Raw genomic sequence first — 124,038 nt, 5'->3', positions numbered from 1 at the left:
ATAAATAAAACATCAACTATAGATTGCATGTATAAACCAAATGTATAATTTGCACATTGACTACAGATTTTCTCCAGAAAAACAACAATTATTTCACATGAGGTTTTGGAATTAATAGGAATCTGTTTAGTTGTGATTTATGTGTACTTCCAATCTGAGATTGTTATGGAGGAAATTGTGGCAGTTAATCAACATGCAAATGACATGTTTATGCATGAGTTAAAATGAGTTTTGACAGATGTATGTATGTATGCCAAATATTAAAAGTTAATGCTTTAGCCTTGTAATGAAAATGACACAAACCACAGAAAGATCTGTTTTACCTATAGATATGCTGAAGGTCAAGAGAGTTTTAATTAATACCAAATAATTTTTCACTATGGGTAACAGGTGAAATATAAAATATAAATACTCAAAATGCCAGAAGAAAACACTCTTATACTTAAATTTTACATGGCACCTGTATCACAATGTGTTTTTATAATATTCATTTCAGTAAATAGAGTTTTCAGACATGTCTTCAGAATTAAAATGAGTATATTTAAGTAACCATTGTGAGATCAAATTCTTTTTTCTCTGTTCATAAATATTTGAAAATACATACAGTTTCTGAATCTTAATCATGAAAGTTCAACTTCTGTTAGGAAGGAGTTGCTATGAAAAAGTATGAGATTAAAAGATAAACACAAAAGTAATTAAAGTAATTTTCAGTAATGTCACTCATCTCCACTTTATTTAGCTCTCATCACTCATTTGGAAGTTCATCAAATTAATATGAATTAACACTTATAGAGTATTCCCCAAATGTTAGCTACTATTATGTACTGCACATTGTGCTAATTACATTACATTCATTATCCCCTTCAAACCTCAGGAATTCAAGGAAATCTAAGCAAACCAAGGCCAAGGGAATTAAATATCTTGACCAAGCTCACACTGCCAGGAAGTAGTGGAATTGTGTTTTCAACCAAGGTCTGATTCCAGACTCCATGTGGTTAACCACTACACTATAGATTTCCAACTAACTCACGGACTAACAACTATGCCATCTCCCACAATCTTTTGCCATTTCCTGGGTACACTACTGGTCAATGAATCCAGGGTGGAACTGGAGTTGAAGATCCAAGATAGCACTTCCAATGCCAAGACTTCAAGAAGGAGAAATACTAGCTTTTGGTATGATACACAATAAGAAGTTAAAAGAGGTTAATTGGAAAGAAGTGGATCTGGGCAGGATCTGGGCTTCGGTGAGATAGTAAGACACAAAGTAGAGAGTGGAATGGGCATAACAAATTGCAGAAAGACAAATATAAAATGTCTATTAGAGAAATCTCATTATAAATGGAGAAGGAATATGAACGATTAATTGGAAAGTGGTGAGAGAAAGAAAGAAGGAAGAAAGGAGAAGGTGAGATGAAGAAAGAGAAACTAAAACGTGTTTAGAATCCTCCATGGGATAGGTATTTTTTTTATATGTTTCACTCCATTTAATCTTCATATTAACCACTCTAAGCACAAAACATAATATTTTTCCTCATTTTTACAGATGAAGGTACTAAACAACATTTTGGAGAATACTCAGCTGATAGAATTTAGAGTCAAGACTTAAACCCATACCCTTTGATCCCAAATGCCATGTGTTTAAACCTAAGGAGGGAGGGAGTTGATAAAGAGAGATGTTTGAGATGGTTTTGAATGGATATTGTTTGCTTGCTCACTGGAAGTACTCTGCATATTACTTCTAATTTAAACAATTACACATACTTATTGGAAAAAAATGGGACCAATTTTCTAAAATTTCCTGTTGCTTTCTTTCTACAAAGAAAATGTTTGTATTTGCTGTGAACTGGAATCTATTTTTATAAGTCTAATAATGACCTTTTTTGTTTCCATTTACTCCATCCTTTAAAGGAAGGCGATACCCAAAATGAGGTCTATCAGACCTTGGTGCAGATCCCTGTCTGAATCTTTTGGGTGCAAAGGAAGAGGAAAGGGAGAAATTTTAGGTTATACATTTACTTGACCAGCTAAGAGATCCAACAGACTGAAGCAAATAAAGAGGTACATACTTCTTCTTTTAAGATACTGTTTTTCTGCTTTGTTTGATTGGAAACCAGCAATCAACTAGCATAAAGCTCTATTTTTGTGTGTACAATAAACCAGGACACATTAACTCTGGAGGATGCAGCATACTCATAGTGACTTTAGCACTGAATAATGTCACAGGCTCCCTAGATGGTGAGCATCAAGGGCTTCTTTGAGATGTTCTCCATTTATTCGCAGGCACACTTCATTATGAAGTGGCAGTCTACATTTGCCTTTCACTCTTCTTGCTCTCTATGGAGAAAAATCTATTTCTGGAGAGTAGCCCACACTATTCTATTTTTAGCTGCACTGGTGAAGGGGTCCTTTTCTTTTTTCACATTTATATATTTGCTTAAATAATCCACTGTTCATTTTAATGGCAATCTGCACAGAGGGAAATAGATACATGGTAATGTTACCATCTTAAATCTAAGACTCTTTTGAGGAGATTGCCTTCATACATTTTTAATAAAATTTAAGTCTTTCAAATCTAGCAAATGTATGTGGGAAATTCTGTGAGGGCTTTTTCTGTTGTTGTCATGTTTGAAAGCCTAGAGGATATCTCAAAGTACTTTTAAGTACATTGTATTAATGCAAGAATCAGACTGTAAGATCAGGCTAGAGATCATGTGTTTTGGAGCTGTGCCTAAACATTCTCACAACTAATCTAACAGTCATGGACATACACTTATGATGGCACTTCCTTTCCTTTCTTGGGATTTCCAGCCCTCTTCTCGCCTTGAACTCCTTTGTTTTTGGATTTTCTCTTCCTCATCTCTATATATTTCTTGGGCCTATTTTTGATTATTTTCTTCAGTCTCTTAGTTTATCAAGCACTTTCATTGTGTGTTTCTCCCAGTCTTCCTTCCCTTTTATATTATCTGCATTTATCCTCTTATTTTCTTTTTGCTCATAATGCTACTTTCCTTTTGTATTTTCAAGCCTTATTGCCCACATTCCCTGTTTTCTCCTTCCTGACCTCAACTGCTCACTTTAGCGCTCTTCTTTTTCCCCAAGAAGTAGTGCTATCATTTTACCTTGCTTCCCATGATAAGTTTAATTTCTACTCTAGTTTCTTTTGCTTTTATAGTTCTATTTTCTTTCCAAGGAATAAAAAGGAATAAACATTGAATTCACAGGGAAGATTTATCATTTGCTTTCATATTAATTATCTTGGCATTTCCCCCTGATTTTCAATAAAAGAACAATACTTTATTTGACCATATAACATGCATTCAATTTATATGTTCCCGAGTGGATCTCCAAGTAAATTGCTGATGGGAAGCAATTTTTTTGTTATAATATAAACTGCACTCTTCCTGGGAGGCACATATTATGTTTCCTTCACACAAGCCAACCTTCTTACACTATTGTTTTAGCTCTTGATCATACCTCCATGCTCATCAGACTAGATTCCTGTCTCATCCTTCATGGCTCTAGCAGCCCCAGTATCACTCTGGGCTGACCTTACTCCTGGGAACTTTTACTGTTTACTCTGAGGAAGTCCTCACATCTTGTCTCTCTAAGAATTTGGCGTCCTCCTGCTTCATGGTGAACTCAGAGGGCTTTCAAGTTCTATACCTTGAATGGACCTTTCAATGCCTACCTGACCTGGCACAAAATTGAGGAATAGAGTCAAAATCTGAAGTGAAAGCAAGAACATGAGGACATAAGTGACAAAGTTAACTTTATTATCAGTGGTTTCTGACAACCTTTCCATAGGCCTGAGTAGAAGGAAATGGGAAGTAAAGCATGCTGCCTAAACAGTGTATGGACTCCAGTATACTAAACACTCGAAGTAAAGAAGAATGAGAACTATATCTTCTCTTTAGAAGACAAAAACAAAGAACTTAATGTCTTCATTGAGGATTTATAACCATTAGCAAGCTTTCACCTGAGCCTCTAGTCCAAGTTATCACTTTTGTTGTCTGAAGAAAGTCTGAATGGGATAATTTTCATTTGAAGCACTTCTGGGTTTAATTTAAAAAATAGAACTTTAAGAAATTGAAAAGGCAAATATTAAAGAAACCCAACAAAAGGATTATATAGCAGATGAATTGTTCAGTGAATCCCAAGCAGAAAATGATAAATTGACATCTCTAAATTTTATAACAACATTGCAAGGACCTCTAAAGGCAAAGTAAAGATAGTAAGGCACAATTTTTGTTTTCCATGATCTCATTGTTTAGAGACATGTAAAAGGTCCTGTCTTCCCCATTTTATAGCATTTATTTTTGGAATGAGAGGCCGTCATGATAATTGTTTCTATAAATATAATTTTGCCCCTCCATCACACTTTTGTTTCTCCTATGTCCCTGTTAACAGAAAGATTAACTCCAGCAGAACTTTGGTTTCATTCTGGCTCCAGTAAAGTCCTAAAAATCCAGAACCTCAAGCATAGCAGTCTATTTAAAGCAAGATAGAGACTAAAAACCTCTCTTCTCAAGGGTGTTCTTTGTGATTCTCTAACTTCCTATATTTTCAATCTTAGTGCTTATCTACATCCATCCTGACTACATTGTACTAATATGCAATTGTCTATACACTCTTGACTACATTTGAATACCTAGCTGATCTCTTCATCATAAATTTATCTTCTTACCTTCACAAAGAATCATCATTTCTATAAGCCAAATTTGGGACACAAAAACTATACAGGCAGAATGACCGTTATCCCCCATCTCAGACCCCCCAACACACACACACACACACACACACACACACACTCACAGAGGCACACATGCTTGAACAGATTTCCAATGATCTACACATGTTAGAATAGGGGAAAACAATAGAGTAGGACTCCAGGAGGCCTGGGATTCAACAAGATCCTATAATGGTGAATCAGCAGAGGCTAAGTGAGGTAGCGATGTCAAAGATGTAACTAGGCAGTAAAAGCAACACTGCACTCATCAGCTTCCATCTGGGAGACTTGGCAAGCTAGAGAAAAAATGTCACTGAAGGACATATTTTTCTGCCTGTTCTGAGTTATATAGACAGGCTTCCTTACTACCATGTCATTCAATCTATACTAACCTCTATGCCTCCTTACTTCTGTCATCTACAGACTTCCATGTAACTCCCTCTCATTCACTGAAGCCTTTAGTGTCTGACTCATGGTTTTCATCTCAGCCTCAATTTTCTTTTTAAAATTGAAAAGAAATGTGGAGATCTCTCCTAGTGCTACACCTACTGCTTCCTTGGCTCTCTGCCTCCCATGACCTTCTCTTCCACTTAACTTCAGTCACAAGCTCCCAATGCCATATCCTGAGATTTATCATCACCTGACATTCCTCCATCTCTGAAATCTGGACTTGAAAGCCCCACACTGAGCCCAGTCTTACTCTCCCAGCTCTCTCAATCTGTTACTTTCCTTAAACATTAAGTTTTACTTCATAGTGACCTCTGTTCTCTTGAAACCACTTCTATGAACTCCTTTTGATATTCATTTCTTTTGTAACACTTTAGCTTCCAATGACTTTTTTTTTTAATAGTACAAGTCCTACAAGTCTATCACTTAAATAGTTTGGGAATCAGCACTCCTCTTTCTATCCCACTTCACCACCCGTGCATTTCAAGTCACCATTACCTTGCACACAGATTAACTAACAGTATCCACATAGGTCTTCCTGGCCCTGGTGCTTCCAAATTTCCCTCCAGCCCGTTCTCGAAACTGTAGCCAGAGTGATCTTTCTACAATATACATCTGATCATGTCAGTCCCCTCTTTAAACCACTGAATGAATTGTAGTTGCTTCAAGAATAAACTGTAGGGGCACCTGGGTGGCTCAGTGGTTGAGCGTCTGCCTTTGACTCAGGTCATGATACCAGGGTGCTGGGAGTTCCGCATTGGGCTCCCTGAGGGGAAGCCTGCTTTCTCCCTCTGCCTATGTCTCTGCCTCTCTCTCTCTCTGTGTCTCTAATGAATATATATTTTTGAAAGAATAAACTACAAATTCCCAAGTATCACTTCTACATTTTTCATGATCTAGAAACTACTTTCTTCACACCTTTCTCTCTCTAATTAACTAACTTTCTCACTCCACCTTACTCCATATTTCAGGTGGACTGAGTTATTTTGGGTTTACTGAATTTGCCATGCCCTCTCCCATCTAGAGGCTTTTGCATGGCTGGCTTCTCTTCCTGGAACATTCCTCTGTACTTTATTCCCTTCCTCTGTTAAGTCTCAAATCCTAACCATTCTTCAAGTTTCACCTTAGATATCACATTTCTCAGGAAGCTTTCCCTGACCTCCCAAGTCTGAATTACACACCCTTTCCTATGTGCTTGTCCTTCCTTATCACAGCACTTAACACAGTATCTCAGGACTCTAGTTTGGCACATCCCATTACACTGAGAGAGGTAAAGATGGGATAGAATCCCCATGGCCTAGCAGAGTATGAAATCCATTAGCTACTGAATAAATATTAAGTGAATGAAAAATAATTCCAACTCAGAGAATCAGAAATGGAGACATAGAGACATAAATTAAGTAAACATGACCCTAAATCAGGATATTAAATTAAGAAACTAAAGGATTCCTATGAGATCATATACCTGGAAATAGAGAGTCTTATCTGCCATCCCTGAAGGTTACTGGAAAGAAATCAGTACTTCCAAAATGATTATTAAAATTAAAGAAGCATTTATAATCCCAGAATTCTACCCTTTTTAAAATCCATGTTGAGAATTGCATATGTAATCTCCCTGTTCAGCATGTGTACATTATTACCATTATAAATCACTCTCATGATTTCAAATCAGTATATTTCCTGAAGAGATTTCTTTTACATTTTTGCCTCAACATGATGGAAGGTGACATCTAGGGCACAAAAAATGGGCTTATATCAAATCTCTCATGACTTGCCTGATGATATACTGCAGGTCCCATTGGACTGTCTAGGATTTCTTTCTTTATTTTTTTTAATAATAAATTTATTTTTTATTGGTGTTCAATTTGCCAACATACAGAATAACACCCAGTGCTCATCCCGTCAAGTGCCCCCCTCAGTGCCCGTCACCCATTCACCCCCACCCCCCTTCCACCACCCCTAGTTAGTTTCCCAGAGTCAGGAGGCTTCCATATTCTGTCTCCCTTTCTGATATTTCCCACACATTTCTTCTCCCTTCCCCTCTATTTCCTTTCACTATTATTTATATTCCCCAAATGAATGAGACCATATAATGTTTGTCCTTCTCCGATTGACTTATTTCCCTCAGCATAATACCCTCCAGTTCCATCCACCTCGAAGCAAATGGTGGGTATTTGTCGTTTCTAATGGCTGAGTAATATTCCATTGTATACATAAACCACATCTTCTTTATCCATTCATCTTTTGATGGACACCAAGGCTCCTTCCACAGTTTGGCTGTTGTGGACATTGCTGCTATAAACATCGGGGTGCAGGTGTCTAGGCATTTCATTGCATCTGTATCTTTGGGGCAAATCCCTAACAGTGCAATTGCTGGGTCATAGGGCAGGTCTATTTTTAACTCTTTGAGGAACCTCCACACAGTTTTCCAGAGTGGCTGCACCAGTTCACATTCCCACCAACAGTGTAAGAGTGTTCCCTTTTCTCCGCATCCTCTCCAACATTTGTTGTTTCCTGCCTTGTTAATTGTCCCCATTCTCACTGGTGTGAGGTGGTATCTCATTGTGGTTTTGATTTGCATTTCCCTGATGGCAAGTGATGCGGAGCATTTTCTCATGTGCATGTTGGCCATGTCTATGTCTTCCTCTGTGAGATTTCTCTTCATGTCTTTTGCCCATTTCATGGTTGGATTGTTTGTTTCTTTGGTGTTGAGTTTAATAAGTTCTTTATAGATGTTGGAAACTAGCCCTTTATCTGATATGTCATTTGCAAATATCTTCTCCCATTCTGTAGGTTGTCTTTGAGTTTTGTTGACTGTATCCTTTGCTGTGCAAAAGCTTCTTATCTTGATGAAGTCCCAATAGTTCATTTTTGCTTTTGTTTCTTTTGCTTTCGTGGATGTATCTTGCAAGAAGTTACTGTGGCCGAGTTCAAAAAGGGTGTTGCCTGTGTTCTCCTCTAGGATTTTGATGGAATCTTGTCTCACATTTAGATCTTTCATCCATTTTGAGTTTATCTTTGTGTATGGTGCAAGAGAGCGGTCTAGTTTCATTCTTCTGCATGTGGATGTCCAATTTTCCCAGCACCATTTATTGAAGAGACTGTCTTTCTTCCAGTGGATCGTCTTTCCTCCTTTATCGTATATTAGTTGACCATAAAGTTCAGGGTCCACTTCTGGGTTCTCTATTCTGTTCCATTGATCTATGTGTCTGTTTTTGTGCCAGTACCACACTGTCTTGATGACCACAGCTTTGTAGTACAACCTGAAATCTGGCATTGTGATGCCCCCAGCTATGGTTTTCTTTTTTAAAATTCCCCTGGCTATTCGGGGTCTTTTCTGATTCCACACAAATCTTAAAATAATTTGTTCTAAGTCTCTGAAGAAAGTCCATGGTATTTTGACAGGGATTGCATTAAACGTGTAAATTGCCCTGGGTAACATTGACATTTTCACAATATTAATTCTGCCAATCCATGAGCATGGAATATTTTTCCATCTCTTTGTGTCTTCCTCAATTTCTTTCAGAAGTGTTCTGTAGTTTTTAGGGTATAGATCCTTTACCTCTTTGGTTAGGTTTATTCCTAGGTATCTTATGCTTTTCGGTGCAATTGTAAATGGGATTGACTCCTTAATTTCTCTTTCTGCAGTCTCATTGTTAGTGTATAGAAATGCCATTGATTTCTGGGCATTGATTTTGTATCCTGCCACACTACCAAATTGCTGTATGAGTTCTAGCAATCTTGGGGTGGAGGCTTTTGGGTTTTCTATGTAGAGTATCATGTCATTGGCGAAGAGGGAGAGTTTGACATCTAGGATTTCTGACAGATTCTCAATCTTTCGCACAGCTTTGGTTTTATATAAGTGTAGTAAGTGCCACAGTCTTGTCTCCGTAAAGCCTCAATGCCAACCTGCTCAGGCCATAAATGTGTGAGCTGACAGAGAACACTGATATTCCCTTGCAAGTCTCCTTTTCCTGCAAAAATGGAAGTGTCAGATTATGATAATTCTCTCTCCATCAAATGACTATAAAAGGAAGACAAATTGAGGGAAGATAAAAGTTAGCAAGCAGTATGTAAGAATAAAAGAGAAAATATCAAGCTGTTAAGCTCTCCAAGGCTGTTGTAACTGCTGTCATTTTGATAACATAGTTCTTGCAGACCATCAGGCCATATCCAGCTTCTTCCAGCTGACAAGTCTGAGGTTCCTGCTGCTCTTAAAATTGAGAGATGTGTCTGCGTGGAGAGAATAGCCCAAAATGGCCTTGTCCTCTTATCATAATCACAAGTAGTTTGGGGAAGTCAATCGACATCAGTAGTTTCAAACACAAGAGATCATATTTGGGGGAAGTGGGTGTTATACAAGTTCCTGAATCCCATCCCCTAATTCTGAATCACTAGATCTATTTTTGTTCATTTTATTTTGTATTTCTCTAATGTTTTATTAAAGTAAAATTTTATATAAAATGAAATGCATAAATTTCTTTCTTGCCCTCCTTTGGGTTAATTATTAATTATCATTCTGTTTTAAATCTTTTTGTCTTTTGGCTTCACCTGTTTTTATTTTTTTAGTAATTTATATATAATTACCATATAAATCCTTATCAGTTGACTTTGAGTTAATATTTTTCCATTTGAATTAAAATGCTAGAGCCTAACAGCATGACTCCATTTATCTCCACTTTCTCTGTTATTGTTGACATATATTTCAAACCCATATACATTATAAGCCCCACAATGTAACCTTATAATATCTGCATCAAAAGGCAGTGGTCTTTTATTTTTTTAAAAGGTTTTATTTATTTATTCATGAGAGACACGGAGAGAGAGGCAGAGACACAGGCAGAGGGAAAAGCAGGCTCCACACAGGGAGCCCGATGTGGAATTCGATCCCAGAACCCTGGGATCACGCCCTGTGCCAAAGGCAGATGCTCAACCACTGAGCCACTCAGGCATCCCGGCTGTGGTCTTTTAATACAAAGAAGTTAAAGGAGGAAGAAAAATATATTCTTTCACATATATGGACATATTTATCTTTTCTGCTGCTCTTCCATCCTTCCTGAAGATCTGAGTTTGGTAGTTACTATTTTTCTTGAAACTGAAGAAAATCCTTTACCATTTCATGTAGTGCAAGTCTACTGGTAGGACGTTATCAGCTTTTACTCATTCGAAGTCTTTGCCTTTATTTTTGAGAAATATTTTTTCTGAAGACAGAATTCTGAGTTGAGAGAATTTCCTTTCAGCACTTTAAAGATTTTTGTTGCATTGTCTTCTAGCCTCCACTATTTTTGGTGGTATTTTAATCATCTTCGGGTCATTGTTTCCTTTTATATAATAATATTCCACCACCACCACCACCACCACCACACACACACACACACACACACACACACACACATACACACACGCTACTGACTTCTTTCAACATTTTCTCTTTATTTTTGTTCTCAGCAGTTTGATTATGATGTGTACACTTACAGTTTTCTATGTTTTAATTATACTAGGAATTCTTTAAAATTTTGAAACCTAAAGTATATGTTTTTCACCAAATTTGGAAAATCTCAGACATTATATTTTTCATACATATTCCTCCCCCTTATCTCTCTTCCTGTCAGCTGTGATTTCATGTATACATACAATAGATGACTTGATATTATACCACATATGTCTGAATGTCTATTTCTTGTCTTTAATCTTTTTTTCTCTTTGTTCTTTAAACTGGATAATTTTTAGTGATCATCCGCCATCTTTAATCTACTGCTTAATCCATCGTGTGTCATTTTTATTTTGGATATTTTAGTTTTCAGCTCTAAAATTTACAGTACATTCTGTCTAGGGTCAGCATTTTTTTGCTGAGATTCTCCACATGTTCACTCAGTATGCCTATATTTTTCTTTCAGCCCTTGAACATATTTATGAGAGGTTTTAAAGGTGCTTTAAAGTTAATTAAAATTACATTTTATTTAAATAAATTAAAATTATTAAAATAATTCCAGCATCTTATCTATCTCTGGGCCTATTAGTCTGTTTCGATTGGCTGCTTTTCCTCTTGATTTAGTGTGATAATTTTATTTTGCATATATGGTTATATTTGGTATATTCTAAACATGGTGGATAACACATTGAGAAACTGGCTTCTATATTATTCTCTGAGTGCTACTTTTTACGCCCCTAGCAGTCCTATTATTGGTTGCTCACCTTGCACTTGTAAATGCTTGCTTTTACATATTGTTAAGGTAGGCCTAATTTTAGATTATGTATCAGGGAAAATCCCAAAGGGAAAATCCTACAAAATACAGTTTTTATTCTGCAAGTATGGTTCTTGAATAAAAAAACCCAAGGTATTTATTAAAACTTTTAATTTGCCACCTGATTCTCACTCCAAATATTTGTCTTCCCTGTGGTAGGCAGCAGCTAACATCTCCACTGAGCCTTTAAAACTTGCAAGCTATTGCTTACCACTCATCTCCTTGGACTTCCCTTATGCTTACACAGTTACCAAGAATTTTAGAAAAGTTTATATTTATAATGTGATGCTCCCTCCTTTCAAACTCTTTCCTTACTGGGGGGACATTCTCAGACACACAGGCAGCCCTACATCCTGTCTCTTGACACACAAATCAAGACTATTGCAGCTCTCTGCTTGAGAGCTGTCTCTTGCTATCCTGTACTATGCAAAGTAGTGGAAAAGAAGGACAAATACAGTCCCCTTATGTCAAGGGTCATATTCTGCTTTGGTCGTTCTTCAGTGGCTTCATCATTTTTCTTTAAGATTTTGTAATTTATAACTCTGTGAGGTGATAGATATTAAGCAAAACTTATGGTGGTAATCATTTCACAATATATACATATATCAAATCATTCTGCTGTACATCTTAAACTTATATAATGTATTTAAATTATATTTCAAAAAACAGGATTTATAATTGTTACACAAAGTGTGGTGGGGTAACTGTGAATCAAATACAACCTACTCTACCATTACCATATTCAATTGGTCAATTTGCTGGTTGGCTTTTAAATAAAGCTTCTCTTTTCTTCATTCATCAAACAAATTTTTATTTGCTGGGCACATCTTACATGCTGGTCACTCTTCCTGATTCTGCCCATGCAGCAGTGAACAAAATAGATAAATTCCCCATTTTGAGAGTTGAAATTCTAGTGAAGAAGGGAGATGCTGTATTTTCATTTTAGCTCAATTGCTCCATGTGTCATACACAAGTAAAACTGTGAGTACAAGAACCACTAAGAGAATAAATATATAGATTTCTTAATTAGAGAATTCTTTTGTACTACCATAGTCCAAAATTATTCTCTATGGCTATTGCTAAAGTGCATGATGAAGCAGTAATGTCTGTTTTGTTTTTGTTTTTTCAAAAATAAGCTATGGAAAATAAGTCACTTTCTATATGGCTTGGTTTGTGTGACAGGATACAATATTAGATCGATGAGACAACTGTTATTGATTTAAGCTCCAAGGGGCTCTGCCATTATTGCTGCATTCCTCCCTTTTGTGTCCCACAGGATGAGAACAATGAGGGTTAGGTACTCACAGGAGAAGCAGCATGGGCTACCCAGTGCAAATCCATCCCTACTTTTGGAAACAACTTGAATTGCATGTCCTTTGTGACTGCTCTGGTCATGTTTGCCCTTGTCCTTAGTTCTGCTTTGTATCCAGGGAGTCTGACCCCTGCAGTCTGCTTTTCCCAGGCTCCAAGACCAACTGCAGAAGGAAGGGAAAAGCCAAGGAGCTCCACATATTGCTTGCCTAAATAAATTATGAGATTTTATATCATCAACATTCCTTCCTTTGTAGAGTCAATCACACAATGCCTGCCACATAGTAGGTGCTAAAAGGTGCATTACTATAAGTGATCCAATACATGAACTGACATGGCCTGTCAGATACGTGTTCTGCGTTCTCCTAAAATTGCTAGTAAAAACATTGCAAACAGTTCAGAATTGCAGTAAAACTATGTAAGAGCTTCCAATAGTTTTCAAGTTAACCCAAATCCAAAATTGAGGTTATAAATAGGAAAAGAAACAATGAATGGACTCATACACCCACTCAAGCTTACTAATGAGAGATAAAGACAAGAAGGCCTCATTCTTTCTTATCCATATTTTTAGCACACATTTGCCCTTGATTAAAGTATTAACTATAAGAAGCACAAGTTTTTATTTTTAAATTTGTAATTATTAAGGTAAAGTGAATATTATAGATAGTCGAACACATTTTTAAAAATCTATTCCTATTTTTGGGTGGATTTTCGGTGATCCTACAGGACTTGAATGTTCAAGTAGTCCTATTAAGACCTGTTTTAGGAACAGATCAGAATTCATTACGTAGAAAGCTCACACAGGCTTATTTTAAGAGCCCCTCTTAGGTCTTCAAAACCAGTGCATGAAAACTTGGCAGACAAGCCATTTTTGCTTCCTATTCAGTCAATGCTCCCCTGAGGTAATGAAATGCAGAACTTGGATTTACTTAAATTGTGGATGATAAGTCAGTGGGGGGGGGCATAAATAAAAAAGAAACATAAATCATAACCTCAAAACATTATCCAGCTTCAAAAATATTTAAGAAAACTAATGATTTGGGAATAATTAAATTTTGTTCTGCCGATTTACTGAGTTGTTTCCATTAGTTATAATAATTTTCCAGTTAATTCTTGGATTTTCTAATATAGAATTTTTTGTATGCATTTAAATTTTATATATTTTTTATGAATTTATTTTATTGGTGTTCAATTTGCCAACATATAGAATAACACCCAGTGCTCATCCCATCAAGTTTCCCCCTCAGTGCCCATCACCCAGTCACCCCCACCCCCCGCCCACCTCCCCTTCCACCACACCTAGTTCGTTTCCCAGAGTTAGGAGATACATTTTATATTTTATTTCTTTATGTTTATACTACTGGATCTGCTTCATAACTTAATATATCAGCCATAATCACCAGAATCCTAAAATGCTATAGAATGATTTCATATATTTTTCCTAAATAAAACAAAGATTTCCTATAATTCTCTATTGGTTATGATGTTTATGATGTTAACTATAGTTATGAAAGAGAGAGTCCTTATTATAAGAGATCAATAGAAAGGAATAGAAACTTTGGTTACAGACAATATACAGGATTTTATTTTTGTTTTAGTTCAGTTTTACATACGCTAGGGGTGGCATTCTAGTAAACTGGGAAAATTGCAGTCTTAACTCAGGTCTTACACCAAAATATAGTCTAGGTAGATCAAAGATATAAAAGGAAAGGATTAGACTATCAAAGTCCTTAAATAAAATTATGGGATAAATACGCTTTTCTTAGAAGTCTAAGAAATTTCTAGATATGATATAATAACAAGTTATTTAATCCTAAATAAGTATTGGAAAAGATTATACAATGTAGTTTCTCATAATGAATTTTAACCTGATTTATTTTTAAGATGTATTATTCTAATTCCAGTATTAACATACACTATTAGTTTCAGGTGTAAATATAATGATTTAACAATTCTACAGAATTCTACACATTACTGAATGCTCATCATGATAACTGTACTCTTAATCCTCTTCACCTATTTCACCCATCCCCCACCAATCTCCCCTCTGGGAAGCACCAGTTTGTTTTCTATAGTTAAGACTTGACTTTTTGTTTGGGTCTGTTGGAATTCCTTCTTTACTCCTCTCCCTTCCATATTTTAAGTATATGGTGTCATCTTTTACATCCTTTTGTTTTGTGAATTCCTTGATTTTTAAAGATTTATTTTTAGAGGTGGGGAAGAGCAGAGGGAGATGGAGATGGAGAGAAAATTTCTGGTGAACTCACCACTGAGTGAGGAGTGCAATGCAGGGTTCTATCCCATCACCCTGAGATCACTACTGGAGCTGAAATTGAAAGTTGGATGCTTAACAGATTGAGCCAACGAGGTGCCCCTTCCTTGATCCATTTTTATAGGTATACTTAATTTTACTGCTTTTGTGTTTCCTACTTTTCTTATTCCTGCTTATGGTCTTTCCAAAGAATCTCCCTTAAACATTCCTTGTGAGGCTGGTTTAGTGGTGATGAATTCCTTCAACTTTTGTTTATTTGAGACACTATATCTCTTCTTCTTTTCTGAATGAAACCTTGCTGGAGAGAGTATTTTTGGTTGTAGATTTCCTTTCAGCGCTTTGAACATTTTGTGCTGCTCCCTTCTGGCCTTCAGTTTGCTGAAAAATCAGCTGACGCCCTTATGGGATTTCCCTTGTATGTAACTGCTGCTTTCTCTTGCTTTTAAATTTTTCTTAATCACTGTTTTTTGCCATTTTAATTTCTACATGTCTTGGCGTGGACCTCCTTGGATTGATTTTGTTGAGGGCTCTCTGCCTCCTGGATCTGGATTTCTGTTTCCGTCCCCATTTTTGGATAGTTTTCAGCTATTGTGTCTTTAAATACATTTTCTGCTCCCTTTTCTCTCTCTTCTGGGATTTCTACAATGGGAATATTAAGCTTAATGGTGTCACTGAGTTCTATTTTCATTTATTATTATTTTTTCTCTCCTGTTCAGCCTGGTTGCTCTCCATTACTCTCTTTTCAAGGTTACTCATTCATTCTTCTGCTTTCTCTAGCCTATTTATTCCATCTAGTGTATTTTTAATTTCACTTGAGTTCTTCATCTTTTTTGTTTTCTTTTTGTTGAGGGTCTCCCTGAGGTCCTCCACTCTTTTGTCAAGTCCAGTGAATTATCTTCATGACCAATACTTTAAATATTATCTGTGTTTTATTTAACTCTCATACTGTGATTCTTTCCTCTTTTTTCATTTGTTACATATTCCTCTGTCTCATTTTATTTAACGGTGTTTCTGTGTTAGGAGAGTCAGCTATGTCTCCTGATTTTTGCAACTTAAGTGGCCTAATAAAGAATAGGCCCTATTGTGCCTTGCAGTGCAATGTCTCCTGATCATTAGAACCTGGTGATTCAGCAGTGTTTCATGTTCCTTGCTATTGAGGCTGATCTGTATTTGCCTTCAGACCTGTCATCCAATGGTTCTGTTTGTTTATTGTGGGCAATAGTTTGGTCCCTGTGTTGTTAACGGGTCAATCTAGGGCCATCTTCAGCTTGAGTCAGATCAGGCACCTGCCAGAAATGCAGTATTACTGGATTTCAGGGAATTTTTCCTGTATTGGCCCTTGAAAAACTTTTGTTGGTGGGTGGGATCTGTAGTCAGACCAGATGTCTGTCCCCAGCCCACTGCTATGGCCACAGTTGGACAACTGTCTGTGATTATCTTTCCCTCTCCACAAGGTAGGAGTCACTTTGGAGTTATGCTGGCCTTGTTAGGGCTGCTTGCTTTCAGCCAGACTTGTGACACTCCTTTGGATGGGCTCCAGCCAACAGTGTATCAGAGTGTATCACTGCTGGAGAACACAGGGGCAGGGCACATGTTGTGAGCAAGTTTTGTGCAGGTCCGTTGTGAGATGGGACCTCAAGCTGCTTTAGAAAACTCCTGCCACAGGGTTGGAGGCGAGAGTCTTCAGGAGAATATGGGGGCAGGGCACAGAGTGCTAGCGAAGTCCTTGCCAGTTTGCTCTGTGAGAAGAAAACTCCCACCAGGTGCTGGATTGGAGAAGGCATATCCACGGGGCACACTGTTAGCAAGCTAGGTGGAGTTGTGGCACTGAGCTGCTTCCCATAGGTGTCCATTGCTAGGTTGGGGGGAAGGGGAGGGATATGTGACCCACCAGCTCCTTTGTTCCTCAAGTTTCCTAAAGTTCCCTGTTCCTCTAGCACATGCTCTGAGATTAGTAAACAAATCTACCTTCCATATAGCCCAGGTATTTTTCAGACTTCTATGCTGTTTTTCTGGGGGGCTATTTGTTGTGCTATTTCTTTAAGAGTGGGAACTCAGTTTCAACCTTCTAGGCTCTCCCAGAGCAGAGCCTGCTCATTTTTAAAGCTCCATGTGTTAAGCCCCATAGATGGTGGGGCTGCTTTTCAAAACCAAATGTTATAGATTTGTCTTCCCTGTACCGGGGTGTCTGGCTTGAGGATCTGTCCTCTCCCCTCTCCACGTCTGCAGCATCCCTCTGTTATTGACAGTCCCATGGGTCCCTTTTGCTCTTGACCACGTCTCCACCTTTCCTACCCACTTTATGTGGCGTCTTCTCTACATTTAGCTGGAGAGTTTGTTCTGCCAGTCTTTCGCTTGTTTTCTGGGTTAATTACACTAATATGGGCGTTATCTAGTTGTATCCATGGGACGAGGTGAGATTAGGATCTTCCTATCCAACTTCTTCCCTGAAAGTTCCAATCTGATTCATTTTAATCAAAGAATCTCTCATTTCTAAGAAAAGGGCTGAAAGAAGAGAATAACATATTGGGGAGAATCAGAGTTTCAAATAAATACCTTGAGACAGGAGAGAGGTCTTATCAATTGTTATGTGTGGTGAGAAATACATAGGGTAATTGATATGATGAAGGTGTTAACTAATGCTATGGAAGTAATCATTTTGTAATCACACATCAACACATTGTACGCCTTAAATTAACACAATGTTATATGGCTGGACTTTAAAAAAGGATGACTAAAGAACAAATAGACTACCATCAAACTAAATTAGACTATCTCTGCCTCTGCTCTTTTGAAATAGTCAGTATTAAACAAATTAACTTTTACACATTTTTTCTTATATGAAGGAACACATCTATAATATATTTTGCTATTTTGTTCTATTACTACAGAAGACCAAAATATGGTATTTAGGACAAAGTTGCAAATCATTTTTGTTATTTTGATTTAATATGTGTGGGAAATTTAAAGACCAAATATATTTGTATGTGGGATCAGAAAATGAAGATTTCTAAAACCTTAAGAAGGGTTTTCTGCTGACCTTAATTAAAATGGTTTGCGCTAATTTTAGAAAGATACCCTGAACAGTTTTACAAAAGCATCTTTAATTCTTACAAAAGTTCACTGCAGAAGACAGGTAGTTAATAGTGCTTGAAAAGATGATAAATATATTTATACCCGAACCTGGAAAAAAATGCAGCCCCATGGAATCAAAAGTTCCTAAACTCATTTAAATTCACGCCTCGTTTTCAAATTTTAGATGAATACTGGCTTTCCAATAGACACAGTTTGTTGTTGTTTTAGACTACTTATCAGGATAAGAATGGGAAAGAACAAGGACAATTTGGTTTGTGTTTAGTGCAAGACTAATCTCATAGAACTTTAGATACTTTTACTCAGATTTACTTGGGATCAAAAGGAGTTGCTCTCTAAAAAGATATGGAGAATGGCTATATAGAAAAACTGGTTAGTAAGTATTCTGACATTCTTCATCATACTCATGACTTGAATGTTATACATGTGATACAAAGTCAGTATGTTAGAGCTTGCAGTCTAAAACATATCTCTGTTACATGTACAGTAAGTTTTTATTTAGCATCACAAGCCCACATTCATCCCCTTTTCCTTGTGGAAAGCAATTTCAAATACATTTCATATGGAGGAATAAAGAAATCCAAAGTACACAACTCATATACATCTGCTCAGTTATCAGTGAAACAGAAAAAAATTAAGTATTGCAGAAAAGATCTATCTAATGGATTATTTTCTGCCTATCAAATTCAAAACTGCTAAAGTGAAGGCAATGACATATCAATTATCATAATTTTATGAGTAAGGCTTAAATGGCCTACTGCAAGCAAAAATTTGAATTTCTTTGGTTATTTCAAGTGTAAGTGTTATTTTCTCTGTAGCATGATTTTGATATCTATTTAAGGGTGTAGCAAAATTTAATCACTGAAATCATGGCCCAATTCACATAAAAAAGGCAGCAAAAATTCTTGTCAAATCTCTTAAGATTAACTTGAACATCTATTCATCCACGAATTCCTAACAAAAATTAACCCTTTCACGACCAAGGACATAAGAAATAATAAATTCTGCTTAATGTTAATCTTATAAAAAATGTGTTTCTTATTTTACACAATTTTAACTTAAAATCAGCAATGGTTTCCTTGAATTATGCAGTACATATAGAAACCCAGTGGAATCAAGAGTTTTTCTAATGATAATTGTGAATTGGTATTTCAACTATTTAATAACATCTTTAAATGGGATTTTCAGTATAATTAAAAATGATAGACCATACATAGTATTCTACTTTATTGAATAGATATTAAATTAGTGATCTTACAAGTTCTGAAGAGCCAAAGCATTAGCAATATACTAGAGTTCTTCCATTTTCTTATCAATTCTCTCTGGAGACATTTGATTCATTTTAACATAATGCCTCTTGGTTGAAAAATGGAAATACCAAAAACCAGAGTGCTCTTTTTATTCATTTCTCTCTTTATCTTAGAGAGTAGCAATATGTGAAGACTACCATAAGTGCTATGATACATTAAGATTGCTTTTCTCAAGCTGCTTCAGAAAACTACTTTTATTCTGCTAGGGTCTCTTCTCAACTATGCATAAAGTCAGTAAAGTTACAATATGTTTATGCTTTAGTCTAAATATGAGTTGACACATGATCCTCCTAGGATTCTGAAAAATATAAACAGGTTCAAAAAAGGAAACAGAGACCAAAATCCCAAACTGTTAGTATTCTGATTGGTTCTGCCTGTAATTTTTGGCATGTCTGTGATTTTCAGGGAAGAGACTGCTTTGTTTACTGCTGCATTCCCAGTTTTCTTCTCATCACAGTGCTCTGAACAAAGTAAATGCTCAGTGAAATTTGCTCACTGAATAAATGCATTTGATTTACATACTGGGATGGGGCCAAACTCTTAATACACTTTTTTCATGTAATGAGAATGTTCTAAAACATGATCTTTGAAGGTTGCATTATATTCTTTTTTTTATGCGATCAGTAATTTATCTAATCAGTATTCTGGGGACATCATAGTTGTTTCTATTTTTTCAACATTATTTTTTGGACATTATAGTCATTCTCAATTTTTCATAGTTCATAAAAGAGGAAGAACTGACAGCAAAGGACAGTTTTTAAAAAGCTCTAAATTAGGACGTCTGGGTGGCTCAGCGGTTGAGCGTCTCCCTTTGGCTTAGGGCGTGATCCCATGGTCCCAGGATCCAGTCCCACATTGGCTTCCCTGCATGGCGCCTGCTTCTCCCTCTGCCTACATCTCTGTGTCTCTCATGAATAAATAAATAAAATCTTAAAAAAATAAAAAGCTTTAAATTTGTGCCACTTAATAACTTTACAGAAAAAGTTCAACTCCTAACAATATATGAAGGTGGTTTTTAAAGATATATCTTCAGAAAAAGAATTTCTAATACATACATGGGAACAAGTGAGCACAGTACTTTTTATCTATTGTCACTGGGTGAAGGGCCTTTTGAAGGTTTCCTCATGACCCCCTAAACTGGAAAGAGGTATATTCTAAATAAATATTGTAACATCATATTTATCTCATCTATTTAATTCATACCACCTACCACATACATAGAATCATATTTTTGAATTCTTTCTACAGAGAAAATCAAATTAATTATTGTTCCAAGGCCAGACAAGGTACCTAAGAGAATCTGGAGCAGGTTAATATCACCATCTGGACACTATAGAAGTGCATTACAAATTGTAAAGGGTAATTCAAAGGTACATTATTTATTTAAGACTGCAATTTTCCAGGGACTCCTGGGTGGCTCAGTGGTTGGGCGTCTGCCTTCAGCTCAGGGTGTGATCCTGGGATCCAGTATTGGGTCCCTGTATCGGGCTCCCTGCAGGGAGCCTGTTTCTCCCTCTGCCTGTGTCTCTCATGAATAAATAAATAAATAAATAAATAAATAAATAAATAAATAAATCTTTAAAAAAAAGAAGACTGCAATTTCCATTTAAAGTATTGCCTGCTTCTTAAATGAAGTGCCAGGAACTTAAACTTAATGATTACATTTTGGTTGGCCAGAATACTAGTGTTTGACCTACTAAGATTGAAATCAATAGAAAAACAAAACAAAAAAACCCTCCATTCAGATGAAGAAGGAGCTAAGTAATTGATGGTCTTCTTTCTTAAAACTGAAATGACTGTGAACAATTTAAAGTTCTCCAAGAAAGATCTTTCGGATGTAAAGAGATATTCTCATTTTGGAAAAATAAATAAATAATTTTACAAATCATGATTGACTGGTTTACAATCTGAATTTCTGAACTATTGGAGGACTTTAGAAAAGCAACAGGTAGAACGTGAGGTTTTTAAATTATGTTCAACATTTCAAAAAGCTTTAAAAATTGGACAATTACCCATGAGAAATCTGAGCTGACTCCTTGCTTTTGCTTAGGATTATATGGATTTAATTAGTACTAGTTATATTAATCAGACCAAGAGGTACAAATCAGGTTACAAATGTTTGCAGAATTGGCTTCCCTTTATAAAAGAAATAACTGGATTGTACCATGTAGTTTAACGTCCTCTGCCATGATCCTGCAGGCATGGTCCTGTTGAAAGATTTGTCTTATCACAGTCTTAGGATAACCAAATGTATCATAAAGCCTGAGGAATACACGGAAGCCAGGTTTCAGTAAATTTGAAGTACCTACCGTGTATCCTTATAAGAACCAAATCTTATTTTCTGAGGCAGATAAATTATGATATATGTGACATGCCCTTTCTGTGACCTTAGAGTAGAAAGTAATTTTGCACATTCAAATATTGGAAATTCAGTGCTTTCAAATAGGTGTCAGTTATGGTCTGTAGAACCATAAAATAAGCATTAAAGTACTCACCAAATATCCTGGCATAAAAAATGCATCTTGATTTGCATTTAGATTTAACTAAAACCATAGGGACTCAACACTAGTAGTGTATTACATCATTATTCTTTGTTTAAATCTCTATTATAAGAAGAGACAGGTACACGGAGTCATATAAGCCTATTCTAAAATTAGATTCTACCAAATGTTAAGAAAAAACTTCCCTGAAAAAACTTTCTGAAAAACAAGTGATGGCTAGTAAGTTACATTAAATATAATTGCATTTGAATAATAAATGCACTGGGAAATCCATAGCTTTATTTGTATTTTAGTTTTAAACGACTCAAATAAAAATGAAGAGATTTTTATAAACTGACGATACTGCCAAAGAATTTCCACGACATAAAATTTACACGTGACATTTTCTTCCTTTTTTACCATTGTTTGAGTTGTTTTTTAATCAGAACAAAAATATTTTCATTCTTTTTTAGTGCTTGCACACTGTGCTATTTTCAGATTCTTCCACTTGTTACTCAGTCAAGCTATCCTCTACTTTAAAGTTAAGTACTGGCACACAATGATGAATGTTTATCTTGAGTTTTTTTTTATTTCTCTTCCTTTCCACAGTAAGAATGAGATATTGAGAAAATGGCATTTGAAAAAAAAAAAAACTATCCAAAATGACCACCTCAAGAGAGGATGCTTTGGTCAATTGGTCCAATGTTATTCACTCCATTCCATTCCCATTTTTGTAGCAGCTTCACTAGATTGGGCCTGAAATGACTCATGTACGTAGCCATTTCCCTTGTCACTGCAGCGGCTAGGTTTGCTTGGACATTAAGAAATCAGCAAAATAGAATAAAATAAATCCCAAATCTTCTTTATAAGAGAGTAGCAGTAAAGATGATTTGTTTTTCTCACCAAAACTTAGTAATCCTATCTAAGCCTTTATGAGTGTCTCCTGTGTGCCAGATTCTAAGTGTTTTACACATATAATTTCATTTCATCTACCTTGGACCCTCTATGGTTTTCTGAGGTAGGCACTATGATTATTCACAGTTTCCCAGAGAGGATAACCAACTTGCCTAAGGTCAAAAAGCTATTAAGAGTGTAGCCAGAGATTGAATCTGCACAGTCTCAAGCAAGAGCTGAGGGTGACATACCAGGATCTACTACTTTGAAAGTTCCTTCTCTAGATGATTAGAATATGAAGCCAAGGTTAAGGAACCACTGGCTGATCCAGATGCTACATCAAGGCACTTCAACTCAAATGCTTTCAGGATCAGGCAGGTTAATATAATGTTTGAAGCATGCAGATACAGAATTCATACTCTTCCAGAATAATGGTACTAAATCTTTTACCTGCCAAAGAACCACCTGAGGAGATTGTTAAAAATGCAAATTATTAAACCTCAGCCCCATAAAATCTTTTTTCAGTCTGCAACAAAATTACCTTGGTTTTATTTTTAAATGCAAATTTCTGGGTCTATGGTAACCACTGCTCTAAAATCACTTTACATGCTAATTACATTCTAGAATTCTCAGATTTTGATTCTGGGCTAATACGAGATGATCATTTTATTCATTCTAGAAATAGGCACTGGGTAATAGCAAAGAATAAATCCAACTCCTTTCCCAAGGAGTTTATATGCTGCTGGGGAAGGGAAAAAGTATGAGCAAATAAATATGTATCACACGGGTAGGTGTAATGGAGAAAAGTAAGTCAGGGGTAGGTTTTCTGATAAGGTCACATTGGTACAAAGGATGTGAGAGAGTGAACCATCAACCCTGCAACAGCTCAACAATGTTCAGATCTAAGGTAACAACAGAAAAGTCTGTGAAGGGAGAGTTTGCCTGGTATATTGCAAAAACAAGGAGACCAGTGTTTGGACAAGAGTAAGAAAGGAGAAAAGTAATAGTATAAGATGACGGAGAAGTAGTAAGGAAGTAGATCACATGGAGTGCTGAAGGCCATATAATTTCAATTCCATGTGACATTGGAAAACACTGAAAAATTATATTATCTGCTTTATGTTTTAACAGATCAGCCTAGCTATAGTATAGAGGATATACTGTGTGAGGAAACTTTGTAGGAGCAGGAAGACCAATTGGGGAGCTATGGCTGTAGTTAAGGCAAGAAAAGATGGTAGTATGGCCAGCATGGTGGTAGAAGAAGTATTAAGAAGTAGTCAAATTCTGGATATATTTTAATGAGTGCACCATGATGATTTTTCAAATGGATTGGATATAGGCCCTGTATAAGAGGGATCAAGGATGACTAGATCTAATGTTTGGGCATTCAGAGATTAATAAATTTGGCATAGGTAAAATACTCTCTCAGCAAATTCCTACCTGGGCACCAGTGTGAAGTTTGTTTTACGACTTAGGCAACATCTTCCATGGAGCACTGAAGGCAAAAGAGTATATTATCCTCTAAATAACCGTGATTCATTAAAACACAAATTCTTCCTGACAAGAAACATTGAAAATAAGACAATTATTTCATTATCAGTAATTAGAATAGGAAAAGGTAAGATTTTCTCAGTGATATTTATATGACTTTTAAATACGTATTTTGCACTGTGTACTTATTCCTAACTTCCATTCAAGCTTTGATCATTGTGTAGAAATATTTGTCAATGATTCCAAAATTTAAGTGCAAATTTATTACTCCTAACCTAATCTAATGGGAATAAACATACAGGATTTCCTATCCAGCCAAATAAAATCACAACCATGCCTATCCACTGCAAGCTATGCTTTCATGTGACTCACAAGTTAATACTTTTCTTTCTTTCTTTCTTTTTTTTTTTTAATGCTTTTCATTTTAAAATATGTTGTCTTTCCTACTTCCTGTTCTGGAAGCTTGAGACAGAAAGTCATTTAAAGACAGCTAACTTGGTACAAAATTTTAAATTCTAGGACTGTGCCCTCAAATGCAGGACAAAAATCTGCAGAGGGATAGAGTCATATGTAAAAACAAACTGGCTTTTATCTGCGAGTTCATATTTCAAAGAAGGGAAAAATCATTCTGAAGATATAGGAGAAAAGAAAAAGAAAGTATATACCAGAGATTCAGGCTTGTATATAAAAACTCTTGTTTAGAAACTGTACAATATTTGATGGAATATATCGATAGATGATAAAGGTTTTTCAATGAACACATGCTCCAAATCTTCAGAATAAAAGAGAACAAATGAAATAAAAGAGAAGCTGAAAAGGTCTCTCTTTGGTAGTTGTGGACTAGGTTGTCAGATAAATTCTAATATAATAACCTGCAAAGTGAACTCAAAGAGAATAAAAGCAAGCACTTGCACTCACATACACATATACACACGAACGCTACGCCAATGTGCCTTTACGACCTAGACTTCAAGGGGAAAAAGATAGACATTCATTAAGATGCTGCTACAGTCTAGAAATAGCAGAAGAGTCCCTGAACTATCCATGTTTCACCAGCTGGCACATCTGAGGGAGAGCTCCCATATACATTAATGCATTATCCTTATCACTGTAATTGATACCTAACACTTCTCAACCCATCAAATGCAGTCCTGAATGGAAGGACATTTATCTCCATCTAAGATGACCATCACTTTGAAACCCTAAGTGATCTCAAATTTCTTAACAGCTTAAATCACAATACTGCAGAGAAAAATAATACATGGTGCTACTGATTCATTTCCCGGCTGCCAAATGAAGATGTGATCTCACATACCTGAGCACACTGGTGATGACTTCCTGTTTAGTGAGTTCTGATAACATTTCCAAGTACCAGAGGGAAGAGAAGAAAGATCACTAAGCCCGGATTTACTTTCACAGACTACTACTAGCTCTTTTTCCTGGAGTGGGTAGGAAGCTGTGATGCCATCCAGTGATCTTGCAGGGCAAGCACAGGAAGAGATATCTTTATTTCCACTCAAATGATGTTTTACAACTTTAGGGTGACTCATCATGGCGGGTTCTATGATGTAATGAAAAGCATTACAGGACTCATTCTCCTTTCTTATATTAACATAAACTCATTTCTCTCACAATGAGTCCTTTGAAGCATGAAAGAACATTTCAAGACGATTGTGTCATGGTAGAGTCATAATCTGTACCAAGAGTTGGATAGGTCTTCAAAATTCTGATCATCTAAGAACCTCCAGTAGATATAATGAAACCAGGTCCCAGGAGCTTCAGATTTACTTATAGGGAAAATAACACCAGACAAAAGACAGACTAAAGTAATAATAATATTATTATGAATAATGATAAGGCAATAAAATAAACAAAACAAGTAATCTGAATGCATTCCTATAAAAACATAAAATTCCAAAATTGTTTCAATAAGAAATAGAACACTTAAATAGGCCAAAAAACATGATAAAAATAGAAATGAAAGAATCAGAGAATTCCTACTTATGCTGAATAATTACAAATAAGTTTGTCCTTCTCTGTGTATTTATATAAAATACAAAGTCTACTTTATAAAGTGGCAAAAGCAAATTGTGGAAATATATTTATAGCATGATGCTATTTTTAAAACCATATATATGTATATTTACCCATTCATAGGGAAAATAGTCTGCAAAATTATATACCAAACGCCCTCTGGGGTACTAGTTAGAGTAAGAATTAATGTTCAACTTCATATGCTTTATATTGTTTCAAATCATACCAATACAATTACTTTTATTTCAAGAAATTCTGGATACAAACAAAACTTAGTGAAATACATGACCAAAATTCAAAACACTGATAATAATCAGAAGAATCTAGCTATTTTCCCAGATACCAAGGAAAGGTTCCAGAAAGTGTAGAAGAGAATCATCTGGCTTGAGAGTCACAAGTCATGACAAACTCATGCCTGACTTTGGAAACACAAAAGCACAGCTGGTTAGATTCTGGCCTATCTCTGGGACCTGCAAGTAGCTACAACATGGGAGCTACACGGACTCAAAAATTGTGCAGCCAGTACCCTATTGTGTGGAGATTGCTTTCTTAGGTAGACAGAAGTGTATTCAGCTTCTATTCCATTAACACCAGTCTTTCTATATTCATTCAGAAACAATTCCCAACATGCAACATGACCAGGGATAAAAAAAAAAAGGGGGTGGGGGGAAGAAGGAATGATGCATCTCATCTTGGCCTGTGTAGTTCCCTTAAATAAAGCAGTGTAATGGAAGGTAGGGACAGAAAGAGCCTCGGTGTCCATTGAAAGATGAATGGATAAAGATGTGGTCTATGTATACAATGGAATATTAGCCATTAGAAACGACAAATACCCACCATTTGCTTCGACGTGGATGGAACTGGAGGGTATTATGCTGAGTGAAATAAGTCAATCGGAGAAGGACAAACATTATATGGTCTCATTCATTTGGGGAATATACAAAATAGTGAAAGGGAATAAACAGGAAAGGAGAAAAAATGAGTGGGAAATATCAGAAAGGGAGACAGAACACGAGAGACTAACTCTGGGAAACGAACTAGGGGTGGTAGAAAGGGAGGTGGGCAGGGGGTGGGGGTGACTGGGTGATGGGCACTGAGGGGGTCACTTGATGGGATGACCACTGGGTGTTATTCTATATGTTGGCAAATTGAACATCAATAAAAAATAAATTGAAAAAAAAAGCATGTGAGCAGTGAATTTTTCATTATTGTGTAATTGACTACCTCAGATTTTCTAAGCTACGCCCTCTCTTCCTCATACAGAACAGTGCAGGGGTGACAAGAGACAATCCAGTAGTAGCTAATGGATGCTTCAGAGACTGGAAATTGAGCAAGAAGTTGTGCACAAACTACATTCTTAAATTTATGTAATTTTAAATCTGACACGAAGACTACTGGTATTCACATGAACAAGAAAGAGGACATGGCTCAAATCAGAGCACAGTGAACTACCATCTACTTGCTCCAGAAATAGAATTCTCCTAGCATTCTGCGTTCCTGCTTCAGGTAAGGTGCATACATCATCACTGTATAAACACTAGGTGTTGACAGACCAGTTCTTGTTCCAAGCTGAAAGGTTAAAAAACAAACAAATGATGACAATGTGGGGGAGTTTATTAAAAAAAAAAGAAAAGAAAAGAAAGGAGACGGCACTGTGACCTGCTGTACCTTCTGACCCCTCCTCTTCTAGACTGGGTGTTTCCTGAAGAGGAAATGGTTCTCTCGCCTTCAGATCCCCGCATACCACTGATACTGAAATCGATCTGTTCTTTTATACAGTTCCTAAAACTTTTCTCTGAAGATGTTTTGAACCAAAGTTTATATCCCCAAACCAGCAGCATCAGCCTCTTTTTCTACCATCTCCAACAAGCTGATAATTCAGTGATGAGAGACGGGTAATTAGGTCTGGGGATAGGCTAATATACTCAGAAACTAGAATTTGGAGTTACTATGAGCAGAGGAAATCAGATGTTTGACCCTTTTTTGGCCAATAAAATGTTAAAAGCCTTTTGATAGTCTAAGAAAACATAACATGGACTCCTCTCATAATTTATTTCCAATGTTACTTCAAATATTTAAGGAAGGTCTCATTTGTAGAAAATCCCATGCTAGCTTTTGCCCCAGAATCCTGGAGTGGTTAATAGTGCAGCCTCTGAACACAGATTACCTGAATTTGAGTACTGACTAGCATTTAATAACCGTGTGAACTTAGTGAAGTCAGCTCATCAATCAAGCCTCAGTTTTATCAGGAAAATGATTGTTGTGAAACTCAAAGACAGTTAAATGCTTTGCACAGTACCTAGTATATAGACAGTCTTAAATATCTTCGATATGGACACTCCTGTGTGATTCTTTGCCTCCAATCATGCTTCAACTCAACACAGAGCAAATAAAGAAAACAGGTGTAATATGTGCATTAATTTATTCTTCACTAATATTGAACTAGGTAGATCTGTATGTCTCAGTATTTACCAAATAATATACGCAAGTCTATACATACATACAAATATTTGTATATTTGTATAAAACTGAATATTCATGATTCTAAATTTCACAACCACTGTCATATAAAAAGTAGACTACCATATAAATATCTCATTCCATGTTCAATCTGAAATATAGATATATATTACACAAGACAATTTTAAAAAGGATAATATAAGTAAGTCATTAACACTGTAAAATCTGACTGCTTTATTACATCAAGGTGGACTGCAATACCTTCTAATACCATGTAGAGATGCAAGCAGTCAGAAGTACATAATTCAGGTCTTAAAAAAACAGATTTATCCTAAATTGGTTTACAGCACTGAAAGAAAGCAATCCTGCCACATACACTAAAGTGAATCAGTCCTGTAAGCATGCTGTCATCAGTCAGAAGAGCACTTCTCAGCAAAGAGTACTTCTTTAAGCAGATCCATTGTACAAAACCAAATCAAACCACTAGCCGCTACATGCCTCGCACTCAGTAAAAGCTGAATGAGTTAATGTTAAGGACATTTTCTAACCCCATATCCATGCTAAAATCATTAACACTGCTGATATAAAAATCAGGGCAGGAAAAGAAGGTCAAGTATAGATAGAGGCTGGCAGATAAATCACTGGCTGACGCATGGAAAAACCAATAAGGAAAGTGATTTTTAGTGTAGGGTATCAGAACAATTTCTCTGAAAGGGCTACTAGGGGTAAACAAAGACAGTCCTACTTATTCCCCTTTCTCCTTTATGCCCCTAGCAACCACCATACTGGAAATTTTGAGCAAAAGAAACATTTTTAACTTACTCACAAGAAGGCAGTAAGATAACACAATGTCTATTTGTGGAAAAAAAATTAAATATGGTTAAAATGGAAAGATAAACTATACAGTTAAACTATGTGTTTGATAACAATCTCACAGAAAATTATGTTTTCTAAAATTATAATATTTTACATATGCTAAGCTAAATGACAATATTAGATTATATCTTCTGCAACTGTGGTGTCAAAAATCTGATAGCAAATTTGCTGCTCCGTTCCATTTGTGACATTATACGACTTGATGAAGCATTCCAACCATGGATATGCATCTACAAATGAGAAAAATAATGTTATTTAACCATTAAAGTTAAACAAGTATCTCTGAAATATGTATCTAAGTATAATGCTTAGCTAGAAAAATTAACATTTAATTTAGCTTGAAAAGTACATAAATACACTTTAAATTTAATATTATCTACTCTTCCAATATATACTGGGTTCTTGTTACTGTTTTGTAACAATCCTAACTAATTTTATTTTTTTTTCCCAACAGAAAACAATAATTAAATGTGGGGTTTTCCAAATGTTTGATAGCAAAGGTAGCAGTCATCTCATTCTGAACTTTTCTTCCTGCGGCTTACTGACCTCCCCAGATTTTTTTTTGCTTTTCCTTTTTTTTTCTTGGTTGACTGCAAAGAAACTGATTGCGAGATTCACATCAGCTGCTGAGGCTCTTATACTTGTCTAGCTGAAACTCCCATCAGGTACCAGGCTCTGAGTTCAGACAATGTTGGCACCTGAGGTGCTATTTCCAACCTTCGGTCATGACCACAATAAATCTATTTAAAACTTCTAGAAAAGTTTCTTAATGCTTCTTCATATTCAAGTTTGAAAGACACTTAATATGTCAATACTAGCAAGAGTCAAGCAAGACAGGCATTCTCCTCTCCTTATACTTCTGGTAGAACTATAAATAGGTAGAATATTCTTGAAAAGCAACCTGGCAACATTTATCAAAAGCCTACCAAGCTCGTGCTCTTTGATATGAAAGTTTTATTTCCAGAAATTTATCTAAAAGAATTAAAACCAAAAATTAAAGCTGACATCAAATAAAAGTATGTAAGTTAAACCTAGCTACAGATTTATATAAAAGCTATCTTTTTGGAATTGTTATAAAATGCACACTGACCAGGGGATAATAAAGTCTGATTAAAAATAACCTAAACAGGGCAGCCCCCCCCCCCGGTGGCCCAGCGGTTTAGCGCCGCCTTAGCCCGGGGTGTGATTCTGGAGACCCGGGATTGAGTCCCACGTTGGGCTCTATGCATGGAGCCTGCTTCTCCCTCTGGCCTGTGTCTCTGTCTCTCTCTTTCTCTCCGTGTCTATCGTGAATACACAAATAAAATCTTTAAAAAAAAATAACCTAATAAGTTAAAGTGACAGCAGCTAAATCTGCAGCTGGTGAAATTTGTTATTAATGAGAAATTGTTAGGGGAGTCAAGCTGTTTTTCTATGATGGAGGTCTGTAAATTTCTTTCTTTTCTTTTTTCTTTTCTTTCTTTCTTTCTTTCTCTTTCTTTTCTTTCTTTCTTTCTTTCTTTTCTTTCTTTCTTTCTTTTCTTTCTTTCTTTCTTTCTTTCTTTCTTTCTTTCTTTCTCTCTTTCTCTCTCTCTCTCTCTCTCCTTCCTTCCCTTCCCTTTCCCTTTCCCTTTCCCTTTCCCTTCCCTTTCCTTTCTTTTCTTTAAGATTTTTTTCATTTATTTGAGAGACAGTGAGAGAGGGAGAAGCAGATTCCCTAACTCAGCAGGAAGCCTGAAACCATGACCTGAGCAGAAGGCAGATGCTTAACTGACTGAGTCACCCAGGTACCCCTAAGGTCTGCAAATTTCAAATAAACAGAAATGATAGCCACAAAAGGAAGTCAGTGGCAGTAAATGTAATCAACATGCTTTGATCTGAAGATCTGTTTAATGCATTAAGATGTTATCCAGAGAACAAGTAAAGCTGACAGAAAACAATTAATAAAATAAAAATGTATAAGATCTAAAACTAGTTACTACTAAGCAGAAATTCATGAGATGAATTAAACTGGCTAAATGAAGTGTTATAGAAAATGTCTCTTGTCAAAATTTCATCTCTTGGTATAATCTCAACAAAAATATTTGTATGCATAAACACAGTATCAAATGTGCTTGTGATCAAAACTACCTCCCTTTTATTATATTTCAAAAAATTTTAAAAATATTTTCATTTCATGAATTCTGATTCTTACCTATTTTCTCCCTGCTGTCTTCATCAAAAGGTAAACCAGACAATAGATTTAGATCCAGACTTCAAGTTTTCATACCTCTATTTTCTTCTTTTTAAATATTTTATTTATTTATTCATGAGAGACACAGGGGGAGAGAGAGAGAGAGAGGCAGAGACACAGGCTGAGGGAGCAGCAGGCTCCATGCAGGGAGCCCCACATGGGACTTGGTCCCGGGACTCCAGGATCACACACCCTGTCTCGAAGGCAGACGCTCAACCACTGAGCCACCCAGGCATCCCCTTTTCATGCCTCTAAATCTACATATTAGATACATGTCAAGTACTGTTTTAAAAAAAGAATGAATGTTAAAAATATTATTGCCTACCAATTTTTATTCCTGAAGGACAAAACATATCCATGATCGTATCCATACTCTGCTGAAGGTCATCATTGATGAGGATTTCTGATGCTGGGATCTGGAAGAATTTGTCCTTGAAAAAATTTACAGAGGAAAAAAGGAAATTAATCTTTTTTATTTTTTTGAAGATTTTATTTATTTGAGATAGAGAGAGCACTGGGGTTGGGTGGAGGGAGAGGGAGAGGCAGGCTCTGCTGAGCAGGGAGCTGGACGAGGCCTTGATCCCAGGACCCTGAGATCATGATCCGAGCCAAAGGTAGAAGTTTAACCGACTCTGCTACCCAGACACCCCAGAAGTTAATTTTTTAAAAAGTTATAATAAAAGTATTTCAATATTATCTAATTAAAATAATCTAGACTATTTTACTCTACCAATATTGTAGAATTCATAGAGTTCTTGTCTGAATTCTTAAAATCTGATTTACTACTGGAATCTAAAGACAGCATAGAGATGTGTGTGTGTGTGTGTGTATGTGTGTGTGTATGTGTATAATCCAATTAAACTGCACTGACTTAATGATAAGAATAATGGTATTTAGGAAAGAGTGGGGTCTATCATTCTCTTTGTGTATAGGAAAAAAAATCTAGTGTTAAGTTTAAAAGAGTATAACACATGATGAGGTGTATTCATTTTTCCCTCCTCTATCAGATTATAAGATTATACTTTCTTAAAAAAAAGATTTTGTTTGCTTTGTTTTGTTCATTGCTATAACCTCATCACATACGACAGTACCTGGCACATAGCAAGTGCTCATTAAATATTCATTCAATAACTGGACAAATGAATTGTTTAAGTGGGAGGGAAAATTCTCTCAATGTTACCCCAGACTGTTTCCCAATGTGTGCAGTAAAAATATTCAACCTTACTGCTAACAGAAATCTGGCCTCTGCTGTTGGCTTCTGGAAATAATCTCTCAGCCTTAGAAAATGCCTGTTAGGAATGTCCACGTTCGTTACACTAGAGGTTTAGGTTGGGAGTTTGGGGCATGTGGTATTTACTTGATCTTTGAGGGGCTGAAAACTGAGATCAGCCATATGGGCTATTAACCATGAATGACAGAGTCCCAATAAAAACTCTAGACACTAAGGCTCAGTGAGGCTTCCCTGCTGGCAAAACTCCATGTGTATCATTACACATCATATAAGGCTGGTAACACTGTCTACTACTCCATGGCAAGAGGACCACTAGAAGCTTCATGTTGGAACTTCTTGGACTATGTCCTATGCACCTCTTCCCTTGATTTGAATTTGTATCCTTTAGGTATAATAAACCATAATAGCACAATAACTTACAGAAAGTACAGGGGTCTTTCTAGCACATATCAAAACTTCAGGGTGGTCCTAGGAACCCCCAAACTTAGAACTGTTGTTAAAAATGAGGGAGGTTTGTGGATAGCTCCCTAGCTTCACACAATATAACCATCTCCTTCTGAAGTAATTTAGTTCTAATATGGACATATGGAGACTTCAAAAACCTGGTAAAATGGTGCTAGATAATGTCTAGAAGTTGTGGTCATACTTCTGCCTCTGGCTCCTGGAGTAAACCTTCTGAAGACTCTTTCTTCAAATTCATATTCTTCAATTTTTCATGATTTGGATATTAAATTTACAGAGTCAAAGCAAGACAGGATAAATATATAGACACTTCAAGATTTATGTGCTTGTATTTTATTTTTTTTTAAGTTGCCTTAAATCCTCTCAGTAATAAAGTAGGTATGAATACATACATTAGAATTTAAAAAAAATTTTTTTTGTTATAAATACCTATACCAACTCTGTTACTTACAGAATCCATGAGATAAGCTTCCAATACTCCTGTTCCATCATCAAGAGTAAATGTCATTACAAACACGTGTTGAAGGGGTACAATACCCAGTACTAGTGAAGGGAAAAAAAGATCAAACTATGTGAATCTTCTATTCCTTATAACCAAAGTGAAGTAAAAATTGTCTTATGCTGTTATGTTTTGTTTACTAAAATAATTTAAGGTAAAAAGTTATATATGTGACTTTCGTTCTTTAATAACAGTATATTATATTCATTTAGCAGGTCCAATTTAGAACATTACATTATACCTATGTAGGGACAATGACTCGTAAGCAATTGCTTCTTTTTTTTATTAAATATTAGCATAATATATCATTAAAATGAGTTGCTAACTTGATAGAAAACATAAAAACTGATTCATGAACTACAATTCACTGTATGTCTGCCTCATGAAAGACAAAATTAAAATTCAGAATGTTCTAAAAAAATAGTATACAGTTTAATACTTATGATTCTGTAACATGTCTCTCCCCTCTGTATTATAAACATGGGGATCACTTATTTTTTAAGATATCATCTGGTTCAATGGACAAAAATATCAGAAGATGAGATTCCATAATTTGGTAAGATGAGGAAGAAGAAATTAAAAAGAGATACTAAATGATATGAAAATTCATAGGTTAAAATGGTACTTTGTATTTGGAGATAGGAGACATTTAAAATTTATAAAATGAAATACTGTCTTCCATTTGTGGAATCCATATTTAAAAGGAGTAATTAATTAAGAATAAATTAGGATAGAGAGAAATGAATTACGGCATGCAGACATGACAAAAATTGTTACTATAGAAGAACTGATTTTTAGGATTCTAAAGGTCTCCATAGGTTAAAACTGAGCTAAAACCAAGAAGGGTGACCATAAAATCCACCCTGAGGGACCTACCTAAACAAAGAACTGCATTAAGAATGGGATAGGGAGACTACACTGTAAAGCAGGGAGCTCACATGAAAGTTACCTGGAATTGCATGGACCACAAACAAAATGTGAGGTAGAAATATCATATAGCTAGATTACAAAAGAAAGAAAATAAAACCAAGTATACAAATAAATATCTACACAATAAAATTTTCAGGCTAGTAGAAACAAAGTGTCCAATTTTAGAGAAATAAAGGTTTTCTTTATATGCTCAACTGGCCAACATTTGCAGCCCTACTTGCAGCTTTAAATGACAAACTTTGAGAAGAACAGTGGTAAAGTGAAATGTTTACTAAGGAGGAGAAATGAAATAGTAAGGAACGTGAGAAAATACCAAATGAAGTGAGGGTATGTACCTAGCTGGAGAAATAAAAACTTGGTGAAGGCTTGATGGGGATCTTTAAATGCACAAAGCTGGTTAATCTTATTGAAGACATGTACTCTAATTCTAGTTGACAGAACATGGTTTATATTAAAATTTTAAAGAGGCAGGTTTTGCTTAAAAATTAAGGGCATAAAAAAAAATTAAGGGCAAATGTTGCTTTGCAATGTAATGAGTCCTCTGTCACTGAAAGAGTTTTACGCCGCAGCTGGATGATCACAGTTGAAGAATATGATATAAGAAGCTTTTGTTCCAGCTAAAAAATGTGTATTGGGTAAAGAGCTGTGTAATAGCCATCATTAAAACTGTTTTTAATCCTAAAATACTGTGAACTGGAGAGATTTTTCAGAATCTGTATCTGTAATTAATAATTAAAACTGAAAAAAATTATTGAACATTAAAATATAATGGTTAAAGATATTGGTAGATGCTTGAAAGCAAGTTTTCAAATATTTTAAACTTTACTTTATACTTTTATTATAATCACTGATAAAACTGGTTATAAAATCACCATAAAAATGGTTTTGCCTAAGTAAAGTTAAACTATAGCTCAGTCTTTGCTCTGGTTTTACTATACCCACAAACACTGAAATATAATCAGTGAGGTCACAGTTGCACGACACAGAAATTTAGCTCACCTTCAGCCACAGAAGATGGAATCCATTGTGTTTTATCAACCAGGGAATTTAGATTTTGAATTGGTCTCAAAGTAGAACATTGTTTACATCTGAAATTAATGATAGAAAAAAACCACAGGCTTTTAAAAATAATTATTATAACTCATTTATTATACATTATTTTTGTTGTTCAAACAAGCAGTTTAAAAAATTAAACAATAGTGTTGTACCTTCCCTACTGTAATGCACAGAGTATAAGCCGAATTATAAAAATATAAGCTTTTTACAGTAGAAGCAATTGAAAAGAAAGAATGGTTCAGAATAAGGAACTGGGTTGAGAATAAGAGAGAGGGTCCAGATCCAGATTGTTAATTTGGCTGATTTCTTTATTTGGTAAAATGAAAAAGTGTGAAAGAGACAATCTCTAAGGACTCCTTCATTTGATGGCTCTGTGATAATAGTTACGGTCTTAGGTAAATATAACCAATAGGAAAAAATCATTCTCACTAAAGAAGTCAGTGAGACTTTGGATAATATATTCAGTGAGCACATATTTAGATTTAGAGGTTCACAATTTCTAACACCTACTACAATACTTATCTTTCATAGTAAAATCAATCTGAAACTACATAATCTACTAAAACTGCACATTATTTAGTACAGGTATTTTGCTTTATTTATATACAAACATACTTTAAGTACAAATAATTGTTTTTTTATTATATATCATCATAAAATTAGGAGATGTTGATAAGAAAATATCCTTGAATAAAAATGTAAAAATCAATGTCCAAAAGGTTCATGCAGACTTTTTTTTTTTTTTTTTGCAGACTCCTTTTCACTTGTAATCTAGGGAAAGATAGAGGGTACTTATATTAAATATTATCTCCTCCCACCCTTCAAATACACAGATATTTCTTCAACAGAAAAAGGGAATATTGAATGAAGGCATATTATTTCCTAAAAAACGGGCTGTGATAATAACTTTAGACATTGATAAAGCAAGTATGCAAATTAAAAATTAAATATACAGATTAAAATACAAGGGTAACATAAAAATTAAGTACAGAATTCATTACTTCCAAAGTAGTAAAAGAGGAAAAAGGGGAAAAATCAAGAACATTTTTATAAATAAATCTAACAGAATACTAGAGGGAAAAAAAAAAAGCTAAATAACAACAAAAAAAAGGTGGGGAGGGGAAAGAGTAATAGTTTAAATAGACAACAACATAAAATGTAGAAAAAACCTAAATATATCAGTAATTAACATATTTTAAACTCATTTAAACATATTTTAAAATAACTAAAATCTAGTCCTAATTATTTATGAGACTTCCTAAAATATTACAAAGAAACACTAAAAGCTAACCAGCAAAGAGCCCTGAAATCTACAAAACAAATCCTGATAAAAAAAAGATCATAAACCTACAACCACTGAGGATATTAAGCAATCACTCTCTCAGAAGTGATTAAATAGACAAAGTTACAAAGGAAAAAGAAGTTTTGAATATGATTAACAAGCTTGTCTAGTGGACATAACACTATTAAATACTAAACACAATTACTAAAAAATACATGTTCTTTTTAAAATATAGGCAATATATACAAAATCTGAACAAAACATCCTGGGATACAGCAAAGCTAAGTGAAGCTCAAAGAATCATTATGAAATGTATCAAGCTATGTGGTTAAAAAGTAATCCAACTAAAATACAAAAAAACACAGCACCTAAAATGTGTGTGTGAAGATTTAAAAATACACAGCTAAATAATTAATGGGCCTAAGAAGAAATCACAATGAGAATTAGGAAACATTTAGAAGAGACAAAATACAACAAAAACACACAAAAAAACTCACTACATATCAAATCCTGGGTTAAAGCTATGGCCATTTTCTCAGGGGAAATATTAGGGGCCTAAATGTAAATATTGAAAAACATACTAAAAATTAATGAGTTAACTGAGGTAAGCATTCAATTAAAAATGCTTGAAAAAGAAAAACTGAAGAAATCTTAAAAAAAGTAAATGCAGAAAATAAAAATATGAACAATAATAAAACAATAGAGAGTGCCAACAAAACAAAAGCTATTTGCTTTGGCAAAAAAGGTCAAGAAAAAAAGGTGGCAATAATATTTAAGTGGATTCAGGAACAAAGTGGAGATTTAAAAATCATCAAAAGCACTATGAACAATTTTATGTCAACAAATTTAAATTTACATGAGACAAAAACTTTCCTAAAAAAATTTCATTAGTAAAAGAGTCAAGAAATAAAAAAACATAAAAGATGTGTTACTGTTAATGAAACTGAAGCATTAGTTTTTAACAAATATTTTTATTTATTTTTTAAAGATTCTATTTATTTGAGAGTGAGAGAGCACATGAAAGTGAGCAGGAGCAGGCTGAGGGGCAGCGAGAGGAGGAGACGATGGGCTTGACATGGGGCTCAATCCCTGGACTTCAAGATCATGACCTGAGCCAACGGCAGATGCTTAGCCAACTGAGCAACCCAGATGACCATGAAGCAATTACTTTAAATTCTGCTTTTTTAAAAAGAATCAGGTCTAGAAATATGAGTAAAGTAACTGAAACCTAAGTAAGTAAAACCTTTAAGGTTTCACAAACATTTTGATAAATATAATATTTTAAATTTGTAAAACAGAAGAAACTATAAAGTTAAAAAGGTACAAGACAGACTACAAATTACTTGAAAGGCATGCCTGTTTCTAGTTCCTAATATATCCTGATTATCTTCCAGTTCCTCAGTGGCAACTAATCTGGTACAGAAAGTTTGGAATTCAATCACTTAACTTCTAGTAGGATACAGCTCTAAACCATTCTTTGCACGAGTATCTAAATCTTTGTGAAAGAAAACAAATGAATATTAGCCCCTCGGTTAGCCTTATACTTGGCACATTGTAGGTAATTGACACATATGCTATCAAAAGAATAAATATATACCAGAAAAATCTAGTACCTATAAATTGGTATTCAAAGAGTATCCATTGAATATACAGCAACCAGTAGGATAAAGTAATAAAAGTTATTTCTATGCAGTTTTTAATTCTCAAAATTCTCAGATTTGAAAGCATACCCATAGTGATGAATTTTCCCTTGTATAAGGAATGGTGCTGAAAGATCAAGGACTTCCAGGTCTTCATGGCCAGATCTCACAGGAATTACACTATGAAACTTGTCTGCGAGTTTGCAGATTTCGCTGAGTGTACCTCCTATTAACAAAGAATAAATAAATCCTTTAAGTAGTACAAATACAATGAAGGCAAAGTTGAGTGTCTATTAAGTAACACATGAGGTATAGTAAAAGACTAAGGAGACTGCAAGAAAAAGACAATGAAGGCATGAATTTAGATAATTAATACATTTATACATTGTAAAATACAGTAATTTGTAAACTTAGTATACTGCCCTGATCACAGAAACCACTGCACAAAAATGCCAGGACTTGAGCAAAACACAAGGCTTGTGAAATTTTAACCATTTCCCTAATTTTTTTTTAATTTTTAAAATTTATTCAAGACACACACACATACACACACACACACACACACACACACACACACAGAGAGAGAGAGAGAGAGAGAGAGAGGCAGAGAAACAGGTAGAGGGAGAAGCAGGCGCCATGCAGGGAGCCTGATGTGGAACTTGATCCCGGGACTCCAGGACCATGCCCTGGGCCAAAGGCAGGCGCTAAACTGCTGAGTCACCCAGGGATCCCCCATTTCCCTAAATTTTTATACAAATTGCTCTTTTATGCCAGAACAGTTTGGTTCAAGTATTCAAAAGAAAATTGAGAGCCGAAGTTTAACAGGATTCTCATTATTAAATTTGCTATAATGTCTAAGTAAATCTAATATTGGGTTTGAAATAAATCTTTTAAACTTTTAGGTTGATATTATATTTAAATATAGATGCAAACAGTTGGTGTAATAAGGATTCATGTATACTGTTTGTTTTTCCTGAAAAATCCTCAAACTTCCATTAAAGCCATCATGTTGGCAGAGAAGAGTGAGCATGCCCAGTGGTGTACTACCACAAGGCACCGATATCTATAATAACTCAAACCTACTAGTACCTTTTCTGGGTGCACTTTTCACCTAGATTGATAATTCTTCCTCTCCAGGGAAAGAGAATATGATTTAAAAAATACTTTTATGTATTTCCTAAAATCTGTAATGTTAAATTCAATTTTGAGGGGGAAGCACTTCCCGCACAGCAGAGTAAGGACATCCAAAAATACACTTCTCCACAATAGGAAAAAGAACATCGGCAAAAACTGTCAAATTTGACTTTTTCAGAACCCCAGTAATTAACCAAATTCTTGAAACAATCCAAGAAGCGTTTATTCAGAGAAAAGAGATAAATCTTGGTAAGGACAGCAAGGTCTGTGGTGTTTTAATGTGCCCAGGTCTCATTCCTCTTTCCACAGCTTTGTGAGGCTTGAAATCACAGTTCTGCTATGTCATACTGCAGTTAGGTAGGTCTTAGCCTATGATTAGGGTTATAATAAAATAAAATAAAAATAATTTTATTAAAGTGCTTTCAGATATATTTTCATTAGAATCTTATTAAAAAGCTCTTTGTCAGTAACAAAAATGATAATAAAGATCAGTTCATTTATAAAATGAAACTAAAGATTTTCTGCAAATTAAAGATGATGTTTCCTTTTATTACAGAATATTCTCAAGGAAAATAATAAAACTTTAAATTTGGCATGGGAAAAGTATGTGTTGTGTGTGTGTGTATATATATATATATATGAAATAAACATCAGATTAAAATTAGACAAAAGTGGAAAGGAAATGCAAAAATAAATGACTCGATTTCAGTCTTTTAATACATGTCAAGTCTTCTTTACTCATTTCAAGGGTCCCTTCCTTGACTTACATATCAAGACATGACTTTCTTCTACTTTTATGGAACAACAGTGACATCCAGAGGCTAAGACAGCAGCAACTGTACATAACAAGCAGCCTCTTGATTAACACTACTCAGCTTGAGAATGAGCTTGAATCTGCTTAAGATTATATCTAAAATCCAAGATGGACAAATGCAAACACTTGAGTTCAACGTATAATCTCAAAAGGTCATTCAGATTAATTTATATGTGTGTGTGTGTGTGTATTTAAATCTACCTGTTATATATATTCCATTTTATCGAATTGTCCTAGGTTGCCCTAAAATATATTTAACGATCATTAATCAAAGAAAGACATAGACAAAAGCTGTATTCTAATAAAACAGTAACTTAAATACCTTCTATCAAAATCAGACAGTCACTTGAAAGTGGAAGAATACCATTATTTTTTACAAAATGAACAGCCACATTTCGTTCCCCTTGATCTGTAGTGGTCCACATTTTTGAATCATATAATGATGTATTTTGTAGTTTGGTATCTGGGGTCTTACTTGCACCCTCTTGTAAAATTATATCCATATCACCCTCATGTGGAACTTCTTGCCTAAAATCATCAATGACGAAATACAAACCAATTGGTATAAACTTAGAAATTCAAATTTAACAAATTATCCAATTAAAAAAATTTTGTTTATATGCTGATGAGCCAGCTACTTATTTTAAAATATGGAGATAATTCACTTTGCAGATTGAATGACTTATTCAACAAAAAAGATACATTTGATGATACTTCACGTCTGAGTAGATCTATCATAATTACATTAACCACCAGCAATTTCCTTATCTGGTTTAGTAATAACAGGGATCTTATAACTATTTCTAACACCAATTCATTCTCTTTTTGTAAAGAATGTTAAACTTCTCTGTGGGGGGAAAAAAGACAGCTGCCCATTAAATATCCACTTACCTAACCTAAGTAATCCCCCTTTCATAGGGCACCTACTTTACAAACTGATACTCCCTTCGATTACATTTAACCTAGAATAATAATTTTAAAAAGTTGCATGGTAAAGTATGTATACGAAATAAATGACATGATCCAGAACCAAAAGGTCTATGTCCTCATCCTGGTTCTGTCCCCAACCTGTTGTGTAACTTAAGGTAAGTTTAAGGTACACCTTTAGCCTTTCTGAGATGATTTTATTTGTTTAAAAAAATGTTCAGAGAGGATGGCTTTGTTTGGCAAAGCTATACAACTTTACAGAATTTGACAAGCTTTAACTTAATATTTCAATAATTACCTAAAATCTGTATTTTAATTCCAACTACCATTTCAAGCTCAAATGGGTAGCAAATGGCCCCCCATTTTATATGAGGAAGTCTGATGATCAAAAATCTCTACAAATAGCAGTATTTTGTAATGTTAATAGTAAATATATGTATATTAGTATTAGTGTACACAGATGCACACAAATATATATACACACAAATATGTACTTTAAAATGGAAATGTACTTTATTTACACATTATATATTTAGAGGGTAGACAAATTGCATGAAAAAGGAAAAGAGATTAAATATAATTTCAGAATATGTCTTGACCTAATAAGTACATATTCATTCTAATGTCTTATAAAGTTATTTATATATGTATAATAATTGATGTTTGGAAATAAAGTCTGCTGCACTGAGAAGTTCTCAATGATTAGTAAAAATTTAAGTTATGAATACTATATTTAAGACAAGGCTATATTATCAACAAGGCTTTCTTTATCATTTATTTAGAAATTTCATCTAACCAGAATTCTTCTCTATTTAAGAGTTTTAGTTACTAAAGGTTTACTTTTAAGAAGTTCTTTTGTGAAAAATGAGAAAGTTTCCCCAAGTATTTTTATAGTTTGTTTGCATGAATCAGAACTACTAAATAGAATTTCAGATTTCAAAAAAGCACTCACTTTTATTTATCATTACTAAGAAATATCAGAAGGATTTACTTTTTTAAAATTTAGTATTTTTTCTTAAAAATGTTACCAGTGTTTCAAAATACAATACACAGTCACAATTTACTCATTGCCAGGACTTAAAGTGATATATAAGAAAGCATAAATATTATGAAATAAAAACTTTTGTTTTATTACAGAAAATACTTACAGTGCATGACATTTAGGACAATGGAGTTTAACAGACTGAAAGAGTCTTCTGGGCTTATATGACCTTAATTTGGCTCGGATACGATACTGCTGAGGAGCTTTTTGTTTCAAAATAGTACATATTGGGGTTTTCTCCAAATACTGATGATCTGTAAGTACTTAAAAGAATTTTTAGATTAAATTAGAATAATCTACAAGAATAAGAATATTCATAATATGAACTCCCCCCACAACAGATACAAAAGTGAATTATTTAAGGCATATTGTCAGCCTTGTTAATATTTTACCACATTTATCATCTCCATCTGTCTTTAGCTCTCTCTTCATATATAACTCCTTACACATTCATATATACACATATGGATCATTGTAGATTAATTTCCAGATATCATGCTCCTTTATCTCTAAATATTTCAGTGTATACTTCACAAGAAATTTCATTGACCTATCACAGTGCAATTTTCAACCTAAGAACATATAACATTGATGTAATATTATCACTGAATCAACAGATATTATTCAAATTTCTTCAACTGTCCCTATAATGTTTAGAATTTTATTTTCAGGTCCAGAACCCAATCCTGAACCATGTATTGCATTTAATTTTCCTATCTCTTTGGACTTTTTTTTTTTTTTAAAGATTTTATTTATTTATTCATGAGAGACAGAGAGAGAGAGAGAGAGAGAGAGAGAGAGAGAGAGAGAGAGAGAGAGAGAAGCAGAGACACAGGCAGAAGGAGAAGCAGGCTCCATGCAGGGAGCCAGATGTGGGACTCGATCCCGGATCTCCAGGATCACGCCCTGGGCTGAAGTCAGCGCTAAACCACTGGGCCACTGGGGCTGCCCCTCTTTGGAATTTTTTAATGTAGAATGGTCCCTCAGTTTTTCTTGGTCTTTCATGACACTGATAGATTTGAGGAGCAGAGGCCATTTATTTGGGTGTGTCTGATTCTGCTCATGATCAGATGCAGACCACGCATTTTTGGCAGTATATTATACTGTAAGTAGTGATACAAACATCCTCTGAATTGTATAAAGAGGTATATATATATTATTGATGTTTTCATTCCCGTGGATGTTAACTTTGCTCAGTTGGTTATGCTGGTGGTGTTCAACAGGTTTCTCCACTATAAATTCATTATTTTCCCCTTTATAATAAGAAAGTACTTGGGGAAGTATAAATATCCCATTCTTTAGTAAACATTTAGGATCCTGATAGTTTAGAATCCACTGATGATTTACCATTAAATCAATTATTACCATCATGGTTGCAAAATGATTTTTCCCCCCAACTTCATCAGTCTTTTTACATTTATTAGTCGTCATTCTATTATAAGTAAGGGCTTTCCATTCAATCTCATTTAATTATTCATTTGTTCTTTTATTTACTATCCACATGGACTAATGGATTCCTACTTTATTCAGTTTTATTCCATTACCAGTATTTTTTATTTTGATGCTCCAACTGTATCAGATTTGACATGCTCCATCATTACCTGAGAACTTCTTTACCTTCTGGCACAAGATGTTCCAGACTCATAATTCTCCTGTCCCAATCCTGGAGTCTGCTATTTCTATAAGCAGCCCTGACTCCTTTTAAGGGAGAATATTATTTATCAGCCAATATTCATGCACTAGGGACATTCATTGCTACTGGGCCATGCCATTACTTTGAAGCCCTTTAGCTGGACAGAATTGGGTGTATATGCACATGTGTTCATACCTATACTTACACGCACCTGTATATATATGAATATATATGTAAAAAGACACATTTACATCTACTTCTATATCTATAAAACCATGAATACATACTGACACTTCCTATTCCAATAACACCACCATAAGCTTCTTTCTTCTAGCTTTCCCCTGTTTCATAGCTGTATGATCTTTCTCCAGTAATGAGAAACTGATATTTCTTAAGAGTATATTATACAGAATTTCACTTAACAGGCTTGTGCTTAAAAATATTTTTTTTCTTAAATTATTTTATCTTAGCTAAAGTAACAGAAAGAGGTATCTGACAGATTTACTATCATCGCTAACATTAAAGTTTTGGGGTATATTGTAAGGAGCTCCTTTATAGGCAGATGGCTAAATGAACAGCGTGAAAAGATAAAAATTATGTCATATTTTGCATTCTCAAAATAAAATAAGCCCCACTCTACTGTTAAATGGAATATGTTTTATAAAACTTACAGATATATGACTTAAAACATATAGTCAATGTAAAACCATGTATTTTTCTGGTTTCCCATGTTATGCCACTTAGGATGAAGTAGGGAGATAAAATATAAATAGGGATACATTAGGAACAAATTCAATATTAGGAACAAATTAGTTAGTAAGACAGATTTTATTATGCACACTATCACACTCATATTTCAAAAATGAACTGATCTTACTTGTAGCTGATAGTTGCTGACATCTTTCTACTTCATACAGTGATACTGATCCAGAGCCTACATGAAGGAGAAGGGAAAAAGAATTAAACAATTTTAAAATCCGTTAAAAATTCCATGTAGCACTGAAAAATTGCTGACAGGAACTGAAGAAAATCTAAACAAGAGTAAAATATGCTATGTTCATGGACTGGAAGGCTAAAAACTGTTAAGACATCAATTCTCCCCAAATTGATCTATAGATTCAATACAATCCTAATCAAAATTGCAGAGGCTGTATTGCAGAAAAAGACAAGAGATTCTATCACTCAGGTATAAATGGGAAGAATCTAAAATATAAAATACAATCCTGAAAAAGAACAAAACTCAAGGACTTATTCTACTTGAATTCAAGACTTATTATAAAGCCATAGTAATCAAGGTAATATGATACTGGCATGAAGACTCACAAACCTATCAAGAGAATTACAAAGGAAGCCTAAAAATAAACCTGCATTTCATTTTTGATAAAGGCAGCAAAGCAATCCAAAGGGAGAGCAAAACTCTGGTACTGCAACAACTGGAAATTAGTATGAGGGAAACAAATGTTTACTTCACACCATACTACTGAGAACTTCTGACTGGAAAGCCCAGAAATAAATCCACATTTACATTCATTTGATTTTTGACAAAGACACCCAAGGCATTTTACAGAAAAAAAGGAAATTAATGATGCTATAATGATTGGAAATTCATCTTTAAAAGAAAGTCTACCTCTAATACATGCGATGTGGATGAATTTCAAAAACATATAGTACATAAAAGAGTATGTAACATATTATTCCATTTATTTGAAATTCTGGAAGAAGCAAAATTATCTATGGTGGAAAAAAATCAGAACTTATGGGGTTCTAATGGGGATGACGATTGACTGAGAAGGAGCATGAGGGAACTTTCTGCAACAAGGGTGATGTTTTAGATTTTTAAAGGGATTTATTTTATTTTTTAAAGATTTATTTATTTATTCACGAGAAAGGCAGAGACATAGGCAGAGGGAGAAGCAGGCTCCATGCAGGGAGCCCAATGTGGGACTCAATCCCGGATCCCAGGATCACTCCCTGAGCTGAAGGCAGACGCTTAACAGCTGAGCCACCCAGGCGTCCCTAAGGGGATTCAAGTTACACCATGAATTAGCCAAAGCTCATGGACTGACTGGTACACTCAGGTTGTCCATTTCACTGCATATAACTTTACACCAAAAATAAAAAGGGTCAACAAATATTGAATTCTAGTTAACGATATTCATTGGGAAATGTTTAGGAGGTGTATTTATGCCTGCAACTTTGAATTGTATCAGAATATAAGACAGACTGATGGATTAAAAGACAGAAGCATAGAACAGAGGAAAGAGAATCCAGATAGAATGTATATGAGTATTCACTGTACAACTGTTTTGGTTTTTCTGTATGTTTGAAAATTTTTATTATTTTGGAAAAACACACTGTGAAAGAAATGAAAACAGAAATGGATAAGATAATAAACTTACTAAATTGAACAGGATGACTGGATGAAGACCGTAAGATAGGATTTTACTTTAACAAGAAAGTAGAAGTAATGAATGTAGCAATAGGTTTTAATAGTGCTTTCTAAAATGAAGAATTTGAGACTAAAAAGTACTCATATTTTGCAATTACTTTAGCTTACATTCTATTATATAGAACAGCATAGTATGTTTCTATAATTTATGTGGCATCATATACAAACATGTGCATTAATTGTCCTTCTTTCTCAACATCACTAATAAACGGCATAAGAATCAATGACAAGAGAACCTGAATGGAATATTAAGCTGGCAAAATATAATTTCAATGAATCTGATTACTCAGCATCAGCTGTTGTGCATGAAGTGAAAATAATGGCAAAAACTTTAAAACATTCAAATAATATGAAAATTAGTGTAAAATATATATTCATGGTCTCCCACAAACTGATAAAAAAAAAGGTTAAAAATTTTAAAACCAACAGAAAAATCAGATAAAGAATAAGAACAGATAAACCAAAAAAGAGGAAGTAAAATGGCCGATGAATATATAGTATTTTCAAGTTTCCAAGTACTCAGGAAACTAAATAAGATATCGCCTTATACCTGCCAAACTGTCAAAATTTACATACACTGCTGACCTCCAATACCACTTGAGAATGTGAGGAAAGGACATTTTCCTACAGTGCTATTTGCATATGAATCCTATGACATTCTGTCATATAATCTGACAGCATCTCTTAAAATACAAAGATGTGCTTACCCCTTGATCTATCAATCCCTCTTTTAGGAGTTTATTTTAGAGAAAGAAAAGCAGAAATGTACAATTGTTCAAGGATGGTTTCTAAAGCAGTTTGTAAGAGCAAAAAATTGCAAACAACCTGAATGTTCATCAAATGGAAAACAGCTGAATTTATAAAGTTAGATTCACATTATAAAATATGTAATTATTAAAAGAATGAGTTTGAGGAACATGGACTAGCCCATAAAAAGGTCTATGGTGTGTACTAATAAAGAAAGCAACTGTATAGTATGGTCCCATTTTTGTAAATTTTTTTTTTAAAGCATGGAGCCCAACACAGGACTTGACTCACAACCCTGAGATCAAGGCCTGATATGAAATCAAGAGTCAGATGCTAAAACAACTGAGCCATCAGGCACCTCATTCTTTTTTTTTTTTTTTTAAGATTTTATTTATTTATTCATGAGAGATAGAGAGAGAGAGAGAGAGAGAGAGAGAGAAGCAGAGACACAGGCAGAGGGAGAAGCAGGCTCCATGCAGGGAGCCTGATGTGGAACTCGATCCCAGGACTCCAGAACCACGCCCCTGGGCTGAAGGCAGGCACTAAACCGCTGAGGCACCCAGGGATCCCCTGGGCACCTCATTTTGATATTTTAAAGAGGGGAAAGTCATGTCTGTTTATGTACAAGTGTATATGTATTTGTATAAGCATGAAAGCGTTGAAGAAACTACACTAAACTGTTAACGTGACCTCAGGAGTGGGCACAAGGGCATGGGGAAGCTGTGTAACTTGATATCATGATACATATTAACTTTATAATTTAAAAACAATTTAAAAATCTTTGTAAAAGGAGAAAAGAGATTTCATAAAGGATAATTACAAATTATGCTGTCCCCACATGACTGTCAGGTAAAGTAAATTAGCCTGCTAGTGGGAGTTTAAGTAATCACAGATCAGGCTAAATGCCATCACCAAGGCACTAAGAAATGTGGAGTTTTAAGGGCAGGATAAATAAATAAATTTAAAATATGTACAAAAAATTAAATAACCTGCTGTTGAATCTGACTTTGCCATCAGTTAATAGCTAAGTAACTCTGGGCAAATTACATGATCCCTATCACTCAAAGCCTCACGTACCTTTCTGTAAAAGGGACAAAATAATTTCAAGCTGAAAGGAATGCTGTTAGGATTAAATAATAATGCATGCAGGCACCTACACCAAGCAATACAGGTTAATTTTAATGCTTGTCATTACTGGTATAGAAAGAGAAAATACTCATAAAATAGTTTATATCATAATAGGGAAGGAGTTAGATTGAAAAAAAAATATGGCTAAAAATATGAGATAGATTATAGGTCCCAGAATGTACAAGCAGATATTAAAGCAAAATGGTAAAGGAGAAAATCTTACAGATTTTTAAAATTTAGACTTGAACCGTCACCTTTCAGGTAGACAATAATAAAAATACAGAACCAAATATTTAAGATCTTGTAACTAGGTACCTGATGAACTTGATAAAGATTGGGAATCAGGGATACCTGGGTGGCTCAGTGTTGAGCATCAGCCTTCAGCTCAGGGCGTGATCCCAGAGTCCTGGGATTGAGTCCCACATTAGGTTCCCCACAGGGAGCCTGCATCTCCCTTTTGTCTCTGTCTCTGCCTCTCTGTGTCTTTCGTGAATAAATAAAATTAAAAAAAAAAAAAAAGACCGGGAACCATGTGTATATCTAAAATATGTGTGATCAAAAGATAATCTAGCTTTTTGAAATAAAACAGCAAAAACAATCACCGTTCATTTTAGAAACTGACAAAGTGGTTGCCTAGGAAATACAGAATTTTAATGAATATACAAACACACATATGTATCACATATATACACACATATAAACATATATACATAAATACTACATATACCACAAATCAGTATATATCATCCCAATTTGAAAATGCAATTAAATAATTAAGGGAGAAATAATGTTAACCTCTGCACAGGATACAGATAATAGATTTAGCCTGTTCCTTTACAATGAATATGGATTTAACAAAAAAAGCTAGGCAGAGATAGGAAAGTATTAAAAAAGAGAATACTGATAAAGCCATTTTACTTAGCAAAGATTAAACCGTTAACATTAAACACTGTCCTTACTCGAAAGAGTCCGAAAGCTGTCCTCATGTTCTGAATGACATACAGCATCGGAACACTGACTGGCTGTCAAATCTGCAGATTCTAAAACTCTGTAATTGAAAGAACATAATTTCACATCAAATTGCATAAAATAGTCAATATGACTAGTTTAATTCTATTCTTAGAAAACAAGAAATCACTAAAATTGTATAAAAAATTATGTGTGTGTATATCTTCTTCAGTAGAAGGTCTACAGCTTTCCTCAGACTATCTGAGGTTCTAAGGTACCCCACGTTTAAAAAATCTGATCCTCGAAAGATAGGAGTAAAACAACATGATGATGAAATGCTGCAAACAAAAATAAACTGGGAATTTAATGATGGCACTCTGTCAAAACAATCTCATTCCAGAATCAAAAAGTGAAATATTGTGCTCTATATATGGCAATATGAGAAATAAATAAGTAAAACTGATACAAGATTATAAAAATAGCTTATTGGTTTTAAAAGTCATACTGATTTCAACATATTAAAACTTAGAAATATTTCTTCATTTCAACTTACCAAATGGGTTTACTTAGTTACTTATCCAGAATATTGTACACAGTGAGCAGTAGAGATACTTTACAAAAATGAGAGCTGCATGTGTAGCAGGACTTAAGATACAATTCACTTCCTGGGCACATCTGTAAGTTTTTAAAATAGGATACTCCAAAACATTTCTGTCACCTGTTTTATCAGTCATAAGCACTTTAAAAAGGTAATATTCTTTCATGGCAGGATTAAGTATGTCTGGAATTCTAGATATGTATCAAGTTTTCCAAACTTTAGCTAAGCTCCAGTTTCAACTGTTTGTTGGTATACTTGGGAAATGTGCCAAATGGTGGAAAAAGAGCATAAGCACACTGTAGATATAAGTGCACAAGTCATTACTGGAAACCATACACCATACCCTGCCTGGCTCTGCTACTACTTATCTATTTGAACTTACAATCATTTAACTTCTGTTTCATTTGGTTCATCTATTTAAACAAATGGATAACTGGCACAGTAGATTATGAGGATCAATTACAAAGAACTCATTGGATCCATCTGCCCCAATCTAGAACAATAGTATCTTGGAAATCAGCTTAATTAATACCTTATTTGAAATTTCTAAATAGGCATATGATATGCTTACTTTTTCAGTTGATCCACATCAGAGTTACTCTCTGGCAAGACTCTGATTCCCCGGCCGTAACTGGTACCCCCATGGAGATGAAATTCTAGAGCTAACAACGTTGCCTGGTTCTCTGAATTCAGTGACTGAAGTTTGGTATGGAGGCTATAAATTCTAAGAAAGCTTCCAACCTAAAAATACATTATTTATTGTTTAGAAAATGAAGAAAAATCAAACAATTTCTGATACATAAAATACTTAGCCAAAATGGGGCATAAGACCAATAAGCAGGAGTGCTGACTAATCAGAAAGAATCCTGGTATGTTATCCTGGTGTGTACCGAGTATCACCCCAAGGACACTGTATCAAAACTAAAACATGTGTTCGTTCATGTGTGATGTGCACACGCACATGTATGTATACATACAAATGTATGCGCGTGCGTGTGTGTGTGTATATATATATATGCATGTATATATGTATACCTAGACTCATGGATACACATCTACATTAACTATGTAAGTGCATATATATATGTATATATATCCATCTATATATGTTTTTTTCAAATGGAAGACATATATCCATGTCTGAGATATTAAAATGTGACATAAGATTGAGTCTTAGCATTGATAAAATACAGTAGTTAAGAAACCTACTACGTAAATCAAACTCAAGCCTTCTATTTGATTTAGAAAACTGAGTCTTCTGAAAATAACTTGTTTTAGCTAAAGGTAAGATTTAATTAAATATGATTGCTAAAATACTCTCATTATGTGAATACTAGAAAATTTTTTAATGTAATATAAAAATATCCCCCTATTCCACAAGTAATAATAAATATCCCCCTAGTCCACAAGTTTTATGGAAAGAAAACTTTTGTAATAAGCACTGTGTCTTTACACCATAACGTGAAACACATTCTAAAATGAGTTCAAATACAAGATTAAACCAATTATAATTTTGAACTAAATGTTCCATAATTTTAGATGTCTTGTTTAGTCTTAAAAATGTCTTTAATTATAGAGTATTTGATATTCTTTTAATGTAGAAGACTTAAAATGACAGATGCAGAATGTTTATTAAAGAAATTGACACCCACTCAAAGGAAGAAGCTATATAACTTTTTTCCTTTCAGTCATGTTTTTGTGAGGAGGAGGTAGGGATTTAGGTCTTTTTGTTTCTGATTCTTCCACTGACATCTACCCTGCAGGGGAGCAGGGTAAAAAGTCAGAGAAGGAAAATACAGAAAGCAAAAAATAAAAGAGAAAACTGATTTTCCTCATGGTCTCCAAAGTACGATACTGGAAAAAAAAATCAGTCTACTTCTATGCACTTTATCTCACTCTTTCCAACGTTTATTATTCTATGATTCTTTTTAAATATAGGTTATACACTAATACAGGACATGTTTATACAAAGCACTGAAAATGGGCCGAAACACATGTGGGTACGTGGCTGGCTCAGTCAGTATAGCTTGTGACTCTTAATCTTGGGGTCATGAGTTCCAGACCCAAGTTTTGGGAAGATATACTTAAAAAAAAAATTAAAAACCACTTCCCTCTAAATAAAATGCTCTGTATAGATATAAAAAAAAGTTTAGGGGCGCCTGGGTGGCTCAGACTGTTAAGCGTCTGCCTTCAGCTCAGGTTATGATCCTGGGGTCCTGGGATCCGAGCCCTGCTTCCAACTCTCTGCTCAGCAGGGAGCCTGCTTCTTCCTGTCCCTGCCACTCCACCTGCTTGTGCTTTCTTTTTCTCTCTGTCAAACACGCGGAGAAAGATATCATATTCATAAATGAAAAGTTTTAAAGATAGCAATCCTCCCCCAATTAATTAATCTTTAAAATCAGTGTAATTTCAATCAAAATCTCCACAGTCTTTAATGGAATTTGAAAAGCTGATCTGAAAATGTATATGGATATGAAGCACAAGTCAAGTTTGAAGACTAAACTGGGGTGGGGAGGAAGTTTGCTTGATCTACAGAATATCATTTAAAGACTAAGCTATAAAAAATAAAAATAAAGCTGTAATAATTAAGACCCTGTGGTATTAATGCAAACACATAAACATGGATATATCTTAAAAGTATAACATCAAAGAAAGAAAGCAAATTACAGAATAATACATATTCCATATGCATTTTTCAGAGATGAGTACATAAAAGCATAATAAACACGTGTACATACCTACATATTAGGATAAAAAGAAAGAAGACACTAGGGAGCAAAATTTAGAACGTACAGACGTACAAAGAAGATTCAAAATGTAGAGATTTATGTCCTAAAAATTAAAAGTACCTGAAATTAGTGTGGCAAAAACATTTAAAAATGTTAAATTTAGATGACATGCACATGGGTATTTATTGCATTAACTTTTCTACTACTGTCTTTCATAATAAAACAGTAAAGATTAAGAAAGAATTTATTTATATAAATAGCCTATCAAGATGACAAACTGTTATTTCCAGAAATTCCTTCTGGAGGCAGCATTGTATTTTTTTTAAGCTTGCTAAATATACTATGAAATGTGCCAGATGCTCTACTATAATAGATACATATTGCCTCATCTTGTCAGTAATGTGGTAAGATTCTAAAAATGTGAGTCATAATCAAAAATTATAAAAATATACTTTCAAAAATTGTGATAAAAGTCCATTTCAGTAAACATAAAAAATAAAGCAAATATAGCTATCAATAAATTGCTATCCCTTTAGAAATAATTTTAATCCTCCACAAACTATCAAGAAATTCCCTTTAAGTTTAACGTTTTAATTACCTGTGTATGTCTGAAAACAATCAGTTGAACTGAGAGTCAGCTCTTGGGACACTGAAGGCTAAAAAATAATTAAGACTATATATTTTTTATAATTACTTTTAAATTGTGTCAGGATAAGACTAATGATTGGGAATACACTGCTTTAATTTCTAGACAAAAACTTTGAATTGGAAGTTTGTGTGTGTGTGTGTGTGTGTGTGCGTGTGTGTGCGCGCGCATGCATGTGTGCCCATATATATGTGGGTTTGTGCATGTATGCTTGTGTAACACTTTTAAAAAGCAAAATTTAGGAGAAATGTTAAAGGCAATTTCAATTATAAAATGTATTATATATAAAAGCCAATTATACTTTAAGATTGCCTTAACTATTTTCTTTATTAAAAAATATTTTTTCCCTGTTCCTATTCAATAAAAATCTGTTCCATTGTTCCATGTATTTCTTTTTTTTTTTTTTTAATTTTTATTTATTTATGATAGGCACACACACAGAGAGAGAGAGAGAGGCAGAGACACAGGCAGAGGGAGAAGCAGGCTCCATGCACCGGGAGCCCGACGTGGGATTCGATCCCGGGTCTCCAGGATCGCGCCCTGGGCCAAAGGCAGGCGCTAAACCGCTGCGCCACCCAGGGATCCCTGTTCCATGTATTTCAGTATCAATTTCAAACAGTTGTCACCAAGTGCTGATAAGAATTCATTTATATCAAGGTCATCTGACTCTGGGGATTTCTTAAATTAATATCAAATGGTTGTCTTAGAACAAATAAAATGGGATGTCAATATACATTTAATAAAAGCCAACAGATGCATTACTTATACAGAGAAAATCCTTTTCATTTTCCTATTACATTGCAGATAAATAATATGATGTTACGATATCTTTTGAAAAAGATGAAGTGTACTATATTTCTAATAATGTGTGCTCAAAGCACCCTCTAGTGGGTGAGATAAAGCAGACAAAAAGGGAGCTGAAAAAAAATTTGAAAATTCAGTGCTCACTGATTCATTCACTACTAGCAGATATTATTCACTTCATCCTTACTAAAAGGAAAGCACTGTGCTAGGCGGTATTCAATAACTTCAAGGAAATCAGGACAAGCAAGGGGGGGTAACAGAAAGACCTATAAAAGCAGCATAAAGAGAGAAGGGAATTACATTGTGAAAGTAGAATTTAACAGAAAATGTAAACCTTTTTCATTCATAAGAACTCTATATATATTTTTTAAAGATTTTATTTATTTTATTTGAGAGAGTGAGAACGAGGCGGTGGGTGGGACGTAAGCAGAGGGAGAAACAGACTCCCTACTGAGCAGGGATCTACTGCAGGACCCTGAGATCATGACCTGAGCCCAAGACAGATGTTTAACCAACTGAGCTACCCAGGTGCCCCAGAACTCTATCTGCATTTAAAAGACTTTGAGTTAGCTTTATCATTACATTTATTTTTAAAATAAAGTAATCCGTTTAGAGAAAATCAGGGAAAAGCAGCAAAACATGTATTTTCAACAGCCAATTTTCTCTTGATATTTAGGTATGAAAACATGTACACACACACACAAAGGACAAGAAAGTTCAGTTATCACTTTCCTGGACCCTCACTTTAACGTAAATTTATTGACTTGAGTTGGATGGGCTTATTTGTAATGCAGTGTAGGAGAAACTATTTCTTTTTCTAAGAACATTTATTTACAAGGGAAAACAGGGCATAAAATTCAGATCTAAAACAACTGCAATTCACTTTTACTGTTTTCTTCCGATAAGCGGGCCATATAACTTTCTATAAGTAGGTTGTATAACTCCCTAAAGGTAGAATGGATGCTATTTGCAATAAACAGAATCATTTCTTTATACTGCTTTAAAAGGACTGGCTCTGGATGCAAATACTAGAGTCAAATACTGGCTTCATCCACATAGCCATGAAATCTTGGGCTTAAGATTGCCTTAACTATTCTTTATTAAAAAAACTTGCTCAGTTTTCTAATTTATAAAATAGGAATGGTGACAATGGTGACCAACTACACAGGATAGTGCTAAATATATATGATGTGCTTACCAAACATTACTATTGTTATTAATGATGCCATTTGTTGCTAGAAAAGATATCCGCAAATAAAAAAAATAAAATATTCCCAATAATAATAATCAAGAAGTGCCATATCTGAAGTTCACTTTTACCTAAAAAATAACTCAGAAGCAGTGAGCAAATTCTAATAAACTGTACAGTACAAACATATAATTTATGATATATATTAGAAGTAGATTAACAATTAAAATAATGAGCACAAAGTTGTAGGCTAGATTTTGAAAAACCAATTAATAAAGCTTAACATTTAAGCTTACACGTTTTTTATACAATTTTGTAAAATAAAATTTTTCCTATTTTTATAGTAAAACTGTATACAGCTTTAAAATATTCAAGAAATATTCTTTATAATTTCAATAAGTTGTTTATGACACTATAACTTAATGCATCTTCTAATAATTTATTTTCAATATATTTTACACATTAAAAATTAAAGTTAATTTCTAGACCTCAAATATCTGTAAATGTGATATACCCATCTGTAAAAACAAAAAGAGCAAACATTTGCTACTCAACATCACCTTTAGAGATTTTGCCACTTGAACATGATTATCGTAGACTAAAATGTCCACTGTCAGATTCTGCAGCCGATGGATATGACTTAAATCTCCTTCAAGTACAAGGTCTTGTATTAAGACTCTCCATGATGGGAACGGGGTCCTGGTGCCATCCCATACCTGCCATAACAAAGTAGAGCAAAGTTTAAGGATCTTTTTGTGTAACTGTAGAGACTTTTAGAAGAATTTTATTCGCTGATAACATAACTTAAAAGTAATTAAATGTATTCCCTCAAATATCTGCTAAACCTTAAATATGGTGTATGTTCTGATAACATGTATATAAAAGGACTATCTATATAAAAGGACTACATAGATATAGGACATGAAGAAAATACAAAGAAGAAAGAAATTCATACTGCTTAGAAAAAAGTATTAACATATTGTTGAATTTATCTTTTTACCATCTTATATACAAACCTTTATGACTATCTGCTCATTTTCTTAAGTATGAATCCCTAACTTTTAGGAATGTATCCTAAACTTCGCTCATTTTTTCACTTTGTTCTATTTTGGAAAAGGCCTTTAAAAGTACAGAGAGGAACATTCTGTTTATGTCAGAGATTATGAATACAAATGAATGAAACTCATGGGGGCTGGAAAAGGAAAAGATATACTGAACTGCTACGTAAGCTATGCTGAGATAAGGATGCAGCAGGGCACAGGATGAGTAAATATGCACCATGCCATCCTTAAGATGCAAGCTAGCCTGTGCTGTGCTAGGCCCTTTGTTATAGAAGGGCATGACAAAAGACATCTGGCATGAGGTAAGAATCCCTCTGTATGTAAGAAATTTGGCTAGGCAAGAGAAACAGGCTCGCTAAACAGAAAACACTACATTTCTACAGAGTACTTGTCTGCCAGTGTCCACTTACAGAGGAAGTATTCAATAAGGCTGGTGACTAGGCCAAGTTTCAAATAAACAATCATTGAGTCTGGGTCACTCACTGTTCCCTAGATTATTCAAAGAACTAGGACAAACACTTTGGAACACTTACATGTCGCAAACACTTGTCTCCACTTGGAATTTGTTCTTTCATTTTGTGTTACTGTTTTTATGACTTTCAAATAGCTTTACAGACAAATCTACCAGTCTTTTGGGGGAGGAGCTGAGAGAGCAGTGTAGCTACATTGCTTTTATGCTTCAGTTTTAATCACTTACAACCCAGTCTTGCTTTGTTTTTTAATGACTTCTGGAACTTTTGTAATTTTGTATCAAAACTTAATCTGTTAGAAATTTGTGTATTATATATAGATCTGATTCTTTTTTCAAAACAGGTAATAATCACTATTTAACAATCTATCAATTTGAAATGATTTTTAATGTTATTTTTATCATGCATATATTATACGTACAGTGTAAGATTGTTTCTGAGGTTCCCAATCTTTTCCATTCATCAATTTTACTATAATCTTAATTAATGTAATTGAACAATATGCTTTGATATCTGATATGGTAGAAAACGACCGAGTTTTCTTTGTCAAGTTTTTCTTGTCTTATTCTTGATCATTTAGTGTTTCTAATAAATTTCAGAACCACTGTCAATTCAATAAATACAGTTATAACAAAAATGGCATTTCATTAAAAAAAAACACTTTAAAAAAGAATAAAAATTTTTTTAGTAGTCCTAACTTTTCTTTCATGCTCCTCAGTAAATCTTTCTAGTTTTCTTCACAGACGCTCAGGGATTTCTTGCTGTAACTGTCTTGTTTTACAGTCATTGTGATGTTGAAAGAACTTTTGCTCAATGATATATTCTATTTGTTACTAATATGGAGCAAAGCTGTATTTCACTAATGTTTTAAATCAGCTATGTCACTGAATAATTTTATTAATCCAAATAGCTTTTCAGTTCATTGTTTGGGTTTTTACATCTTAAAAGTACTGATTTTTTTTTCATTCTTTTAAAGAGAGTTATAACTCTCATTTTTTTTTTATCTTAGTGAATTCTTGAGATTTCCTGAACAACGTAACGGAGAAATAGTGGGTATTTTTGTCTTGTTCCTGGCATTATTGACAGAATTTTACCACTAAACATTTTGATTTACAGGAGAAATTGTTTATCAAGTCAAGGAGGCATATTTCTATTTTGCTAAACATTTTCACAAATATATTTAACATTCACAAAGAGGATTATAGTTTTCTTTAAAAATAATCATTTCTGATTTCTAAAAATAAACTGGATTACAGTGTATACTTGTTTTAATGTGCTACTGGTAAAACATGTCTATAAGAATAATTAAATTAGTATCATAGTTACTAATAAAGGAAACTGTACTACTATCATATGCAGGATGAGACAGGAAATAATTGCTACATTCCATGCTTTCCATACCTCACCTTGGAGTAATGTCTGGCTCTTTTTGTGTTTAAAACATAATTTAAAAAGTTATTTCTGGTATGTGATAGGAAAATCAATTTCAGAAAAAAAAAATCACTCAAAATTTGACTTCCCAGAGATAACATGAGTAAAAATATTGCTATATATTCTTCTTAATGTATTTTTACTATGCATATAATACATTTAGTATGTAAATAAAATTGCATTAATTGCCAAGTAGAATTATGAATATCCATATTAATAACTATGTCTACAATGTCATTTTATTGAAAGAGTATTACATAATACATTACTACTTCACATTAATTCTATTGTTAGTAATGAATTTTTCCAATTTTTATTACTGTAAGAAATATAAGAATATTATTTTAAATGCAATTTTCCATATTTACAAAATAAACTTAGAAAACTTAAAAAATAAATTTAGAGAAAGAAAATTGTTGAGTCAAAGAGTATACAGACTTCTGAGATTTATTTTAAATTGTCCTCAAGAAATTCTTACATTCACTTCTGAATGCTGTATTCTAAAATAACATCGACATGAAAGCTGTTTTCACTTATCTGAAAAGGCTATCTATAAAAATGGGATGCAGGCATATGTTTTGTTGCTTTAGAGTGAATGCAGATTCAGCCATGTCAGCTAAAAGGCTGCAGATTATATCTCAGAATTTAAGAATTTTCTAACACAGCAGTCAAAAGATGGAGGTATACTCTGCACAATAGATTACTTGTCATCAGAAACATTCAGTGATTAACAAAAGCTCATTTGTTAAGAATGTCACTTTGGGCAGAAACTATGACTGGCTGACCTATGATTCCTTCTAACTTTGGATGATTTTACTCTGCTTTAACTTCAGATGTCATACTTAACTTTTTTATAGCATGCAATTAATTTTTTTCAGAGTACTTACAACTTTAAAAAACGTCGCCTTTTATTCAGGGATTTCTATCTTCCCCATTCCTTAATAAGAGCAAGTTATAAATGATAATTAAGGTAAACCCAATACTCTGTTTGTTTAAATGCATCCTGCCTAGTATGAGTAGGTGAGGATTAACATCAGACAACTGTCTTTTTCAGAAGCCATTCATGAGTATATTGGGGTATGTAAACAAAGATTATATGGTCTTATATTACTTTTTAAAAATCATGATGATTTAAAAACAAAAGAGAACAAGGATAAAAATAAATACTTCAAAATCATCTGTGATCTACCCGATGAAACAAGCAGTGAAATGACATGGGAAGAAAACCCAACATCCATGAGCCAAGAAAATAAATGAGAAGGAAGGATACCTTGACAGGGAAGCAAAAACATGCATATGTAGAACTGTAACTAAACTAAAACAGTAGAAAATATATTTTATTAATTCTAAAATAAAAATAAAGCATAAACTATAAACTACTGTAATACTATTTTTCTCTGGAAGTATAAAGAAATTCAAGAGTAGAGTTGCATGAATATCTCAGCTCATCATAAATGGTTAAGCTGGATTTAAAGTTCTTAATATAATAACACAGTATGCATACTTATCCCATCAAAATGAAACGTAAACTCATGTAGGTGGTGTTAACTTACAACTTAAAGTATTTAAAATACCTACCTTTAAAAGAAATGATGCTCCATCCACTTCTGCTTTGCCCAAGAGCTGACAAGTCAGGTCAAAATACTGCAATGGTTGAACATCACACAATTTTACTAATGTTGAAGAAGGTGAAATATGAGTAGATGCCCAAACACGTAAAGCTTCTACCATTTTCTGGTCCTCAGCAGTGAAGTTAAAATACTTGCTTGAAGTACGAGGTATGACAGGAGCTCCCAAAGTTCCCTCAAATGTCAAAGATGCAAAGCCAGAGCTGGTGATACCCTGAGTTTCATTTTTATATACTTGGATCTAAGAAAGTTGGGCAGAGCAGAAAACAAAACAGCTTACCTATGCAGAACCCAAGAACTGAAGAAATTTGAGAGATTATAAATTCTGCCAGCATAGTTGAGAGGATATAATTATTTAATATGTTCATTTAATTAACATACAAAATGACAAAATCAACCGGGCTGTATCAAGATCCACAAGCACCATACAAACCTTAAAACACTAAGTAATATTTTTTGGTCTTCTTTAAAGATCTAGGTGATCCACTCCCTGACCCTATCAGGTTTGCACTTTTACATTTGTTACTTTTCTCACTAAGGTACAATTTACAAAAGGAAAAAAGATGCTAAGTGACCATTACTTATGACTGTTACAAGAAAAACTAGAACACTTAAAGTACAAGATTTCAACTTGACTAAGATGCAGTGAGGCTATGATTTCAGCAGACTGAGAGCGAAGATCATCAACAGAGACTCTGGCTTTCCAATTCTGAAGCTCAGCTAGTGGACTCATGTGTATGTCCATTTACCATGGTTGTATCTTCTTCACAAAGAAACCTTTTTGTCCTTATGAGATGCATCCCTTTTTAATCTCCTGTAATACTCTGATATTAAAATAGTGTTTTCATTTTCTTTATGCTATTGTTTGCTTGGTATAACTTTTCTACAGTTTTACTCACAACTTGTTTGTGTCTTCATTTCTTGTAGGGAGTGATATTTGTTTTAGCTTTTTTTATTCAGTCTACTTTTCCCATACAAAAGGGCTGTTTAGTCCATTTACATAAAAGTTATTGGTATGGTTATATTTTACTATCTTATTTGTTTTCCTTTTGTGTCTCCATTTTTGCTTTTTAAAAATTTTGCTTTTCTATTTTTCCTTATTTTGAACTTATTAGTATTCTGTTTACTTCCTCTGAGCTATGAAAGAATCCTTATCTCAAAGTCTACTTGGAATCAATATAGTTCTACTACATAATCCCTACTTTCCATATCACATTCCCCATGTCCATATCTGTTTTACACTTTCTACCAAAAGTGTAACAACCTCTGAAGGTACTAACCTTTCAATAGTATGATTCCATTTAACCATACTAACCATCCTTTGTGCTATCGTTCATATTCTTCTACAAATTTTATAAACTCTATCTTCCTAAATGTTTTTGTTTTTCTTTTAAGCAGCCATTTATCTTTTAGTGAAATTATGGGAAGAACTACAAAACAGTATCTTTTACCATTTATTCACCATTTCCTTTTTTTGTTTGTTTTTAATCATTTCCTAACCATGAAGTTTCTGGTTAGTAGCATTCTTTTTTGTCCTGAATACCATCCTTTAGCATTTACTTGTAGTGAAGATACACTGGCCATGGATTCTCTCATTTTTGAAAAACATTTTCTCTGGATACAAAATTCCAGGTGAATAAATTATCTATCACCACTTTAAATTTATCATTGTTTTGTTCCTCTCAAGATGGTTGGTATTACGGTTTCCTATATGGAATGTCTTATTTCTCTGCCAGCCCATATGAGGATCTTTTTTTCAGATCTTTTTCAGTGGTTTCACAGTGATTTGGTTAAGTGTTTTTCTTTGTGGTGCCATGCATGGGGTGCACTGAGTTTCTAAAATCTCTAAGTCCATGTTTTCTATCAAATTTGGAAAAATTCTGGTTGTTTCTATTTATTTCTATAAATACTTTTGTTTCCCATTCACATGGCTTTCTTGTGCATCTCAAATGACATGTTTCACCATTTAATATTATTTCACAGGTCCCTAAGGCTCTGTCAATCTTTTATTTATCCTTATTCTTCAGAGCAGATAACTTCTACTGATCTATCTTCAATTAAATATGATATAGCTAATCTATTTAGTCTATCCAGTAAATTTTCCATTAATAAATAAAATTAATATTAACATACATATTCACTAAAAACCATGTATTAGACTATTTATAAGCAGCATAATATCCTCATACTTACTGAATGTCTCACAGATTATATAAATTCTGATGCATTCACACAATGGAATACCACTTACCAATGAAAATGAACAAAGTGAAACTATATGCAGTAATATGGTTGAATCACACAAGCGTAAGCCAGACATTAGAAAACAAAACCTAGAGTCTATTCTCTTTAGAACAAATAGAACTGAGATGTATATTCTACTTCAATTAATAGCAAGAACAACTAAAAACATTAGTAGGGAAGAGTGTACTGTCTGAAAAAAGTGTGTGTAGGAAATAAGTTATTATTTGAAGTTGGGATAAACCTGAAATATAGTGCTACGATGACAATACTTCTATTTCTTTTTTAACTTTTCACAAATATTCTCTACTGTTCTCCTATTCTCGGGGAAAGGCATAAGAGATTAAGAAAGGTAATTCCCACCAAAGCCAAGAATAGGACACTTCCAGAATATTTTGCTCGCTTACAAGCATCACACTGACCATGAGAGACACAGATAAACTGAAGCATCACGAAAAAAAAAAAAAAGGACAACTAAGATAATGAAAGGGCTTCATGGAAACCCATGTAACAAGAGGAAAAGATGAAGGGATTAAAATGCTTAAAACCTAAAGGCCTGAAAATATTAATTTCTTTTTAAATTACATACTATTTAATAGCTCTACCTTCATATTAAAGGTTTCCTTACATATAATTGTTTGACAGCTAGCATAATTTTAAAAGTTCCAAAATATCTGTTCATGCTTTAATACATTTTTCATAAAAGAAGATGAACTTACTGATTTTATACTTCTCACTGCTTTCACTGTACTTGAATTAATACAACAGGGAAAATAGAACTTCTCAATTGTTGTTTATATACATGTATATATATGTGTATATACATGTATATATGTGTGTGTATATGTATATGTTTATATACATGTATATATATGTATATACATGTATATATGTGTGTGTGTGTATATGTATATGTTTGCTTTTTTAACCCAGCTCTACATGGAAAACCTCTAAAAGTATCAATCTATACTCAGAAGTGAGAAGACAATGCAACTAGTCTTAATCTTGGCATCTAATACATTTTCGGTAGAAGGAGGGCAGGGAATTCGTCCAAATGAAAAGCCTTCCTAATATTAATTATTTGAAGTCTGGTATTATTTACATTTCTTCTTATCTCTTGAAATGCTTGATGTCATGTTCTACCACAGTAACCACATAATTAGTGCTAACTAGTATTAGTGAAAAATAGAGTTCTCTTCAAACAGATAAGTTCTAGATAGTATAAACTATACCTTCAGCCTGTGAAAGCGAACAATATCTCCATTTTTATAAATTATTGGAAGGGCTTCATAATTTCCACTAAAGAGCATGCAGGTTAGCTTTACATTTGTCTGGTCCACAATTGTTACAACCGAGCAATAATCTGGAAAACACAAAAATATTTTACCGTTTAGTATTTCAAACCATTTGACAAAATAAGAATATAGTTGAATTCAAGACACCAAACAAATTCTTATCCCTCCTTTTAATTAAGCTTTCTGAGAAAAAGATCAAAACACAGAGACAGTTTCTTGGCTCTTAAAATGCCCTGCCAAATTATTCTGCAAGAGTGTTCCACAGAAATTAATTTTAGAAAGTTTAGTAAAACAAAAATAAAAGTCCTAATTAATATAAATTGTCTGGGGAGGTAGTAACTTTTTTTTATTATTTCAAAGTTTAGAAATCATGAAGCAGATAAACATGTTCAAATAAAAATAACTGATAAAATAAACATAATTAAAATTAGGGTAAAAAGAAAAGACTAGGAGATATTTGAAACAAATGTGCTAAAGACTCAATGTACTGCATAAAGATCCTATGAAAACTGCTTATAAGACCCAGGACTTCACAGTAACTGTGTAATTAAAAGTAATCAACAATTCATAGAAAATTATATTAACAACAAACTCAAAAGAAAAAAAATGAGAATTTGCTAATTTCTTATAGAAGATTACACATTAGAAAAAGAAACACACTTTAGCTGGCAAAAAAATTTAAAAGTTGGGCTGCTATGAAAATGAAAATTTCAAATACTAGTGGTAGTAAAAACTGTAATAGATACTGTCTTTTGATATGCATGTTCCAGAAAGTTTCACACGGAGAAAATGTGTTCACTTCCAGTACTCCCTAGTACCCTAGTAATTATAGTATCGAGACAGAAAAGCCTAAACCCACAACAGTGAAGGACGAGAGGAGAGGAGAATGAAGGAGAAGGAGAAAAGATAGCAACATGTTTCAAGAAGGGAAAATAAAGAGTCAGGAATAAAACTAACAGAGGAGACAACCCAGAAGACAGTATAAAGTGGTTACACTGAAGATGGGAGTCACTGAGATTAAGGGTGGCAGTGAAAAGTAGAGCCAAAATCAAGGTTGATTAAAAGTTTACACACAGAACAACTGTTGCAATAACCACCCATCATGATCTGTATTGCCCAGGAAAATGATTTCAGGTTGGGAGGCAGAGTATTTAAACCTACCACTTCCATGAATACAGGTTGTTTTCCAAGAATATTTCACTGAATAACGGAAGTGCTAAGGCTTCCAGTGTGGGTGTTACCATCCAGAATGAATCCCTCATTAACACATTAGGGAGCCCAGAGCCAGTTGGGCAGCTCTTTCCACCCACCCAACAGTGACAATGTGAGTTAACATGCCCTATCTCTATCAAATTTCCCATTCAAGGAGAAAATCAAAACAGAAAAGCAATCATGAAAAAAAAAAAACAAAGCTGGAGGTATCATAGTCTCAGACTTCAAGATGTATTACAAAGCTGTCTGTAGTAATCAAAACAGTATGGAAAAACAAAGTACTTACATAAAAAGCAAACAAATGTTTATAACCTAAAATAAACCATACCTAGTTTTAAATATAAAGATGATAAACAATTACCAGATATAGAGCAAAATTAGAAGGAGGGAAGAAAGGTAGGAAGGAAAAAAGGACTGATGGACAATGGAAAGAGAGGGGAAGAGTGGAGAAGAGAGCAGGAGTGAAGGGACAGGGAAAAGGAATGGGAGGCAAAGGGAGGAAGAAGGGCAAGGAGAGAGTTAAGGAAGGAGGGAGGAAAAGAAATCTGATTCTATGAGGAAAGGGAAACAACTAAGAGAATATTAAAAAAAAAACAACCTTAAAAATAAAATCAAAACCTTGATAAGCATCTTCAAAAAGTAAAATATATTACATTCTCATTCTTAATATATCAGCAGTCTACTGGACCCAAATTTATATTCTGAAGTTTTTTTTCAGTAGCTCTCTGTGAGGAATATTGTTTCATGACATTTTTTTCTCTTAGCAGTCTTACAAAATATCAAAGGTCAATTTTATTTATCTTTTTAAAATATTTTATTTATTTATTCATGAAAGACCAGAGAGAGAGAGAGAGAGAGAGAGAGAGAGAGAGAGAGAGAAAGGCAGAGACACAGGCAGAGGGAGAAGCAGGCTCCATGCAGGAAGCCCGATGTGGGACTCAATCCCAAGTCTCCAGGATCACACCTTGGGTTGAAGACGGGGCTTAACCGCTGACCCACCTGGGCTGCCCAATTTTACTTTTTTTTAATAGAATCAAACACACAGCCTTTTTTTCCCCCCAGTTATCATATGGCTTTCTTGCACCCTTCTATAAATCTAAGATGAATTATGGGATCTTAATCATCTGTATTCCTGTATCTTGAAATATTTTGCTATTTCATTACCCTAGTAATTATTTCGTCATTATTCCTACCTATGTTGTAAAGGACTAAATTGTTTTTTAAAATGGAAAAATGAGCCCTTGCTTAGAAGACAGATACAACAGTAAAATGAAGCATCACTAGTGCACTGGATTGCTCAAGTATTGTAAAAAGAAGATAAAGAAGTTTGGAGACACTATCTTGGAGTTTCTTCTTTAGCTTTATGTAAACACTGTTAAGAATTAAGAACTGAGAAGTTTTTGCAGATAGTCACTGAGAAAAATTGACAGAGCAGTCCCTTCACCCTGATTAGATGAAATCAAAAGCTAAATGCAGAGACAGCCACACTTTAGATTCTATTGAAAATTCTACTGAAATTTGTTCAAAGTACAAATAAATGCTTTGAATAAAATACAAATGCTCTGAAGGTTTTCAGTTTCATAAAATTTCATGAAAAACAAAACACAGGGCGAAGAAATTACTAGTCTCTCAAAATCCGATTCAGGTATGCATTGTCAAACTTGACTTTTTCACATTTTTGTTTCTTGATAGCTTCTGCAAAATTACATATTGCAGATTCATTTGTAATAGAATATGCAAACTTACACATCATATTTGTACTGGAGAACTATTTACTACTTATATTCATAATGTTATTTTAAGTTTTAGTAATCCTTTATTATTCTTCTTACTTTATATGGCTCAAAATGAGCCACTCTTATAAATTGGGGCTACAACACAAAAACGAAACTGCAAATTTAGCAGACATAAATAATAATAGCTAAATTTAAATCTTATCTAAGGTGAAGTGACACAGTTGAGTCTGTAGCACATACATAATATTAAAGAATAAGTGAAAAAAATCACACTGGGATTTTGGCTTTAAAAAAAAGGTTTAATCTGAATTTCAAAACATTGAAAACTATTTTGTTTTTCCTAAGAAGTGTCAGCTTTCCAAAAAATGACTCAATGGACAGCAAAGGATGCCAGGGGACACTGAAAATAATCTTACTATCTACAGGGCCTTTACTAGCTTTTGCAGTGTCTTTCTATAAATTAGAAAAAAGGTGCCCCTTTTTCAAATAGGAATATTGCACAACCTGAAGAGCTTTCCAGAGGAACTTTACTGAGTCCAAGAGAGTAGCAGTCATGGCTGCACACATACATGCATCTACATTCTGGCCTTTTCATATAAACCATCAGAAAGAGGGACATACGTGCTACTTACAATGTACACATTCCTTCTCCGGGCCCTTCCACCCCCTCCACCCCCCCCCCCCCGAAGTATCTGTGTCAGATTCAGAGTTAGGACGGTTAGGGTCTTTTTCAGGTTCAGAGTTGAAGTGAGAATGGATCACCAAGAGACAACAGTAACCTCAGGGGATGCCTAAAGATACACACAGCCAGTATGTATCTGCCAAGTGGGTAAGTATGTGCTCAGAACTGAGTCGATAAATGGGATGGCTCCATGTGCTGGTACAGATTTATGCAGAAGAGGGCACTCCCCAGCTGCTTCGGGATGTGACTGCAAGGCCTGAAATCTCCACATTTGTATGTTTTCATGTAAGTGACTCTATGTAGATGAAAATGGCATATCCTTAGACGGAGCATATTTGCACACCAGTATGTGAGCTATCATATGCTAATAAGTCCCTGTTCCTCACTCTTTTTCTCTTGGCTTATATTTTCTCCTTTGAAAGCATCATCCATGACTTCTAGCAAGTTTAAACCAAACAGACCCACCTGTGTTCAAATCCTTTTGTATAATAAGATTTTATTAACAAGGAAAGAAGGAAACAAAAATTCAGATTCAGGAAAACAAGTGGCATTAAAACAAAACAAAACAAAACAAAACAAAACAAAAAAACTGTCCAGGGGCACCTGGGTGCATCCAACTCTTGATTTCTGCACATGTCATGGGGTTATGAGATCAGGCCCCATGTCAGGATCCTCCCTGCTCAGCGGGGAGTCTGCTTGGCATTCTCTCCCTCTGCTCCTCTCCCCCTGCTCATGCATGTGCATGCTCTAAAATAAATAAATAAAATCTTAAAAAAAATCTTGTCCAATAATTCACTCTCAATAACAAAAACAATTAACAATCTAAATGAAATATTAAATAGCTTTCATGTTCTTTCAACTAATATGATTCACGACCAGAAACTAAGCTACTCATTTTAACAAATACTAACAAGGTAAACTGCTAAATGTTTTACTGCTTCAAGGAAGTGAAATGTCTTACCAAATAAACAGTCCATCAAAAATGACTACATAAAATAATAAATATACTTACTTTCCCCATGCCTCATTTTTAACTCATTCCCAAATGGAGGAAAAATAACTTGTGAAATTACAAACAACTTCATATTTTAACAATGAAGTTACAAAGCTGAAAGATAATAGTCCATTTTCTTGATAGCTAACACCAGTAGGAAAATTAGGAAGAGTAGAAAGAGCTTTCATAAATCAGTATTTTTACCTTACCTACGTAAATAGTACATTTAGGTGCTAATGTAATATAAAAATAAATATAAATTACTTTAAATACATTTTAAAATATATATTTAAACTTGAGTAAAGTCTTGACTTTAATGCTTTAATAAAACTTCATATGTAAACTGCTGACAAAGCATTTAGATTAACTCCTCATGTAATCTCATACAAATCTGGAAAAGATAACAAATGATAAATTAAGTCCTATATTCCACAATCTTGAGTAATTAACCTAATTTCATCAGCATGATTAAGTGTAAATTGCCTTGGAGTTTTACTGTAAGGGAACGTTGGTAATTCATCTAATCAAAGAAGCATGCATGTATAAATTATACAATCCACAAAAAATTCCTCCACAAAAGTTGTTTCACCTCCTTTTTTATCTATTATAGCACTGTCTATAAACCAATCAGCATTTCAATAAATTTCCATTTGTATAAAAGTTTATTACTGAAACACCCAACTAAAGTTATGAAGGCAACTCACTGAATCAAGGCAATACTATCTTACTAATTTTATAAGAAAACTTTACTACATATAGTAGCATTCCTTTTATTATGCTGGTGTAAAATTAGGTAAATTTCTCTTCATGTTTTAATCATATTGAAAAAAGTAATGAGGGATGATGCCTGGATGGTTCAGTGGTTAAGCATCTGCCTTCAGTGCAGAGTGTGATCCTGGGGTCTGGGATCAAGTCCTGAATTGGGCTCCTTGAGGGGAGTCTGCTTCTCCCTCTGCCTATGTCTCTCATGAATGAATAAATAAAATCTTTAAAAAAAAAAAAGAAAAAAGTAATGAAAGGCAGGAAAGAAAGCATAAATATTAGGCTAGAGATGTATACATGAACATATATATTAGTATATATACAGATTAAACACAAATTAGAAGGGCGCATGCATGGCTCGGTCAGTTAAATGTCCGACTTGTGATTTTGGCTCCAGTCATGTATGATCTCATTAGTCATGAGATCGAGCCCTGTGTCTAGCTCCACATTCCGAGGGAAGTCTGCTTAAGATCTCTCCCTCTGTCACTCCCCTCACTCATACTTGCATCCTCTCTAAATAAATCTTAAAAAAAAAAACAAAAGACAGGACAGGTTATGTAGGCTAATATTCTGTGACTTCATAAATGTTATTCTGTAATTATGTCTGGATTTAACATTTTACTCCACATACTAATCAATCACAGTAGGTGTTATTCCTAGATTTAAGGATTTATACTAAGCAATGATCTCTATCTTCACAGAGTTTGTATTGAAAGTAAGAAAGACAAAACAATTAGAATAATTTGTTAAATAACTATAAAAGTATATTGATATTCAGCAATAAACATGAACACATGCTATACCATGACTATACATTTTGATACATGCTACATGAATAAACCTCAAAATCATTATGTTAAAGTGAAATAAGCCAGAAGCAAAAAGACCATGTTATATGACCCTATCTATGTGAAGTGTCCAAAAGGGTATAGAGCCAGAAAGCAAATTAGTATGAATATTACATATACATGCAACATATTCCTGCAACTCTTAAAAAATACTAAAATGATAAACTAAAAAGCCTGAGATTAACAATAAGACTGTATTATTACATGAAAAATTAAAATTGAGATAAAGAATCTTATCAACCCATTATCTCCAAAAATCTCATGTGGAGTTTGTAGCAAATACTCTGCCTAATGATTAAAAATTGGACTACATCTGAATAGGCCTCCTCTTAACAAAGGAGAACTATCACAGGGTCACATACGGGAAGAAGAAAATTCATCTCAGGCTCTCTGTTAAGTGTTGCTCCATAGATCTTTATATACAGGTATGACTTTTATGTCACATGATTTAATAAACGATTTTCAAATAAGTGAGTTAACAACAAAAAGATTATTTCACATTACATATAAAACAAAATTCAAGGTAGTATATACAATATGTTTTTAAAAATATACCAGAGTTTTAAGAAAATACAGACTAATATTTTTCAGATCTTGTAATGAATGGGTAAACCTTTCCAAACAAAACTATGACTCCAAAGATATGTTAAACATTTGTATTTCAAAAACCATCAGCACTAAAATGCTAGAAAAGCATCTAAACACTTATGACAAAAAGAGATTATCATTAATATATGAGAAGCTTCCAGAAATAGATGAAAAAAGTCAACCAAACTGATAAAGAGAATATATTTGGATTTTCTAAATCAGCAATGTATAAAGTGATGGAAAAGCAGTCCACTGAAAGAGAGGAACTTAAAAATGCAAATGGAAATCAAAGCAATTTGTAACCTGAAAGTAATTTTTGTGAACCTAAATATTAGAATACATTTGACCTGAGAAGTAATGTAGCAAGCCATTCCATTGATAGCTGCTTAAAACATTTTATCTGTAATAATTCTGAGTACATCATCTTTCAAAGACCAACTGCTAACTATATTACAGTTCTATCATATAAAGTTACTGATTACATATATATTAGAAAATCAGTTTTACCATATATAGAAACTATAAATTAAATATAAAAAATACTTTAAAATTATGGTCTAGAATATAAACAAAGTGTACACCACAAAGTATCAGAAGTCTTTAATAATGATCTCCGAAAAAGACTGCTTCAAGAGCATAAAATTATGCATCAATATCCTGCAGACATTTCATTGCTTAAAATTATACCTAAGTCAACTTCTCCAGCAGTTAGCTTTTGAGATTAAAAAGTTCACATTTTCATTATAAAAATCTCAACTTTTGTTGCAATTCCAAAGTCTGGAATGTTAGCCTCTTCTTCCTCATCTATCAAAATCCAATTTATCCTCAAAAGTTTAGCTCAAATGCAGTATCTCTTAGAAGTCCTTCCCCTGTTAGCATTAATCTCTCCATTCTCACTCCCAAAGCACTCTGTTTGTTTCTGTAGTTATAGTATACAACTGTGCCTTAGCTAGTTGATTAAATGTAGGTCTTCCTCATCTCCCTCATGATAAACTCTCTGAGAGTCTATCACTTTATCACCATCGACAACTACTAAAGTCCAGTACAATGCCATACGAGACTAGCAAAGAAATTTTTTAATTGAATGAATAAAAGCACATAAGTTTTAAGAAAGAAGAGGAAACAGTACTGATTTTTTTATGATTTATTAAAGTAATTGAAATTATAAACTAATGAAACCTAAGGGTAACTCCCTAAATTAGCAGGTAAATAATTTCTTAGAGGAAAAGGTCATAAAATACAGAGTCAATCCTAGGATATGGATAGAAAGCCAGATGGAGATCTCAAGCATCATCACAGTCATTTCTGAATGTAAGCAACCAAAGTAATACAAAGGTTCAGTGACAGGGGAAAGAAGATCTTTCTCCACCTTCATTTTCTAAGTGGAAATCAACTTCTTACTGGCACAGACAAAAGAGAAGGAAATAATAATGAAGAGAGGCTTAGCTCATCTCTCCAAAGCCTTAAGGAGACACATGATGATTAACCATGCACCCCTAGGTGCTTTCCATTCCTGAAATATAGCTGAACACTCTTACCTGAGTCAACTAGACATAATTTTTTAGCTCTTGGTAAATGGAAAACTCCATGCCTACCCAATCCACAACCTCCAGCCTTTAGAATAGGTAAAGCTATTGTTCAACTTTATTTTTTTTTATTGTTCAACTTTAATAAACTAAAAAGGACAGTGCGTTTTACAATGAAAAGTCTATCTTACATAGCTGACAATAAGTGGACAAATAAAAGTAGAGTCTTATAAATTGAGGAAAGACTAAAAACAAAGTGAAATCACAAATATATTCATTGTATCATAGTCTGTCTTAACTATTTCTTGAGAATAGAAACAATGATATATATCTTTGAATTTCCTACATCTAATATAACACCTGGCATATAGAAAATACTTAATGCTTATTGAATAAATGAATACATGAATGAATGAAAAAAAACTCTATATATTTATTTATTTTAAAAACCACACATTAAACCAAAAATGTATGTGTGGCTTTGATATTAACTGAATATTCAGATTACATATGTACATACCATAGATTAGTACTTTGCAATCTGGTGTTCACAGGGTGGGGCATGAAAGTCTTTAGGCACGTATGTGCATCCTGTGCAGCAAGCTCTATAACATTAACTATCATCACATTTTCTTAAGGATAAAGGACTGCTAAAGGGTTAAAACTTCCAAAGATGCAAAATTCCAGACTTCAACCTCTATTACAAAGCTGTAATCATCAAGACTGTATGGTTCTGGCACAAAAACAGACACAAAGATGACTGGAATAGAACAGAAACCCAGAAATGGACCCTCACCTCTATGGTCAACTAGTCTTCAACAAAGAAAGAAAAAAATATCCAACAGAAAAAAAAAGTCCCTTTAACATATGGTGTTGGGAAAACCAGACAGAAGAATGAAATATGGCTCACTTTCTTACACATACAGAAAAATAAATTTAAAATAGATGAAAAACTGAAATGTGAGACAGGAGTCCATCAAAATCCTAGAGAACACAGGCAGCAACCTCTGTGACCTCACCCCCAGGAACTTCTTACTAGACATGTCTCCAGAGGCAAGGGAAACAAAAGCAAAACTGAACTATTGGGAAACTTCATCAAGATAAAGTTTCTGCACAGCAAAGGAAACAACCAACAAAACTAAAAGGCAACCAACCTATGGAATGGGAGAAGATATCTGCAAATGACATATCAGATAAAGGATTAGTATCTAAAATTTATAAAGAACTTATCAAACTCCACACCCAAAAAACGAAAAATAATGGGCAGAAGACATAAACACACATTTTTTCCAAAGAAGATGTACAGATGGCCAACAGACACATGAAAAAATGCTCCATATCACTTGGCATCAGAGAAATACAAATCAAAACCACAATGAGATACCATCTCCTACCAGTCAGGATGACTAAAATTAACAAGTCAGGAAACAACAGATGTTGGGGAGGATGCAGAGAAAGTGGAACCCTCTTATACTGTTGGTGAGAACTCAAGCTGATGCAGCCACTCTGGAAAACAGTATAAAAGTTCTTCAAAAAGTTAAAAATGGAACTATCTACAACCCAGCAATTGCACTACTAGATATATATCCAACGGATACAAAAACAGTGATGTGAAGGGCACATGCACCCTCTTGTTTACAGAGGCATTATCAACAATAACTAAATTATGGAAAAAGCCCAAATGTCCATCAACTGATGAACGGAGAAAGAAGCAACAGACACACACACACACACACACACACACACACACACACAGAAACATTATTCAGCCCTCAAAAGAATGGAATCTTGCCATTTGCAAGGATGTGGATAGAGCTAGAGAGTACTATGCTGAGCAAAATAAGTCAGTCAGAGAAAGACAAATACCATATGATTTCGCTCATATGTAAAATTTAAGAAGCAAAACAGATGAACATAGAGGAAAGAAGGAAAAAAAAATACAGAGAGGCAAACCATAAGAAACTCGTAGCGGGGATCCCTGGGTGGCGCAGCGGTTTGGCGCCTGCCTTTGGCCCAGGGTGCGATCCTGGAGACCCGGGATCGAATCCCACATCGGGCTTCCGGTGCATGGAGCCTGCTTCTCCCTCTGCCTGTGTCTCTGCCTCTCTCTCTCTCTGTGACTATCATAAATAAAAATTAAAAAAAAATTAAAAAAAAAAAGAAACTCGTAGCTACAGAGAACAAACTGAGGGTTGCTGGAGGGATGGAGGGTGGGAAGATGGGGAAACTGGTGATGGGCATTAAGGAAGGTACTTGAACACTGGGTGTTATATTAAACTTGATGAATCACTAAATTCTATCCCCAAAACTAATAATACACATTATATATTAACTAACTTGAATTTAAATAAAATCTTTAAAAAAAACAAATAAACCCAAACAAAAAATCAAAGCAAACTTCCAAAGATGCATTATCAATTTTAAAATATTAAAATATATATTTTAATATACATGTAATTTTACATTATAGTAAATGCTTTAATCTCTCTTTGATGAATCAGAAGTGTCATGGATCTTATGGAACGCCAATGAGTTATGAATTATTCAGTAATTAATGAGTTGTCTTTTTTTACCATTTTAATATGGAGTTTGTTACACTTTAAAAAATTATAAGACACTACATAATCATTTAATATGCAACTAATATTACCCATGCAAAATGAAATATTCAAACAAGAAAGCTATGTATATTAATGTATAAATGTCAAATCATTCTAAGTGAATATATTTTTACACAGCCAAAAATAGCATTCTAGTGTTAGATGGGATGTTATATAGACAGGAAAAGAAAAACTCCTAGGGAGGGCCCTATATCCTAGCATCCTACTCCAAGAACTAAAAGAAAACAAAATAGATAGGGGCTCTCAGAAGTCCAAGGTTTGGATACTGCTCTAAGAAATTTGATTATAATGCTCAGTTCATGGCTAAAATAGATATCCTTTTATGATAATGAACAACAAATGATCTGCTTCTAGAAATACTCTAACATCCAGAACTGTTCAAGTTTAATCAAACTGCTTTCCAAAAATGGAGAATCTTAATGGGAGACAAGTATGGAAACCAAATAATTTCAGAACATAAAGCATTCCTGAGATAAGACTAGGGACCCACAGGTGATGTGCCACATTATGTGGCACAAAAAGGCTGAGACCTATAGGGCCCCAAAGTTTGAGGAAAGGAAAAAAAAATGGGGGGAGAAGTGGACAGTAAAAAAATGATATATCCAGTATTTTGGCTATCCTCTCCCTTCTTCCACGCTCAAATATTAGAAAAGTAAGCACTTCTACTCCTCCCGTTTGCTTCAAGAGCGAGCAGGCATTATGATATTAATAACAGCAAGTATGAGCCACATACTATTATGTCTGCAAGTGTTTTATGGCCTGCATACATTTATCTTTACTTACCAAGAACAGACAATAAGGACAGAGTAAATGTGTCTCAAGCTTAAAGAAACTGTAGGCTATTTCTTAAAATCAGAGACAAAGTAAAATTAAACTTTTCATAGGCATTATCTAAAGAAAATATGATCAATGGTATCTGTGTAAGGCAAAAAGCTTATACACCAGTCTAACCAGCTCTCTGAAGCAAAAGTAAATGTGAGGCTTTCAAAAATAAATGCTATAAAATCTCAAAATCCTAAGAAGGCAGCAATGACCTTGTCTTCCTATATAAAAGAGGACATATTATGTACCCCGGATGAATCATTATCAAAAATCAATTTTGATGATACAATGATCTTTTAACAAATGTGTTTCCATAATCTTTGAGAAATTCTCAGTTTTCATGATGAATCTTATCACAATTGAATAAGAAAGTAACTATCTATTTCCTTTAAACAACGGGACTAATAGACTTCTGCAAGAATAAAAAGCTACAGCTTCTCCAAGACTGAATATAAAGCTTGGAAAATAAAGCATTTGCTACCAGAAGTGAGACGGCAGCATGCTACAGGTCATATGCAATCACTATTACTGTGGAGAGAAAAGTCTTTAAGAAAAATTTTAGTCAAGAAATACAAGTGCTAGAGTATACCAGTAGCCTCAGTAGCACTGAATTTAACATTTATAAAATAAATTTTAATGAAAAATTCCAGCTAATGATATATATAAGAGAAGAAACTTTTTTCCATTTACCTAAATTTGAGCTGCATAAAGGTACTCTTCCTCCACATAACTAGTTATGTACATCTGGATGTAATATTTAAGATGGTGGTCTCATATTTGCAAAATAATATTGCTTTATGTAATATAAAAAAGGCACAGCTGTGGATTGTTCCTGTACATTTGTTCTGGTACATCTCAGTGGTAGCACTAATGAAGTTGATCCTTTCCTCAACACAAAAAATGTTATTTGTCTGACTCTCCGACAGCATGTTGAAGGATGAGTTCTATCAATAGAAATAAAAAGTATAACTAAAGTTATATAACAGATAATTTTAAAATTTACCATCTTGCTAGTAGTAAAGACATCTCACTCTATTTTAAAATATACTTCAGAGTTTCAATGAATATGTTGTGATAAAATTTATGACATTCATTTTAATTTAGTATCTCAGAAAAAATAGAGAAACATATTATCATTGTAATAACAGATGGTTTATTACTACTAATGAATTTTTTTATTAAGGGACTGGATCCAACTAAACATATCTGATAGAGATATAAAATACATATGAATATATAACAAATATTACAGTTCCCCAAGGCTTTCATTATATACACATGATTTAGTAACACTGTAAGAAGAAAACATAATTATGCTGTCTAAGAACAGCTTAAAATTAACACTGAGTCATCAATGTTTTAAAATCAGCTATCGGGGAGCCTGTGTGGCTCAGTGGTTTAGCGCCACCTTCAGCCCAGGGCCTGATCCTGGAGACCCAGGATCGAGTCCCACATCAGGCTCCCTGCATGGAACCTGCTTCTCCCTCTGCCTGTGTCTCTGCCTCTCTCTCTCTTTCTCTGTGTCTCTCATGAATAAATAAATACAATCTTAAAAAACAAAAACAAAAAAAAACCACGGGATCCCTGGGTGGCTTAGCGGTTTAGCGCCTGTCTTTGGCCCAGGGAGTGGTCCTGGAGTTCTGGGATGGAGTCCCACATCAGGCTCCTTGCATGGAGCCTGCTTCTCCCTCTGCCTGTGTCTCTGCTTCTCTCTCTCTGTCTCTCCTGAATAAATAAATCTTTAAAAAAAAAAGCTATCAATTTATTCTATATTACTAACATGTTATTTTTGAATGCATTTGTTGATTTAGTAAAACCTTACAGTGACAAGAATTAGCAACATATCAAGTGTGAAAAGTTTTTAAATTTTATCTTCTATCAAGTCAGATAGACATAATTGGCAGTAATGTAGTTTATTCCTAAATTCAGCAGGCCAATTAGAGCTACCAGGTAACACTCGCAACTGGAAGAGGATCATAGTGATCACACCTTTACAGTAAATTCACAGAATGTTAAGATTCAGAGAGGAGTAAACCTGATGATGAAAACAAACCACCAAGGTAAATATCCAAGTGTATTTTGAACAGTATTATGGAGTGGGGAATGTAGACTGTGGGAGAAAGTAAAGTCAAATGAAAATATTTGAGAAATAAATACTTAAACAATAACTTCTCTGCTTCAACCTGTTTAATATTCCCTTTCTGGTAAAACAGAAATCATCAGTTTTTAATAGAACATCCCTCTGCAACCTCCAGACTTAGTTACCACCTATTTCAAATTTCTCTGGATTTCTTAGTTCTCATGCAGTCACTTTCATAGAGTAAGTCTTTATATTCTGCATTAACAAAATCCTCTGACCACATGAAAATAAATGTTCTTCTCATCCCGCACTGAAGAGTACATTTCAAGTTCACTCAATAACAAAATTTGCATATGTATAATTTAATAAAGTATTTTTTAAAATATGAACTCAATGAGAACATTGAGTTGTGTTTCTAGCAGGAACCACAGCAGCTGGCATGTAACAGATAAAGACAGTATTTCACCAACAACACAGTTTTGCGTTAACATATCTAAAACATGGCTACATCTTAAAATTTACAGTGAAGCATAACTTAATTGGCAGAGCTTTTCCCGATGATACATACATAATGGTGCCTTTTACAAACCTTGTTTCAGGTCAGATTAAATAGATTAGTAACTATTAAATTTAGTTGAACTGAATTAAACCAAAGTAAAGGTATATGGATTATTTACTATCAGAAAACTGAAATTCCTGTGTTCTGATTCTTTTCCACATCAGTCTGTTTAAAAGCTGGCATTATTATATAGAATTAGTATGTTATATATTAATTACCTTTAAAAAAACCAAAGTACTATGCCTTTTGACTGAGGTTTAATTTTTTCTTTCTTTTTTTTTTAAGATTTTATTTATTTATTCATGAGAGACAGAGAGAGAGGCAGAAACACACAGGCAGAGGGAGAAGCAGGCTCCCTGCAGGGAGCCCAATGCGGAACTTGATCCCAGGACCCTGGGATCACGCCCTTAGCCAAAGGCAGATGCTCAACTACTGAGCCACGCAGGCATCCCTAATTTTCTACATTTGAAGTCGTTATTGATAGGAAAGTACTTACTACTGCCACTTGGTTAACTGTTTCTGTCTTTTGGCAGTTTTGTTCTTCATATTTTGTCGATTTTCTTTATGTAGTGACATACTCTGATTCCTTTCTCATTTCCTTCCGTATATATTCTGTAGGTATTTTCTTTGGTCTACCATGGAGTTTACGTAAAGTTATAACAACTTATTTTATGCTGATAAACATTATACAAAAACGATACTCCTACTCCTCATACACACTTGATGTTGTTATAATTTGTATCTTTATACTGTGTATTCATTAACATGTGTTCACAGATATTTTTTATACTTTAGTCATTTTAAAGTTCTATACCAGAAGTAAAAGCGATTTATACATCACTGTTATAGTATTATTCTGTATTTGTCTATATATTAACCTTTTCTAGCCTATTTCATATTTTCACAGGCTGTCATGTTGCAGTTTAGCAACCCTTCCTTAATTTAGTCTTTGGAATATAAAGACCATACTTACTTTATAAATGAAAATGGCCAAAAAATATGCATCAGCATTGTGTGACAATTATAAATCAGAATTGAGGGGCATCTGGGTGGCTCAGTCAGTTACATGGCTAACTCTGGCTTTCAGCTCAGGTCATGATCTCTGGGTCCTGAGATAGAGCCCTTCCTTGTGCTCTGTGCTCAGCAGGGAGTCTACTTGAGGAATTTCTCTCTCTGCAACCTCCTCTCCCCACTCACAGGCAACCATGCATGCATGCATGCACTCTCTCTAAAACAAAGTTTCCAAAAAATTTAATTAATTAATCAAAATTGAGCCTCTAAGATTTACAGTATTGAAGGAGTATGTTTCTGAAACCAATAAATCAGTTCCAGCCCATTAAAATCTTTACCAATTTTAATACCTACCAGTTCCTTTGCTTAGATATGGAGGCTTAAAGAACTTCACAACACCATAGACATTGACGACTGTGCCACCCTTAAGTTGATTCAGGGGTGTATATATATAGTGTGTTGTTGGAACCTAAGAAAGAGAAGCCAGTGAATATATCAATACTAAGTATTTACATTTTAGAATAATGTTATGATTAAATTTTTAAATCAATAATCAATCTAATTGCATTTGTCCCCTGTTAAGTGTCTAAAAAGAGGCTGTAGCCTGAAAAAAAAAAAGGAAATACACAACCTATAAAGGTTACTATACAAACCAGTTTTTCTGAGAAAGGATTTTGATTATAAATACTATAATTTGTATACAATTCTAAGAAATGCAATTTAAGAGATTTTGGTTCTGGATTTTAACCTTAAGTAATATCACTTCAAAACTTGTGGTATATATTTCTTTTTTTTTCCTATATTACTATAAAGATTTTACTTAGGCCTAAAAAGCCAGGTTTTGATTATAAATGGTATAAAGACACTAAAAATGGTAAAAATAGAAAAGTTTTCTGAAATTATTGTACATAAGTTTGGAAAGAAAGGGGAAAGTGATTTATAAGGACATGTCTGCATATTAGTCAAATAGACCTTAAAAGGGTTTAGACATTTGGCCCCAATACCCATCCATCCCATCCACATCGAAAATAAGGTTACTACCTATCACACTATGAGCTAAAATTTTAAAAATCAAACCAAAATGAGTTAATTGGCTTTTTCAAGGAGTCTGATCCTTTAGTCCAAATGCAAGAAAGGTAGGGCTTAGAAATCTCATCAATCCTTGATATAAAAAGTTGTAACTCATAAATGATGAAAGAAAAATAATGGTCAGCATTATGGGACAGAAAAGAAAGATGTGTGATCAACTGACAAAATAACTAGATCCAAGATATTATAGTTCTCTCTTTAATGTATAGGTAAATGGGGCAGGAAAGCACAGTTCAATGACACTAACTATTATGGTATTCCATGTAGATGAACAACAAACAACTTCTTGATTCTAATTTGACTTTCCATGTAAATAACCCAGTATATATGTGCACAGCATTTACGTTATATTCTAATAGTTCAGAATACCCCCTGGGCTCTCTGAAAAGACATTTTTGCCAATTTCATAGGCTTTGTTTACTTCTTCCTTAAATACAGGTTCATAGATGTATCAAATATTTGAAGCTGAGAATCTAAGAAAATTTTGAGAAAAACTAATACCTGGGGCTAATTCATGCTTTTAAAAAGTTTATCAATCCTTTTATTGGTTACAGTTTCTCTAGACAAACATGAATTATACTACCATATAGTATTATTCAGAATTTAAAATCAATATCCCATAGTCACTGTTAACTAAAACAAAGTTCCTGGACTCTGTCCATTAGAAACAAAAGGGTTAAGAATATAGGCAGAAGGAGGATGCCTGGGTGGCTCAGCGGTTGAGCATCTGCCTTTGGCTCAGAGTGTGATCCCAGAGCCTGGGATCCAGTCCCACATCAGGCTCCCTTTGAGGAGCTTGCTTCTCCCTCTATGTCTCTGTTTCTGTGTCTCTCAGGAATAAATAAATAAAATCTTTAAAAAAAACAAAAAAGAATATAGGCAGAAGGTAAACTTTATATTAAACTTCATCATATATATTACCTTTTTCCAATTCCACTCAGTTACATGTAACTCACCTATAAAAATGGGAACCTTCCTATCGCTATAACAAAATCTTAAAAAATATTGAAAAAAAAGATTAAAAAAATGAAAAATGTACCACAAATATAATAAACTTCTTAGGATCAAATAATTTGTCAAATCACAATCTGGCACATGATAATGTTTATAAATATAGCTGATGAAGAAACAAAAGTATCTGCTAGATGTTTAAATATAGTACTAATCCCAGTATCTTCACACAATTAAAACTTTTTTTCCCTTTTAATTTTCTTGATATATAACTTATACAAAATATCAGCAGATATTCCAGGCAATAGAACAACCAGGTTTTAATTACTAGGTAAACATATGACTCAAATTTAACATTTTTAGAAATAAAAAAGGTAGAGACTTTGTTTTCCCATTGTATTGATAGTATTTTAAAATGAGTCTATAAAGTGGATCAAATATATATATGTATGTACATACATGTGTGTATCTTTACGTGTGTGCGTGTGTGCATATTTCCAATTAAAATTGAGTATCATCTTACCAAAGACATTGATTCTGCAGAAAAATCTCTTACAGATTTAACATAAACCTGAAAACAAATAAAGAGCATTAACTTGTATATAAACAACCTCCACTGTGATTACAGACCTTTAATTGCACCTAAACAATTTGAATATTCAAATTCAAGAGAATGGCATAGAAGTATGGCTTACAAATTAAGATAGACATGTTTAAAGTTGTCTAAGTTAAATTTCAGTCTAATCCATAAATTTAATATCACAGGACCATCCCCACCACATATAATGCCCTTTTGGATACCACAGAAAAACAGGCAGAAAGTGGTCTTAGAAGCACATGGCTTAGCCCAACTCTACTTGTCTGACAGCCTAGACCAAACAAGTAGTCTCCACATGTGCGCATGTGCACACACACAGACACACACGCACAGGGGCTGTCGGGGAAGGGGTTAAGACAGAGGCAGAGAATGAACATCTTTATAAAGAGTAAAACAGAAGGAAATCAATTTTATGTAATAATGGGCACTTAATCAATTTAAAGTGAAATCAAGTAGACCATTAAAAGAGACTACTGGTTTAAGTGCAAAGAATAAGATCAGGTCTAAAACTTCCATTAGTAATTATCTTTAAGGGATCTTTTAAAAATTCCGTTAATAAATAATTATCTGTCAGGGATCTTTTTTACCTGGAGTCATTCTAAACATAAAGCCAAAAAAAGAATTATGTTTTAAACTTAAAATATTTAATTAAAATAATTCAGTCAGACTAGTTTATCTGCAGCTTTTCAGAAATACTACTCCTATTCCATCCCCTTAACTCATTAAAACTATATGATTGGACTAAAAGTTACATACTTACATAAACAGTTGATTTAAAGTCCTCAAATGCTTTCAAAAATAAACAATGTTTACCATCTCTGCTTATAGATGAAGATGCTGACAAGACAGCAAATCCAGCCACTGCAATGGTGTCCTACATAGGAAAAAGTGGTTTTAAATCATCAAAATATTTGTAATTCTGAATGTCATATAAATTCTTATTTTTATTATTATATAAAAACAGGAGTAATTCTACAAAATGGAAAACTGGTTACCCTAAACTTGTTTAATGCTTCCTGAACATAAGATTGAGACTCCTACTTCCTCTAAAAGGTATCAACAATGTAGTCCTAGACAGGTATAATGTGTCATGTCATGAACCAGGAAAACATTAAATCACTCAAAAAATTTTATTTATTTAGTTGGAGTTCAAAAATCAATGTTTATCTCCATTTATATGAATAGGTTTGCAGAAATAAACAATGGAGACATAACAGATGATTCAATAGTATTAAGAATGAAATTTAAATGAAACTAAATGTCACAGTTGACAGACTACAGTGAGAAAGACATGTCATTAGTATAAAAACTCCATATTGTCACAAAGCTAATATATGTGCATATAAATCCAGGCTATGAGACATAAATAAGAAATTTCCATTTACATACTAATAAGAAAAAAAATTGTCTTACTTAGGACTTAGGTTTATAATATTAATAAGAAGCCAGTCCACATTTATTCCTGCTTCTCTCTTTCGTTAAATCTCATTCTCCAAATACTGGATCATACGCATTCAGAAAATCTTGTCTTGCTGCACTCTACATATATAACATGTGATATATATATATATATATATATATATATATTACATATATGAAATTATTACCCTATTCTTCTAATTTTAACACCAAAATCTTAAGATGCATAAAAATTCCTGGGCTTTAGACAGCTTCCTTCAATAATATTACTTCCTATCAAATGGAAGTCTTCTGCATTATTGACTTCTGCTTTGCACATACAAGGAAGGAAGGGTCTGGTGTCAATGCCTGGAATTCTCTGTTTAGATCCATTAAAAAAGACTGTAAACACCTTAACAACAGGGGTCATGTCTTATTCTGCTCTGTATTTATAAGGTCTGGCACAAAGTGGGCCTTTTGTTAACAAACTGTGAACAAAATACGGATCTTACATTGCCTTTCTAAAATCTCTAGCCCTATTCAGAAATTTTAGCTCTGCAAATTTCTGCATTTTTTTTCTTCTTTATGGGAGACTGCAAACATAATGTGTCTGTGCTGATAATGCTAAATAACCACAACTCTTCAAAGATAAACGGGAGACAATATTCCTTCTCACTGAATATTCTCTATGTTTTTACCATGTTTTTAGGCAGTTTTAAGGGGGAATAAAATAAACAGTAAGATCGCCTCTGGAATAAATTACTCTTATAAACTGAAAAATACACAATGCTTTCAACTTACCTCAGACTAAAAATTCTGATTTAAATGAAAACTTGAGATTTTAGTCAAAGATTTAAAGTTGTTTAATCAAACTAACACAGGAAGATAAACAGAAGTAAGGTAGTCAATGGTTTATCAGTTCTAAATCCTCTTAAAAGCACACACACAAAAAATAACCTATCTCATGTTATTTTTCTATTTTACTTAAAAATGTCTTAAATATTATATGGAAAGAAATACACAAAATACAGGTGGTTAGTCATAGAGATGAACATTTTTCTATTTTTCTGTATAATCTAAATAATGAGTATTTATTTTATGATGGAGAAAACATTTTAAATAGAAAAGATCACTAAAAGCAGGGCATCAGCATTCATAAGAAAAATTTTTTCAAAAGTCTGATTCTATTATAACACTAGCAATACAATTCAGTAGAAGGTTACAGTAAAACTTTTTCTCCAACACAAATTCAGCAATATAGAAATACCAAATATATTTAAGAAAACTATTGTGTTTATTATATTTATAAACCTGAACTTATATTTGAATACACATCTATAAATTGCATTAAAGGCTCTCAGTGATTCCATCCCAATCAACCTGGCCTGTTTTACTACCATATACCTCTATTCAATACTTTACAAATCAGATTCTCTTATATGCCTAGTGCTTTTCCACATATATTTTTTGCTTATTCTGAGCCCTGCTAACAGTATCATTTTTCTCTTTTGCATATATCTGATCCAATCTATCTTAAAACCTGGACTGTAAATGCTTCTTTCTTATGAGGTCTATTTAGATTGCTCTCTCTGAGAAAAATAATTCTTCCTTCCTCTGAACTCTTCTTTGTAGTATTTTAATATTTTTCCCTTGTGTGAAAAATGCTTCTTAATGTTTTTAATGCTCTTAAAAGTCTGTAAGATCCCTAGGACCAAGAATGTCTTATCTATCTTTATACCACATACAAGTGACTGGAAGGGGCCTCTGTTCATAGTCAGTGCTCAACAAATATGTAGAATAAATTAATACTGGAAAATAAAATACATCTCTAAACAGGAGAGGGGAAAAATGAATGGCTCTTAGAATCTAGTTCCCATAAATTTACAAATCATAATAGTTTTTAAATTAATTCAAATGCACAGAGGATAAGATAAACATTTAATAAGCAGTATTAGTCTGTATAAACACTCATTAGACTGAGTTGAAAATGTGATTTAATATGCATTGTTCTAAGTTCTAAGCTTCTGAACAGAGCATACTGAAGCCATTCAAATAAGAACAAGAATGACACAATTCAGTGCTAAGACTGCATTCTGATATACAGAACAGGTATTTATCTCAATCTGTTGAAAAAAAGTATTAGGAAACCAGCCTGAGAAGAACACCACATTTCTGAAAGTGATAAGGCTTTATTAATATCTGTGTATGAAAGTTCTAAAAAAAATTGACACATTTGGTATATTTTAAATCTTTGAACTCAGGATACTCAGATATCAGTAATGGGTCATTTTCCTTTTGTGTCCAACCTACACTTTCACAGTGTTTTTTTAGAAGAAATGAAACTTTGTCATTAAACAATTTACTTTTTGGTTTAGCCAACAGGAATATTTCTGCCGCAAACCAGTTTCAGAGAAAAATCATTGAAAACCATATAGGTCTTTTTTAACATAAACAAGTGTTCTTGGGCAGCCCAGGTGGCTCAGCGGTTTAGCACCGCCTTCAGCCCAGGGTGTGATCCTGGAGACCCAGGATCCAGTCCCACGTGGGGCTCCCTGTATAGAGCCTGCTTCTCCCTCTGCCTGTGTCTCTACCTCTCTTTCTCTGTGTCTCTCATGAATAAAAAAAAAATATATTAAAACAAAACAAACAAAAAAACAAGTGTTCTTAAAAATTAATAAACCTAAAAAGAAAAAAAAGACCAGACAACTTATTTGCATATTAACAAATATGATTTTTACATGCTAATGTCTCACAGTGTAGAATACAATCAGTGATGGAATAAGAAAAAAATCAATATGTGACTAAGAAAAATGTAAACTACAAATATTAGTGTATTAACTTGCTAATTTTTAATCGATAGTGCATCCAAAATTCTCAAGTTGTTACAATTTTAGTAAGCAGGGAAAGGACTCAGAAAATATGAAAAAAATTGATAATCCAAAAAGGGAAACACCTCACTTTAACAGGCATGTTAAAGTCTTGTTATCATATTTTAAAACAAGTCTTGTAAGTCTTGTTATCATATTTTAAAACATTGTTAAAGAGCGAAAGAGGACAGGAAGAAGCCAGGAATCTGATGTCATTGGTAATGTAGAGATTGATAGAAAATGTTTTTCCATTATAAAAAAAGTATTTTATGAATATTAACATCTATTCGGTCTTGTAATATCAAGAACTTAACTGGAGGTATTATAGGTAATATTAGCATAAAATCTAGAATCTTGAAATCACTATACGATCTGATGTCCACCATCTCACCAGCCACCTACTGTGTGACACTGTCAGGAATCCTGCCTCTCTATAATTTTTTAGCATTCCAGATTCTTCAATCAGGGCCTCCGTGTATGTTGTTCTCTTTTACTAATTCACTGTCCCAGTACCCATCCTCATTCTTTCTGCTACTTTTCTCATTCTACTACTCAATCTTAGTCATATCACATATGGATATAATAATTAATTAAATAACAGCCATTTAATACCCTCTGTTCTATTGAACATTGTCCAATGATGGCAAGGTCCATCACTCTTTCTTATTCAGTTAAGAAGTATCCGACATCCAACACAGAAGACCAAAAACATTCAACAAGTGTTTGGACAACTAAACAAATAATCAAATATGTGAATCACACAATATATATATAATGCCTTCATTAAATCTTAAATAAACTGTACAAGTACTACAAAACTTACTTCATAGAATCTTAGCATTTCAAAACTGAAAACAGGACTTCAGATATCATGTAATCAAACAATTTCATTTTTTACATAAGAAAATAAGGACGAGAGAGGGTAAATGAACAGTGAAAGGTCACATTCAGCTAACTAGTTGTAGATCAAGACAAGAATAAAGATCTCCTAACTTCCAAGACAGGCATTATTCTACATCATCTCTCAAAACTAAATCTCACAGGAAGGGAAAACAATGTATTAATAAACATCTATAATTCTGATGGTTGTGTGATAAAATGCTTTTTTAAACTTTCAAAAACCTTGAAAAAGTCTTTCCCCATATTGTACGTCCATACAGTAAATGTTAAATCTCCCTTTAAAGGAAAGCTAAAACTGAAAAATGTATCTCATACAGAGAGAGGTTCAATTACAGCATGTGTATTCCTGCAAGTCTAGCAAAGCAACGATTAAAATTTTATTAAAATTCATTTTAATGTTAGGATTTTATTTATTTATTTTTTGTAATCAAATGTGGAGCTAACCTTAAGGGAATAAGCCAGTCACAAATAAGAAAGATTTAAGAATTGAATTAGAAAATCCATTCTTAGGCAGCCCATGTGGCCCAGCGGTTTAGCACCGCCTTCAACCCAGGATGTGATCCTGGAGACCCGGGATCAAGTCCCACATTGGGCTCCCTGCGTGGAGCCTGCTTCTCCCTCTGCCTGTGTCTCTGCCTCTCTCTCTCTCTCTCTCTCTCTCTCTCTCGAATAAGTAATAAAATACTAATAAAAAAGAAAATCCATTCTCTTATACAAAAAGTTTTACCTCTGATTTTCAATAATTAACTTTACTTCTATAAACCCTAAAAAAATAGACTAATTAGACCTCCCCTATGATCATCATTCATGGATTTTAAACCCAGAAAGATTTTAAAGTAAATTGTGACCTCAGTCTTTTACCATTATATTTTTAAAAAGGAAAAACTTTGACTTACCATTATTAACATTCTCTGTTACCTGACAAGTACTAATTAGAGTAGTTCTATTCCGTTTTAATGAATACCTATTTAAAATATATTTCAAATGCAGAAAACACCTTTCATATGGCAGTTAGGTAAAATATTAATATCTCATATATTGTGCATGTTTTATAGATGCACTGCACATGTTTTGGTAATTCACTGTATTGTAATCCTTTTATTTTGTTTCCAAATAAGAATTTTATATAAGAATCTTAAAGGGAAAAGATAAAAATGTATTTAAAATATAAACATCACTAATATTTAATACCATGTATTTATTTTTAAAACCCTTTTCTTGGGCAGCCCGGGTGGCTCAGCAGTTTAGTGCCGCCTTCAGCCCAGGGCCTGATCCTGGGGACCTGGGATTGAGTCTCACATCAGGCTCCCTGCATGGAGCCTGCTTCTCCCCTCTGCCTGTCTCTGCCTCCTCTCTCTCTCTCTCTCTCTCTCTGTGTGTAGTGTATCTCTCATGAATAAATACAATCTTTAAAAAAAAAATAAAACCCTTCTTCTCTTAAGATGTGCAAAATATGCTGTAAAATGAAGCAATTTACAAAACATGAGTAGTATTGTCATATGATAGAAAATGTGCATATGAGCTTACCTACATGCATACATAGATACATACATACATATGTAAGTATATATAGATGCACACACATACATAAAAGCTGGAAAAATGCAAGGAAAAGAAATATAGCAGTGATTTTATCCAATAAAGGGACTAGGCTATGTGTGGCTTCTGAGGGAAAGGGGCAGCTTCCACTTTTCTGGTTACACCCTTCTATACCACTTGAATGTTTTTTTTAAAACCAAGACCAAGCAAGAAGAAGATCTTCTGGGATCCCTGGGTGGCGCAGCGGTTTGGCGCCTGCCTTTGGCCCAGGGCGCGATCCTGGAGACCCGGGATCGAATCCCACGTCAGGCTCCCGGTGCATGGAGCCTGCTTCTCCCTCTGCCTGTGTCTCTGCCTCTCTCTCTCTCTGTGTGACTATCATTAAAAAAAAAAAAAAAAAAAAAAAAAAAGAAGAAGAAGATCTGCTAAACCAAATTATTTACAAGATCTAATCTAAGTCCACACTATCTTCCTGAGGCAGGAAAAGAATACAGCTGTGGAGATAGAGTAGTATATCCACTTACTACAAGTTCTATAACAATACTTAGAATAGTATATTTGTAGGGAATTTTACAGATTATGTACTGCTTCTACACGTTTATCATTTGAGCCTTTAGGAACCCTCCGCAGTGATGGTCATTTGTAATTTTATGAAGCTAAGGTTTGTTACAGGACTTCTCACTAAAAATAATACAAGATTTTTAGAAGATACTAATTTCTAATATCAAGTCATTATTATTTCTATATAACACCTCAACTATATACCATAATAGAACCATATAAAATCTGGCTCTTAAAAAGTAGTTCTTAATGATCATGGGTTCACAGATCTTTCTGAGAATGAGACAAGAATTACAAATGGCCTTCTCAGAGATGAAAAAATATACATTTACATACACATTTAATTGATTCAAGAATCTCTTCTGATGATCTGTACACTGCTGGGGTTCACTGGAGATACCCGCACCCTAGGATACACCTAAAGCTACCGATTCCTACCCTACCTGAGTGGCCTAAAGCAGACCGTCAGGTTACACCTATTTTTTTAGTCTATTTGCTTCTGGAACTTTGCTGAGCCATACCAACTAGATTAGAACTACATATCTCTAATTTAAAAATTTGTACCTAAAATTCCTCTAGTTATCATTTTGAGAGAAAGTCTGATGAAATGTTATAGGAGTTTTAGGAAATGAATCACAGAGCAAACACCTTATTTCCTTAAATCCTAAAGTAAGATTTTAAAATATACCAAGATTTAATAAACTTTTCACAGAAAGGAAAAATCACTACACTGATTCTCCTTTCCTTTATTCAAATTACAAATTAGGAAAAAATTAACTGGTTTACTGCTTCTTCACAGAAGCTTTAGCAAAAAAAAAAAAAAAAAACAAAACTTGAGTTTGGCAATCTATTCCCAAAATGCTTGTTAGAAGGAAAAAAAGGTAGATGTTCTAACAGTTTCCATGAAATAAATCTTTATTCTAGACTCCGCAAGACAGGTTTTATAAAAATAGTATCATTTCTCAAGTCCGCTGAATTATTTATAAATGATCAGTTTCTAAAACCATTGTATGCTAGAATTATTCATAATTCTCAGCTAATCCAACATTCTTACTTTATATCTGATTAAATTTACATCTGGAGATTATCAATGGTTACTCAAAATCCAGTAATTAACTGGAAGCCACACTCCTGGGCTCAAACCCAGTTGCCCTTTCTCTACCCTGCTTTTTCTGATTGGGGTTGCATCTAATTACAGTAAGATAAAAAGAATCCTAACAATAACAACACTTGCCAGATACTGAGTTCCCATGTAGTACGAGGAGTAAGTACATTTATCGTTAATCCTGACAACAATCCAGAAAAGGAGGTATTACTACTCCTTACACTTTTTTAAAAGATTTTTAAAATTAATTTTTATTGATTTTAATCTAAAGTTTAATTTTTTAATCATTAAAAAATTTTTAAAGAATTTTTTAATCTTTAGAGATTAAAATTTTAAAAAGGCTGAACAGAGTCAAGCATTTTGTCCCAGTTACATCTGCTGGGATTTAGACACTGACCCCCTGCTGTGTCTGGAGCATGCACTCATACTTCAGAGGCTTTGTACTTGCAAATTCGTGTTCTAGAACACTTTTACTTCACATACCTAAGGATCACTTTACTTCTTTCAAGTTTCTGCTCAAATGGCACCTTATCAGAGTCCTTCCTTCATCAGCTTAAAATATACCCTCATATCTCTCTCTTCCACTACTTTATCTTCTCCACAGCATTGTCTGCAACTTGAAAAATTACATGTTTATCTGTTTACTGTCTTTCTCCAACAGAAAGTATACTGTATAAGGACAAGAACTTTGAAGGACTCATGTCCTATTACATACCTGTAATGCCTAAATGTTACATTGAAGACATGTAAAATGTGCCATTTAACCATTTTTAAGTACATAACTCAGTGGTATTAATTAAAATCACAGTATGTGCAACCATCACTACTACTGTCGAAATCTTTTCTTTACCCCAAGTAGAAATTCCTTAACCATTAAGCAAAAACTCCCTATTTCCTCCCACCAACTCCAGCCCTTGGTAACCTCTAATCTACTTGTGGTCTCCATGAATTTGTCTGTTCCACATATTCACAGAGGTGGAATCATACAATAGTTGTCGTTTTGTGTTTGGCTTCTTTCACTTAGTATAACATTTCCATGGTTCATCCATGATATAGCATGTATCAGAACTTCATTTCTTTTTTATGGCTGAATAATATTCCATTATAGGAGTATATCACATTCTTTATCCATTCATCTACTAACGGACACTTGGGTTGTTGCCACCTTTTGACTGTTATAAATGAAGTAGTCCCCCTCATTCACGGCTTTGCTTTCCGGTTTCAGTTCTCCACTGTCAACTGTGGGCCAGAAGCAGATGATCCTCCTGATGTACTGTCAGAGGGTCAATAGTAGCCTAACTCTACATCACAGTGCCTAAGCCATTCACCTCATTTTATCTCATCATGTATGCATTTTATCATTTCACATCATCAAAAGAAGAGTGAGTGCTATACAGTATTTTGAAAGAGAAAATGCATTCATATTAATTACAGTATATTGCTATAAATGTTCTAAAGATTGTTGTCAATCTCCTACTGTGCCCAATTCATAAACTATATTTTATTATAAGCACATATGTAGAGGAAAAAACAGTGTATATAGGGTTCAGTACTATCTATGTTTTCAGGATTCCAGTGGGGGTCCTGGAACCTGTTCCCACATATAAAAAGGGGAACTACTATAATGCTGCAATGAACACTGGTATAATAATATCTGTTTAAGTGCTTGTTTCCAATTATTTTGTCTATATACCTAGTGGTGGGTTGCTGGGTCATTACCACGATTCTATAAAGAAATGCCAAACTGTTTTCCACAGTGGCTGTATCATTTTACACTGAGTGGACGTGGCACCTTTGTCAAAAATCAATTGCCCATAGATAAATGGGTTTATTTCTTGACCCTTAATTCTATTCTGTTGGTATTCATGTCTATCCTTGTAACAGAACAGTTCCACACCACTGATTACAGTATCTTTGTGGTGAGTTTTGAAATCATAAAGTGTGAGTCCTGTGACTGTTATCCTTTTCCTAGATTGTTTTCCTAGATTGTTCAGGGCCCCTTGAAACTCTTATGTGAATTTGAGGGTCAACTATTCCATTTCTAAAAATTGATAGAATTTTGACAGGCATTGCACTGAATCTATAGATCACTTTGGTTGATACTGATAGCTTAACAATACTGTCTTACTACCCAAGAACATGGATGCCTTTCCATTTATTTAGGTCTTAATTTCTTTTAACTTTCAGTGTAGAAATCTTTTACCTCATTGGTTACATATATTCTTAGGATTATTATTCCTTCAGATGCTAACACATATTAAAAACTGTTTTCAGTTTCCTTTCCAGATCACTCATTGTGGGTTTTATAGTAACAACAGATTTTTATGTGTCCATTTTGTATGCTGCATGTTGCTGAATTCATTTATTAATTCTAGTAGCTTTCTTTTGATTTTTGGGATTTTCAGATACAGAATCATGTCATCTGAGGATAGAGATAGTCATTCTCCTTTATAATTAGGCATTTTTTATTTCATTTTCTTATTTAACTACGCTGGTTAGAACTTTCAGTAGAATGTTGAAAAGCAGTGGTAAAGTAAGCATCTTTGTCTTGCTCCTAATCTCGGGGAGAAGCTTTCAGTCTTTCACCACTGAGTCTGATGTTACCTGTGGGTTTCCCATAATTGCCCTATATTGTGTTGAGCAAGTTCCCTTCTATCTATTCCTAGTTTCTCGAGTGTTTTGATTACAAGAGTATAGGATTTTATCAAGTGCCTTTTGTGTATCAATTAAGAGGGCCACCTTTTTTTTTCCTTTTTCTATTAATGAGATATATAACAACGATTGATTTTTTTTTTTTTTTTAATGCTGAACCAAACTATCCCAAACTCGGATAAATCTCACTTGGTCATAGTGTCTGCTCCTTTTAATATGCTATTGGGTTCATTTTGGTAGTATTTCGTTGGATTTAACAGGCATGCATTTTGAAACAATTATCAGAAAATAATACAAAAATAGTTATAGCCTATATTATTTTTAGTAAGAATTATTTTAATTAAGTGAGGAGAAAATATACATACCTTTAAGACTTTCTGTTAAATACTAAGCATTAAAATGATGTGAGGGGAAAAATTGTCCCTTTCTATGTCAGTGATAAGTTTTACAACCTCTTAGGAATGTTGCAATTTTAAACCTGTAGCTTAAGTATCCTTTTTACATAGCTGTAAATATATAATGAATCTGTAAAAAAAAACCCAAAAAAAAAAACCAAAAAGCAAACAAAAAACAAACCAAACAAAAAAAGATCTATAGGATGAATATAGCATCTATAATTTTAAATATACTCCTAAAACAAAGTAACATGAAAATAATTTACCCCTTCATAGAAAACTTTTGCACAGTCCTTTGCTAATTTTCCAAAAAATAGTACATTGACAGTGTTGGTGTCTGAATTTGAATTTTCTTGTTCTAGGAGAAAAAACACACATACAGAAAAACACTAATTAGATTCAGTTTAAGACACACAAAAGCATTGATGACAATACATTCTAACTATAGTTACTTCAAAATGTAATTATGAAGAATAATTAAAATTTTTATTATAGTTCACTTTTAGTTTAATGTCTTAAGTATTGCAAAGATAATGCAATTATCTATTAGGTACTAAAACCAAAATTTTAACAAGCTTCAACTAGAATATATTGTATAAATTTCTATAAATATCACATTAACAGCACAAAATAACCATGTCTATTTATTTTCTGTGTTTATAATCAAAAGAAGTTGCATAATTATTGAATTTTTACACTATATATCACTTCCAAAGTAGTTCACCATTACTGAACTTCTAGTAATGTATAGCATTCATACATTGTTTTAATGTATGTAAGTGGGATTTTTCTGCTCCAACATGCACAAATTGAAGAGTAAAAGAACAGAGTGTGTGTAAAGACCAAACTACCTATGATTTTGAAAATGAAATTTAATTGGAGGGGGAAAAAATAAGGTCCACAATCTTCACTCTCTAGAGGTCACCTACTATAACCAATGCAGCAGGGCCAAATGCTAAGAATTATATCATCTGAAGAAAGCCTCAATCGTATCAGCTTTCAAATATTCAACTACTCCAAGAAACTGCCATTATATCAGATTTTTATGCATCTATAGAGTATATGAAAGATCTTTCCCAACTGACAATCTTTTTTGTGTGACTTAGAACTCTTGAATCTGCTACTGTCAGGTCAGGTGGTACTCAGCAGTGAAACAACTACCACATAACTGCCAACTGCCTCCTTTCATTTATCTCTTCAATTACTCAAAACAAGTATATACATAAAATGAAACATTAATGTTTCTCAAATCAAAAACATAGTAGTTTCTAATCAAAATATAACACACTGTTAATTTCTTAAATGATCTATCAGAAATCTATGTCTGGCCGTGATGGACTATTACAGACTAGGTTTATTCTCCAGTCTTAAAATGACTAGAAAACTAAGAAAAAAATATATGAAACAACAGTTGTCAGATATCAGACCACAGGAAGTGCAAGAAAGTGATCTCTCTGAGAAGGAAAACAAGGCAATACCCCTAGCTTACTTCCTGGAGCTCTTCTAGGCAGCAAAAAATGGAGCTAAAATCCAAACAAAACTCAGCAGCCTTCACTGAATTCAGAAGAGTTCAGATATGAGGATATTGGTATCCTAGAATTTGGTGGCTAGAATTTGCAGGGCAGAGTGCCAAAAGGAGGACAGTAGTACAGGGCAGTAGCACAGGGAGTGCTCTGGTGATCTGAAGATGGGTGCCTTCAGGTCTTTGGCTGAATGGTGATCTCCAAGTGTACAGAAGTCAAGTACCTCATGAAGATAAAGAACCACTTGAAAGGAATAGGCAAAACAATTCTGAAACGCACACAGGGCTAGGAATTGTTCTGGTTCCAACCAGACAGAATGGAATCCTCACACACAAGCCTCAAGAGTACAACTATCAGAAAGGTATTTCCTCAGTGAGAAGGCCAAACTAGCCTGAAAATAAAGGCTGTTCTATACCCATCCCAACAACACTCGTCAAACTGATTTCAAGAAAATTAAATGTATCCCCAAATAAAGACAAATAATATTTAAAGAATGGATAATAAATAAATCCAACATTTGCTAATATAAAACTATAAATGTTTGGTATCCAGTAAAAAAATTACCAGGAATGAACACAATGAGAAGAAATGGAAGACACTAAAAAAATCTCAAAATGAACTTTCAGAGTTGAAAAATATAATATTAGAAGTTATAAAATAATATGTTATAAAAATATATATTAGAATAGTACATCAAATATACATCAAATAACATAATAAAAATGTTACAGAAAACTGAAAAATAGAGAAGAATCAGTGAAAAGAAAAGCTGATTTTAAAGATCAATAAAATAAGTAGCCAGAATGATCAGGAGAAATGAGGCAGAGAATAGCCACAAATTATTAAATCAATGAAACAGGACATCCCTATAGATCCTACCAACATTAAAAGTATATCAAAGATATATTATGAGTAACTTTTTGCCAATATATTTGACAACTAAGATGAAATAAATTCCTTTGGAAACACAAACTGAAGCTTACTCAAGGAAAGAGATAAAAAAAAGAAAAGCTCTATAACAAATGAAGACATTGAACTTAGGGTTTGAAACTTTGGAACTTTCCCATAAAGAAATCCAGGCACAGTTGGCTTCACTGATGAATTCTACAAACATTTCATGAAGAAATAAAAGCAACTGTAGATAAACTTTTCCAGAAAACAGAAGAGAAGGAGGCACTTAACACCTCTTTTCAGGAGGACAGCATTAGATACCAAAATCACTCAAAATCATTACAAAAAAAGAAAGATGGGAACAACATTCTTCATAAATCTTAGATGTAAGAATCCTTAATCAAATATTTGTAAATCAAACCTAACAATATATCAAAAGGATGATTCGTCAGGCCTACTACCTTATCATGCTTTATTTTTCTTCAGATCACATTTCTACCTAATGTTACTTACAAATTACTTACTGAATTTATTTACCCCCCTAAAATGTAAACTTCATGAAGTCAGGGGCTTTGTTTTGGTCACTGCTATATCTCTCATACCTAATGGTGTCTAATATGTAACCGGTTTTCAGTAGTTACAGAATGTTGTATTCAAAGTCTATTTCCCATTCACTGCTGCAGGCCATTCTTCAATCCAATTTCAAGCTTCCGATGAGATCTATTTTGGTCCTCAAATACATCATGGTAGCTCTTCCTAGCTTACCAGGATAATTTGAGGGTTACTAGGAAGAAGGAATAATCTCATATAACTATACCTAGGTAACAAATAACATGCTGAAAGGAATGCTTTAATAAAGTTAAGTTTGCTAAGCTGTTTAGGTCACACTAGTGTAACTAGAAGTAGGGGGATCAGTTACCTATTATGAGAGTCTAGATGTGATATTAAAGGAATCTGAAGTAAAATAAAAGAAATGAGTGAGGGAGGAAAAGCATAGATGGTGTGGGAAAATTTAGTAAAAAAATTTATTTCATTCTGTAGTTTTTTACACTATGGTGTGTGTATTACCCACCAGAAATCATTTTTGTGCTTATGGGTACATATAAAGTTATCCATCTGTAGATTATAAGCAAAAGGTGAAGCAGAAATGGTCTTATTATATTGTATACCTTGTAGTGCAATCTTCAAAACAGCTGTTCTGTTTCCACCATAAGTTAAAGAAGAAATAAGTGAAAGTTTTCCCTAAAATGAGAGAAAAATGGTTATACAGAAAACCCAAAAGAGCTTCTCACAAGACCAAGAGATAAGTTAAAATTGGAATAACTATTTTAAAATCAATAAACTTTGATTAGTACTGTGTTCAAGTCACCATATTTAAGACACGAAAGTAATTTTACTGAAGAAATTTCAGAACACCTAATTATATAAATTCATAATTTAATTTTTAAACAATCATTAAATATTACCCAATTCCTCATTTTACAGATAAAGATGAGCTGGCTCAACTTCAGTTTCATTTTAACCTATAAAGTTCTCCACTAAAGAAAAATGAAGAGTTTGCTCCTAGAAGAAACAACTGCTAATTTAAAGAATAATTAAAAAACACAAAGTGGTAATCTCATAAATAAGGGCAGTGGAGACAAAGAAATGAACTACAGCATACATAAAGTCTTGTCCTCATTCTTCTGTAACTAACCAGGCTCTATCAACTTAAAAAAGCTATTTAATCAGAGTCTCTCAGATAAAAATGAAGTATTTAATTTAGGTAGTTTCTACAATTTTTGCTGGTGCTAAAATTTAATAATCCTATGAATAAGTACATTATAGGTCTCTTTGAAAACTCCACATAGAAATAAAATGTACTTAATAAAATTTAAACATGGATCTGTAATACACATCTTCCACACTAATATTCCAGACTTTGATATAGCCAACAATAACAAAAAGCTATGTTTATATACCAATTTTACTTTTAAGATAGGAATAAAAAAATAAGGCTATCAGTCGTGCATGATTCCATCAAAAGTAAATAGTTTTGCTTAGGAGGTAGAAAGCTGGAAAGAACAAAAGGTTGGTCAATGTACACATTTCAACCTTTTCTTTTTCTTTTTTTTTGACCTTCCAGAGAATTGAAGTCAGAAGATAACCAACTAACCAGAAATCTAGGAAAAGAGAAGCACCTCCAGTAAGAGAGGGACAACAGTGAGATGAGGTCTCTCAGAAATACAAAGAAAAGGAAGATCTTTTACAAAGAGATGGGGAGTAAGTACTTGCTTACCTAATGTAAATTGCAAATGCTGCCTGACATCTGTCAGAAAATTCATCTAACATTTTTAATGAGTTACTAAAGGTCAACTGTAGGCTAGAAGACAGGGAACTTGTGGGAACTGCAAACACAAATGGAATTCACACCTACTTACAAGCTCTTCTCCAAAAAGCTGACAAAGTTCAGGCCAGGAATGAGGGCAAAGGTAGTAGCAGTTACAGTAGAAAACCCTGCCTAGACCTTCCCCATCTTTCTTTCAATACAAAGTCCTTAAACTGCTGGGAGAAGGGCAACAAACCGATGAATCTCATTAGAGCTTTGGTGAAAACCCACTGCAGAAAAAAAAATGTTCTCCAGCTTTTCAAGGGATAAGGGGAAATAGGTATACAGGGATGAGGGCCAGAAGGACAGCTAGTGGCAAGACAGAATCACAGGGAAGACCTCACCCACAAGACCCAGGCCACCCAGTCTGACAAGACTGAGGCTAAGCCCGAACAAAGAACATCCACTTACCAAAAGACTAATGAGTGTCCAGTAGAAATTAATATGACCTACTGCTAGGACAGAGGATCAAGAGCTGGGAGAGAAACTTATTCACTAGAGACACAGAGAGAGGTAGGGACATAAGCAGGCTCCATGCCAAGAGCTGGATGTGGGACTCGATCCAGAAACCCTGGAATCAGGCCCTGGGCCAAAGGCAGGCGCTCAACCGCTGAGCCACTCAGGTGTCCCCTAAGAGCTAGGAGAGAAACTTGAACCGAAGGTAAGCACAAAGACCTAAAACTATAGGCAATGAGAAAAAGCCCTCTGGCCAACCAGGCAGCCTGTATTCTAAATACAATGTAACTCTAAAGGATTTAAAGCTTATAGTGCACTGAAGTAACCAGAACAACAACAAATCCCAAATCTCAACTTCTAACTAGATTAACTCAATATACCACACTAAATGCCTACCAGAAAGACCCACACATTTCCAGGTACAATCAAACAGGTGCTTTTGTTACTCCTGCACTTGATCCAACTGGATGAAAGCTCAAAGGAGAGTCTAGAATGATGGGAAAATGTGACATTATGGTTTCTGGAATGGGACACACAGATTTTAATAACAGAGAGTCAAAAACTCTGGCATCTAGGGAAAGATGCCTAGAACCTGGGGAGAAGTCCCTAAACCAGGGAAAGGAACTCCTTATAACTATTCCAGAAGCCCTCCCCACCCCTCACTCCAAAGGAAAAGGCACTAGAACTGCTCTCACAAACTACAAGGGGCTCTGAAAGTTAACTAACTGCACCACACCCACCCCCAACCAGATGGCTCTAACCATGAGCCAAGCAGGGCATGGCCCAGCTCCTGTACCTTCCATGTAAGATACTTTCAAATGTTTCCACAATTTACAGAGTAAATGAAATGGCCAAGGCCAGATTTAACTGACTGCCCTCAAGTGGTCTCCCTGAAATACGGACTGAAAACAAGGACTGAACTGAAGTACTAGGACTGAACCAGGGGCCTTAAGGCTGCCAGACCATCAATCTGTGCTGCCTAACTCATCTATATCCTTTCTTGAGGGTCCTCAACAACTGTAAACTGTTTCCAAAGGGAGTATGTATGCCTTTAGTATGTGTGCTTCCTGTGTGAAAAGCAGAAATCAACCAAAAAACCTGTGATTTGCTCTTAGGGATAGTTAAAAGAAATATTCAAGTGTTTAAGGAAACACCCTGAGTTGATTATGTGGCCCTCAGGTATACACTAAGTAGGCAGTTTTACTCACAATAGAGTTATTCTATTAGAAAGGTAGTATAAATTTTGTTCTGGTCTTTAGCTGAAGCAAGCAAAGAAAAATGGAAGCTGAACTAAAGAATAAGCTTTGGAAGGATGACTAACAGTGAGAGATTTCCAGGGGGATTTAGGCCCCCAGAGACATGCTCTCTCAGATGGAGGAGAACTAGAGACATTCCTTTACACTGTAAATGACGTATTTACATTCAGGAGATGAGGCTTCTCTCCATCTCTCAGGAGGGGAGGGTGAAACTGGAGAGGTATCTTATATAAACTCCCAGATTCATAATTTCAAGGTTCCTTTTCTATAGTGCAAGAAATCCCCCCTACACACATGGGAAGACTTTTGATCCTCACTGTATTGCCTTGAAGGAGGAGATGGGGGATAGAAAACTGATGCAGTCATTGCTGACAGTAAAAATAATAGTTGGCCTATACTCCAGAAACTTCATGTTAGCTTTCAGGATAAAACTGAATTAATATTAGATATTAAAAATGTATCATCTCCACTCTAAGAGTGGAGTTTTTCTAAAGTCAGTGCCTCTCAGATGGGATACAAATGCTTTTGTGCACAGTATGAACCTAAACTTTTTGTCTCCTTCTGACCAACCAAATCTACTGAACTGCAGCACCCCAACCCAGAGGTTGGATTATACACTGTTGCTTGAGAACTATTTGACCACTTGACATTTACCCAAATAAATACCTATGTTTACATAAAAAAATTGTACATTAAAGTTTATAGCTTCTTTATTCATCATTATAAAAAACTGGGAAAAATCCAAATGCTGATACACTGAGGAATGAAGAAATGGACTGTGATGGAATTCTAGTCACCAATAAAAAGGAATAGTACTGACCAACATAACAGCCTGGAAGAGTCTCAAATGCATCATACTAAGTGAAAGAAGCCAGACTCAAAAGGCTTCATAGTGTAGGATTCCACTCACATGGTGTTCTTACAAGGCAAAAGCATACGGTCAGAAAATTGGTAAAAAGTGTTTGCCAGAGCCCAGGTGGCTCAGCGGTTTAACACTTGCCTTCAGCCCATGTCAGGCTCCCTGCATGGAGCCTGCTTCTCCCTCTGCCTGCGTCTCTGCCTCTCTCTCTCTCTTTCTCTCTGTGTGTCTCTCATGAATAAATAAAGAAAAATCTTAAAAAAAAAAAAAAGTGTTTGCCAGAGGTTGGGGGGTAGGGGGCCATGGGCTGTTCTACAGCCTAATTATGTTTGTGGTTATATGTTCTTATACATATGCCACATCTTACAGAATTGTACACTAAAAACAGTGAATTAAGCAGTAAAATGCATTTAACAAAATTCAAGAAACACAAATAAGAGGTATCTGCAGGTTAAAAAAAAGGATATGTAATTCAAATTAAGATCTGTAAAATAAGAGACTCACTCAGATATATGAAAGGACAGAAATCATATACTTTGACATAACATTTTTTAAAAAAATGAGGATTGTTCATGAAAATGTGATAATCATGAGAAATAAGTAAAAGGTATCTCCTAGTTTTAACCCTACTGAATACTAACATGTTCACTTACAGCTAAAAGGAATTATTGCAATAAAAGGACTAAAACTGAAAAATATTTCACTAATATAAGTAGGAACAAAAATTTAAAAAAACAAAAATAGGAAAATACAGTTAGTAGACTGCATAATCAGGAGAAAAGTAAGAAATTAGCAAACAACTGCATTATTTAAATGCCTCTATATCAAGCACACAAACTAAAACTGCTACAATAGTACAACTCAGTAATAACTTGTATTAATGATTTGTTAGAAAGAAAACTGCATCACAGCACTTTATTAATAAAGTATATAGGAAACATCACACTAAACAGCCAAATGCAAAATAACTTTGACAATGCTAAGAAGTAGCTGATAAGGGGATCCCTGGGTGGCGCAGCGGTTTGGCGCCTGCCTTTGGCCCAGGGCGCGATCCTGGAGACCCGGGATCAAATCCCACATCGGGCTCCCGGTGCATGGAGCCTGCTTCTCCCTCTGCCTCTGTGTGTCTCTGCCTCTCTCTCTCTCTCTCTGTGACTATCATAAATAAATAAAAATTAAAAAAAAAAAAGAAGTAGCTGATAAGACTTTAAATGCAATGAGGTAGAAAATCAACTGTAATCCCTAAAACTGTATTTCATATAAAAGAAAACACCGCGGAAAAGGAGAATAAACAGAAGAATAAAATATGTAACAAATGTCTAAATGAAGAATATTGATTAGAAAGGTAAAACTAGGGGATTCCTGCATGGCTCAGTGGTTTAGTGCCTGCCTTTGGCTCAGAGAGTGATTCTGGAGTCCTTCCTGGGATTGAGTCCCACATCAGGCTCCCTGCGTGGAGCCTGCTTCTCCCTCTGCCTGTGTCTCTGCCTCTGCCTCTCTCTCTCTCTCTCTCTCTCTCTCTGCGTTTCTCATGAATGAAAAAATAAATTCTTTAAAAAAGAAAAGAAAATAAAAACTGAAATGTAGCAATATTCTCTTTCTTTCACTATCAGACCCATTTCACTAATAAAGCCCCCACCTCCCTCCTGTTACATTCTCTCCTTAGTCCCTAACTTAGGTACAACAACTAAAATGAAAATTTCACTATCTATAACAGAATATTGGATATGGCAGAAAAAAACATTCAATGAACTTGAAGGCAGATCAATAGAAATTAATTGGAAAATTTCACTCAGCCAAAAACCAAAATAAAATTGAAGAAAATGGAACAATACCTCAGAGACCTATGGGACAGTATCAAAAAGCTTAACATACAAATATACATGTAACTGATATCCTGAAAGGAGAAAAGAATAATCATGTGGTAGAAAAAAAAAATTCCAAGAAACACATCCAATAATTTCCTTAATTTGATGAAAAACATTGACTCACAGATACAAGAAGCTCAGTTATATACATAAGGAAAAATTCAAAGAAAAGTCATACACAGGCACAGGACAGTCCAGTCCAGTAATTGATAGAACAAGGAGAAATAAAATCAGTACGAACACAGAAGACCTGAAAACACAATCATACAAGTTTAAACCATTAACACTGACAGACCACCAGATCTGACAGTTACTTAAAACACATTTCTGTCAAGTACACATGGAAGGTTCAGGAAAGGAAACCACATGGTGACCTATTAAGTCCTAATAAATCTCAAAAAAAACTGCAATCTTGCAGAAATCACAAATCAGTAACAATAACATATTTAGACATATCCCTGTTATTAACTCTCCCCAATGTTGTTAATTCTTTAATCTTACATTTAAATGCATCCCTTCTCTTCATTCCTTTACAACAAATGTATTCTTTTATTATAAAATGGAATATTTTTAAAAATCACAATTACTTTTGTTATTGATAGTTTACAGCAATTGTATTTACCTTCGCCACTCATTATTAATAGCCTCATGTAAATTTTTAGGACTGTGGTCAAGTTTGAAAAATTCCTATTAAGTTTCTTTCTTTATATATAAGATACAAGATTTGTAACAATTGTCCTTGAAGTAGCTTCAGATTTCTAGTTTTAGTACCTATTTTCATCCACTAAGTATATATACCCCATGCTTGGTGTTGACAGTATGTATTCATGCCCTGGTACAACTTTTGACTCCATACTTTTCTTCCATGCTACCCAGTGAGTTGGAATGTCCCTGCAAACACTTCTACAGAACTGGCATTTCCCAGCTATAAATGGCAGTAACTGCGAATCACACAAATATATCCCACTAAACCTGTTGTACAAGTCAACTACCCCTTAACTACATATTGCAAAAATGTTCTCAGCCATTCCAATGCCACTTGATGAGACAGGAAATGTGATGGAGGGGGGATGTTAAAATGGAAAGAGACAGCAATCTTTAACCATGTTAGGTTAAAACATCCCACTTGTGTAAATTTTACAAATATGAAAATGTAAATTCATTTCTAAAACTCCGAACATGGTCTTAGGCTTGGTCAAGTAAAGTCTTTGAAGCTTGAGTTTCACTAACTGCAAAATAATTCTATCTTTGGTCAATGAGATTATGGTACATTATTTTCACTGAAAACTATGACACTAGGTAAATTCCTTGTCCAAAAACATGTTGTTAATGATAGCAATATCTTTACCACAATAACCAGCATTTACTGAAGGCTTAAAATTCATTAAGTAAGTGCTTTACATTTAATCTTCATTGCATTGCATTTTTATGAAGTAGGTTCTATTATAATTCCTAGCTTATAAACGAAAAAAACAAGGCATAGGCAGGTAAAATCACTTCCCCAATCACATAGCTAGTAAATGGTGGATCTGTGCTTCAATCCAGCCAGCCTGTCTCCAGGGCTTTCATTCCTTTTCAGGATGCTAAACTGCTATTGAAGAAAGTTTGTGACCATGGCCTGTGATTTTGAGTTTAAGTGTACTGGGGAAAGGGGGACAGAGTGAGAGCAGAGTAGAAGAAAGGAAATGCAGATTAAATTTAAAAAAACTGAATTTATTTCACTTTAGTGCAGTAGTTGTGAAATTGATTTTAGGTAGTATAAAAGTCAGTCACTGTTAACCAAATGCAAAACTGACTAGGCTAAAATTAAAAACCTTCTACTCCTATTTCAGGACTATGACTTCCATAATCAAAATATCAAAATGCCACAACATACTCCTTGAAAAACATTTTTTCTCACCCAACATTCAATCCTCAAACCACTAAAAAAAGTCGACCCAGCAACCCCAGTCTTTCCAAGTGACCAATACTTTCTTGGTTATTAAATCTAACATAATTTTTCAGACCTTAGACTGGGTATCTAGCAGCAACATAATGCTTTGGTTAAGAGCCAAGCCAATGAAAATTCAAATGACAGCTCAGCCACTACAAGTAAAAGAGAGAACATATGTAAAGCACTTAGGAGAGTGCTTACCAAAGAGCAACTTATGTAAGAGTTACTGATACTACTCCTTGAAACTTACCTTACTAAATATACTAAAGGCACCACTCTCTCCTGTTTTTTCTCCTACACCTCTGGATCATCTATCTCTTATTCATGCTACCTTCTTGACATCCTTCAACAAATCTCATTTTATTCTTTGGCCCAAATGTCCCTGAGTAGGAACTCTTTTGACTTACAGAAACCCAAATCTATTTGCCTATGGGACACTGGCACCTGGATCCCTCCAAAAACCTCTGTAAGATATCCAAAACAGAACTCATCATCTTTCTTCCTAAACACATGCTTATTATCTTCCCAGGGTTGTTGGGACTTAAAAACATGTACATTTCCTGAACTCTTTACCTCTTTAATCTAATTGTTTTCCAAGACCTGCTGCTTCTTATATTCTATCAGTTCCAAGCAGAATGTCTAGATTCTAACACCAGGTCAACTACTTATTAACTGTATCTCAGGCCACTTAACCTTTTGGAAATGCAGTATCCTCACAGTCAAAGAACAACAGGGGGATCCCTGGGTGGCGCAGCAGTTTAGCGCCTGCCTTTGGCCCAGGGCGCGATCCTGGAGACCCGGGATCGAATCCCACGTTGGGCTCCTGGTGCATGGAGCCTGCTTCTCCCTCTGCCTGTGTCTCTGCTTCTCTCTCTCTCTCTCTCTCTCTGTGTGACTATCATAATCATATGTATTTTACCTAATAAAATCATATATCTTTTTTTACCTAATTAAATCATATATCTTTTACCTAATTAAACATACTTCCTCTAATCTTGCCCTTTCTGATATATTCTTCACCCAGAAGGCAGAGTAATTTGAACACAGAGTGAATCATGTCTTCATCCTGCTTAAAATCTATGAAGGGTCTCCCGTAGTGTTTAGGATAACATCCAAATTCTTCAACATGCACATGAGGATTGCTTATACCCAAATTGGAAGGTATAATCTTAGTTCTCTTTCAAGTTCCAGCTCCACTTTCCTGACCTAACTAGTCAGAACCAAAGGTTCTCTCCACTTTCCTAACTAGTCAGAACCAAAGTGTTCACATACCACAATTCTAAAACCAATTCATTAATTATAATTAGAGAAGGTAACCTGTCCACCTAAAAGAATTCAGTCCCCTTTAGCTCAAGGACCGTATTATCTTTGTACCCTCAAAACTTACTACAGTGTATCACAAAAGAATCCAATGTTTGCTAAATGAATGCTAAATAAGAATAACAGCATCAAAATAGTCACAAACGTGGCAGCCGGGATGGCTCAGCCGTTTAGGGCCACCTTCAGCCCAGGGCCTGATCCTGGAGACCTCGGATCGAGTCCCACGCCAGGCTCCCTGCATGGAGCCTGCTTCTCCCTCTGCCTCTCTCTCTCTCTCATGAATAAATAAATAAAAAATCTTAAAAAAATAGTCACAAACATTATGACACATGTAAAACTATACCTAAAACAACTCCTACAAATAAGCTCAACCTAAAAAGTAAGCATTTCTTTTGGAGGAAAAAAAAAGCATTCGGAGTTATGAAAATTCTTACCTGGATGTATTTCTTGCTATAATCACAACCTGGTTGTAGAGACCTGAAATCTACTTTGTTTAATTCACCTAGCAGCTCAACCTCAGGTACTCCATTCACTTCTTTTATTAATTCAAGTGGCATATCAGATCTGCTTCAAAATATTGTCGAAAGCAAATTCACTTAGGAAGTTGACAGCCTGCTGCTGAAAACACAAAGACCAGTGTTTTACCCAAAGTGTAGTCAATAATCTTAAGCTTTTTTTTACTTTGTTTTGCTTTTCCTTTCCTTTAAATTCATTAGTAACCCCCGTTGGGGTGGAGTGGATTATTCTACAATTTTATTATAAGGATCAATACACGTATTTCCCCTAAGACATCGAAACTCAGGCCTTTTCTATTTAGTTTCTTTTTAAAGAAGTCCCTCTGAACGCCAGTTTTAGAATCTGTGAAAACTACACTAACAATGTCTTTTTACCAAAACCGTGCTTTAAAGTGTACAAGTTACTGGGGAAGGGAAGGGGGACAGAAACGGAGAGGCTTTCTTTGTTAATCTCTTTGGCAGTCGTAATATTGTGTACTCAAACTGGGCACCAGAAGCTTATTACTCCAAAATATACCCGTGGCCTCCTCCCTGCAGCCTCTATACAATCGAAAGGTCTACTGAACTGATCCGAACCTGTGCTCTGCAGGTTCAGTCTTACTTCTCAAACCTTTTGGGCGGGACACGCACCAGTGTCGAAATTAAAATTTAATGTGTGCGCACCAACCTTCCGCAAGACAGCGGAGCTCCACGAGGGCGGGGACTTGGACTAACTCAAGTCAGCTGCTCCCAAAGCACCAAGCAAGGCACTGAACACGGCAGGCTCACGCCAAAGACAGGGTCTTTCTGCAATCACTACACATTTTGCTCTAAGCTAAACCAGTCTCCTTTATCATACCCGTTCACGACCCGAATCACTTTGCGCCCCTGCAACGAAGTCCAAACCGACTTAGAGATTCACTTACCCCCGCTCTAGAGAAAAACAAGGAAGTTTGGAAGGGCGCGCCCGTGACGTCACACGCACGCTGGCGGCCCAGGCCCCGCGCATGCGTACACGGTCTCCAGGGCTAAATTTACCGCTCCCGGGCCCGCGGGGGGCGAACTGCGTGCTGATTCCTAGGCCTCAGGTAACCTGGAAATTCCACGCTGTGCGGAGATGGTGCAGGCCAGGAGCAGGACCCGGCCGCGGCCCGGCAGCCGCTCGGAACCTGCGCCGCTCCCCTTAGCCCCGCCTCCTGTCGATCTCCCGCGGTCCCGGCCGTAGCGGCGGCCCGGGAAGCTGGGACCGTCCGCTGGGAGGTTCATAAATCCTGCAACCGGTAAAAAGCCGTTTTTGAAAACCCCGGCGGAATTTGAGATTAGAAACGCCTGTGGGCAGGGCACTTCCGGTAACTCCGGGTTTTCTGCCTCCGAAGCAATCACCCCAACAACGATTTTCCAAAGAAATGATTCCATCAATGAGTAATGCTATTTTTAGATAGGTTGGCTTAGCCCCGTTGGTCTACAGGGCTATGGCTTCGGGGTGTAATTAATAAGACGTATTAGTAAATGCATCTTTGGCTAATTTCTGTTTCTGATCATTTGACGGAGGTGAAACCACCTCAATGCAAAGACAGGATGTAATGATTACATAAAGATTTCCAAGGCTAATTTGGACTAAAATATCTGCTGTGGATACTTATTTGCAGGAGGAAATAGCTATGTTTGATGTAACTACTTTTTTTTTTTTTTTTTTTTTTTTTTAGCAGGAAGCATTCTGTTACCCGCCTTCTCTTTCCCCTCACACCTCTGTATTCACAGGCCATGCACAAACCAGCGGGGACCAGAGGCGAGCTGAGCTGAGCTGAGCTGCCCACGCAAGGAAACAATCCCAAGTAGGGCTTAGATCCTCTTGTTCTTTACCCTGGCCTCGCCCGACCCAGAAATACTAGCCTTCTCCCTAAGTGAAGTCCGCGTTGGCTCTGGATTCTGGCCACTTTCATTTCCCCACCTATCATTAGTATCTTCTCTCACCATATTTTCAGCTTCTCTTTATACTTTCCCATTGGTATTTATTTATTTTTTTTAATTTTTTTAAATTTTTATTTATTTATGATAGTCACACAGAGAGAGAGAGGCAGAGACACAGGCAGAGGGAGAAGCAGGCTCCATGCACCGGGAGCCTGATGTGGGATTCGATCCCGGGTCTCCAGGATCGCGCCCTGGGCCAAAGGCAGGCGCCAAACCGCTGTGCCACCCAGGGATCCCTCCCATTGGTATTTAAATGTTTCTTCCACAGCCTAAGCTTATTAAGGGCAGGAAGAACTGTTTACTGCTAAATGCTTAGAGCCTGCGCAGTGGCAGGCAAACTGCAGGAGCTAGTAGGAGCTATGTATTTGTTGAATGAATAAATGCTCAGGAGAATATGTTCCTCTTTGCTCACCTTTGGCTTCCACCTCTCCATCTTGGCGCCATCCCCACACCATTAATACACTGAAACTGCCTTTACCAAGATCACTGAAGACCTCTTTGTTGCTAAGCCAAAAGGGCACTCTTCACTCTCTTTACTATTTCTTACTCATTTTTCTAAAACGCATTTTCATTTTGTTGCCACGTGTTTAGTTTGCTTCTTTTCCTATATCAACGGAATCTTTTAAAGTTTTTCTCCTCCTCTAGTTAGGCTATAAATGTCCATATTCTATTCTGATGAAGATACTGTAACTGCTCTTTTGGTTGTGATTTTCTCAGTTTCTCGACAACCTAAATGCTTCATGTACATCCAGGTAACTTCCAATCTTGTTTCTCGCTCACTATTTCCCACCTAGTGGCAGAGCTGGGTGGATGCCTATGACTCCAGAGCTGATACTGCTTTCTCTCACATTAGTAACTAGTTGTTCTATAAACAAAGAAAATTGAATGCGATTATCCGATACAACTTAAGTTCAATCAGAGGAAAAAGAGTGGATCAACTAGATAAGGCCCTGAAGTCATATATTAAAACAATTATTACTGTTTTTCTGTGTGTTGCATTAAAACAGCATAAAAAGCTCCAAGACTGAAAAAATAAAATCCAAGACTAATAATGTATTATCTATTACAAGATGCCATTTTTTAAAGTGCAGTGAAGAAATTTTTTATACAAAAACTACTGTTAACTTGAAAATAAGAACCACAGTGAGAGGCAAATAAGTATTTTATTTGGGGATCAAAGAATTGCAATTCACAGAGCACAGAACCAGGTAGAAACTCAAAAAGTGTCCAGTTTGTAGGGTGAAAGCAAGGGTTTTGATGAGGAAATGAAAGGGAGCCCATTACATGAGTTGAAAAGGGGAAAAAATGTTTTCTGTAGGTGTTAACAAGTTATTCTAGGTTATACATTGATTGACTACCAATTCTATCTTCAGGAAAGTTCAGGTCTTGTAATCAGGATATCTGTCCTCAAGCAGTTGCTTAGAACAATTGCTGTTTTGCCCAGTCCAAAGTTTATGGCCCAGTTCAAAGACAGATAAAGCAGTTTCTCTGCAGTAGCCACTCTGGCTCTATTTCAAAATGGCTACAGTCATGTCAGTTTTTCATACTACAATATGAAATCCTCGATTTTTAAAAAGTTAAAATGACAGTCTCATTAGTAAAAAGTGGGTATTTTTATTAATAAAAGCATATACATAAAGATATGCTGCTGTTTATAAGTAATTGTGCAGAGATAAAAGGAATTAAACTGCAAATGTCTGGGACTTCTGTAATGGAGACCAAACTCCTGTTCACCACACAGTAGGCCAATAAGTTGAGAGGCAAGATGTTGGGGTAAGGAAAGCAACTTTATTTGGAAAGCCAGCAAACAGAGGAGATGTTGGACTGTGATCCCAAACAGCCATCTCCCCTGGCATGAAATTCAGACTTCTTTTGTGTTAGCAAAAGGAGAAAGTAGGGAAGGAATTTGGAGTCAAAAGGTAACGGACCTCTGTAGACATCCCAGGAAGGTTGTGTAACTTCTGTCTTTGGTCTCTTGATCTTTGCATACAGGAATCTCATGATGCCATTTCTTAAACATAGCATAGTCATTTCTATTACGTTTCCTTATCTCCTTGGATGAGGTAGATTTGGGGTAAAAAGCAGTTTTTACAAATCTTAGCTGTAACATGCCCATATGCAGGGCTAAGCAGAAATTCTCAGCTTTAGGTCACAGCAGCAAAAGAAACAGAAGCACTATGGAGTCAGATATGCTAAGTTTCTCTCTGATACACTTCTCTCTTGTTAGCATTTTCACATTGCTCTTTACTATTTAGTTTTTAACCGGAAACTTTGAATTGAATTTCCTGGACACCCAGCACTTCAAATTTATTTTCTTGGCAATAATTGCTGCATCATTAACCTCTTCCTATTGCGATTTACTGTCTTTCTCCAAGCTGTTGTCAGCATGTTGCATCCCTATAGTTTGACAATATCATCTTCTATTGTTTTCTGAGATTCCGTAGCAGATTTCCTAGCTAGGCTACACTGGTTAGAGTTCATTTCCTTGTAATCTAAGAGCATTTTGGTCCAATCCTATTGAATGTCTAGATCAATTTATAAAATCCTATTTCAATGAAGCATCAAATTTTTATAGTTATATATTTGAAACAAGATAATTCAAACACAAATTTATAGCAAATTTATGTTTAAATTATAAATTTGAATGATGAGGTTTGTAATCACTTAGTGCATATTAGGAAGGTAGCATAACAGGGAATTCAAGTGTGCAAAGCAAGGTCTGAACTAAGCAAGAAGGGCCAAGATTTTCACATGAAGAGGAAAGGGTCATTCATCTGTTTTGGATCATGCCATGTGGCATCTAGTGACTTATAGTACATAAAAGGGTTAAGATAGGCTGACTCAACAGGGATAGCCTTCTGTTGAGTTATACCAATGATATATGTTGACTTGGAAAAAAAACCCTGCATTTACAAAAATTAACATAAGTATTAATTGAGAAAAAGATTCTCTGAGAAGCAGGCTTATAGAATAAAACCAAGACTTGCAGGTGCCAATGTAGGGGAAGAATGATGTTGCCTAAGAATATGGTTGGTTCTTCAGGTTTCTCTGTAGAGGTGGGAAAGGAAATGAAGAGAAGCTATCAAAAAGCTAGAAGGTGTGTATTCTCTGATGCTTGTTCTGTCTTCCATTCACCGTTTCAAAAAAAAAAAAGAAATAAAAGAAAACAGTCTTTACTAAAGTTCCTGAGCTCACAGTAAGGAAGCAAGGAACTTGGTTTATGTTGAGATTGATTCAAGTATAATTGAGACAGAACACACAGAAGGGAGATGAAGAAAAATAAGAGGAAAAGACCTGCTGGAAATTAACAGACATGAGGATAAATAAGATCTTTCAACTTCTTAACACTGTAAAAGTAGGGGTCTATCTCTAGAGTTTAGAGTACCTATTTTATACATACCCTTTATTTTATACCACGAGGATATGTCCTGGAAAATCCTGCAATAACACTCACATGTAGAACCTTATTTCTATGTAATCTTAGAATAAAAAATTGCATTGATGACTTGTTCATTTTGGAAAGTCAGTGGTCTTAAAGTTGGAAAGCACCATAGCAGGTAGATACTTATTAGCCTGATATTTTTCTCTTTTTTGAGTGACCCAAAATAGGCACACTTTTAAAACCTTTTTAACGAAACATTTTAAGTAATGGAAAATTGATAAGGATGTTGCCTGTTTTTTAAATTCATCATGGTTATTTGAAATAATTGAGAACCATTTGCTTTAGATTCAAAATGCATTTTTAGCACAAAAAGACATTTTGTAACTTTGTCAGATCCCCTATTAAATAGAATCTGCACTTATTCATTACACTCATACATTTTTTTCAGGAATGGAAAAGTCAACATCACAGAGTTCTCTTGATAATACTGAGGGTATTTTATTCATTTTTCACCTGTGTACAACAGCGAGACTTCGTATGGCTAAATGACAGTGTATCCTTTCTTCCCACAACTTGCTCATCAAAGATTATGTGTTAGAATGATAGGGTTGTAGCTACTGTATTAATTAGAGGATAAAATATTATTTGTGTTGGCCCTGCTTTTATCTAGTTCTCAATAGTAAAAAATTAGTCCAAGACATCTTTCCTATGATTAGAGCAGAATAGAAATGATTACCATATAATCACATTTGAAAAACTTCAGCTTAATTAGGGTACATTCAACCCAGAGTGCAGTGTCAGGGTCTGGCACAGCCAAAGCAATAAAACAGATGGAGAAAAACAAATACTCTGCCATTCCTACTTATTTTCTTATTAAGATGGTATAAATGGGTCCAAGGTCTAGAGGCATGTTTGTTTAACAGTCTTGTAAGTGTGTTAGAATTTTTTTAAAAAGATAAAAAGGAAATACATGGTTTTTTTTTTGTTTTGTCATTTATATCTATTAAGAGTTTTTTATGTGCTTCAAGTAATCTGCTAATTCTATTCATATTAGACTTCCAAATGCTAAAATATTAACCTAGATCAGTCTCATCCCTCATTTTTCCTTATCTTATAAAAGCCTCTTTTTTTCCATTTATGCCTGATTTTCTTTATGTCAAATTGTCTATTCCTCCATCAGAAAAAAATCCTATCTTCTCTACTGCAGTTATAGATTCAGGAAGGAGCATGTAACCCAATGCAACCCAAGGAGAGATGAAGGGATATTTGCTGGGGACTACTGGGAGAGGGTTTTTTTTTTTTTTTTTTTTTCTGTTTCTCCATGGAGATAACATGACACATAGCCTCCTGTCTTCCTGGACCAAGTGAGGACACCTGTAGACCAATAACTCCTGGCATCCATTCCATGACCAAAAAGAAACCAAATTCAAGGTGAAGCCAGTCTATGGTGACTCTGCAGAATGTCAGATTTTTTTTTTTTTAATGCAGACTGGATGGTAGTGTTAAGCCCTTGAATATACTAACTCTGAAACCTGACATATCTCTGAATTTCTAGTCATATGAGCTAGCACATTTCCTTATTGTTTAAATTGTTCTGAATTTTCAGTTTTCTGTTACTAGCTGTCAAAAGCAGCCTTGTTTCAGGTGAACGGAGGGAATTCATAGGTACAAGACATCTAACATCACTAGTAATCTTCACTTAGCAAAATTCAATACTAAATGAGAGAATGAGAAAATAGACTCTAAGAATTCTGATTTTAACTTCTTATCCACCCACCATCCTACAACACCTTGACATTCTATCAGTGAATCACTCCCCCACTCTCAAAGCATATAGTTATATGTTTATGGTTTCCCAATTTATATCTTCAACTCTTGATATGTTTCCAAAATTTATATTTCCCATGAATTCTAGACTTGTGGGTTTTTTTTAAGATTTTATTTATTTATTTGATAGAGTGAGAGAGATCCCAGAAGGAGAGGAACAGGAAGGAACAGGCTTCCCACTGAACAGAAAGCCCAACCCCAGGGAGGTCATTCCAGGACCTTGAGACCATGACCCCAGCCAAAGTCAGACACTTAACAGCCACCAGTGCCTCTTTTTAAATGTGTGTGTGTTTTAACCGCAGAAAAAATAATCTGCCTTCCACCACCTTCACCTTTGTATTTAAATATCTTCCTCAAACTCTCTGCTAAACAGAGATTACCTTGAGCACAGATGTGACCTTCAGAGTAGGAGAGCAGCTGGCTTCAGGCCACCCCATAAATCTACCACCAGGGCTACCATTGGCTGAAGCCAACCAGAAGCCAAAGGATATGGGATAGCAAGAATGTCTGTACATGTCAGCCTTCTCAAGCAGAGAGCAGGTCAAAGAAAGATGGCAAGAAGGTCTAGAAGGGCAAAGAGGATATATGGCATGCCCTTCTAGGAATTTTTATTCTACTTTTTGAAGACTAATTAAAACTATCTATTTTCAGGATATAGATTAGGAGGTAAAGCATTTACCACTTAGGGATTACTGAATAAAAAAAAAAAACAAGTCCAGACAGTGAATGCTTCAAGGCAAAGCAAGCCTAATTCAAACTATTTGTTTTTTGAGGATAAATAAGCAATCTGGGAGAAAACAGGAACCAAGACACTTTTCAGGACATAACTGGGATTTGTGATAAATTGTTAATCTAATTCCAGTTTCATAGGATCCTTTGGTAAATAACAGTTACCTATTACAAAAATGTAGCACTATTGTAAATCCTGGAAAGCCTGTTTTAAAAAGTCATAAAATATTAATGTAAGGTTAAAATATTAAAATTATAAGACTCTTACCAAAAATTTTACATGAGATAATTTCTATAAGCCTATATAAACTTCACAATTTTCTAGCTTTCCCCAGAATAAAATAGTAAAATACACACTATAGCTAGAGTAACAATTGTAGATTGGTGGTTTAAGCATTTTCCAATTATAATTGTGTAATATTCAGATTATATATTATATTCAAATAGCTCCAAGTTTTAATAGGACTTTCCAAGTTATCTTTGGCATATCCCCCATTTTTTAATGTAAGCAAATGGAGGGGAGCAAAATTTGCCACTCCATAATGTGTCTCTTTGACATGTGGTTATTTGGCTGCTTATTTTTAAGAAACAGAAAGCTCAGGAAAAAACTTCCTCCTCTCTAATTGCCTAAAAGAATTCAGATAGAGGACCTGTTCCAAGAAATGAGATATTACCATAAATAACCACACTATAATATGAACTAGGTGTGATAGAGAGGAATTTAGCAAAATCTGTTAAAATCCCTTTGTATGTCCCATTCTTTCAGAATGGCCCAGCAAACATTTGATTACCAAACAGTACTCTTTTTCATCTTCCTCTAATTGCTTTCCTTCCCTTTGAAGTCCTGAACCCCTACACCTTGTCCTTAGTTTAGAAAGACACTGGTCATCTGGGTGGCTCAATTAGTTAAGCATCTGCCTTTGGCCTAGGTCATGATCCTGGGGTCCTGGGATCAAGCCCCAATATCAGGCTCTTTGCTCAGTGGGGAGCCTGCTTCTCCCCCTGCCTGTAGTTCCTTCTACTTATGCTTATTCTCTCTCTCTCTCTGTCAAATAAATAAAATCTTTGAAAAAAGAAAAAAGAGACATATATACCTCACTTTGCCTTACTGTCTTTGGAATCTCTCATGTTTATGTGTATTCTCATACATTCATAATTAAATTTTATTTTCTCCTGTTAATCTGTCTTTTGTCAATTTAATTCTTAGACCAGTCAAAAGAATCTTGAATGGTAGAGGAAAATTTTTCCTCTCCAACACAAACATAAAAAGAACAGCCATTTAAGTTGGAGTGTAAATATCCACTTTTTTCGTGGAATCATCTGTACTATGTCTGCACCTTGATATTTGCATTCTATGGTGATGACTACCACAGAGATGAAAAACATGGGTACTACCAAATATGTAAAATCCCCCAAATAACCTAAATCAAAAGTTTAAAAAGGCCCCTTTGAATTAGGACTATTAGATAATAAAATATCTAATGATATTCCTCAGATCTTTGCACCATGAATTAGGTATAAGGTGTAATCAGGTCACTCTTCTATTATGGCCTTTAAGCTGCCTCATTTTTTTTTTTTTTTTTTTTACTTATTTGAAAGAGAGAGATAGAGAGAGAGAGAGCACGAGCTGGGGAAGCAGCAGCAGGAGGACAAGCAGGCTCTCCACTGAGCAGAGACTGAAATGGAGTTCAGTTCCAGGACCTTGAGATAATGATCTGAGCTGAAAGCTGATGCTTAACCCATTGAGCCATCCAGGTACCCTCCTCCCCATTTTTTTTTAAAGATGCTGCCTTATCTTTTAAATACATATGGGAAAAAAATTCTGCAAGTGATAAATTCCTTCACAAAATATACCACTAAGACAAACCTCCAAATTTCTAGAAAAGATAAATCTACAAGATACTACATTATCTTCTTAGAAATGTTTAATCTAGGGATCCCTGGGTGGCGCAGCGGTTTGGCGCCTGCCTTTGGCCCAGGGCGCGATCCTGGAGACCCGGGATCGAATCCCACATCGGGCTCCCGGTGCATGGAGCCTGCTTCTCCCTCTGCCTGTGTCTCTGCCTCTCTCTCTCTCTCTCTGTGACTATCATAATATAAATAAAAATTTAAAAAAAAAAAAAAAGAAATGTTTAATCTAGGCCACAGAAAAAAAACAGGTTTCAAATCAGTAATTGCAGAAGTTCTGAGCAAGGACATTGGATGAAGGTGGCTAACAAAAATTAACTCTCTTCAACCTAAATCACTTTTAAATGGCCATATGTATTACAAAATAATAAATCTAAAGTAGTGATGGAAACATAGAATATATTTTATCAATCAGTCATGTAATTTGAGGAATCCATTAAATGCAGAAAACAGAAAAAAGAGGCTCATGTAAACCACAGCCCCAAAGACTTAAGACAAGGATTGAGCAGCAGGTGTGAAATGGTACCAAAGGATGCTTCAAGCCCAGAGCAACACATTCAAACAGTTGGAGAGGCCTCTGGAGAAGGGATTATTTGGGTGAATTCATGTGGAATAGTTGGACAGAGTCCTCTCCTTCCCTGGCCATCAGCTACATTTGCCCTTGGAGCAAAGTGGCAAGGGTGAATGCCTACATCATTGAAGCCAGACATAATCTTAGAAATTTCTGGCATAGTCAACCAGCATTTTGCTCCCACAGTCTCCTAAGGCCAGCTCTTATGTTAGAATGTACATCCATGGTTAGGCAAAACAAACAAAAATATGAGGAGATAGCAAAAATATCACCAAAATTTTGAGGAAAATATGCTTTATTATAAGTCACTAAATCCAATTTTATAAGAAATTAATATTGTAGAGAACAAATAGACTTTAAAAGAAGTGTAGTTAACATCATCAAAGTGAGTCAAGATGTTACAAAAATTTCAGAAATAATAAAGGGACTTATAGATCTAGGATATTAGAAATTATAATTTATAATTGGTAATCTATATTACCAATATAAAATAATTGGTATAGCAATATTTGGTAAATATGAAATACTTAATGTGTAAATATTAGCACATTATTGCAAGGGCAATGAGCCAAATATAAAAATATAAAATCAAAATATGTCTCAAAAGAAAAAGAAAACACAATATTCCAAAATATATGGGATGCAGCAAAAGCAGATGTTAGAGTGAAATTTATGCTATAAATGCTTGTATTGAGAAAAAAGTTCAAGTAAACACCACTGCAAAAATTTGCACCAATAAAATTTAAAGGCTAAATGAAATGGATAATTGGGAGGGAATAAATTACCCAAATTCACTCTAGAGTGATAGGAACTGAATTAATGAACAACTATAGATGAAATGAAGAGATAGTAAAAAATCCACTCTTAAAAAATACACAATGGAGACATTTCATTTTAAGCTGGAGGAGAAACAAAATCTCTGTCCATTTCTAACAAAGAAAATGACAAATGGAAGTAGAAATTTTATATTAGATGATATTAGCACAGATAATCCCAAACTTTAAAACACTTTGATAAAGTATACCATATGTATTGAACAGGGGACCATTTTGAGAGAGAAGTCTAGGAGATAGATCACTGACCATGTCAGATCATAAGCAAATCTATCAGCAGCAGGTTTCCAAAGTGGTTGGAGTCAACTAGTGGAAAATTAACTCCTGTGTTAGACATAAGGCTCTAGTGTATGGGCCGAAGCCTTTCTAATCCTTCTTTGTCCTCATGGAATGACAAGGGAGTAAGAGTTGAAGGAAAAAACCCTACATATATTCCGTGTTTGAAACAAAGCAGTTTTCCATACTCTTCTTTTTTACTTTTATTTAAATTCATCATAGAAAACCCAAAGCCTCCACCCCAAGATTGCTAGAACTCATACAGCAATTTGGTAGTGTGGCAGGATACAAAATCAATGCCCAGAAGTCCGTGGCATTTCTATACACTAACAATGAGACTGAAGAAAGAGAAATTAAGGAGTCAATCCCATTTACAATTGTACCCAAAAGCATAAGATACCTAGGAATAAACCTAACCAAAGAAGTAAAGGATCTATACCCTAAAAACTACAGAACACTTCTGAAAGAAATTGAGGAAGACACAAAGAGATGGAAAAATATTCCATGCTCATGGATTGGCAGAATTAATATTGTGAAAATGTCAGTGTTACCCAGGGCAATTTACACGTTTAATGCAATCTCTATCAAAATACCATGGACTTTCTTCAGAGAGTTAGAGCAAATTATTTTAAGATTTCTGTGGAATCAGAAAAGACCCCAAATAGCCAGGGGAATTTTAAAAAAGAAAACCATAGCTGGGGGCATCACAATGCCAGATTTCAGGTTGTACTACAAAGCTGTGGTCATCAAGACAGTGTGGTACTGGCACAAAAACAGACACATAGATCAATGGAACAGAATAGAGAACCCAGAAGTGGACCCTGAACTTTATGGTCAACTAATATTCGACAAAGGAGGAAAGACTATCCACTGGAAGAAAGACAATCTCTTCAATAAATGGTGCTGGGAAAATTGGGCATCCACTTGCAGAAGAATGAAACTAGACCACTCTCTTTCACCATACACAAAGATAAACTCAAAATGGATGAAAGATCTAAGTGTGAGACAAGATTCCATCAAAATCCTAGAGGAGAACACAGGCAACACCCTTTTTGAACTCAGCCACAGTAACTTCTTGCAAGATACATCCATGAAGGCAAAAGAAACAACAACAAAAATGAACTATTGGGACTTCATCAAGATAAGAAGCTTTTGCACAGCAGAGGATACAGTCCACAAAACTAAAAGACAACCTACAGAATGGGAGAAGATATTTGCAAATGACGTATCAGATAAAGGGCTAGTTTCCAAGATCTATAAAGAACTTATTAAACTCAACACCAAAGAAACAAACAATCCAATCATGAAATGGGCAAAAGACATGAAGAGAAATCTCACAGAGGAAGACATAGACATGGCCAACACACACATGAGAAAATGCTCTGTATCACTTGCCATCAGTGAAATACAAATCAAAACCACAATGAGAAACCACCTCACACCAGTGAGAATGGGGAAAATTAACAAGGCAGGAAACCACAAATGTTGGAGAGGATGCAGAGAAAAGGGAACCCTCTTGCACTGTTGGTGGGAATGTGAACTGGTGCAGCCACTCTGGAAAACTGTGTGGAGGTTCCTCAGAGTTACGACCCAGCAATGGCACTGTTGGGGATTTACCCGAAAGATACAGATGTAATGAAACGCCCGGACACCTGCACCCCGATGTTTCTAGCAGCATTGTCCACAATAGCCAAACTGTGGAAGGAGCCTCGGTGTCCATTGAAAGATGAATGGATAAAGAAGATGTGGTCTATGTATACAATGGAATATTACTCAGCCATTAGAAATGACAAATACCCACCATTTGCTTTGACATGGATGGAACTGGAGGGTATTATGCTGAGTGAAATAATCGGAGAAGGACAAACATTATATGGTCTCATTCATTTGGGGAATATAAATAATAGTGAAAGGGAATAGAGGAGAAGGGAGAAGAAATGGGTAGGAAATACCAGAAAGGGAGACAGAACATAAAGACTCCTAACTCTGGGAAACGAACTAGGGGTGATGGAAGGGGAGGAGGGTGCGGGGTGGGGGTGAGTGGGTGACGGGCATTGAGGGGAGCACTTGATGGGATAAGCACTAGGTGTTATTCTGTATGTTGGCAAATTGAACACCAATAAAAAATAAATTTATTCTTAAAAAAATAAATTCATCATTAGTTTCAGATGTAGTGCTCAATAGTTTATCAGTTGCATATAACTCCTAGTGCTCATCACATCATGTGCCCTCCTTAATGCCCATCACCCAGTCTTCTTTATGTTAGCCCAAAGTGCGAATCTGGTCTCTTCCTACATCAAATTCTGTTAATAACTGGGGCCAGAAAGTACTCCAGTTCACAGGTGTGCAGCATTGTAGAGGGAACATATAAAGCCAAAAGTCATTAAAAAAATAAAAGCTAAAAACAAAGATAACCAACAAAATATTTTAACACAGAGCAAATAAAAACTTTGATGAAGTATTTTTCTGTGGAATCAAATAGCTTGATTAAAGAAAAAAGTTCTCTATGCGTGAAGATATCAAGACATAAATACAGGAACTCAAGGGGGAAATAATAACAAAACTAAAGAAATGGGAACAAAGATAAAACCATATGAGTGATGCAACAGTTGAAGCATCCCCACCATTGAAGAGAAATCTACCTAAATGAAGGACAGATTTCAATATATTAAATTGTGTAATTAAAAAAAAGCATTTAAATGATTAGGAAGAAAGAGATGTGAAAACTTGCCAAAAAAGTTTATACATGTATCTGGGGTCCAAGTAAAAAAGAAATGAACAATTAAAACAGAAAGTAGACTTAAAAATATAAATAAAAAAACTATAAACGAAGAAAGCAAGTCCTAAAATTAAGAAAACACTTGACTCAACAATTTGAAGATGGATATTGTATTCTAATTAAAATGGACTCAGTCTTATTAAAACTGTGACATTTTCACATAAATTTCCTGGAAAAAAAACTAAAAAAAAGGTCTCTAAGACATATACACCACTAAGTAAAATAAAAGGTAAACTCACTTTGAGGCGGTCATAAGATTGGTTTTAACCTTGTCTACAGCATTTTCCAATGTGAGAGGAAAGTAAAGTAATTCTAGGAAATCTTCAAGTATAAGTGTGACTCAAATATTTTGTACTGCTCTGAATTTTTGTTTATCTGTAAAGGCAACACAACTGATAGTGGCTGACTCTCTTGTATATCCAGATCTAAAAAAATAGGCTGTTTGCTCTCATTGGGTAGCCTGTTATTTATACAAAATTTTAAAGGACTTTTTAAAAGCTTCTTAGAAGCTTTAATATTGAAATATGCTTTGTGAACCTCTAATACGAGAAGGTAAAAGAAATGTTTCTCCTATTTATTCTCTTCTTATTCTATGCAATCTTCTTTTCTCAGAGCATATTCCCAAGAATGGGTTTGTGGTAATGTTGTACAAGTGTTCCCTATACAATTCTTTTTAGCTTGTCCGTTGCCTTTCTGGGAAAGTAAATAATGAAGGCTGGACACAGAGGAAAAAAAGTTTTCTTTTCTCCCCCTGACATTTGTAAGCATAATTTTACTGGGCTGAACTTATATTAGATATAAATGGTAAATATTTCTAATAATTTCAAGTTATATTACAATATATATCTCTATTCTTAATGAATGGAAATGCCTTTATATCACTCATTTTTTACAAGTAGTTAAAAACCAAATATCTTTGATTTCTTTCTTTAGCGACTTATATTTTCTGCCTCTTAAATCTAATGATATATGGAAGAGACTCTCTCTCTCTGCTTTTTCTCTTCATTTCAAATTTCTTTCTTCTACTGCAAAGGCAAATGTAAATTAAAAATAAGAGACTTAATTCTCCATGTTGAAAATAAGAGACCCTGCCTCAACCATTTCTTAGAGAACTTTAGAAAACGTGTAAGTTCTTTCTCTCTTTTGAAAAGTATGTAAATCTTTTTAGAAGGAAAATAGATCTCTTACCAGCTTTATGACCCCAGTATATCTCTTTCAAGGATCTGTGAGCCATCTCTTTGAAATATAATTATTAAGAGAGATAGCGTCCTGATCTCTTCCCATTTCTGAAGCTTCACTTAAGTGGCTGCCTTTTTCCAAGTTGCAAAACAGCCTCCTATCATAAAGATATAAGAAGTTTGTCTTTCCATTCGATAAAGCCAATTAACTAACACAGATGGTCATGTCAGTTACCAGGAAATTTAATGAACTATGTGTGATGACAAATAGTGCTGTCAAGCTCTCTTTCTTGGTAAACTAAATTCCTCTATTCTAGACTTGGCATTTAATTTTAAAATCTAAACATAGAATTATATATGTTTTTGCTTCAACTTTATCTGGCTATAATAAGCTCATTTTTTTCTAGTAGGTTTTTTTGAATGTCAATGTGTTCTTCAAAGTATTACAGATTTGATAAGTTTATCTTTTATTTTCCGTTAGGTGAGAAATTTACTAGTATTAATTATTTTCTAGAACAATCCAATACCCAGAAAGATAATAGACACCACAGAATTGAAAATGCATGTCATCCAACACATGGTATATTAATGACACACTATTAGACTGAGTATGTCTTGAACTCATCTATAATGTTTACATATGCCAGGCACTGTTCTAAGAAGAAATATGAACCCAGTTCATCTGTATCCAGCTCTGTAAGGTAGTACCATTATCATTCCATTTACAGATGACTAAACTGAGGTACAGAAAAATCTTATCCAGTCTCATTGTTTTAAAACGAAGCTCAGTTCTTGTTCAATGCCAATGTATTACTCTGTAGTAACATTGCAGTTTTATCACATGATAAATTCAATGTTATTTTTATTATTGATAAAATCTTTGGCAGTATTGTAAAATGCTTTTTGTGTTTATGCTCAAATTTATTTTACCATTTTTTTCTTTAGTTCTAAGAACCCTTTTTGAAATAGTAGTAGTTAAATAGCAGAACCTAAGAAAGACACTAGGAAATGAAGTTATTTAATTAAGTTTCCACAACTGAATCTGAGCATTTTTATTTTGGAATATAACTGAAAGTACTGAAATACTCTGAAGTTAACACTTTATTAAGATAAATAGAGGAAATTCACACCTCTCTTGGTGTTAAATTGTTCCAGGCTGTCTGGCTTCATAGCAGTTTACAAGAAGCTATTGCATTGATTTATAGCATGAAGGCTATCTCTGCAGCCAGAGAGGCTAACTGTTTATTATTTGGTAACTGGAACCTTAGATTGTGAAAACACAGCAAAATCCATAGTGAGAAGAGTATGCTCTAACAATCTGTTGTTTGTATATAGAGCTCATGTGAAACCTAAAGTAAATCATCTGAAAAATAAAGGTATTTTAAAATGGAAACAGTCATATTTCCTCTTAATTCGTATGGTTAGCTATTATCTTATACTGATCTTCAAAATCTTTCTATGAACACATATATCAAGAAACTACTAGGTGAACTATAACACCAATGAGAATCTCTATAGAAAATTTAAATATAACAAGTGACAAAAACTTATTCATTATATTTATACTTGACATTATTTTTGTAGTTCTGCTAGTTCAAAATATTTAAGAATTATTTTAGGACTAATTTTTAATGTCTAGGAAATGAAGTCATAATTTTCAAATTCTCTATTGGGATGGGCCAGAAATTTCACTTTTACTGTGAATTTTTATTATCAAATATGAGTAATGCAGGCAGTTATATCTTTTCCCTTCATTGTAACAGGAAAAGTTCTGAAATTAATATAATGAGGCTTTTCTTCCTGGTATTTTGGGGCGAATGAAGTTTTTATCAATAACTCAATAACGAATTGAGGGACTATTAGATCTTATATATATTTAATAAAAAACTCTATATTTATTTTATGGAACTATTATTATTTGATATCAAACAACCAGACAGAAACATTTATGTTTTAACATATTTTATTTATTTATTTTAGAGAGAGAGCATGAGCGGGGGGGAGGGATAGATTGAGAGAGAGAGAATCTCAAGCAGACTCTGTGCTGAGTGGGAGCCCAATATGGGACTCAATCTCATGACCCTGAGATCATGACCTGAGACAAATGAAGAGTGGGTCACTTAACCAATTGAGTCATGCAGGTGCCCCCTCAAGGGATACTTTTAAATAATGAGTGATATAAAAGCAAATAAGCTACAAAAATAGATATGCTAAAAATAAACATCTTATACTTTTACCTGAAAGTGAGTAGA

At 34.6% G+C, this 124,038-nt stretch overlaps 1 protein-coding gene across 5 annotated transcripts; it reads right to left on the bottom strand.

Moving 5' to 3' along the window:
* Nucleotides 1–26,145: 26,145 nt before the first annotated feature.
* Nucleotides 26,146–107,350, bottom strand: POT1 (protection of telomeres 1). Of its 5 annotated transcripts, none has more exons than XM_055307586.1 (20): nt 107,259–107,350; nt 106,273–106,453; nt 96,948–97,020; nt 93,631–93,722; nt 82,708–82,821; nt 81,873–81,920; nt 79,664–79,778; nt 63,806–63,936; nt 60,283–60,573; nt 56,303–56,458; nt 50,946–51,115; nt 49,788–49,876; nt 45,382–45,438; nt 42,978–43,134; nt 41,225–41,430; nt 39,045–39,180; nt 35,976–36,064; nt 33,999–34,090; nt 32,180–32,285; nt 26,146–29,872 (listed from the first exon to the last, which is right to left on the bottom strand). In XM_055307586.1, the coding sequence occupies exons 2-20, from the start codon at nt 106,393–106,395 to the stop codon at nt 29,760–29,762; spliced, it is 2,358 nt and encodes a 785-aa protein (XP_055163561.1). In that variant the 5' UTR covers nt 106,396–106,453; nt 107,259–107,350; the 3' UTR covers nt 26,146–29,759. The 5 variants fall into 5 exon arrangements, with proteins under 5 accessions (XP_055163561.1, XP_055163559.1, XP_055163563.1 ...); XM_055307584.1 differs by having other exon boundaries at nt 106,273–106,456; nt 107,259–107,321; XM_055307588.1 differs by having other exon boundaries at nt 106,273–106,456; nt 107,192–107,276.
* Nucleotides 107,351–124,038: the final 16,688 nt, after the last annotated feature.

Source organism: Nyctereutes procyonoides, unplaced genomic scaffold (assembly GCF_905146905.1).
Source record: "Nyctereutes procyonoides isolate TBG_1078 unplaced genomic scaffold, NYPRO_anot_genome, whole genome shotgun sequence".
NCBI classification, from domain to species: Eukaryota; Metazoa; Chordata; class Mammalia; order Carnivora; family Canidae; genus Nyctereutes; species Nyctereutes procyonoides.
This window is presented reverse-complemented; position numbering and strand designations above follow the sequence as displayed.

What these genes read in the sequence shown, in the direction of transcription:
- POT1 (XM_055307586.1), bottom strand. Translation starts at nt 106,395, where the DNA reads ATGCCACTTGAATTAATAAAAGAAGTGAATGGAGTACCTGAGGTTGAG. An exon ending in CAAAAGTTTTCTATGAAGGG is followed by an intron (nt 82,822 to 93,630) that starts GTAAATTATTTT and finishes TTTCCTATGTAG; the next exon opens with GACACCATTGCAGTGGCTGG. An exon ending in CAGCTTTCGGACTCTTTCGA is followed by an intron (nt 45,439 to 49,787) that starts GTAAGGACAGTG and finishes TCCTTCATGTAG; the next exon opens with GCTCTGGATCAGTATCACTG.